This window comes from Henckelia pumila, chromosome 2 (assembly GCF_033568475.1).
Source record: "Henckelia pumila isolate YLH828 chromosome 2, ASM3356847v2, whole genome shotgun sequence".
Taxonomy (NCBI): Eukaryota; Viridiplantae; Streptophyta; class Magnoliopsida; order Lamiales; family Gesneriaceae; genus Henckelia; species Henckelia pumila.
Window position 1 is genome coordinate 125,552,994 of NC_133121.1, and position 144,179 is coordinate 125,697,172.

The following is a 144,179-nucleotide window of genomic DNA, read 5'->3' on the forward strand; positions in this document are numbered from 1 at the left end:
ATTAAGTGAACTAAACTTCACTTGATCATTTTGAAAAGAAAGAAAATAAGTTTCAGAGTGTATTCACCCCCCCTCTACCCTCTGAACCGATCCCAACAAGTGGTATCAGAGCGGGTTCCTTTCTCAACTGCTGATCTAAAGTTTTAAAATCATGACTTCTTTCAACAAAATTCCTATGTTTTCTAAAGAAGATTATGATGACTGGAAAATTCGCATGCAGGCACATCTTGCAGCACAGGACGATGACATGCTATATGTCATAACAGACGGTCCTATCAAAATCATGAAGGTCAACCCAGCTCTAACCGTTGGTGCAGGACAAATGATTGAGAAACCAAGAGCTGAGTGGACTACCGAGGACAAAAAGAAGGCCAATCTTGACAATGTGGCCCGGGACATCCTATACAAAACACTGGACAAGAACATGTTCAGCAAAATCAAGTCATGCTCCACAGCAAAGGAGATTTGGGAGAAGCTCACTCAGCTGTGTGAAGGAAATGACCAGACCAAGGAAAACAAGCTCACCATGGCCATTCAAAAATATGACAATGCCAAAATGAAGCCAGGGGAAACCATGGCTGAATTTGATGAACGGTTCAGTAGTATCATTTGTGATCTTATTGCTTTAGGAAAAACTTATACTAACCGTGAAATTGCTGTGAAGGTTATGAGAGCTTTGCCCAAAGAATGGGAGATCAAGACAGTGGCCATGAGGGAGTCAAAAGACTTAAGCAAGGTTGAACTGCATGATCTCTTTGCAGATCTCAAAGCCTACGAGTTCGAGCTCAACATGAGGACAGAAGATGAACCATCTACCTCTCAACCAACCAAGGCCTTAACCTCAACGGTGATGCATCCACCGGTCGAGGAAGCTCCAAAGAGATCAGCTGAGCAAATCAGCAACGAAGCCATGACACTCTTTGTCAAGAAATTTGGTAGATTTATGCGTAAAAACAATTCTAAATTTAAAAATTATCATAAATCGGACCATACAGACGATGGTCCTACTTGCTTTAACTGTGGCAAGCCAGGCCACTTCATTGCAGATTGCACCAAGCCTAAGAGCAATGATCAGAAGCAATTCTTCGAAAGAAGAAGGGGCAAGGAGGACAAGAGGACGTTTAGAAAAGGAAGAGACCAAAGGGTTCTAGTAGCAGACGAAAGCAAAAGCAAGTGGGCTGAGTCTGACTCTGACAACCCCAATACCGGAAGCTCTGCAGATGACATCGATGATGAAAAGGTGGAATGCCTTATGGCTGACATCGAAGAAGAAGTTGAGGAGGTATTTGACTTTGGTTCACCTGAATTTACTCACAGTGATCTAGTTACTGCTTTACACGAAATGGCTAATGAATACAAAGCATTATCCAAGGAATTCGAGGAGGTAAAGGCAGAAAGAGCTGACCTAAAAGATAAGTCAAGCGAATCAAGCTGCATGCAGCAAAAAGGGCTTGATGGTCTTAAGGTCAAGCTAAGTCTGCTGGCTACTGAGAATGACACCTTGAAAAGAGTGTTCTAAGCAACCTTGACTGAGAACAAAAAACTACTTGAAACAATTAAGGCTTGGAATAAATCTTCTGTAACCATTGACAAGATTCAAGAAATCCAAAGACCGGCACATGACAAAACCGGTCTAGGGTTTGGAACAAATGAACAGTCTATGAAATCTTGTATTCAGTCAAGCCTGGACAAAGGCAATCTTAACAAAATAAGATTTGTCAGGTCTAGCACGATATATGAACATGAAAAGTGTAGCTTTGACAAAAATCAGAAAGTATCTAATGAACGAAGCTCTAAGCATAGAGGGCTGGGAGATGTGGATCCCCAGATCTCTAATCAAAGAGGAACTTGGATTAAACCAAAACCTAATGAAAGAAGAAAGGGAAACCAATCTAATTTCAAAAGGCCATGGAATGAGTCTAACTACTCTAAGAGAAGATGGTCAAAGGAGAAGCCTTACCAGTACTTTAATTGCAGGCCAGTTCAAAAGAGGTACAGGCTAACTGATAAAGATCAAAAAGGCAAGCAGCACACAGCAACCTCACAAGCACACACATTTACTGCTTATCGACCGCACAGATTTCTGGACACACACACGGGCAAACCTGTAAGGGTGTTCCAGGTGTGGGTCCCGAAAGGGCTAATCCGACCTGGACCCTACTAGATATGGGTACCAAAAGTTCTTCACTTTTTGCAGGTACTAAAAGTCCAAACGAGCGAGAAGACCACTTCTATCAAGGACACTACCTGGTACTTAGATAGTGGTTGCTCACGGCACATGACAGGGAATCCAGAACTTCTAACAGAAGTTGTGCTGTGCAAAGGACCAAAGATCAGCTTTGGAGACAACTCCAAAGGTAAAACCGTGGATAAGGGTAAGATTATCCATGGTAACATCATTATTAAAGATGTGTTGCTTGTTGACAAACTGTGCTATAATTTGATAAGTATTAGTCAACTATGTAACAATGATCATTCGGTCGAGTTTCACAAACACACTTGCATCATCAAAAATGACAAAGGTGAGACTCTTATGACCGGTGTAAGAGACCTAAACACCTACAAGGTAAACTAGTCTTGCTCACATATTTCTTCACCTACTTGTCTTACTGCTCATCATGATAAACATTGGTTGTGGCATAAGCGGTTAAATCATCTAAATTTTAAGTCCATTTCTAACTTGAGGAAGCATGATTTGGTTTCTGGTCTGCCTGAAGGAGATTTTATGAAAGACAAAGTTTGTCCTGCTTGTCAACTAGGAAAGCAGGTGAGAGCAACCTTTAAAAATAAAGGGTGTATGTCTTCTTCCAAATGCTTAGATTTACTTCACATGGACCTATTTGGTCCTATACCAGTAAGAAGCATAGGGGGAATGGGATATGCTCTTGTTGTTATAGATGACTTTTCTCGATTTACTTGGGTCATCTTTCTCTCTTCAAAAGATCAAACTGCACCTCACCTGATTAAGCTTTTTAAACGCTTGCAAAATGAACAATCTACTGTGATAGATAGAATCAGGAGTGATAGAGGGACTGAATTTTTAAACACCACTCTTATGACTTATCTAGATGATCAGGGAATCAAGCATGAGTTGTCAGCTGCTAGATCCCCACAGCAAATGGGGTGGCTGAAAGAAGGAACCGTACTTTAAAAGAAGCAGCCAAAACTATGATTGCTGATTCAAATGTTTCTCAAAGGCTTTGGGCAGAAGCAGTTAACACAGCTTGCTATACTCAAAACAGATCTATGATTAATAAACGATTTAACAAAACTCCATATGAGATCTGGAATGGCACAAAACCTGATATTTCATACTTCAAAATTTTTGGGTGCAAATGCTTTATCCACAACAATGGCAAAAATCATTTGACAGCTTTCGATGCCAAAGCAGACGAAGGAACTTTTATTGGTTACTCAGCCGTTAGCAGAGCTTATCGAGTGTTCAATCAAAGATCACTAACGGTCGAGAAAACCATTCATGTTGTTTTTTATGAATCTACTCTTTGTACAGAACAAACTCAAGGGAGCATAAATGATCTGAGTCATAGACTGGAAAACACAAATCTACAGGAAGAGAGTGACAGTGATCCATATCCTCCAAAGAAGGATGATCCAGTTCCCTCTACCGTGTGTGATCAAACAAGGCCAGAAGAGGATCCACCGGTTGATAACGATCCTCCTGCCAATGATGATCCAGTAAACGAGGACGTTCGTCAACCAATTGATGACAACCCTTTAGGGAATTATTTTAGGTGGAACAAAGATCATCCACCTGGGTTGGTCATAGGTGACCCTTCTTGAAACGACCCTAACTCTCTAATAAATAAATATGCGGAAATTTTTTTTTTTTTTTTTATACTACTAAACAAATATATGTACATATATGCCCATACATATATGCACAGAATAAAATAATTAAAATAAATACACGACTAAATAAATAAATAATTAAATACTTAAGAAAAATGCATTCTTTTAAATAACCATCTGAGTCAAAACAATAATTAAAAATATATTGCATAAATAAAATAATTAAAATGTGTGCATGCACTAAAAATATTTAATAAAATATTCCAATAAACCTCAACCACTAAAAATATTAAAATGTATCATGACAACATGCACGGTGACTCAGAAGCTGTCACGGTCACGGGGCTACTGCAGCGCTGCTCATACGTCCTCACCACCGGTAGGAGTAACCTGCTCCTCTACGTACTCACCTGCACCATATCAGTGTAGTGAGCCTAGAGGCCCAACATGCATACTAACAAGGGTTTAAAATAATTTAAATCAATTTAATACTAATACATACATATACATGAACGAGCATGCTTAAAATTTCATAACATAACTTACTTAAATAAACATAAATAACATAATACATAACATACATAATATCATACATATTTGAGTTGTTGAGCACTTATTTTCTTAACATCGAATGGTCCTATCCGTAAGTGTGACCCATAGTGCGACTGATCAGTCTAAGAAACCATCGTACGAGGCTGGTGGCGAACCACCCATACATAAATGGCAGAAAACTGCTCATACATAAATGGCAGAAACTGCCCATACATAAATGGCCACACTACTTCAATTTCCACCTGAAATATTTTATTTTCTCAACCATAGAAATTCAATCATAGCATAAAAATTGATTTCATGAATGCATGTACTTAAATAAATTGTGTGTCCTTCATTTATATTTAATTTATTTTTTTTTAATATCATATAAATATTCAAATAACTTTTCATGCATAAAAATAATTAAATATAAACTCGGGACACACGCAAATTTCTCATGGTTTGATACAGCTGCTGGCCCTAGACATGCAAGCCCATTAACTTAAGACTTGGCCTGTAACACCCGGTATTTTTAATTACATAAATCCGCCTGCATAATTAGGATATTTAATTATTTAAATTTATGATTTATGGGTTAAATAATTATGTGAATTATTTATGCATGATTAAATTTATTTTTAAGCATTTAACCCATAATTAGTAATTTTTTTTATGATTTTTAGTATTTTTATTATTTGATCGCGTAGACGGACCGTGGACGGACGAGATGACGACTTTCCACCCAAATTATTTTATGAGCCTTTTTAGAGCCTTAAAATATTATTTTGAGTTTTATTATCTCAAAATTTTTAGTATTTAATTTTATATAATTTTAGGAGTCCTTTTTATCCAAAATTAGCCAAGATAATGACTTTTAATCACTTTTAAAAATCCCCTTAATTTTTAATTTCGGGATTTTTAATAATGTTTCAGATTTTTAAATATTTCTTTTAGAGTTTTGGTTAAGTTATATTTTATATATATATATCCTTAATTATATATTTATTTACCCTATTTTCTTATAAACCAAAACTCAAAACCTAATCTACCCCAAACCCCTTAGCCGATCACTCTTTTCCTCCCATCAGCCGTCACCCTCATTCCTCAACCTCTTCATCATCGGCCATCACCATCCAAGAAGATTTAGACGTGAGTTTTCTAGCTCGAAGGCATTCCGTCGTCGCCCCGTCGTCCCGAAGCCCGTCGTACACGTTTTTAGCTCTATCAATCGGTGTTAAGGCATGATTTTCTTCCCTTTTTAATCCTATATCAGTGTATGTATGTGTGTGGGTGTGTAGCACCGAGTCTCATTATCTTTTTGACAGCAAGTTTCGAATTCCTTCCCTTAAACTCTCGGTTTTGACTTCATGATGTTCATACTCACGTTTTTCATGTCCATGGCTAGGTGGGCTGCTGGTCCATGGTTAGAAGGGTTCCTTGGGGTCCCTAGGGTCGAGTGGTAGGGTCGGACAAGGGCTGGAATGGGCTAGGATCGGCCTGGTTCGAATTGAACCATGACTGCCGATTTTCTGCACAGATTAGGGTTTTGGGTTGCAGGGCTTCGGTTCAGTGGTTGGACGTGCATGGGGTCGGGGGCTTGGTGGAGTTCAAACCGGCAGGACCCTGGGGAGGTCCTGCCGGCGGAGCTCCGACCGGTCGTGGCCGGAGCAGGGCGGCAGCAGGCGTTGAAGGCCTGCTGCCCAAGCCTCGGCGGCCGAGAGGGATAGGTAGGCTAGGGTTTCGGATTTAGGGTTGCAAGGTGGTTCCGGGCCGGGTCTTGGGTCCGGGTCGGGTCTGGAAAGTCGTGGGTTAAGTTAGTTGGGTCCGGGTCCGGGTTATTTTAATTGGGCTCGGGTATTTTTTATTTTTAAGATTTTAAGTTAATTAGGAGTTAAATGGGCTAATTAAATTCCCAAAAATTTAATTAGTATCATTTAATTTATTTGGGCTCCATTAAATTATTTTGGGTTAATTTAATTATTTTTGGGCTTTTATTAATTTTTATTTAAATTTTTAAGTTGACCAGAAATTTTTATGGGCTTGGGAGCCCATGAAAGTTATTGGGCCTGTTATTGGGCTTTTGGGCCCATTGGGCCAGGGATAGTGTTATTGGGCCTAAGTTAGTCTTAATGGGCTTTGGTTGATTTATTGGGCCTAGAAAAGTAGTTCATGGGCTTGTATGTCTAGGGCCAGCAGTTGAATCAAACCATGAGAAATTGCATGTGTCCTGAGTTTATATTTAATTATTTTATGCATAAAAAGTTATTTGAATATTTATATGATATTAGGAAATAAATTAAATATAAATGAAGGACACACAATTTATTTAAAGTACATGCATTCATGAAATCAATTTTTATGCTATGATTTAATTTCTATGGTTGAGCAAATAAAATATTTTAGGTGGAAATTGAAGTAGTGTGACCATTTATGTATGGGCAGTTTCTGCCATTTATGTATGGGCAGTTTTCTGCCATTTATGTATGGGTGGTTCGCCACCAGCCTCGTACGATGGTTTCTTAGACTGATCAGTCGCACTATGGGTCACACTTACGGATAGGACCATTCGATGTTAAGAAAATAAATGCTCAACAACTCAAGTATGTATGTTATGTATTATGTTTTTATGTTTATTTAAGTAAGTTATGTTATGTAATTTTTAAGCATGCTCATTCATGTATATGTATGTATTAGTATTAAATTGTTTTAAATTATTTTGAACCCTTGTTAGTATGCATGTTGGGCCTCTAGGCTCACTACACTGATATGGTGCAGGTGAGTACGTAGAGGAGCAGGTTACTCCTACCGGTGGTGAGGACGTATGAGCAGCGCTGCAGTAGCCCCGTGACCGTGACAGCTTCTGAGTCACCATGCTTGAGTCTTATGATACATTTTTTTATTTTTATAAGGGTTGAGTTGTTTGGAATATTTTATTAAATATTTTAGTGCATGCACACTTTTTATTTATTTTAATTATGCAGTATATTTTTTAAATTGTAGGGTTGACTCAGATATTTATTTAATTCATAGAATGCATTTTATTTAAGTATTTAATTATTTATTTATTTAGTCGTGTATTTATTTTAATTATTTTATTCTGTGCATATATGTATGGGCATATATGTACATATTTTATTTAGTATTATAAAAAAATAAAAAATAAAAATTTCCGCATATTTATTTATTATAGAGTTAGGGTCGTTTCAGTTGGTATCAGAGCACGGTCCTTGGAGGGGTCACTACTGCTTTGCGAGCTCAGAAATCCACGCTACCGGTCTGTAAGTTTTAAATGTTTATAGTATGATTTAATTTCTATAATTTAAGTTAGCCTTAAATTTTAAACACTTAGTTATGCAAGGCGATTTACGTAAATAAATATGTGGTGGTGCAGAATGCCTCCCAGACAGGTGAATCGACGTGGGAGACCTCCACCTCCACCGCCACCTCAGCAGCACCCCATGACAGCACTGGAGCAGGCCAGTGCCACGATGATGGCGGGTATTACTGCCTTGCTGGAGCAGCAGGCTGCCCGTCCCAGACTGTCCCACGAGGAGGACGTCGCAGAGAGGTTTCAGAAGAAGGGGCCTAAGGAGTTTGTGGGGACCACCGATCCGTTGGTGGCTGAGGGATGGATTCGCTCTCTTGAGTCCATCTTCGACTATATGGGGATCACAGACGCCGACAGGGTGAGCTGTGCTACGTACATGATGCGAGGCGATGCAGCCCTTTGGTGGGAGGGTGCAGTTAGAGGGGTCCATCTACCTACACTGACGTGGGCCGAGTTCAGGCGTATCTTCTACGCCAAGTACTTCACTGAGGATGTGCGCAGTCGCATGATCCGGGAGTTCATGAGTCTCCGTCAGGGGGACAGGTCTGTTGTGGAGTACGTGAGCCAGTTTGAGAGGGGCTGTCACTTTGTGCCCATGATTGCTGATAGTCCGCAGGAGAAGCTGCGGCAGTTTGTGGAGGGCCTGAAGGCTGAGATCAGGCATGACGTGCGTATGGCAGACGTCTTTACATATGAGTCTGCAGTCAGTAGGGCCTTGCGTTCCGAGGAGGGACGGAGAGAGATACAGAGAGAGCAGCAGGGTAAGAGGCAGTTTGTGCAGACAGGGTATCAGCGACCATCTTCGCAGCCACCTGCGAAGAAACAGTCTACAGGGCCATCTAAGGGCCCGAATCAGCAGAGGCCTCAAGGGAAGCCACAGCAGCAGACTAGGGGCGGGGCCTCTACTCCAGGGAGATATCCGGTGTGTCCGAAGTGCCAGAAGATGCATTCCGGGCAGTGTCTATTGGGAGCAGGAGTCTGCTATCGTTGCAAGGAGCCAGGGCATCAGATTGCCAACTGCCCGAAGAGGCAGAATGTCAGTGGGCGAGTTTATGTGATGCAGGCTGAGGAGGCAGACCCAGATACCTCCTTGATCACCGGTATACCTAACCCCTAGAACTTTTTCAATTCTTTGCTTTTGTTTAATTGCGATTATAACTGAATGCCTGTTACATGAGTTTAATTATCAGCATGCTAGAATAAGAATTTTGTTTCTTTGTGATTAGAATTAAGGATTTTAGTGTTTTAACCTTGGGAGCATAGTGGTATGAATTGTTGGGAATCTTCTGCGTGCAGGGAGAATTCTAGTTGGAGGCAACTCCACGTTTGCGTTGCTAGATTCAGGAGCCACGCATTCGTTTATCTCCCGAGATTTTATCAGACGGATAGGCATTTCACGGAGGTTGTAGACAGTGGTTACGATGTTACCATGCCATCCGGACAGATTATCACTACCACTAGTGTCATCAGGGATCTGGCATTGGAGTTGCAGGGACACTCCATTCGAGCAGATCTAGTGGTTCTTCCATTGACTGGGTTTGACTTGATTTTGGGTATGGACTGGCTATCAGTTAATGGAGCTTCGATTGATTTCCGACGTAGGACAGTGTCAGTGAAGCCAGCAGGAGGTGAGATGTTTACTTTCTTTGCATCTCAGTCTAGCAGTATTCCTCAGATGATATCACTTGTTCGTGCAAGGAAACTGTTGCGCAATGGATGTCAGGGTTTTCTTGCTAGTGTGGTCACTACCTCAGACGTTTCTAGCAGATCTTTATCAGATATAGAGGTGGTACGTGACTATCCAGATGTTTTTCCTGACGATGTTGCAGGAGTTCCACCAGTGAGAGAGGTGGAGTTCAGTATTGAGTTGTTGCCGGATACTGTGCCTATCTCTAAGGCACCGTATCGACTTGCTCCTACAGAGATGAGAGAGTTGAAGGAGCAGATTCAGGAGCTGTTGGAGAAGGGCTTTGTTCGTCCTAGCTTTTCTCCATGGGGAGCTCCAGTGTTGTTTGTGAAGAAGAAGGACGGCAGCATGAGATTGTGCATTGACTACCGAGAGCTCAACAGAGTCACAGTGAAGAATAAGTATCCGCTACCGAGGATAGAGGATTTATTCGATCAGTTGCAGGGAGCTTCGGTATTCTCCAAGATCGATCTGCGATCTGGTTACCATCAGCTGAGAGTCAGAGATTCAGACGTGTCTAAGACTGCCTTTAGGACACGATATGGACACTATGAGTTCTTGGTGATGCCCTTTGGGTTGACCAATGCTCCAGCAGTTTTTATGGATCTCATGCATCGTGTCTTCCAGCCGTATCTAGATCAGTTTGTCATTGTATTCATTGATGACATATTGATCTACTCGAGGAGCATTGAGGAGCATACACAGCATTTGCATACAGCCTTGCAGACTTTGAGAGAGCATCGACTGTTTGCAAAGTTCAGTAAGTGTGAGTTTTGGTTGGAGCAGGTGGCGTTTCTAGGCCACATTATTGTAAGAGTGGGTGCCCAGTGAGCCAACTGTGTGGCTATGGGCTTTGTTGACTCTTTGTATAAACAATCTTTTGTTTAATATTATTTACACTTTTATGGCAATGACTTTATATTACTTCATATTGTTATATTGTGATATACTATTGTTGTTTTGATAAAGACCTTGAATATACTATAGTGTATGTAAGATGTGGTAGAACATGGAGATGTCTATCATGAAATACATCTTATAGTCACTGTATATTCTAAAACCGTTCCTAGTCGATTGAGCCGTCCGATAATAAGGATAAGGATCGCTCGAGTTTGAGACTAGCATTTGCGATGCGGAGTACCACGTTTCATTGGTAGGGAACATGGAGATGTTCGAAGCATGCAAATGGATATTCATAGGATGAATAGTCGAACTACCCTATCCGGACTTTCCAAGTGGTTATCACTTATCGAGTGGATAAAGTCCGCGGTTTTGGTTGTACACCATTAGTCCTTACGACTTGAAACATCATGGAGACTCTATATGCTAGTACTGTGCTTTGACTCGTTTACCGACTCTGAGGGGGTCATCAGGTGTCGAGATTGGGTACAGTTACGACACATATAGGAGTCAATGCATTGTTGTCAAGGATTCACCACATACTTGCGAGTGTGGATATCCTATGCGATCTGAGGAGATATTAGTGTGATAAATCTCTGGCCAGAGTAATTGATGTGATTTAAGAAATGGTTTCTTAGTAGCACATGCGATGTCACTAATTTGATCTTCAAGATGTATTGCATAGTTATCGAATCTTGAGCGACTCTCGATATACCAATGGTTGTTGATTCGATCGGGATATATGGATGAAGGGACCGTACTGTACGCTAACCAAAATCTACTGGTTCTTGTAGGCACTATCAGTGATACCTAGGGAATCATGGGGCGATGTTGCTAGGCGCTTTACCATGATTCGTTGGGCAAGTCGGAAAGTGTTGTTCCGAGTCACAAGGAGTTGTGAGCCCACGGCTAGCTGTATCCCTGAACCATTGAGGGTCACACAGTGTAATGGAGTTTTAATCCCCGTTGAGAAAGTTAAATTTAAAGAGTTAAATTTAATGAACTAAGGAGTTGGACTTCTTAAATAAGAGTAAGGGAGTAGGATTTCCTAAAATGACATAGGGATGGACATTTTTGGAAACCACTGAATTCGGATTCAGGAAAATTTATTTTGACTTTAAAACGTGCAGAAATGGTTTCTGTGCACATTGGTGAAATCGTTTCATCAATCGGAGTCACGATGAATTTTATATTAATTTCTGAACGAGCGGGCTTTGCTTGTCGGGCCCCAGCTTATGACTAATGGGCCCTAAGGTGTTAGTGGCCTGCATTATAAATAAGTTATTTCAGTACAGAAATTACACACAACAGGTCATAATTTTTGAGACAGGATTTTCGAAACCCTACCCCTCTCAAAACGTTTTCGGCCGACCCCTCCCCTCTGCCCGAGAAAATTCCGGTCTGTGATTTTGAATCGCAGTAAGGAATAACGAATCAAATTCGTGTATTCTCTTCGCAGAAAACTTCTGATAGATTTTCTAGTGCAATCTATCAGAGGGATTAAACCTCTGTTCGTGGACCTGATTGAAGGCGTTCATCGGTTCCAGGGAGAGACAACAAGAGCAGAATTGTTCTGTTGGTGTCCATTAATCTCGTTGCGAGATTTGAGGTAAAATTTATTTAATTGTTATTTAAATTTTACACACACGTAATTCAATCGATGAACGGTTGATACCCATACCATGGAAACGTTCCATGAAAAATTTTTAAACTTCCGCTGCACCGGGTATCAATCGTAATTGGTCTGGGAACTCGCCAGTTATCCAACAGTGGTATCAGAGCCAGGTTGCTCAGATCAATCGATTGAATTAATCAATTGTACAAAATTTTTGAGTCTCGGTTTTTGAAACAAAATAAATATTTTTAATAAAAAAAAAAATTTTTTTTTCGGGGGCGAAACCCGGGCAGCGATTGGATCGCTGCCCGGAGGGGGCAGCGATGGTCGCTGCCCCCAGGGGCGGCGCGGGGCGCACGGCGCCGCCCAGGGCGGCGACCGTCGCCGCCCAGGGCGGCGCACGGCGCTGCCCAGGGCAGCGCTGTGCGCTGCCCAGCGCAGCGCTGGGCGCTGCGCAGGGCAGCGCTCGGCGCTGCCCAGGGCGGCGCACAGCGCCGCCCAGGGGCGGCGCCAGGGCGACGCACGGCGCCGCCCAGCGGCGGCGCCAGGCGCCGCCAGGGCAGCAAACGTTGCTGCCCTAAGGGGGCAGCCGGGCTGCCCCGGCCCGCGCCCCGGGTGCGGGCCGGCCCGGGAGTGTCCCGGGCGGCCCGCGGGAAAAATTATATTTTTATTAATTTTAATATTTAAAATTTTATTTTTGGTCCGGTCAAAAATTGTTTTTGATTGGTTCACGAGATTTCGGATCGAATTGTTCGAGTCCGTAAATTTTAAAATTGATTTTGGATAAATTTGAATTTTTGGAAAATTTTAATATTTTATCCGTAAATTGAATTTTGAAATCAATTATTTTGGTACAATTGATGATAAGATATGATCTTATGATATATTAGATAAAATATGATTTTATTTGTAAAATTGGATTTTATAGATAAAATATGATTTTATTTGATATGGAGATAAAATATGATTTTATATGTAAAATGTGATTTTATATATAAAATATGATTTTATCTTGTTTAAATTTGAATTGCCACAGCATGTTATCCAATAAATTAATTTTGAATTAAATGTTATTGGATAAGGATGATCGATTGCCATGACCAATTTTGTAGGTGTATGTTAGGAATTTACATTTTGTCTTTATTGTTGTTGGTTTTATTAATGGGCCTGGTTTATGGCCCGATATGAATGTCATATGTAATAAAAGTGGGCTTGGTTTATAGCCCGTTCCCACCCCCTAAAAATGTATCCCCTACTTGTCATTGTTATTTAATTGTAAATACATTAGATTTAGTGGGAGATCAAGATTTGAAGATGGTGGGCCCAGCAGACAATGAAGACTGAAGAAATGTAAATTGGAAGCATATGTAATAGGATTGCATTTGCATACTGCATATTACCTAGGATTGGACTAAGACCCGTGATTGGCAACCACGGGTCAATTAGAAATGGAATCGATCATCCTATATAATATGTGATATTATGATTGTATGCATGTTTAGACATAAATTGCGTGAATCCGGCAATGCATGCAATAAATTAAATATGATGAGACAAATATTTTTATAAATAAAATCCCTCATTTTAAATATGATTTAAAATTAATATCAAGATAAATAAAGGAAATTTAAATATTGTTTAAATGTTCCTACCTTCCATCAACGGTCAATGTATGTGATGCTACCCGCGGATACGGTCCGGCTCATATTATTGGGGGGGCCCGTCCGTCGGAAAGCTGTACATTGGATCGACAAATGTTGTAAGTTGGGTGGAACTCCCATGGGATCGGCTCATATTATTGGGGGATCCACATGGCGACCGTCCATCACAACTTAATATTGATGGGTCATCTTGACATGTCACTTTAAACGGCGTCATATTATTGGGCCCTTATTGGACATGAGGTAAATACATGGGGGTTGCTTTGGAAGCAATTGGGCTCTACCTTTTGAGAATTATGGTTGGCTGATATTATTCGGGACCATAAGTTTGTCAATTGGACTCCATGTTCTCACTAAGGAAAAAGTTTCCCGTTTTCACTAGAGGGTGGTGAAATCGTTAAAATAGTGGGAGTGAGATTCATAAAATTAAATTCGCCTATTTTATGTCTTAGTAAATTGTTAAACAATCATTGATATATGTCTGTTTTTCCTTTTCAGTATTTCATACAATGAATTCGCGAAATCCTTTATTCTCGATCCTCGAACAAAACAAGCTGACTGGCGCCAACTATACGGAATGGTTCCGGAAGTTGAAGATTGTCTTAACTTCGGAGAAAATGCTCTACGTGTTAGAGAAAGCACCTCCGAAGGAAGCACCAGCTGACATAAGTCCGGAGGAATTGGCCAAACTTGATGCATGGTGTGACCATGACATCAAGACCAAATGCTATATGCAAGCCTCGATGTCTGATGAACTCCAGAGGCGATTTGAGGACACGGTGAATGCTGCTGACATTCACGCGCAACTCAAGGAACTTTTTGGGGCTCAGTCGAGGGCTGAAAGGTTCTCTACTGTTAAGGAGTTGATGACGTGCCGCATGCGTGAAGGGACTTCGGTCCGTGATCATGGGGTACGAGTGATTTGGCTCATACAGAAGTTAGCGACCCTTGATTTGGTGTTGGAGCATGAACTCAATGTGGACTTGCTGCTTCTATCTCTTCCTTCTTCATTTGATGGATTCGTGATAAATTTTAATATGAACAAGATAGAGGCCACCCTTGAAGAGATGGTCAATATGCTCGTTACATATGAATCCACACTTAAGAAGGATAAGCCAGCTTTCTTGGTGGGCTCCTCATCTTCTGCTAAGAAGGGGCCAAGTATGAAGGGCAAGAAACGTTCTGCCCCACCCAAGAAAGTGGAACCCGAGAAGAAGCAAAAGACAAAGGCTTCAAACAATGGAAAATCCAAGGATGTTTGCCATTACTGCAAGAAGCCGGGTCATTGGAAGCGCAACTGCAAGGAGTATCTTGAGCAGTTAGGAACTGCAAAGGGTATGTTCTATATCGAAATAAACATGTCACTTAATACAACTTCTTGGGTATTGGATACCGGATGTGGATCTCACATTTGCAATGATTTGCAGGTGATGACAAGAAGTCGCAGGCTTAGAATGGGTGAGACCCAGCTGAGGCTCGGGAATGGTTCCAGAGTTGAAGCTACGGCCATTGGAGATGTTTGTTTGATTTTGCAGAATGGTTTTAAATTATTGTTGAGAGATGTTTTATTTGTGCCAGATTTAATTAAAAACATTATTTCTATTTCTATGCTTGATAGAGATGGTTATTCTTGTAATTTTGTGAATGGGATTTGCAGTATTTACAAGAATGAATGTTTAATTGGAAATGGACAACTTGAAAACGATCTATATAATTTAAAACTAAAAGACGTTCCAGTGAATTGTATTGACAAACCGGCAACAACAAACAAAAGGAAAATCGATAGTCAAAACCCGGCAAACCTATGGCACGCTAGACTAGGTCATATTTCCTCAAGGAGGATGAACAAGCTAGTGGGAGAGGGCATGTTTGATATGTCTGATATTAACTCTCTACCTACTTGTGAATCCTGCCTAAAAGGGAAAATGACTAAATCTCCTTTTAAGGGGAAGCCTGAGCGTAGTCAAAATCTGTTGGATTTGATCCATACAGATGTTTGTGGTCCATTTAGAGTAGGGACTCAACATGGCCACACCTACTTCATTACCTTTACTGATGATTATTCTAGGTATGGGTATTTATATTTAATGAAATATAAGTCTGAAGCATTTGAAAAGTTCAAAGAATTCAAGGCTGAAGTAGAAAACAAGCTAGGTAAAAGTATTAAAGCACTTCGATCGGATCGAGGTGGAGAATACTTGAGTACCGAGTTTTTGGACTATCTAAAAGAGAATGGGATTCTCTCTCAGTGGACTCCTCCTATGACACCACAGCTTAATGGTGTATCGGAGCGTCGTAATCGAACTTTGTTGGACATGGTTCGATCCATGATGAGCTTCACTGAGCTTCCACCTTCGTTTTGGGGCTATGCGCTTGAAACGGCGGTATTGTTGTTAAATAACGTCCACACTAAAGCAGTGGACAAAACACCATACGAGTTATGGAATGGCAAAGCTCCTAAGTATTCATACTTGAGGATTTGGGGATGTCCTGCTTACGTGAAGCGGACAGTGGGAGATAAGTTGGATAGTCGATCCAGCTTGTGTTATTTTGTGGGTATCCGAAGAATTCAATCGGATATTATTTCTATTATCCTGCTGAAACAAAGGTGTTTGTTTCACGGAATGCCACCTTCTTGGAGAAGGAGTTCTTATTGGATAAGAAAGGCGAGATGATGGAACTCGAAGAAGTTCGAGAAGAACCCGAAATACAAAATAACGATCCCACACCTCAGGAACCATTGCTGGACACGCCTGCACCTAGAAGATCCGAGAGGACTTCTAGACCTCCAGTTCGATATGGTCTTCTTCTTGAAGAGGGTCAAGATGAACCCGACATTGGATGTGATCCAAGAAGCTTCAAGGAAGCAATTTCTGATGCGGATTCGAATTTATGGCTTGAAGCTATGCAATCAGAATTGGATTCGATGCATACTAACCAAGTCTGGACTTTAGTGGATCCTCCCGATGGAATTGTTCCAATAGGGTGTAAATGGATCTACAAAAGAAAGCTTGGGCCTGATGGTAAGGTATTGACCTACAAGGCGCGATTGGTGGCGAAAGGTTACACTCAAAGGCAAGGAGTTGACTATGATGAAACCTTTTCACCAGTCGCAATGTTCAAGTCCATAAGAATCCTTATTGCCATAGCTGCATGGTATGACTATGAGATATGGCAGATGGATGTGAAGACTGCTTTTCTTAATGGAGACATTAAGGAAGAAATCTATATGAAGCAGCCTGAGGGGTACACATCCATGGGAAGCGAGCATAAGGTATGCAAGCTTCAGAGATCAATTTATGGTCTAAAACAAGCATCAAGAAGTTGGAACCAGAAATTTGATGAAACAATTAAAGACTTTGGTTTCATCAAGAACCCGGAGGAACCTTGCGTGTACAAGAAAGTAGTTAAGGATGCGGTGACATTCTTAGTACTTTATGTTGATGACATCCTACTCATTGGGAATGATGTAGGGATGTTGCAGTCAACAAAGATATGGTTATCAGGTAGATTTTCGATGAAGGATTTGGGTGAGGCATCCTACATTCTTGGGATACAGATCTATAGGGATAGATCTAAGAGAATGATAGGACTCACTCAAGCAACCTACATCGATACCATATTGAAACGGTTTTCAATGGATGGGTCCAAGAGAGGACATCTACCCATGTGTCATGGAGTTTCTCTATCCAAGTCTATGTGTCCCAAGACTGATGCAGAGATAGAGAATATGACACATGTACCATATGCGTCAGCTATAGGTAGTATCATGTATGGGATGATATCTACCAGACCGGATGTAGCATTTGCTCTGAGTGTCACGAGCAGATATCAGTCTAATCCTGGTCAGATGCATTGGAAAGCCGTGAAGGACATTCTTAAGTACTTGCGAAGGACTAAGAATATGTTCATGGTTTATGGAGGACGAGAACTCAAACTGGAAGGCTATACCGACTCTAGCTTCCAAAGTGATGTGGATGACTCGAAGTCAACCTCTGGATTTGTGTTCATGCTCAATGGCGGTGCTGTCTCTTGGAAGAGTTCCAAGCAGGACACCACAGCGGATTCCACCACTGAGGCTGAATACATTGCAGCATCAGCTGCTGCTAAAGAGGCCGTTTGGATGAGGAATTTCGTCCAAGAGTTGGGCGTCATTCCTGAATTTGTTGGTCCAGTCCCGGTGTACTGCGACAACACGGGTGCCGTTGCTCAAGCAAAGGAACCAAGGTCTCATCAAAGATCCAAACACGTACTGAGGAAATACCACATAATCCGGGAGATTGTGGAAAGAGGAGACATCAGTGTCGAACGAGTGGCCTCTGCAGACAATATCGCTGATCCACTTACTAAGCCTTTGCCAGGACCATTGTTTGACAAACATCGCGAAGCAATGGGTCTACGTAGTATGACTTGTTGGCTATAGGGCAAGTGGGAGATTGTAAGAGTGGGTGCCCAGTGAGCCAACTGTGTGGCTATGGGCTTTGTTGACTCTTTGTATAAACAATCTTTTGTTTAATATTATTTACACTTTTATGGCAATGACTTTATATTACTTCATATTGTTATATTGTGATATACTATTGTTGTTTTGATAAAGACCTTGAATATACTATAGTGTATGTAAGATGTGGTAGAACATGGAGATGTCTATCATGAAATACATCTTATAGTCACTGTATATTCTAAAACCGTTCCTAGTCGATTGAGCCGTCCGATAATAAGGATAAGGATCGCTCGAGTTTGAGACTAGCATTTGCGATGCGGAGTACCACGTTTCATTGGTAGGGAACATGGAGATGTTCGAAGCATGCAAATGGATATTCATAGGATGAATAGTCGAACTACCCTATCCGGACTTTCCAAGTGGTTATCACTTATCGAGTGGATAAAGTCCGCGGTTTTGGTTGTACACCATTAGTCCTTACGACTTGAAACATCATGGAGACTCTATATGCTAGTACTGTGCTTTGACTCGTTTACCGACTCTGAGGGGGTCATCAGGTGTCGAGATTGGGTACAGTTACGACACATATAGGAGTCAATGCATTGTTGTCAAGGATTCACCACATACTTGCGAGTGTGGATATCCTATGCGATCTGAGGAGATATTAGTGTGATAAATCTCTGGCCAGAGTAATTGATGTGATTTAAGAAATGGTTTCTTAGTAGCACATGCGATGTCACTAATTTGATCTTCAAGATGTATTGCATAGTTATCGAATCTTGAGCGACTCTCGATATACCAATGGTTGTTGATTCGATCGGGATATATGGATGAAGGGACCGTACTGTACGCTAACCAAAATCTACTGGTTCTTGTAGGCACTATCAGTGATACCTAGGGAATCATGGGGCGATGTTGCTAGGCGCTTTACCATGATTCGTTGGGCAAGTCGGAAAGTGTTGTTCCGAGTCACAAGGAGTTGTGAGCCCACGGCTAGCTGTATCCCTGAACCATTGAGGGTCACACAGTGTAATGGAGTTTTAATCCCCGTTGAGAAAGTTAAATTTAAAGAGTTAAATTTAATGAACTAAGGAGTTGGACTTCTTAAATAAGAGTAAGGGAGTAGGATTTCCTAAAATGACATAGGGATGGACATTTTTGGAAACCACTGAATTCGGATTCAGGAAAATTTATTTTGACTTTAAAACGTGCAGAAATGGTTTCTGTGCACATTGGTGAAATCGTTTCATCAATCGGAGTCACGATGAATTTTATATTAATTTCTGAACGAGCGGGCTTTGCTTGTCGGGCCCCAGCTTATGACTAATGGGCCCTAAGGTGTTAGTGGCCTGCATTATAAATAAGTTATTTCAGTACAGAAATTACACACAACAGGTCATAATTTTTGAGACAGGATTTTCGAAACCCTACCCCTCTCAAAACGTTTTCGGCCGACCCCTCCCCTCTGCCCGAGAAAATTCCGGTCTGTGATTTTGAATCGCAGTAAGGAATAACGAATCAAATTCGTGTATTCTCTTCGCAGAAAACTTCTGATAGATTTTCTAGTGCAATCTATCAGAGGGATTAAACCTCTGTTCGTGGACCTGATTGAAGGCGTTCATCGGTTCCAGGGAGAGACAACAAGAGCAGAATTGTTCTGTTGGTGTCCATTAATCTCGTTGCGAGATTTGAGGTAAAATTTATTTAATTGTTATTTAAATTTTACACACACGTAATTCAATCGATGAACGGTTGATACCCATACCATGGAAACGTTCCATGAAAAATTTTTAAACTTCCGCTGCACCGGGTATCAATCGTAATTGGTCTGGGAACTCGCCAGTTATCCAACAATTATTTCTAGGGATGGGATTGCAGTGGATCAGTCCAAGGTGCATGCAGTGAGGGATTGGGGGATTCCAAAGAATGCTTCGGAGATTCGTAGCTTCTTGGGTTTAGCAGGATACTATAGGAAGTTCATCAAGGGTTTTTCCTCTATTGCAGTACCCTTGACTTCCTTGACCAAGAAGAACGCGAAGTATAGTTGGAGTCCAGATTGTCAGAGGAGCTTTGATCAGCTGAAGGATGCACTTACTTCAGCACCGGTGTTAGCTATGACAGTGCCACATGAGGAGTTAGTGGTGTACACCGACGCGTCCAAGCTTGGTTTGGGCGCAGTACTTATGCAGAGTGGCAGAGTTATCGCATATGCGTCGCGACAGTTGAAGATTCATGAGCAGAACTATCCGACACATGATTTGGAGCTTGCAGCAGTGGTATTTGCGTTAAAAATCTGGAGGCACTATCTTTACGGCGAGAAGTGCAAGATTTTCACCGACCACAAGAGCCTCAAGTACTTCTTCACCCAGAAGGAGTTGAACATGAGGCAGCGCAGATGGCTTGAGCTTGTTAAGGACTATGACTGTGACATTAGCTACCATCCGGGTAAGGCTAATGTAGTGGCAGATGCTTTGGGTCGGAAGTCGTCAGTGGTATCATGTTTGACTGTACAGTTACCACTACAGACCGAGATTCAGAGATTTGGTTTGGAGTGCTATCCGAGTGGCCATGCACCGAGCTTGTCAGTGTTGACGGTGCAGCCAGTTCTGCGAGATCGGATTAGAGAGGAACAGTCCACTGATGAGGAGCTACAGCGATTTGGGTGATTGTGGATAGACTCACCAAGTCAGCTCATTTCTTGCCGGTGAGGACTAACTATACTTTGACACAGTATGCAGAGCTTTACATTAGAGAGATTGTTAGACTGCATGGCATACCAGTGTCTATTGTGTCAGACAGAGATCCGAGATTCACATCTGCGTTTTGGAAGAGTCTGCACACGGCTATGGGGACTAGGCTTCTGTTCAGTACAGCATTTCATCCCCAGACAGATGGTCAGTCTGAGAGAGTGATCCAGGTTCTCGAGGATCTTCTGAGAGCTTGTGTCATTGATTTTCGGGGCTCTTGGGAGACTAGACTGCCATTAGTGGAGTTTACCTATAACAACAGTTTTCAGTCTTCTATAGGTATGGCTCCTTATGCAGCACTTTATGGGAGGAGATGCAGATCTCCAGTGCATTGGGATGAGGTTGGTGAGAGGATTTTGTTGGGTCCGGAGATTGTGCAGCAGACAGCTGACATTGTGACGCAGATTCGAGATAGGATGAGGACTGCGCAGAGTCGGCAGAAGAGTTATGCAGATGCCAGACGACGCGATTTGGAGTTCGCAGTCGGTGATCACGTATTTCTGAAGGTGTCACCTATGAAGGGAGTAGCGCGTTTTGGACGGAGAGGCAAGCTTAATCCGAGATATATAGGGCCATTCGAGATCTTGGAGAGAGTTGGCACGTTGGCCTATCGTTTAGCTCTACCTCCAGGGCTAGCGGCAGTGCACAACGTTTTCCATGTATCCATGCTTCGGAGATATGTCTCCAACCCGTCGCATGTGTTGGATTTCGAGCCCTTACAGTTGCCACCAGATCTTGTGTACGAGGAGAGACCAGCGCGGATCTTGGCTAGGGAGGAGCGGAGGCTTAGGACGCGGGTCATACCGATGGTCAGAGTCCAGTGGCTGAATCACTCGGAGGAGGAAGCTACTTGGGAGACCGAGGAGGATATGAGGACTCGCTACCCGGAGTTGTTCGGGTAAGTACTTTAATTTCGAGGACGAAATTCAATTTAAGGGGGGAGAATTGTAACACCCGGTATTTTTAATTACATAAATCCGCCTGCATAATTAGGATATTTAATTATTTAAATTTATGATTTATGGGTTAAATAATTATGTGAATTATTTATGCATGATTAAATTTATTTTTAAGCATTTAACCCATAATTAGTAATTTTTTTTATGATTTTTAGTATTTTTATTATTTGATCGCGTAGACGGACCGTGGACGGACGAGATGACGACTTTCCACCCAAATTATTTTATGAGCCTTTTTAGAGCCTTAAAATATTATTTTGAGTTTTATTATCTCAAAATTTTTAGTATTTAATTTTATATAATTTTAGGAGTCCTTTTTATCCAAAATTAGCCAAGATAATGACTTTTAATCACTTTTAAAAATCCCCTTAATTTTTAATTTCGGGATTTTTAATAATGTTTCAGATTTTTAAATATTTCTTTTAGAGTTTTGGTTAAGTTATATTTTATATATATATATCCTTAATTATTCATTTATTTACCCTATTTTCTTATAAACCAAAACTCAAAACCTAATCTACCCCAAACCCCTTAGCCGATCACTCTTTTCCTCCCATCAGCCGTCACCCTCATTCCTCAACCTCTTCATCATCGGCCATCACCATCCAAGAAGATTTAGACGTGAGTTTTCTAGCTCGAAGGCATTCCGTCGTCGCCTCGTCGTCCCGAAGCCCGTCGTACACGTTTTTAGCTCTATCAATCGGTGTTAAGGCATGATTTTCTTCCCTTTTTAATCCTATATCAGTGTATGTATGTGTGTGGGTGTGTAGCACCGAGTCTCATTATCTTTTTGACAGCAAGTTTCGAATTCCTTCCCTTAAACTCTCGGTTTTGACTTCATGATGTTCATACTCACGTTTTTCATGTCCATGGCTAGGTGGGCTGCTGGTCCATGGTTAGAAGGGTTCCTTGGGGTCCCTAGGGTCGAGTGGTAGGGTCGGACAAGGGCTGGAATGGGCTAGGATCGGCCTGGTTCGAATTGAACCATGACTGCCGATTTTCTGCACAGATTAGGGTTTTGGGTTGCAGGGCTTCGGTTCAGTGGTTGGACGTGCATGGGGTCGGGGGCTTGGTGGAGTTCGAACCGGCAGGACCCTGGGGAGGTCCTGCCGGCGGAGCTCCGGCCGGTCGTGGCCGGAGCAGGGCGGCAGCAGGCGTTGAAGGCCTGCTGCCCAAGCCTCGGCGGCCGAGAGGGATAGGTAGGCTAGGGTTTCGGATTTAGGGTTGCAAGGTGGTTCCGGGCCGGGTCTTGGGTCCGGGTCGGGTCTGGAAAGTCGTGGGTTAAGTTAGTTGGGTCCGGGTCCGGGTTATTTTAATTGGGCTCGGGTATTTTTTATTTTTAAGATTTTAAGTTAATTAGGAGTTAAATGGGCTAATTAAATTCCCAAAAATTTAATTAATATCATTTAATTTATTTGGGCTCCATTAAATTATTTTGGGTTAATTTAATTATTTTTGGGCTTTTATTAATTTTTATTTAAATTTTTAAGTTGACCAGAAATTTTTATGGGCTTGGGAGCCCATGAAAGTTATTGGGCCTGTTATTGGGCTTTTGGGCCCATTGGGCCAGGGATAGTGTTATTGGTCCTAAGTTAGTCTTAATGGGCTTTGGTTGATTTATTGGGCCTAGAAAAGTAGTTCATGGGCTTGTATGTCTAGGGCCAGCAGTTGAATCAAACCATGAGAAATTGCATGTGTCCTGAGTTTATATTTAATTATTTTATGCATGAAAAGTTATTTGAATATTTATATGATATTAGGAAATAAATTAAATATAAATGAAGGACACACAATTTATTTAAAATACATGCATTCATGAAATCAATTTTTATGCTATGATTTAATTTCTATGGTTGAGCAAATAAAATATTTTAGGTGGAAATTGAAGTAGTGTGACCATTTATGTATGGGCAGTTTCTGCCATTTATGTATGGGCAGTTTTCTGCCATTTATGTATGGGTGGTTCGCCACCAGCCTCGTACGATGGTTTCTTAGACTGATCAGTCGCACTATGGGTCACACTTACGGATAGGACCATTCGATGTTAAGAAAATAAATGCTCAACAACTCAAGTATGTATGTTATGTATTATGTTTTTATGTTTATTTAAGTAAGTTATGTTATGTAATTTTTAAGCATGCTCATTCATGTATATGTATGTATTAGTATTAAATTGTTTTAAATTATTTTGAACCCTTGTTAGTATGCATGTTGGGCCTCTAGGCTCACTACACTGATATGGTGCAGGTGAGTACGTAGAGGAGCAGGTTACTCCTACCGGTGGTGAGGACGTATGAGCAGCGCTGCAGTAGCCCCGTGACCGTGACAGCTTCTGAGTCACCATGCTTGAGTCTTATGATACATTTTATTATTTTTATAAGGGTTGAGTTGTTTGGAATATTTTATTAAATATTTTAGTGCATGCACACTTTTTATTTATTTTAATTATGCAGTATATTTTTTAAATTGTAGGGTTGACTCAGATATTTATTTAATTCATAGAATGCATTTTATTTAAGTATTTAATTATTTATTTATTTATTCGTGTATTTATTTTAATTATTTTATTCTGTGCATATATGTATGGGCATATATGTACATATTTTATTTAGTATTATAAAAAAATAAAAAATAAAAATTTCCGCATATTTATTTATTATAGAGTTAGGGTCGTTTCATGGCCCATAAATCAACCAAAGCCCATTAAGACTAAATTAGGCCCAATAACACTGTCCCTGGCCCAATGGGCCCAAAAGCCCAATAATAGGCCCAATAACTTTCATGGGCTCCCAAGCCCATAAAAATTTCTGGCCAACTTAAAAACTTAAATAAAAATTATTAAAAGCCCAAAAAAATAACTAAAATAACCCAAAAAAATTTAATGGAACCCAAATAAATTAAATGGTACTAATTAAATTTTTTGGGAATTTAATCAGTCCATTTAATTCCTAATTAACTTAAAGACTTAAAAATAAAAATACCCGAGCCCAATTAAAATAACCCGAACCCGGACCCACTTAACTTAACCCATCTTATTTTAGACCCGACCCGGACCACCTGACCCGACCCGGATCCAAGTCAAACCCTAGAACCCGAAACCCTACCTTACCTTTCCCTCCTTGTCTCGGCCGCACGAGCAGCAGGCCTTCACGGCCTGCTGCAGCCCAGCTCCGGCCACCGTGGCCGGAGCCCCGCCGGCAGGACCTCCCCAGGGTCCTTCCGGTTCGAACCATACCCTGGCCCGAACCCCATGCTGTCCCCTTAGCCTACACCGAAACCTCTTCCACGAACCCTAGCCTGCGCAGCAGAAAACGGGCAGTCATGGTTCATCTCGAACCAGACCGGTCCTAGCCCATTCCAACCCGTGTCTGACCCTGCCACTCGACCCTAGGGACCCCAAAGAACCTTTCTAACCATGGACTAGCAGCCCACCTAGCCATGGACATGAAAAACGTGAGCATGCAATCACAAACCAAAACCGAGTGCTTGAGAGAACAAATTTTGAAAGAAACATGCTGTCAAAAAGATGAGTCTCGGTACTACACACCCACACACATACATACACTGATATAGGATTAAAAAGTGAATAGAAACATGCCTTAATACCGATTTATAGAGCTAAAAGCGTGTACGACGGGCTTCGGGACGACGGGACGACGACGGGATGCCTTGGCTTGCTTGGAACCTTCGAAAACCGACCTCCTATGGAGTTTTAGGGCTGAAGACCGATTGGAGAAGATGATGAACAGTGGGGTGACGGCTGGGAGCTTGGAGTGATCGGCTAGAATAGGGTTTTAGGTAGAATAGGTTTTATTTTTGGTGTTAATTAAAATATAGGTTAAATAATTAAATATAAAAAGGTTTTAAATAATTAATATACAACTTAAACCCCTAATTAAACTAAAAAAAATAAGATAACATAAAATAAATCTCGAAATATTAATTTAGGGGAATTTTAAAAATACTAAAAAGTCAATATTTTGACTAAATTTTGGATAAAAATGACCCCTAAAATTAAATAAAATTAAATACTTAAAATTTTGAGATAATAAAACTCAAAATAATATTTTAAGGCTTTAAAAAGGCTCATAAAATAATTTGGGTGGAAAGTCGTCATCTCGTCCGTCCACGGTCCCGTCTACGCGATCAAATAATAAAAATACTAAAAATCATAAAAATTACTAATTATGGGTTAAATGCTTAAAAATGAATTAAATCATGCATAAATAATTCACATAATTATTTAACCCATAAATCATAAAATTTAAATAATTAATTATCCTAATTATGCAGGCGGATTTATGTAATTAAAAATACCGGGTGTTACAATTCTCCCCCTCTTAAATTGAATTTCGTCCTCGAAATTAAAGTACTTACCCGAACAACTCCGGGTAGCGAGTCCTCATATCCTCCTCGGTCTCCCAAGTAGCTTCCTCCTCCGAGTGATTCAGCCACTGGACTCTGACCATCGGTATGACCCGCGCCCTAAGCCTCCGCTCCTCTCTAGCCAAAATCCGCACTGGTCTCTCCTCGTAAACAAGATCTGGTGGCAACTGTAAGGGCTCGAAATCCAACACATGCGACGGGTTGGAGACATATCTCCGAAGCATGGATACATGGAAAACGTCGTGCACTGCCGCTAGCCCTGGAGGTAGAGCTAAACGATAGGCCAACGTGCCAACTCGCTCCAAGATCTCGAATGGCCCTATATACCTCGGATTAAGCTTGCCTCTCCGCCCAAAACGCGCTACTCCCTTCATAGGTGACACCTTCAGAAATACGTGATCACCTACTGCGAACTCCAAATCGCGTCGTCTGACATCTGCATAACTCTTCTGCCGACTCTGCGCAGTCCTCATCCTATCTCGAATCTGCGTCACGATGTCAGCTGTCTGCTGCACAATCTCCGGACCCAACAAAATCCTCTCACCAACCTCATCCCAATGCACCGGAGATCTGCATCTCCTCCCATAAAGTGCTGCATAAGGAGCCATACCTATAGACGACTGAAAGCTGTTGTTATAGGTAAACTCCACTAATGGCAGTCTAGTCTCCCAAGATCCTCGAAAATCGATGACACAAGCTCTCAGAAGATCCTCGAGAACCTGGATCACTCTCTCAGACTGACCATCTGTCTGGGGATGAAATGCTGTACTGAACAAAAGCCTCGTCCCCAAAGCTGTGTGCAGACTCTTCCAAAACGCAGATGTGAATCTCGGATCTCTGTCTGACACAATAGACACTGGTATGCCATGCAGTCTAACAATCTCTCTGATGTAAAGCTCTGCATACTGTGTCAAAGTATAAGTAGTCTTCACCGGCAAGAAATGAGCTGACTTGGTGAGTCTATCTACAATCACCCAAATCGCTGTGCAACCTCTGGCACTCCTCGGTAAGCCAACCACAAAGTCCATCGTAATATTCTCCCATTTCCATTCCGGAATAGGAAGAGGTCTAAGAAGTCCTGCTGGACGCTGATGCTCTGCCTTGACTTGCTGACAATTCAAGCACTCTGACACCACTCTCCCGATGTCACTCTTCATCCCGGGCCACCAATACAATAGCTGCAAGTCTTTGTACATCTTCGTACTTCCGGGGTGAATGGAGTACGGAGATATGTGAGCCTCTGCCAAAATCTCAGCTCTCAACTGATCGACGTTCGGTACCCACATCCTACCACGGTACTGAACAATACCATCCTCCACTGTATACAAGAGATTACCTCTAGCCTCATCTCTCTGTCTCCATCGCTGTAACTCCTCATCAGTAGACTGTCCCTCTCTAATCCGATCTCGCAGAACTGGCTGCACCGTCAACACTGACAAGCTCGGTGCACAACCACTCGGATAACACTCCAAGCCAAATCTCTGAATCTCGCTCTGTAGTTGTAACTGTACGGTCAAACATGATACCACTGACGACTTCCGACTCAAAGCATCAGCCACTACATTAGCTTTACCCGGATGGTAGCTAATGTCACAGTCATAGTCCTTCACCAACTCCAACCATCTGCGCTGTCTCATGTTCAACTCCTTCTGTGTGAAGAAGTACTTGAGACTCTTGTGGTCTGTGAAAATCTTGCACTTCTCGCCATACAGATAGTGCCTCCAGATTTTTAACGCAAATACCACTGCTGCAAGCTCCAAATCATGCGTCGGATAGTTCTGCTCATGAATCTTCAACTGTCGCGACGCATATGCGATAACTCTGCCACTCTGCATAAGTACCGCGCCCAAACCAAGCTTGGACGCGTCGGTGTACACCACTAACTCCTCATGTGGCACTGTCATAGCTAACACAGGTGCTGAAGTAAGTGCATCCTTCAGTTGATCAAAGCTCCTCTGACAATCTGGACTCCAAATATACTTCGCGTTCTTCTTGGTTAAGGAAGTCAAGGGTACTGCAATAGAGGAAAAACCCTTGATGAACTTCCTATAGTATCCTGCTAAACCCAAGAAGCTGCGAATCTCCGAAGCATTCTTTGGAATCCCCCAATCCCTCACTGCCTGCACCTTGGACTGATCCACTGCAATCCCATCCCTAGAAATAATGTGGCCTAGAAACGCCACCTGCTCCAACCAAAACTCACACTTACTGAACTTTGCAAACAGTCGATGCTCCCTCAAAGTCTGCAAGGCTGTATGCAAATGTTGTATATGCTCCTCAATGTTCCTCGAGTAGATCAATATGTCATCAATGAATACAATGACAAACTGATCTAGATATGGCTGGAAGACACGATGCATGAGATCCATAAAAACTGCTGGAGCATTGGTCAACCCAAAGGGCATCACCAAGAACTCATAGTGCCCATATCGTGTCCTAAAGGCAGTCTTAGACACGTCTGAATCTCTGACTCTCAGCTGATGGTAACCAGATCGCAAATCGATCTTGGAGAATACCGAAGCTCCCTGCAACTGATCGAATAAATCCTCTATCCTCGGTAGTGGATACTTATTCTTCACTGTGACTCTGTTGAGCTCTCGGTAGTCGATGCACAATCTCATGCTGCCGTCCTTCTTCTTCACAAACAACACTGGAGCTCCCCATGGAGAAAAGCTAGGACGAACAAAGCCCTTCTCCAACAGCTCCTGAATCTGCTCCTTCAACTCTCTCATCTCTGTAGGAGCAAGTCGATACGGTGCCTTAGAGATAGGCACAGTATCCGGCAACAACTCAATACTGAACTCCACCTCTCTCACTGGTGGAACTCCTGCAACATCGTCAGGAAAAACATCTGGATAATCACGTACCACCTCTATATCTGATAAAGATCTGCTAGAAATGTCTGAGGTAGTGGCCACACTAGCAAGAAAGCCCTGACATCCATGGCGCAATAATTTCCTCGCACGAACAAGTGATATCATCTGAGGAATACTGCTAGACTGAGATGCAAAGAAAGTAAACATCTCACCTCCCGCTGGCTTTACTGACACTGTCCTACGTCGGAAATCAATCGAAGCGCCATTAACTGATAGCCAGTCCATACCCAAAATCAAGTCAAACCCGGTCAATGGAAGAACCACTAGATCTGCTCGAATGGAGTGTCCCTGCAACTCCAATTCCAGATCCCTGATGACACTAGTGGTAGTGATAGTCTGTCCGGATGGCATGGTAACATCGTAACCACAGTCGACAACCTCCGGTGTAATGCCTATCCGTCTGATAAAATCTCGGGAGATAAACGAATGCGTGGCTCCTGAATCTAGCAACGCAAACGTGGAGTTGCCTCCAACTAGAATTCTCCCTGCATGCAGAAGATTCCCAACAATTCATACCACTACGCTCCCAAGGTTAAAACACTACAACCCTTAATTCTAATCACAAAGAAACAAAATTCTTATTTTAGCATGCTGATAGTTAAACTCAAGTAACAGGCATTCAAATATAATCGCAATAAACAAAAGAAAAGAATTGAAAAAGGTCTAGGGGTTAGGTATACCGGTGATCAAGGAGGTATCTGGGTCAGCCTCCTCTGCCTGCATCACATATACTCGCCCACTGACGTTCTGCCTCTGCGGGCAGTTGGCAATCTGATGCCCCGGCTCTTTGCAACGATAGCAGACTCCTGCTCCCATAAGACACTGCCCGGAATGCATCTTCTGACACTTCGGACATACTGGATATCTCCCTGGAGTAGGGGCCCCGCCCCTAGTCTGCTGCTGTGGCTTCCCCTGAGGCCTCTGCTGATTCGGGCCCTTAGATGGCCCTGTAGACTGCTTCTTCGCAGGTGGCTGCGAAGATGGTCGCTGATACCCTGTCTGCAGAAACTGCCTCTTACCCTGCTGCTCTCTCTGTATCTCTCTCCGTCCCTCCTCGTAACGCAAGGCCCTGCTGACTGCAGACTCATATGTAAAGACGTCTGCCATACGCACGTCATGCCTGATCTCAGCCTTCAGGCCCTCCACAAACTGCCGCAGCTTCTCCTGCGGACTATCAGCAATCATGGGCACAAAGTGACAGCCCCTCTCAAACTGGCTCACGTACTCCACAACAGACCTATCCCCCTGACGGAGACTCATGAACTCCCGGATCATGCGACTGCGCACATCCTCAGTGAAGTACTTGGCGTAGAAGATACGCCTGAACTCAGCCCACGTCAGTGTAGGTAAATGGACCCCTCTAACTGCACCCTCCCACCAAAGGGCTGCATCGCCTCGCATCATGTACGTCGCACATCTCACCCTGTCGGCGTCTGTGATCCCCATATAATCAAAGATGGACTCAAGAGAGCGAATTCATCCCTCAGCCACCAAAGGATCGGTGGTACCAACAAACTCCTTGGGCCCCTTCTTCTGGAACCTCTCAGCAACGTCCTCCTCATGGGACAGTCTGGGACGTGCAGCCTGCTGCTCCAACAGAGCAGTAATACCCGCCATCATATTAGCATTGGCCTGCTCCAATGCTGATAAAGGATTCGGCGGAGGTGGCGGTGGAGGCGGAGGTGGAGGTGGAGGTCCCCCACGTCGGTTCACTGGTCTGGGAGGCATTCTGCACCACCACATATTACTTTACGTAAATCGCCATGCATAACTAAGTGGTTTAAAAGTAATGCTAACTTAAATTCAAAGAATTAAATCATGCTATAAACACTTAAAACTTACAGACCGGTAGCGTGGATTTCTGAGCTAGCATAGCAGTAATGACCCCTCCAAGGACCGTGCTCTGATACCAACTGAAACGACCCTAACTCTCTAATAAATAAATATGCGGAAAATTTTTTTTTTTTTTATACTACTAAACAAATATATGTACATATATGCTCATACATATATGCATAGAATAAAATAATTAAAATAAATACACGACTAAATAAATAAATAATTAAATACTTAAGAAAAATGCATTCTTTTAAATAACCATCTGAGTCAAAACAATAATTAAAAATATACTGCATAAATAAAATAATTAAAATGTGTGCATGCACTAAAAATATTTAATAAAATATTCCAATAAACCTCAACCACTAAAAATATTAAAATGTATCATGACAACATGCACGGTGACTCAGAAGCTGTCACGGTCACGGGGCTACTGCAGCGCTGCTCATACGTCCTCACCACCGGTAGGAGTAACCTGCTCCTCTACGTACTCACCTGCACCATATCAGTGTAGTGAGCCTAGAGGCCCAACATGCATACTAACAAGGGTTTAAAATAATTTAAATCAATTTAATACTAATACATACATATACATGAACGAGCATGCTTAAAATTTCATAACATAACTTACTTAAATAAACATAAATAACATAATACATAACATACATAATATCATACATATTTGAGTTGTTGAGCACTTATTTTCTTAACATCGAATGGTCCTATCCGTAAGTGTGACCCATAGTGCGACTGATCAGTCTAAGAAACCATCGTACGAGGCTGGTGGCGAACCACCCATACATAAATGGAAGAAAACTGCTCATACATAAATGGCAGAAACTGCCCATACATAAATGGCCACACTACTTCAATTTCCACCTGAAATATTTTATTTTCTCAACCATAGAAATTCAATCATAGCATAAAAATTGATTTCATGAATGCATGTACTTAAATAAATTGTGTGTCCTTCATTTATATTTAATTTATTTTTTTTTAATATCATATAAATATTCAAATAACTTTTCATGCATAAAAATAATTAAATATAAACTCGGGACACACGCAAATTTCTCATGGTTTGATACAGCTGCTGGCCCTAGACATGCAAGCCCATTAACTTAAGACTTGGCCCATAAATCAACCAAAGCCCATTAAGACTAAATTAGGCCCAATAACACTGTCCCTGGCCCAATGGGCCCAAAAGCCCAATAATAGGCCCAATAACTTTCATGGGCTCCCAAGCCCATAAAAATTTCTGGCCAACTTAAAAACTTAAATAAAAATTATTAAAAGCCCAAAAAAATAACTAAAATAACCCAAAAAAATTTAATGAAACCCAAATAAATTAAATGGTACTAATTAAATTTTTTGGGAATTTAATCAGTCCATTTAATTCCTAATTAACTTAAAGACTTAAAAATAAAAATACCCGAGCCCAATTAAAATAACCCGAACCCGGACCCACTTAACTTAACCCATCTTATTTTAGACCCGACCCGGACCACCTGACCCGACCCGGATCCAAGTCAAACCCTAGAACCCGAAACCCTACCTTACCTTTCCCTCCTTGTCTCGGCCGCACGAGCAGCAGGCCTTCACGGCCTGCTGCAGCCCAGCTCCGGCCACCGTGGCCGGAGCCCCGCCGGCAGGACCTCCCCAGGGTCCTGCCGGTTCGAACCATACCCTGGCCCGAACCCCATGCTGTCCCCTTAGCCTACACCGAAACCTCTTCCACGAACCCTAGCCTGCACAGCAGAAAACGGGCAGTCATGGTTCATCTCGAACCAGACCGGTCCTAGCCCATTCCAACTCGTGTCTGACCCTGCCACTCGACCCTAGGGACCCCAAAGAACCTTTCTAACCATGGACTAGCAGCCCACCTAGCCATGGACATGAAAAACGTGAGCATGCAATCACAAACCAAAACCGAGTGCTTGAGAGAACAAATTTTGAAAGAAACATGCTGTCAAAAAGATGAGTCTCGGTACTACACACCCACACACATACATACACTGATATAGGATTAAAAAGTGAATAGAAACATGCCTTAATACCGATTTATAGAGCTAAAAGCGTGTACGACGGGCTTCGGGACGACGGGACGACGACGGGATGCCTTGGCTTGCTTGGAACCTTCGAAAACCGACCTCCTATGGAGTTTTAGGGCTGAAGACCGATTGGAGAAGATGATGAACAGTGGGGTGACGGCTGGGAGCTTGGAGTGATCGGCTAGAATAGGGTTTTAGGTAGAATAGGTTTTATTTTTGGTGTTAATTAAAATATAGGTTAAATAATTAAATATAAAAAGGTTTTAAATAATTAATATACAACTTAAACCCCTAATTAAACTAAAAAAAATAAGATAACATAAAATAAATCTCGAAATATTAATTTAGGGGAATTTTAAAAATACTAAAAAGTCAATATTTTGACTAAATTTTGGATAAAAATGACCCCTAAAATTAAATAAAATTAAATACTTAAAATTTTGAGATAATAAAACTCAAAATAATATTTTAAGGCTCTAAAAAGGCTCATAAAATAATTTGGGTGGAAAGTCGTCATCTCGTCCGTCCACGGTCCCGTCTACGCGATCAAATAATAAAAATACTAAAAATCATAAAAATTACTAATTATGGGTTAAATGCTTAAAAATGAATTAAATCATGCATAAATAATTCACATAATTATTTAACCCATAAATCATAAAATTTAAATAATTAATTATCCTAATTATGCAGGCGGATTTATGTAATTAAAAATACCGGGTGTTACACTTCTGCTCCTCGAAAAACACGTGGTCAAATGATTAATGAATTCTTGCATGCAGCTTTCATATCTCAGATAGAGCCCAAGAAGATAGATGAAGCTCTATCAGATGCCAGCTGGATTGAAGCTATGCAAGAAGAGTTGAATCAATTCACCCACAACAATGTTTGGCATCTAGTTCCTCGACCGGAAAATCAAAATGTGATTGGAACTAGATGGGTGTTTCGTAACAAGCTCGATGAACATGACACTGTTGTGCGTAACAAAGCTCGGCTTGTTGCACAAGGATTCAGACAAGAAGAAGGCATAGACTTTGAGGAATCCTTCGCGCCAGTTGCAAGACTAGAAGCAATCCGCATCTTTCTTGCCTATGCAGCTTTCAAGGACTTTAAAGTTTATCAAATGGATGTCAAGTCTGCATTCCTCAATGGTCTACTTCAAGAAGAGGTGTACGTTGAACAACCACCAGGTTTTGTCAATCCTACTCATCCTCAATATATCTATAAACTTGACAAAGCCCTCTATGGATTAAAACAAGCACCGCGTGCATGGTATGATACATTACTAAAATTTTTACTGGAACATGATTTCCAAATTGGAACGGTCGATAAGACCTTGTTTAAATTTGTAAAAGGTGATCATGTGTTACTAGTACAAATTTATGTTGATGACATTATATTTGGGTCAACTAACCCCAAGTTGTGCTCAAAGTTCTCTAAGATGATGCAGGAGAAATTTGAAATGAGCATGATGGGCGAGCTAAATTTCTTTCTTGGATTGCAAGTGAAGCAACTTGAAACTGGAATATTTATCAATCAATCCAAGTATGCCAAGGAATTGGTAAAGAAGTTTAGAATGGAACAGTGCTCAACTGTATCTACCCCCATGAGTGCATCAATCAAGCTTGATAAATATGAAGGGGGAATCCCGGTCGAGGTAACAATGTATCGAGGCCTTATTGGTTCCTTGCTTTATTTGACTTCCAGTCGACCGGATATCATGTATTCAATTTGTTTATGTGCTAGATTTCAAGCAGCACCTAAGCAATCTCATTTCATTGCCGCCAAACGAATAATTAAATATATTAAAGGAACTACTAATGTGGGTCTTTGGTATCCCAAAGATTCAAATCTTAATCTTATTGGCTATTCAGATGCAGATTATGCAGGTTGTAGAATTGATCGCAAAAGTACAAGTGGCACATGTCAATTCCTTGGAGATAGACTAATTTCGTAGTCAAGTAAGAAGCAGACATCAATTGCTACCTCGACCGCCGAAGCAGAATACCTTGCTGCTGACAGCTGTTGTGCTCAAATACTCTGGATTCAACAGCAGCTTAATGATTATGGAATCCGGTCGAGTGAAACTCCAATCTACTGTGATAATACAAGTGCCATAGCCATCACTCACAATCCAGTGATGCACTCTAGGACAAAGCACATTGATGTCAGACATCACTTTATCCGAGATCATGTCTTAAAGAAGGAAATCAGGCTGGAATACATCTCTACCGATCAGCAAGCAGCAGACATATTCACCAAGCCTTTACCGGACGCTAAGTTTTCATATTTTCGAAATATTCTTGGCTTAGTAGATCTCATGCTTTTAGGGGGAATGATTGCTAGTGTGACTTTAATAGCTTAGCTGTTACATTGCCATAAATATTGGCATATCATCCGCCTTTAGCTAGTCTCTGACAGGCTCCGTACTAACAGCTTTGTGCTTTGAACCAAATGACATTGATTGGGCGCGGTGATTATACTCTTCAAAACTTTTTGAATTTCAAAAATACTTTTCATGACATCACCATATGGCCCATAGGTTCCTACATATACTTCTTTACACTCGTATATCAACCTTTCACCGTTGCTAAAGCTTTCATATTGCATTAAAAGTTCTATCGTATTACTATCAAGCTTTTGCTTACTCTCTGCTCGAGTTCTTATCTACAGCTATCATGTCGATCCAGAAGACTTGCCTTGCAATCAACTTTGATTCCGTTATTGAGGCAAACAATGCAGGAATCACTGAGGTCTTCACCATGCTTGAAGCCTCTGGACTGAAGAAGTTTTTGGGAAGCAGCGCCATCTGCGATCTGCCTGTCTTGAAGGAGTTCTTTGCAACCGCTCAAATCGAGCATGGGACTGTCAAATGCTTGATCCGAACAGAGTCCTACTCCTTCAATCAAAAGTTCTTCGCCAGCACATTTGATCTGCCCTCCAGGGGTTTGACAAAATGCGCGGATCTTCCTGATGGTAACTGCTCATACTGGTTGAAGGAATTCTCAACCACTGATGCTCCGATCAAACTGCCGGCTCAGAAGACATCTCTTAAAGCTCCATTCAGGCTATTGACCAACATCGTGGCCAAGAATCTTCTTGCCAAGGCTGGATCGTACGATAAGGTGACGATGGAGAAATTCCAATACATGGCTTGTATCGCCTCCAAAATCAACATCAACTGGTCAGACATATTGTTCACTACTTTATGTGAAATGATCAGGGAAAAAGGGCAATCCGAGGGATTTGCTCTGCAAATTTGCCACACCTTGAGCGTCCTTGGAGTAGACTTCTCCAAGACTGAGCCTCTGCATCCCACCAAATGGCTCAACAAGTCTACAATCTTCAAGTTTTTGAACAAGAAAGAGGTTGCGGTCGACACTCTGCCTTCAACCACAAGTGTTGTTGCTGTCACTCAACCGCTTTCAACAGTCCCGGTAGCGGCCAAACCAGCCCATACCAAGAAATCTGCCAAGCGTCAACTTATCATAGAGTCTGACTCTGAAGAAGAATCATGTGAGAACGTTCCACTGATTCAAGCCTTCAGCAAGTCATCTCCTTCTGTCTCCAAAGCAGCTGTGCCATCCACGCCTGCAGGCGAGAAGAAGAGGCAGCACAAGAAGTTAAAGTCCCTTTCTGGACTTGCTCCTACCGTTCCAACACCAATTCTGCCAACGGTCGAGACTACTACCACTACTGCTACTACTGCTCCACGTCCTACCAAGGGTGTGATAATCATGGAAGGTGCCTCATCAACTCCAAAGGTCACTCTCGCTGATCCCAAGGACAAAGGGAAAGGTGTGATGATCTACTCACCTAAGGCTCAACCAGCAGCTACTGTAGAGCTCAACTTGATCATCTCTCACGTTCTCCGCACTGTCAAACGTCACCTACAGCGCTTTGACAGATGGCATCATTCCCGTACTCACCTGACGCTTGCTCAAATATTTCCTAAGTGGAAAGATCTGAACGTTATTGAGCAGAAGATGCTTCTTTTTGCTGACACTGAAGACATCGTGGAGGCTCTGGGAAGAAGACAGCTCATCGACTTGAAGCTTCGAGGAAGCCTGATATCTCTGTTGATTACTGAGCGTGTCAAGAACTTCAAATCCAAGGGTCCTACCGCCACCGATGACTTTGTGATTTTGACTGGACTACAGAATAGTCTACGTCAAATCACTCAACTACTTCAGCACTTCCAAGCTCTTAACAACGTAAAGACGACAGCTTCAGCAGCTTGTATACAGGCTTATGGACTGGAAGCACAGGTGATGATGAAGACTTTTCTTACCCAAGATCAGGGTGAAGAAGACATCTCTGCTATTACTCTTTCAGATGGAATTCTGACCGGTCTCATCACTGCTGACCTGTTTTAGTCATCCGCTCTAGGATCGATTGTGGCAGCATCTTCATCGGTCGACCCCGCCTTAACCGTAGTCCCAGCAGTAATTCAACCGGAAGCAGCTGTGACTGCTCACTCATCTCCAGCGGCGACCGCTCACACCTCTCCCAGTCGTCTACAAGATTTTTTAGAAGTGATTGAACAAGAAATTCCTGTCACCTCTGTGACAGAGGCTCCTTGCAGCAGTGAAGCAGTAGTGCCCCCAACAGAGATACCAAGCACTATTGTATCACTTGCACCTCCAGAACAGCCAGTGACTGATGCTGACCCAGCACTTCAACCGTCTCCATCTACTGAAAAGTTTGTGGAAGATCTCCTAATGGATGAACCGAGTGCTGATCCTGCTACTCCACCAACCATCTTGGCTGCAGTCGAGACCCCTACATCTCCAACTGTACCACTATTGGAAGGTACATCAGCTAGCTCACCAGCCAGATCACCAGCATCACATCATCTTGAGTCTGGCCCGGCTTCACCAAGGAATGACACACAGAGTCAAATGCTTCAGACTGATGACTCATATATTGAAGCCATGGCAGCAGCTCTGGATCACACATTGATGAATAGGCTTCATGAGCTCCTGCAAACAGTTCGATCCTTTTCACAAGACATCACAAACACATCCTCATGGGTTGACAATTCACGCAAGACGATGATTCGGCATTTTGAGACCGTGTCTAGAGACCTTGCTCATCTGTCCAAAGAGATCACTGCCCATCATCGCACTCAAATCAAAACGCTCTCTACCATCTCCGAACAAGTTGTCAAATCCAAAAACCGCCTTCATAGGCAGTTGAATGATCGGATGGACACTATGCAAGCTACTCTAATTGCTCAACTAGATGCAAAAATTGATACTATGCAAGCCTGCCTTGGCACTCAACTCACTGAGATCGTCCTTCGAATCAACCAAGGTGATGCCAAAAAGGGGGAAAAAGAGCAACGAAGAGCAGCAGAGGCAAGAAGACGTGAAGAAGAATCCAGAAGAAAGGAAGAAGCCGACAGAAGAAGAAGAGAAGACGATAGGTCAGGAGGAGCCAGTTGGTTCAAAAGATGAACAACTTGTCTCTTCTTTACTTATCGCGGATGTATCTCATTTTGTTTTTCTTCAGTAGGTGTAATAAGAATGCTTATTGTAAATTAATGAAATTCATTCTCTCAATGAAGTTCATTTTAATGCTTTCATATTGCTTTCGGAGCACTTAAGTTTTGTCATCACCAAAAAGGGGGAAATTGTTGAATCCGACATTTTGGTGATAACAAACAACAACTCATTGTATAGGAATGTGCTGCCAATCTTTTGTATTTCAGAAATCTACTACAACTCCTACCGCAACCGTCTAAACCCTTCAAGTTATCTACCGGAAGCTTGTCAACCGCCTTTGTCTCTCGACCGGTTGCAGTCACAAGCCTATCGACTGGTTATTCAAACCAGCAGAGGATAAATCTATCTACCGGTAGAATGCCAACTGCTTATCAAGATATCTCAAGACAAATACTTGAGACAAGACGTTCATTGCAAGATCTTTTATCAAAAGCAGAACCGACGTATCAGAAGATCTGTTGACTCTTGCATCGAGACAACAGGTTGCACTAAAATGGCAAAAACGCAGAATGGCTACAGATAAAGCATTCGACCGTTTATACCAGTTTTGGACCCTGGAAGTTGTCTGCATTTAAAGAAGTGTACGATCTTCATGCAGAATCATCAATGCATTTATGAAGCATTAAATGTGCATTCAATGCAGCATCAGAACGTTCAAAATAAAGACGTTGATGATTGACCTATATAAAGGGAAGATTGCTCAAGAAGTGACAAGAAGACAAGCAACACGAAAAATCTCAATCAACTCAATCACTTGAATACTATCAGAAGTCCTCATCTGATATACTGAAGCAATACTTGAGCACACTTACAAGATCATTCACTTGCTGCTCAAATAAACCCTTGCCTACAGTTTACATATATGATCTTCAAGGATCATCCTAGGGTTTCCAAGCCTCTCGACCGCTCTGCAGTTTGAGAAGCTCAACCGGACTGTATTCATTATTGAAGAGACTTGAAGCTACTCTGAAAGCTTCCACCAGTCTGATAAGACTGAGAATCTTATCTGTGTAAATCTAGGAGTTTCGGATTAGGCATTGGATAAGTCCTAAGTCTGAAGTGGGTGTATTGCAAGACGTTGTAATAACCAAAGTCTTCTAGTGAATTCCTTCCTAAGTGGAAGAAGGGGAGACGTAGAAGGATTAAGCCTTCGAACTTCCATAAATCGTGCCTTAGTTTTTACTGCATATTTATCTTATATATTGCTCATACATCGTGTTATAACTTGCTTTTGCATCACTAAAACCTCTGAACTATTTCCGCACTATTTAAGTTGTTCAAACCGTTTTAGAAGTTGAGAAAACAGATTAAGTGAACTAAACTTCACTTGATCATTTTGAAAAGAAAGAAAATAAGTTTCAGAGTGTATTCACCCCCCCTCTACCCTCTGAACCGATCCCAACAAAATGAATGTCCAAAACGAAACGAAAAGAAAAATAAAGTTAAACTTCTTGAAGAAATATATACTATTGGATTCTATCAAGTAGAAACAATTGAATTTTCATCCGACGATGAAAATATTTATTATCTTGATGAATCAAGTGAATCAGATTTTGAATCCGATTCCACATTTGATAATTCAAGAAATAATAATGATTAAAATAAAGACAAGGACATTTTCGGAAAGACAAATATAGGGAGTAAATTGAAACTTATATTTGATTTAGGGAATTATCTACAAGTTGCCCTTTTTTAAAACTTTTTATCCAAATTGACCTTAAATTCCTCAATTATATGTTGCGTTTATCTGTTAAGTTTTTTTTTTTAAACATATTTAGGAACTATATTTTTAAAATTTTTATAATATAATGCTAAAATATAACTTTTATATAATTTTTGGATAATAAATTTCGCAACATAATATAACCTATGGCCTATGGGTAGCTTTCGTTTTTTTTTGTAATTCGTGATTTTCTATTTATATTCTAACAATTTTATAACAGTTATAAAAAATGTAAATTTATAATACGAAGTCAAAAGATATATTCAATTATCTTATTTTCTTAAACTTTTATTTTTGAAGTGTAATATATTTAATTTTCAATGATGGTATAAAATCATAATTTTCTCAATCACATTAATTTCAGTTTTAACTTTAGAAGCACAATTCACCAATTTATTTTTTTTATTTTTTTTTAAATATTAGTCTTTTTATTTTATTTTATTTTTTAAAAAAAAAGAAGAAAGTTTTAAATCTGCAATATCTATATCATGTTGTAAAATAATAATTTTTATTAATTAATCATTTTTAAAATCTAAATTTCTCTTTTGTTTGACTTTTAATTTTGGCTGAAAATTTATTACTGTATCTTTTTAGTTGTTTCTTTTCCAAATAAACTTTCAGATAGTAATTATGAAATTGTACTTTTGTAATAAATATGTTTTTTTGTGTTTATGTAGAAAGAGTTGAAAAAGGCTAATAAAAAATATTTTAAAAGCCGATTATGAAACTAAAAGTTATTTTTTTAAAAAAAATTTAACTTACTTACTTAGAAGACCAAAATTGATTATAGCAATTTAAGGAATACCATTTTGGAAAATCCCCCTTCAATTTATTATTTTATTATACCTTTCACATGAAAATCATTTGGAGATGAATAAATTATAAAGTGTCGGGAATAGAATTCCAATTTCATCGATACAATATTAACGATCTATACTTTTATACTATCTATACTATTTCTTATCTATACTATTCTATATTTTCTATACTATCTTATAAAATTTGCGCACATTTTAAATTTATTAATTACTTTCGGTGTGTCTCGTTGAGAGTTCTATGCACATGGTATGTCTTCTTTCCTTTTTTTTTTAAAGACAAATGACAAAATAACATTTTGATAACTTCCAAAATTATAATTTCATCTCATGTCTTTCTGTCTCTCTCACACGTCTCCCAAATGAACGATTTTTTCTCCCAAACCATAAATTTAGATTGTCCAATTTTGAAATCAAAATACTAAACTAAAATTGCAAGTTTCTTCTTAATTGAGCACAAAGAAAAACTACATGCTTGCTAATTTTTTGGTGTTTTTTCTTCCATCCTTATAATAAATGTTTTTGTATGCTTGATTATAGCAAATTTATGTGATTTCGTATGCATTTTTTACCTGTATTTATTTAGTATCACATTTGTTGTGGATTGAGCGATGTCCAGAGACTTGAATGTTCTTTTAATTTGCTTGACATTTTCTGGGGATTGTATTTGTGTGATAATGAAATTTTTTTGTCTAAGTCACCGTGTTTACATAAAATACTCCATATGGATAGCAGCATATCCATACATGGTATGTATTTATAATGATTGTCGGTTGTATTCGTTCTTTCTTGGGGATTGAAGTATTTGGTAACATTAAATAGGGTCTGACCGACAGACGAGCGGATTACTATATACTCTTATGTAGATAATTAGGAGTATTTAACATACACACACATCCAGAGACGGACTCAAAGAAGGGGCTGGACTTTAGCCCCTCCATTTATAGCCTATAGGATTAGTATATTTTTTATTTTATATTAATTTAGCCCACTCCTCAGCCAAGCCCAATTTCACTATATATGAAACCCTTTTAAGTTTTAAATTATTTCTATCAGTGATCGAATGCTCAAACATCGAAGAAAACACCCTTTCACTTTTTAGTAATGATTTTTAGAAAAATTTATGATTAGCCCTCCCTAACATAAAATCCTAGTTACGTTCCAGCACACATCTATATTCACATTACATTTGTGACATGCGACCATCACTGTATTTAACGGATATTTCTTTCATCTCATCCAAAAATAAGTAATCTTATATATCCACAACTTAAACAACAACATCAAATGGTGGTCAATATATGACTCTGCTTACCTAGATTTTTTTTTTGTCTCTCTATTCATAGGAAAAATCAAACCAATCTATTCTAATTTCCATCACCAGTAGGTATCCTTTTTTAGAGTTATTTATTTTGTCGAATATCATCAATGTTGATTATTTAAGAAGAAACTAAGACTTAAATATAACAAAGTTTGAAAAAATTGGTTTTCACTTTGGTAGGTATGTAAGGATATTGGTAGCTGCATTAAAATTATTTTTTATGATGTATTTATTCTCAAGTTTCTATTGTTTTTAACGTGTTTAATTGTTATTAGTGGGTCAAATTTTCTTTCGAAAATAAATAGCTCGGAGTAAGATTTAAAGTTTTTGGCTTCGTGAATGACAACCAAAAGGCTTTATAATATCAAGCCTCGATCCCACCATTGCTTTTGCTACTAGGATTCAACTCAATGTGGACGAGACTAATTATCTAAATTGGGTTGTGAGTTATTTAACATTTGTGTATCATTCATTGTACGGTGACTTTATTGAATCCTAAATTGTCATTTGCTGAAAATTTTGTAACTTACCATTGAAACAAAAAAATATAAGCATTTGGTTAGGTGCATACACTATTGGTAGTGTGAATAATTGTTTTAAATTTTATCTTTAGATTATATATATTCATATTGTTGCACAACTTTTATTATTTGGAAATTGTTCATTTAAATGTTGTACACAAATTTGGTTTTTATTTTCTATTTTTTCCCTAATATTGATCATATAGATCACATAATGGACAAATGACCATTTTCCTTTTTTATTTTTATTATTCATCACTTTTTAGTTTGTTTTTCCATGAGTCTCAACAATTAGCTAGGATGATCATTGTTGCATTCAATTGTAAATTTTAGTTTCGTTCTCTCTCTCCATATGAGCGTGCTGAGATTTTTGATTTTTTGTTATAACGAATGTTAGCGTATATCCCAATACAAATAATTGATTTCTATTCAAGTTTGATTATTATAATTATATCGTTAAATTTTAAAAAAAACATAGCACAAATAAGATAGATAGAAAAAACAACATTGTACAAGTACATATGCGATTAAATTTGAAAGTATAATAATAATAATATTTATTATCGTACGAAGATCTTACATTTTTACTCTTATTTATTTTGTATATTGATCGAAAAAAATCAAAAGCCAATAATATTGATATAAAAACGGTATTACATAGATAACATATTATCCTTTACTTTAATGTAATAGAATAAATTCTCAGTTTATAACTGTTATTTTTGCAGATCTACGAGCGTCACATTTAAGAAGAAAGTTCTGACCAGTTGATATCAATAATTATATCTCATGTTTATGATGAGATACATTTAAAAGTTTTATATTTAATTTTTATAAATAAGTAAAAAATAGGAGATGAAAACATTCTCATGTAAAGGTGAATATTTTATTCTTTCGATTTTGTTTTTAAAAATAACGTTAGCTATTCAATTTAAAACATTTATCGGTTTTTTAAATTTTCATATTGATGGTGATATTGATATCAATACAATTATTATACTAAAAAAAATTGTATATTAAGCCGATGAATATATTTAATATGAATAAATATCACACACAATAATTTTACTTATAATTAATATCATTTCACTATCATTTTGTTCCTAATCTTCCAATTATTATTACTTATTTTTATTTTTCGAGCTAATCCAATTATTAATTAATATATGTATATATAGCGATAGTGATGAATCCTATGCAAACCAAAGACTGGCACGATGATGATGATGATGATGATGACTTCTTCTTCTCGTGGGAGGATCTGCTCCCGCTCCCTTTTCTCAGTGTGTTGGATCCAGTTGATAGTGTTATTTTCATTATCGCTATCAATTTATTCGTGCAATTGTGCATCGGAGAATCAGTTCAAGGTAGATGGCAAAGTATTGGAACTGGATGACTCCAATTTTGACGCCGCGATCTCATCTTTCGATTATATTTTCGTCGATTTCTACGCCCCTTGGTGTGGTCACTGCAAGCGCCTCGCGCCCGAGGTTTGATTCTTTTTTTTTTTGGGTTGCTTTTCCTGCTTTTGAATCCACGAACGAGTTGGTTGTTGTTCTGACTTTGATTATCGATACGAAAGTGGAGTGTTGATCGTGATACAATGTCATTTATTGGTTTTTTGTATGTCGCTCTGTTACTTTTTTTTTGGTTGTTTTTCATGGGAATAATTCGAACTCGGTCCCCTTTCCTGGCGCCGTGAAATAGAGAATCTTGCCATGATGAATCTGGGATGTGTAAAGCTATTGGATGTTTAAGTTCTTCTTCTCTTTATAGCGCCCTTGTTATCAGTCGATTGTTTACCCCTTCTTGCTTAGGTTGCTATTATCCTCGGTTCTTGGGCTTATAAATGTGAATGTTACATTGCAGTTGGATAAAGCAGCCCCTATTCTAGCTAGTTTGAAGAAACCCATAGTTGTGGCAAAAGTTGATGCTGACAAATACAGAAAGCTTGCTTCAAAGCATGAAGTTGAGTAGGTTTCCATGGCCTTCTGGATCATTAATGTTGTTAACTGCTGGATTCTGGTATTTATTGTTTTGTTTTACGGCTTATGATATATGCATTGGATGGTTGCTCTATGGCCAAATCTTTTACTTGGAACAAGGATGGAAAATTAACTGACAATAATTGTTCTTTTTTAATACAGCGGATATCCAACTCTAAAGATATACATGCATGGAGTTCCTACTGAATATTATGGACCAAGGAAAGCTGATTTGCTTGTTCGTCAACTGTCGAAATTTGTCACCCCAGATGTAGCTGTTCTCACTTCAGACTCTGCCATTAAAGAATTTGTTGTAGAAGCTGGGCCTGATTTTCCTATATTCTTAGGATTTGGCTTAGATGAGTCCCAGATATTGAATTTGGCTGTTAAGTATAAGAAGCAAGCCTGGTTTTCAGTCGCCAAAGATTTCTCAGAGGATATCATGACCAACTATGATTTTGATAAGGTGCCCGCTTTGGTCGCAATCCATCCGGCATACAATGAACAAAGCATTTTTTATGGGCCATTTGAAGGTTATTTTTCCTGATTCTAAATTGTATTAACTGAAACTAGATATTTAACTTATTCATATGTTGAAGTATGTGGCTTGGCCCATGTTAGCTTACAAGATGTAGGGCGAATAATAGCATGTTTTGATGTTTTCAAAGACTTGATAGGTAGGTGCTGTGCTTGACTTCTGTAATTGAACTCTATTTGGCCATAGAATAAGGTAATGGTGAAAAGTGGAAGGAAAATGTGTGTCTAATATCATATGGAGAAGCACTGCATCAACTTGGGAGTTGGTAAACTCTTTCCAGTGCGTATAAACGTGTCATATATTAAGACTTATGTCCAACAGTGCCTGGATTCTGAACTCCTTTTGATCTTGAGGATATCCTGACCATCTATGATTTTGATAAGGTGGGAAGCCGCTAGGATCTAAGATAGACCTGGGGAAGTAGCATTACTTTTAAACATATAGCAAACTCGTGAAAAGCTCAGGTATTTGTTCGAAAATACCGTTTTGTCTAAGCATATTGATCAAGGATGTTTTCCTATTTTGCACATCATTTGACTTTTTCTTCTGAATCACTCTGGGTAACAGCCTTTACATATCTAAGTTGGATCTTAGTGTGGTTACACTCTCTTAAGCTTACTTTTCTAGCAGTTTTAATAAATTTTGCATTTCTTCAATATACTGAAAATGTCAACTTAATCCAACAACTATAAACTTGATATTATATACTAACAGAAAGTAATATTTTATGCTGAATTACAGAGAAATTCCTTGAAGATTTCATAAAACAAAGTTTGCTTCCTCTAGTTCTGCCCCTGAATCAAGATACATTAAAGTCACTAAAAGATGATAAAAGGAAAATTGTTCTGACAATCTTGGAGGATGAAGGAGATGAAAAATCCAAGGAATTAATAAAAATGCTAAAGGCTGCTGCCTCTGCAAATCGTGACTTAATATTTGGTTATGTTGGTGTCAAGCAGTGGGAAGATTTTGTTGAATCATTCGAGATCTATAAGAAAACTCAGCTGCCAAAGATGATAGTTTGGGATGGCAATGAGGACTATTCTTCGGTAAGTGACCCTTTCCCTTTTTGCGGCAATTGGCACTATCTCCTCTAAATCTTGAAAATTTATGGTTAGGGTGCTTAAGATTGTCCAAATGAGGTCTTTGACCTACAGTTGATTTGAGCTGGATAAAGTGATAATTGTTTATTTTTCAACTATCATGTTAAGCGGAATTCTGTTTCTTTTGATGTTGATTACTGCCTTTAAACCAAATTTGCCTGTTGGGGTTGGATACATCAAGATATTTAGTAACTTTTAAAGAATGAGAAGAATCATGCTATTTTCAGAACCTTAGACTTTTTATATTGTTTCATGCATTCTCGTGATGTCGCACCTTTTGTTTGAGAAACAGGTAATCGGTTCTGAAAGCATACACGAAACGGATATGGGCACCCAGATTTCAAGATTTCTCGAGGGATACCGAGAAGGAAGTGTAATACAAAAGCAGATTTCTGGTCCAACATTAATGGGTTTCTTAAAGTCACAGCTCGGAATCACTGTTGTTCTCATCCTGATTTGTTTTGTGCTGATGGTAGTGGTGATCCTGTCAATGGCTAAAGAGGAGCCTCTTACCGTCGGTACTCGAGACCAGGTTAATGATTCAACAAGAAGTGTTGCCATGCAGCCAGAGTCGCGGGAACTGCTTAGACCTACCGACAAGGAGGACTGAATTCATGATGAAACGTGAACAATGACGGGATGTTTTCTTGGATCGAACTGTCCTTAATGAATCGGAAATATTGGACTAGCTTTGTGAGGAATCATACTGCATCTGCATTTGCATTTCGGAAGACTGTGATATTGTTTATGTGTAGTTTCGGTATAAAGTTTCTCTCGTATTCATTTCTCTTTTTTGGTCATTTGGAGGACTTAGAACGCCGCACAATCTTCCGTTCATTTTTTTTTTCTTTTTTTTAAAAAAAACAATTTCTATTCCCTTTATGTATACATTTTTCCTTCCGGAAAATTGTATACTCAATGCCCAAGGGCTGACTTAGTGTTTTTGTTTAGGCAGTGTTTGAGATTATTTTAGATTAAATTTTTTTTGAATCCAATCGCTTATCTTAATTCTTAGTTTCCTTACAAAAAATTTGAGTGCTTTTGTCAATTTAACGTGCGTCGTCCTTTTGTGTGCATTTTCTCATCCTACTTGACCTGATGCCACTCCTTGTTACAATCTTGTCGTGAGAAAACAACCTATGACTTGGAGTTAGAAAGTTGATCCCATGATGTGTTGAATTAACCTTTTTCACTTCTTTCTGTTCAAATTGTTTTGAAAGAAAATAATTGTATCACTTGGTTTATTTACAAATTGGGATAGTCTACATGCACACGACCCGTACAAGACGGGTTTAGGTAAATTAAATGGACATGAATCTTAAACATATCTAAATTTCCCCAACGAAAACAATCGATAGCGGCTAAGGCTTTATTAACCTACTCAAGGCATAAGCTGGAGTTAAAGACCTAAAATCTACTACCGAATATGAAAAAAAACAAAACAAAACAAAAATGCTACAGCATCTTGCAGGATAAATCGAAGACACTTCTGGCCAAACCCATCCTACAAGAATCGATGGAATAATTTACAGATTACATAACATTATATAAGCCAACGATTTTCCGGATTTGGCACAAAATATTTGAAGCAAAAAGGAAAGAAGTAAATTTACGGAACCTGAAGTTAATAAAATCATTCTACTTAACATCAACACAGCATATAATAATACACATTTTTTCCCAAATTAATTAACGTTTATTTTCTTCAACAATTCAGTCACAGAACCATGAATGAATTCCTGCGTCTATTGCACCTTTTTTTAATAGATGGACACTGTTTTCTTTATCACACGCACACACATACGAAAAGTGTGACATCTAGCGATTTTTATTGGATAGTCCTTTAATGCGATGGACTAGATACAGAGATAAAAGTGGAATCATAATCTCAAATGAGTCCAAAAAAATAAAATAAAATTGCAAGATAAAATCTGGACAGAATTCTATACCACCGACTTTCCTAATACTAGGGAAGGTGAAAAATGTTAAATCAAACCTCTATGTTTTACAACAATGTAGAAAAACTTATATGCGGAGACTAAACACATGGTAGTATGGCCGGAAGAAGATCCACCGGAGTACATTGTGTGATTAAAACAATTACTGCATTTCACAGCACCATCTTTATGAAATTTACCAATCACGAGAAAATCAGGTGCTCTGTCGATAGAAAATTGATGCATCGTGCTTTCAACCATTTGCAATACAAAAACCTGATCAACGAAGTTTTCAATAAATAGATGAACAAGCATGACAATCCTACTCCCTCAGATGGAAAAAAAACTTTTTAGTTCACATATATTTTAAGTTTAGCCACCTAAATACACTATGTAGCATATTTAACTAAAATTTTCGGTCTGGATCCACCACTGCCTTTAAATGGCAGAAACTGCACTTTTACAAATTAGTTTGTGACATTTGTGCAATTCCGTATACCGTTTGCAAATTCACGGTAGTACTAGTGGCAGATCAATTTAAAATGATTGTGTCTTACAGCTAGAGCAGATGAGATGGTGAATGTCTGCTCAAATTCACATTTTTTAGAGTCAAACAAGAAATGTATTCACGTGGTTACAAGCAAAAGTAATATGAACTAATTCAGAATATCTAGTTAAACATCAGTTTACCTTCAAGTTCGAACCCACAAAGTTTCGAAGGAAAATGGCCTTTGGTTCCTAGTTTGAGCCGCTGCAGCCCCTAAGGGAGGTGCATGTACCGTAATAGGAAGAGTCCACTCACACTTGTCCCTTCCCTCAATCAGAAGAGGATGCTCATATCTGACATCAAAGAACACACTAAGCAGTCAGAAATTGTTGATCAAGTAGAAGTATCATGCAACAGGGATAAAATGTTGAGTCTTAATGTCTTTATGTGGTTTCATTTACAAACTTGCAACACTACATCGCACAAGATTTTTTAAAAATGGAAGTGGATACATGCAAATATGCAATCACTCCTGAAGCATAAAAACTACATCTGGATTCTGGACAGATAACCATCACATGTGGAGGTAGAACATTAAGTTAGAAGTAATTACTCCAGAACTCGAGAAACCACCGTCAGTTTTCCTTGTTTTTTGGAAAAAAAAATATCTACATATTAGAAAACCTATATTCACAATGGAGGTGGGGGATCGAAAGATAGGCACGTATATGAAACTCATATTATGGGTCAAATCAGAGAGATGTCAACTTATCGATACACACATAGCATCCAACCACAGAAAATGTTTCTCTCCATCATTATGTCGATTAACTGTAGCAACTCTTTATCTTGATCACATATAATGCATCTCGATATTGGCATGTTTCATTTTCTTGATTTCGTCTCCACAAATCTCTATAACCATGTCCCAGGAACATAAACTCAATTTTTTCTTGGTGCTATATTGACAAGCTGGTGGTAAATAGCCATGATGCAACCTACAATTTTTATTACACAACGATAATTTCAATCCATCACATCACTCCACAAAACAATTATACCTTGCCCAGTCCACATTCTTTGGAGTTGTAAGGAATTCAAATCGAAGAGCCCATTGAACAGAGACATATCGAGTGGAAAATGTCATGACCCCATCCATAGGAATGGAAAATAGAAAGCTTGTTTGTATTAAATCTGCCACAACCTCGTGGTGATCACTATAAACCTGCAGAATCAAACACAAGTAAGAAATCTGTGACACGTTGGATACTGGTGCTCTTAAATAAACAATCATCAAACTCATTTTCACAACATAGTAGTTTTCGGCATTAAAAAAAAACTATTAAGCACCTTGGTAATAGTAGGAGAATGCCTTCGAGAAGGATGCACAAAGCGCCGACTCACAGTCTCTGACATCTCCAAAGTTATTGATAGCTAAAAAGCATCAGAAACCAAGAAAAACTTGGTAATTCTATAAATAGGAGACCAAATGTTAACACATAACAGGAACTCACAACTATAAAGTTTTGTGATGAACAGTACCTCGAGGCATCTCCTAGCCCCTTCTTCACGAAAGAAAGTAAGAGTTCCACCTATCTGAGAGCAGAAAGTAATTTAAAAGACAATGATATGGCATAAAAAAGAGAACCGGATTATCAAGCTACTACCATATCACTGAAGTAGTAAGTTGAATCAGAGTTTTTAGGAGAAAATCTCAGAAGAATTTGGTCATCCAGTCTGATATTATACGATTTCCCTCTAACAAACCCTTCTGCTGCAGAGAATGTTCACAAAAAATTAATATTGAAACAATTTAGGGCTAAAATATCATAATGCAAAGACAGTAATTACATGGTCCAGATTCAACAGATCCAGAGGCAGATGGTGCTCTTGCGTCATCAACTTCAGAAAATGCTCTAAGAGGTTTTAGAGGTTGACTTGGAGATTCAACAGCCGGAGACCTATCTGGGGACAGCGAACAAAAGTTAAGTTGAAAACATAATTATTAAAGTCTCCAGACATCTGAAGACACACATGTGCACCGTAGACCATGCACAAGGAATAAGATGAACTGTGATGTGATGCATGGAAGTACTTTACAAACAACTGAAAGATAATGAAACAAATATTTATTATCATACAACCGTGTATGAATAGCTAACTATGTATATAGCATTTGAGCTGGAATTTATAATCTCTTCATTCAAAGAGTGTAATCCCCCTCGAGCGTTTAATATATATATATATATATATATATCCAAAGGTTATTATGATAGAAAGTCACATCATGAACACGGGAACATAAGAATTCAAAATACACCATGCAACTACTGAACTTTCATGCGGCAGTCCATACACAACACACACATATCTGTTACATTACCGCCGATTGAATCATGCATAACCTCAGCCACTGATAAGCGAGGAAGGGCGGTGTTTGAAGATATGCTAGGGCGTCCTTCAATATAGAAAGAACCTCTATTTGACGACCTCACAGCAAATGATTGCAAGGATAATGAACTTCCAAAGGTCTTGTTTACATCTTCCTTCATATGGTTAAAGGAAGAAACAGATGAAATATCATCCCGTGAGCTTTCATAGCCTTCCTCAACTTCATCAAAAACCTCATTCACTTTAGCCTACAAAGAAATTCCACTTCAAAATCTCAACCTTGTCTTTCTTGCACTTTTGACAAACTCACTACTCCCATAAAGGAACTATGTTAAAGAATTAATCTAAAGGTACTGAATCAGCTGCAGATGACAAAACTTTACCCAGTCAGTATCGGAATCCATTTCTTTCCAGTATACATCCAAGAGGATAGTAGACACAGGAACAATTCCTAAAAGACCATTTCAGAAGACAAATTAAAATCACAGATCTAAAAAATTGTAATTTCCCTTTTTAATTAACAGGAAAAGGAAATTCACCCAAAAAAAAAAAAGGAAAGTCACCTAAAAAAAAAAGGAAAGTCACCCAAAAAAAAATAGATGGGCAGACCCCCACATGAAGATGAGCAACTAATTACGATTTACATGGAAATACAGGAACTAACACATTCGGTGTAGCTAGATAGGGGAAAAAAAAAACAAACCAAGGCAAGATTTTGTGGCATGAGACAATGGTGTCATTCTGTCTAGCTTAGCACTCTCCAGTTTATCTGTTAAGATCTTTATAGTTTCTAATCCTGATGTAAAATGCCTTAAAAGCTGAACCAGTAGATTGCTTGGAAGAAAATGTGCGTGATGCAACAAACGTTGACCAATGTTAGACAGATAAGGTAGGTGAGTTTGCCTTAATTGACTCACCAGAATCTGGCATTCCCACCTTTACCCATATACAAAGAGTTAACTGAAAAAATGATTTGACAGCTTAAGGACAACGTCAAGTTTTCAATTACCCAACATAATTGACTGTCTAGTTAAATAAACGCTACATTTTCTTGAGTAAACAAACACCATATTTGCTTTGGGAATACGACATAAATGGGTCCTAAACAAAACTCAATAGGTGATATACTGATATCTGACTCATCATGCATGTAAAGTAAGAAAAAGAAATATAGGGTGCCAAAGAAAATAATAACCGGTAGTTTCACAAACAAAATAAAGAGACAGAGTTGGAGCAAATTTACCATCACTGAGACCTTCATCACAATGCAAGCCATTGTTTTTCTGAGTGACCCATATCTGTAATGGTATTCTAGTTTCCTGTAAAGTTTTTGAGCCGCAAGAATTATTGTTAATAGATGAACCTTGGTCAAAAGAAATGAAACAACCTTTAACAATCAGAAAGAAACAATACTTATTCAATTACTACACACTTGTATAAAACAGCATTTACAAAAATTACATGTTCATCTTTGCCAAGGAAAATCAAAGTGAAAATTAATGAAAAACAAGCTGAATCAAAAAACATAGTGGCAATTGGAAAAAAAATTTAAAACTTTAAATGAGTTACAAAATACAATAATTCGTTTTTCCTACATTTGTACAATTTGACGAAAAGTAGAAGGATATGTTGAAAGAAATTATTGCGTCTGTAAATGAAGCAAAAGGGTTACTGCATCCAAGTAATAGTGGGCAGAATTTTCAGTTAGAAAACGGTGCAGAGGAAACTTAACAGTGAAGCCACATGCCCAATATCATGCAAGAATTTTACTGGAAACAAAAGCGTGGAACTATTCTAGAAAGTGCAAATAATAAACTAAGCCCTTTATTTACAAACACAGAATAAAGCACACCATTTCAGAAAAGTCTTGTATTGACTCTCCATGAGAGGGTCCATTATCCAAAATTATATACTGTCCAGATAATGAACTCCTAACATAGTACAGATAACGGATAGTTGCTCCTCTATAGGATGGAGGTGTAATGCTCGGTAAAAGGGTGCGCACCATATCTGCAACCACGAAACAATTTAATTTCAACAAAAGCTAGAACCACATGAGAAACGAAAACCCTGGGAATGTAGATGAACAAGAAAAAAGCAACATTCAACAAAGTTCACTCGTGCTTACAAGTTTTAGTGGCCCCACCGGAAAGGATTTGATTTGAAACTAAAGTGGAAGTGGAGCAATCCATGAATACATACTCACCTGAGAAGGATATGACACATTGTTACTGTCTAGCTCATCATGCAGAAAGTCTTAGCATTTCTTTATCGTGTTTTTTACACAATTAGTTTCCTACAGATATCCCACTCGCTTTATTTTTCCTTTGGAAATGGAAAATGGAAAATGGAAAATGGAATATTATATTGCAGTAGGGGGAAGGAACCTCAGCCAGTGATTGTTAGCATACAACCTGCAGGTGTATGATTCAGATATGTCCAATATAAATATGGAGGGTACTTGCAACCATGTCACCCACAAGTCAGTAAATCTGGACGTCGCATGTAATTGTAAGAAGCCTACTGAAACTACTTATAGGAGCAGCGATGTGTTCTTAATCCTAATCACATAACTCGTAGAAAGATTTAAAAATGCCAATAGAAGATGAACATACCATTCGAGTAAGTATTTCTTGATCAGAAAAATAATGTGGGAAGGGAACCTCTATCCTTTCATCACTCTGGTTTAAGAACAAAAGACCTAGCAATTTTGTTGGCCCATCTCTATTAGACAGGGCCTTCACAACAAGGGAGTGGTTGTAAGAGCTGCTTTTTTTTTTAATACTTCCTGTAAGATTTAATAATTTAATATCACCATTTTTTAAGTGTGGAAAGAAGAGATACCATACTAACTTAATGAAACTCAAGAACATCATTAATAACAATCAACTTGGAATAAAATTATATCTCCATGGATTGAAATCTTGCATGAATCACAATTGATCGAGATCATTACACCTTTAGCTTTAAGGATTCAGATAGACAGCACCAGAGTCACCTAATTTTATTTTAGGATAAAAATATCCTGCTCTCAATCATACTACGAATATCACTTTTCCCAGTATTCTCGTTGATGGAAACTTTATTTATCACCACTCAACCATTCAAAATTGGCAATGCCCAGGCCAACAAGAAACGACATTGCGAAAATTTCAACGAAAATGAGGCTACGTGAGACGATAAAAAAAAATCTAATCTAAAAAATTCAGAAGTACCACGGCGCTGCTTAGAGTCATGAGACGGCTTGGGAGTGCTGAACCACTGAGTATCCAATTTCTCGATCCCTTTAATCTCAAAGCTGAGCTTTTCGATCAAAAGAGACAATAAATTAGCTTGGTTTTTGATCTCAATAGTGATGGTGACCAGATCACCGGGTGTGTAAACTTGTCTATCGGCCTCCAATTTCAGCAGCGGCAGCGGCAGATCAGATCTATTGGAAGCCTCTCCGGCGGAATAGGAGTCTGCCGCAAATCCGAAGAATGAGAATCTCCGGGATGGCTTGTTCGTTGGCATTTTTGGAGGAAAAATTCAGAAAATCTGACAGTGGAAGATCTTGTTCTGTCGTGCATCAAAGAGAGCTGGTGAGTGGTGAGTCAGCGTTGCGGGCTCACTCTTGGATCAATAATCAATATCAGCCCAATTATCTCCGTTTTGATCCAAAAACAGATGTGGCCCAATTCACTCTCTGGCCCAGTCACTGCTGAATTAAGTATTTAATTAATTAATTAATTAATTAAACGATCCAAATTGACCGCAAATCCCCGGAAAGAGTGTGGACCCAAAAAAAACACCAAAAGTTAGTTAATTCCGACCATAAAAAACAAGGAAATTCAACAGAAACTGAGAAATTTTCTTGGAGGAAACAAAAAAAAAAAAGACACGAAAATTATGAAGAATGAATCTTCATCATCTTCCAAGCCCTCAGCATCGGTTCTTCCCTACCAGACCCCGAGACTTCGAGACCATTACAATCTGGGCAAGAAACTGGGGCAGGGCCAGTTCGGCACCACCTACCATTGCACGGAAAAGGCCACCGGCATCGAGTACGCATGCAAATCCATCCCCAAACGCAAGCTTCTATGCCAGGACGATTACGACGACGTTTGGCGGGAGATTCAGATCATGCACCATCTCTCGGAGCAGGGGAATGTGGTGAGGATAAAAGGGACGTATGAGGACAATGTGTTCGTGCATTTGGTGATGGAGCTGTGCGGCGGCGGCGAGCTCTTCGATCGGATTGTGCACAAGGGGCATTACAGCGAGAAGAAGGCGGCGCAGCTGATGAAGACTATTGTCGGGGTGGTGGAGGCTTGCCATTCGCTTGGGGTGATGCATAGAGATCTCAAACCCGAGAATTTTCTCTTCGATTCCCCCGATGAGGATGCTAAGCTTAAGGCCACGGATTTCGGCTTGTCTGTTTTTTACAAGCCTGGTACGTACGATGATTATTTTCAGTTTGTTTTATATTAAATCAACAACATGTGTGGTTTGGATTTCGTTTGTTTGTATGCTTTTCAGGGCAATATCTATCTGATGTCGTTGGAAGTCCTTACTACGTTGCTCCTGAAGTATTGCATAAACATTATGGACCCGAAATCGACGTCTGGAGCGCTGGCGTTATCCTATATATAATGTTATGCGGAGCTCCACCTTTCTGGGGAGGTACTATTCAGTCATTTAAAACTTTTTAACATATCATAATATTTTTTCTAAATTTTGATATATATTACATTTGCTAATATTTTTTAACTGTGCAGAAACGGATAACAGAATATTCAAGCAGATATTGAAAGGTAAATTAGACTTTGAATCGGAGCCATGGCCTCAGATTTCAGACAGTGCAAAGGATCTGATAAAAAGGATGCTTCAAAGAGATCCTAAAAATCGAATTACTGCTCATGAAGTCCGATGTGAGTCATTCATTGTATAGTTTTGTTGTCAACGGCTGCAAATGAAATCGAGTCCAGCAAGATCAATTCTTTTGGCATTAATTGAGCTCAAGTTTGGATAAGAGCTAGTGTGGCTAAAATGACTGAATTCTTTCTTGAAAAATTGATGTCAAGATATGAACTTTATGCAATAAGCAAATGAATAGCAAAATAACATTTCAATCATGCATTTTAAAGTATTCAAAAAGTCATATCTTAGCGAAACTTAATATGTCACTCAAGTAACAATTGAGCCTATGCCGCTGACATATCCACAGATCGAATGGTAACAAAAGCATTTCGGGTTTTTAACAGGCCATCCTTGGATTGTGGATGACAAAGTTGCACCAGACAAACCTCTGGGATCAGCTGTTCTGTCGAGGCTAAAGCAATTCTCCGCTATGAACAAACTTAAGAAGATGGCTTTACGCGTAATGTTCCCATTTCATTCACAAATAGATGAGTAAACAGCAATAAATGGTGTGTGTGCACATGTATAACTAGTTTATATTATTGGTTCAGGTTATAGCAGAAAGGCTATCAGAAGAAGAAATTGGTGGCCTAAGACAGTTGTTCAAAATGATCGATACAGACAACAGCGGTTCAATAACGTTCGAGGAATTGAAGCAAGGGTTGAAAAGAGTAGGCTCCGAACTCATGGAATCTGAGATCAAAGCACTCATGAATGCGGTAGGTTGAGCTTACCCAGAATTCAAGCACACATATTTAAATGTTGATATCAGATGATTAAACAAGTATATATCCAATTGTATTGGCACTCAGTACTCAGTTTAACATGAAAAATGATGGGGACTTTAATCTGGTCCAGGCTGATATTGACAACAGTGGAACAATAGACTATGGCGAGTTCCTTGCGGCGACTTTGCATTTGAACAAGATGGAAAGGGAAGAGAATCTGCTTGCTGCATTCTCTTTCTTTGACAAAGATGGGAGTGGCTACATCACCATCGATGAGCTTCAACAGGCTTGCAAAGATTTCGGTCTAGGGGATGTTCACCTAGGCGACATGATTCAAGAAATTGACATAGACAATGTAAGTAGCTATACAAGCATGCATGTTTTTTTCTCCAGCTTGTTTGATTTAACTGGCATCAGTTTCTTTACAAAAAAAATTGTGATATGGATCGGGACTGAACAGGATGGACGGATCGACTACGGAGAATTCGCGACGATGATGAGGAAGGGTGATGCAGGTAAAGGGGGGAGAACAATGAGAGGCAATTTGAACTTCAATTTGGCGGAAGCCTTAGAAGGTAAAGCCAAGGTGGAAGATTAAATACAGAAGAAGATAGTTTGTAATTTTTTTTTTATTGTTTTTTTTATATATAAAGAGAGACAAACGAGAGATTAGAGAATTAATGTATTAGATTTTATGTATTATAATCTTGATTGTGTATATAATTAATTTTTGTAATTTTTCAAATATTTTTTGTCCCAAAATTTCCAGATGGCCAAACACCAATTTTCATGGTAAGTGGCAGCTAATATATGTACTCGCTCTATACAAAAATCGGATTGCAATTTATTTATATATATATTTTTAAGATTATAAGCATTCATAGAAATTAATTTTTCTAGTTTTGAGAAACGGGTAGATACTATTACTAATATGTTGTTACATATATTTTAAATTAAATTTATTACATTTTTTGCTTATATGACCTAATATTTCAGATTTATTATTTTGTAATAATTTAATTGAAATTCACATTAATGTAAAGTCCATTTCACATCTTCTCCTATCAAATTTATATGTTTAGGAGGTATATGAATTTTAATAATTGGAAAAAAGTTTAATCTTCATAGTTCATATGTATGATACCAATTTTAAGACCGTATAGAGTATAGACACTACGAGAAGATGTATAAATGAAGAAATCAATATATATGTATATATAAGTATATAACATTGTAATTTATTGTAAAAACTTGAATCATGGCTACTAAAATTCAGGCAGTGACGTAGTGTCAATGTGTCATCTTCACAGATCTAATAGTTATTATTGGTTCAATTATGTAGGGTCCATGTTTGATCTAATATTAAAAAAAAATTATGGTAAAAACTTGAGTTGTGTTTACCCGGACATTATTTTGTTTGGTGTATTATTAATTTATGTATAACTTATTTTATTTAATTTCGCATTTTTTTTTCATATTATTTATACATCTATTAATTATTAATTTTACATCAATCAAAGCATTAATAATTTATCCTATATCAATCAAATCATTTAATATAAATTACTATATTACCTCTTATAAATAATATTATTAATATTTTATTTATTATTAAAAAGATATTTATCATTTTTATATAAAATTTAATCAATCAAATCAAATAAACAATAATATAGCAATCAAATCAAATAATATATTAAGTATCATTTTTATTTATTTTTTTATTACATTATATTACTTATCTACGTATTATATATCTCATCACTCAAACAAAATGATGTCTAAAAGTACGTGTAGTGTCTTGCGGTTATTATTGGTCCAAATATGTGAGTCCATGTTTGATATCACATTAAAAAAATATAATTAAGCAGTAATGAGGATAATGTTCTTAAGATAGGTTGAACTATATCGACAAATACAAAAATTTTTATAATATTGTCTCACAAATCAATTTTATGAGATGTATTTTATATTCGACAACTGAATTTATATATCAATATTTACGTCAAAAATATTATTTTTCAATTTAAAAATAATCTGAGTTGAACTATTTTACGGGATAATACATGGTTTTGCAAGAGAATCGTACAAACTCTCGTTAGCCACGCGCATTAAAGCCAAATAATATGTAAAATTTACGTCCAAGGGCAAAAGTGCAAATTTTGATGGGACAACGGATAGGATAACGAACCCCAGAGAGCAATTAATCAGGCTACAGGGGAAACCATCCCAGCTTCCATAGCTCAATCCCTCACTCAACAATGGCGGCCCTCTCGTTCTGTTCCTCTCTCGCACCGAATCTCTCTCTTAATCAAAACCCACCAACCCTTTATCTTTCTAGAACCAGCATTTCCTTCCTTTCTCATTCCCTCTCGTCTCTGAAGCTCAACCCTAAACAGGCCGCGTTGTCTTTCATACCCAAATCATCTGAAACAGAGGCCGCGCCTTCTTTGACTGAGCCGGAGACCGATAAGCCCGATCCGGAAGAAGAGCCTGTTGTCGAGACTGCGGAGCCCAAGCGCGAGGAAGTGTTTGCGGTTGTTATGGTAATTCGGTCTGTTTTCATTTGTATTGTGCGAGTATGTGCATATATTTTGGCAATAATTGTAGACCCATGTTTGCTTTTTTGGGTTTGCGTGACTGTAATATAGCTATTGATGTGTGTAACTGACCGGACGCCAACAAAGTTCGGATTTTTATCATAAAGGCAAACCATTCCAGCCCTCCCGAATCCATCGTCTGTTTGTGCTCATTTTCATGCTCCATGTCTGTTGTGGGTTTTCGCCATTTTAATTTGGCTAAATGTGTGTGGTTTCGATTCTGCTTCTTTCATTTGTTTTCACTTGTTTTTTGGGTTTCTTTAGTCACGGACATCAGGATTCTATGGTTAGTTAACATTCTTACAGTGACCAACTACCATTTGCATATCTCAGATTTAACTTCTATTTTCTGATCAATTCTTTTTCTATTATATGTTTCAAACAAGGTTATTAATGTGTGTTTGAGGTCGTAGATCCCAAATTTTGAGATGTTTTAATTTTCTTTTGTCGAAAGCATCCATTTGTCCATCATGCAATTGCTGAGCCGTAAGGTTTCTGTCTGTTAATGTTCTGTGTAATTTTGAACTTTAATGGTCATGTTTAAAAGTTGATTTCTGATGCATTTCTTTGGTATGCATATTTGTTTAGGTTGGATCAAGACAATACATCGTGCATCCTGGACGGTACATTTATACGCAGAGGCTTAAAGGTGCCAGTGTGAATGACAAAGTATGTATTGCAAACCCCTCTTTACTGATGTATATCTGATAAATGTGATCAAGTTGTTTTCCCTTTTCTCTTCTGCATGGCTGTGATTGTATTTCCTTTTGCATTCTGTCCTATTGGCATGTCAATGAACTGCTAGAATGCCAGAGTACATGCACCTGTGTATTTGTTTCATGATGTTGCTTAAGATGAACTCCGAAGCACCTCAACTGTCTAATTAGATATTAGGGTATTGGGAAAGGTCCACGTCACTTAAACTTGGGATTGTGGGAACTTTGATGATCCTCTATGCAGTAAGGAGAGCAGGGGGGAGTAGCCCCAATTCAAATTCAAGGCATGAGTTTCAGATCTTGGTCCACCCTTGACCCTTCCAATGGAACTGCAGCAAGAATTTTTTGTTGGCATTGGTAAATCTTGAAACAGTATTTTGTTGAACAGGTTACCCAAATTTGTCGTGAGCTCCAATGTTTTTTTATATGTTTTATGAGTATAGAAATCTCGACTTACGACCACTTGTACCCTTTTTTTTTTCTCCGTGGTGATTTCATGCTAGATCTAAGTATGAAATGTCTAATTTCCCCATTCTTTTTGGTATTGGCAACTTCAACACATTATATTCAGCTTGGGACAATCATGTTGTAAATCCTCTGTCCAGATCACTCTAAATAAAGTATTGCTTGTGGGAACAAAGACGAGCGCCTACATTGGAAAGCCAATCGTGTCCAATGCTGTAGTTCACGCCATTGTGGAAGAACAAGTATGATCAGTTCCAAAAGTGTTTTCAAATTTCCCTATATCCTCATTCGGCACTTACTCATCATTACCATTTCTTGTAGACATTGGACAAGAAGGTCATCGTGTTCAAGTACAAGAAAAAGAAAAACTACCGAAGAAACATTGGGCACAGACAGGTACCAAAATCTTGTATATATTTTACACTATATTTATTTGATTTTTACTTATTATTTTCTTACCAAACATTTTCATGAATGGATTTATCCAGCCCATTACCAGGATTAGAATCACAAGCATAACGGGTTATGAAAGCTCACCTGCTGCTACTCTTCCATCATAACTTAACAATACCTGTAGATTTTAATGGTTCTGTTTTTCACATTGCCCGGGTTTCCAGGAGATTATGTTTATATTCTATGGAGCACAGCCGTTTTACCAATTGTTTTGCTAGCACTTTGAATGTCTAACGAAATATGGCATTTGCATTTTTTTGTCCAATTCATCTTCAATTCTGTATTTGCTGTTGTGCTTGGAAGACCTCACCTTCTTCCATGGTCTATGTTGTTTGTTTCTCACCATCACACGGTAGAAAAGTATAACAACTAACCTTTTATGCATTTGGTAACCTGCTGCACGATATGACCCAGGTGGTTATTGATTTTTCAAGAAGGAAGTTGGAAATTCGAATCACAGCTACAACAAGCATGCATTTGAAAAGAAAATAATCGGCTGTCTTTTCTACACTTTCTCCTCGATAAAAATTAATTGTTGACTTAGGTTTCGTTTATACTTATAAAATGTTTTTTAAAATCTTTTTATAAAATGTTTTAAAAGTTCTTTTAAGATATGTGCTTGGACAATTACAACTATTCTATAAAAAATATTTTAAAATCACAAAAATAATGTTGATAATCTTGCCATCCATAGTTCTATCCTATGAACATTTAAAAATATTTTATAACTCTCAAGTGTTCTTAAAAAATTATACTTACAGAACATTTTTTAAAAAATATTTTATAAAATTTTTGTTCAAACACGTACTTTAAGTTTTTTTATTTATAAAATACTAAAAACGTTTTTAAAATTTATGTCCAAACAGAACTTTAGTAATTTGGAGGATTTGGAGGACTTGGGATGAGGTTGGAGCTGTCGTTGGCGTTGTATCATGCTCTGTGTTACGAGACGGTTATGTGGTAGTTGTCTATCCAGTCTTTTATACTCAAGTGTGCGAAGAACTATTTGAGTTGGTCAACAAACTTGGGGTTTAGTTTATGCTACTTCATTGTCCGAATGGGGATCCAACGGCCACATTTTTTTGCATTTGACATGAACAACTCGATCCGAATGACTAACCAATCCGAGTGGACGACTGATCTGAGTGGACGACTAATCCAGGTGCACAATCATTAATTCGAGTGGTCAGCTGCCACTTCAACAATTCTCAAAAAACAAGTTTTGTGGATCGTTCGATGTTAGAGGTATCAAGGTTATCGATAACCTTCTGATGCCCAATGAAGTTATCTCGATAAAACAAGAGTGCTAGAACTGTTAAATGAGAACTATTTCCTCAAATGTGAGCAATTTGACATGCGGGCTCATGCCCTATATGGACACCTAGCTCAAATTTGATCAATTCCAACTTAATTTTTCGAGCTATAATAATTAAAATCGGACTACTAGTTGGGATAAATAAATAGAATTGCGCTATTAGCCATCAAATATAAATACTATAAAATCTTGATCATAATAAAGTGACTGTCACTTCTTCCGGCTGATGAGTGAACAACCAACGTCAAGACGTCTTCTATTTTCTCTTTATTTGTCCTTGATTCTCATCTCTACATACTTGTGAATGATCATGCAGTATCATGTGTTTGGAAAATTTTTACATTGTCTAGCTTGTCTCTTGCACAATTTGCAAGTCTTTTTAAAAACATAATCTTTTACCCCTTGAATCCATCTGAATGGCCTAATTTTAGTAGCTGTTCGTTTTGAGGATCAGTTGAGTGATCAATGAATGCAATAAAACCGTACGTGCTGCTTTGTTTTAAGACAGAGAGTACGTGGACGGAAGTAAAGTCAAAAGACTTTTAAATGATAGCAAATAAAGACAAGTGTCGCATGGAATCAGTCCATGAAATAAACAATTCAACTAACCTGTGCAGAATATTCAATAATGTCAATCTCAGGAGCCAATAGAATTGCATATCTTGTATCCCTCACTAATATCAGGGCCCTACTCTTCTCAATCAATCGTTTTTCGATCAAGATTAAAAAGATTCTTGAATAAAAGAAAATCAAGAATGGAAAGTAACATGTGAACATCAACCAATCCACCTCATTCTTGGCATTGAAATGTATAAATCTGGGGAAAAGATCATTACTCTCATGTATATGAATCTGATCGATGGAATGAATGGAGATCATGCATGATAACTAAACACTGTGCGGTTTCTTCACGGAATTGAGAATCTTCTTGAAGAATTTGAACAACGTTAGAATGCCGAGCCTTCTCTCGGACAACATGTCCTGTCTTGTTTCTGATCCCTGGACGCAGATCATTCTCACTTCCCTTCCAGACGACGAAGCAACCGAATTTTGCGCTGCGATCAACTCTTCGTTCAAATCCTCCCAAAGCAAGTCCATTTTCTCGCCTTCATCGACATGATCATAAGGAGAGCTCAGCTGTTTCTGTTTGGCTTCGAAATCTTGGAACGAGTATTTGTTGGGACAATTCTGTTCATTTGCTGCTTTTTTACCTTTGGAATTTTCTGGGTTTTCGTGGGGAAAGGTGGGAGAAATAGGGTGCCACCAGAGGGCCGGCGAGTCCATGAAATGTGGTGGTGTGTTTTTTGTGGTGGCTACGGGGAAGCTGAAGTGGTCTTCTTCTTCTTCTTCTTCTTCTATTTGTGCAAAATCCATGACAAAAAAAAAAGGCCCAACTTTTGGTAACTCGAGAAACTTTTAGTTCCACCTGTACAGCTAATTCTCCCATCATTATATGGACATTTTAGAGAATGAAAAGTGGAAACTCATGAGAAACTGATTTGAGGAGACAACTTTCTTTTCTCCCCAAAAATGCAAGAAATAAAAAACATACGATAATTTAAATTATTAATTTTATTTTCTAAATAATTGAATTAGGAATATTTTCCTTCTACGTGTGAGACGCGAAAAATGGACTTCAGATCAAATATCATTTATTTTAATAATGGAATTAGGAATATTGAACTTTGGCATTTCAAAATAACCATCTGTCAATATAACACGATAGACTCTTTCTTCTTCACGTTGCGCTAGATTTGATTTTAAACTAGATTGCAATTACTTGAGCTTGAGAAACTGGTAGGCCACTGAAATAATTCTACAAGATTTAGCAAAAAGTAATAATAACAAATTTAAAAGATTTTAATACACAAATATTAATTTAAAACCAATAAAAATAAAAATGTAATTCACAATTTGGACATGAGAAAATGATACCTTCTAGTGATTATAATCAATTTGGTCACGACACATTTGATAACGACTTTGCCTGCCAGCCTCATCCTAATGTAAAAATCTAAAAGGAAAAAAAGGGGAGAGAGTCCTATAAACCAAACTTTTTTGCATTACGTTATAGTTGCTAATCATTTCAACAGAAAAACTAGGGAACTTGCAATCGATTATGATTCGCTGCTATATTGTCGCGCCATTTGAATTCTCCCGTGACTCAAAGAAGAGTCGTATAGTTGAGTAAATGAGAGAAGGCTCGGCCATTGCACCGTTTCCATAATCTCCACAGGCTAGCCGCTTTGACACGGGTGGGATGAGGGAAATTCCAAGATCATCAATAACCATTAGATGACGTTCTGTGAAAGGGTTATTCCACATGAAGGTATTCATGGCTGGGGCTACGAACATTGGTTTACTGAAGTCCCATGCCCGAATGATGCAGGTCAGCAAATTGTCGCACAATCCCCCAGCAATCTAAATTATGACCGTCAGAAACAGAAATCCACTATTGATGCCTAGTGCCAACCATATTGAAATAATGGATTTTTAAAAAGAAATCTTGTTACCGATTTTCTATATCGTTGAGACGTAATACTTCAAAATTCTACACATGGATCTGTAAGAAATCAAAGAATATATTTTGGACAGGTTTATTTAGTTATGAAAGAATTTTCTACCACATTAGGATGATGTAATTTCATAGGAGGCGATGATGACTCCACTCTTATCAAGTTGAGATTAGGGATTGTTTATCTATTTCGTAGAGAAGCTAGCTTGCCCTTGTTAGGTTAAGATGGTAGGTTACTACAGACTCTGCAAAATTAAACATGACAATATTTCTCCAAAAAATAAAAATAGACGGTAATACATTTACCTTGCCAAGTGTGTTTGCTGACAAAGGAGCTATGACCATAATGTCAGCCCATCTTCGTAGCTCAATATGTAAGACACTGTCACCCAATTTGTTCCAAGTGGACCATTCATCCTCATCAGTATAAAGTGTCACATCCTTAGGAAGGGATGCTGTGTCTATAAAATGCTTTGAGGCCTTGGTAGCGACCGCTTTTACTTCTGCCCATTCGGAAAAGCAATGGCAAATATTAGCAAATTTTATAGCAGCCACACTTCCACTTGCAGCAAGTAAAATACGAGGCTTTCGAGAAGCATTGTTCATTTGGTGCACCTCCATGCCAGAGCTGTTGTGAAGGCCCGTGATCCTGATTAACATTTAATGACCAAATAACCAAGATTAATTAACATAAACAACATAAGTGAGTTAAAATTTTCCTTTTGGCATACAGTTTCGGCATGACCTCCTAGCATGTAGAAGGTCCCAAAACAAAAATCTGAACACAAACATACATTATATACTCGAAAATAGTCATATTACCAATTCACAAACCTAAAGCCGCACTGGCCAGGACTAAACACATGCAGAGCCGGCAAAGCTCGATCACATAAACATCAATCCAAAACTAGCAGATACACGGGACATCTCCCGAAAATATATATAACTCGCTAGTATAATACATACATATGAAAACAGTTCATACGTACCTCGTCTGACACTTAATTAACCACAAAAAATATCTCGAAGAATCCAATCCTATTGCAAAATCGTTTATTTCAAATCAATTTCTATTTCATTTAAACAATCCAAGAATTTATCAACTACGGAACTAGTATAAAAAATCAAAGTATCGAGGTTTCTAAAATTTATATTTCACCTCACAACATCCTAGCTATGTACAACAGCAAACACAGGACTCTAAAAATCGAAAAATACCCAAACTTGAACGAATCTGATTTTCACGAAAATTGCCAATAAATTCTGAAATTAATATATAATCATTCTAACACATTAAAATATCCAAATAAAGATTTAAACAACTCTAACATTCGAAAATTCCAACTAATTAAATCTGAATATTCGAAATGAATTCTAAATATATTCTGAAAAATTATCAATACCCCCAATCGGTTGAAATATGACACCTACAACCAATAATACAACTGGTATCAATTATTGGAACTCAAGTGAATCAAAATTCCAAAAAATCGAAACCCTAGTTTTCGAATTTACCTTCAAAAGTGAGAATTTTAGTTCCTAAGTTCTGAAATCGAGCTCCAAGCGTCCTAAAATGATGGTTCTAGGTTGTAAGGCGGTCGACGGAGACGCGAGTTTTGAGAGCGAGATTCTTTATAGTAAACAAAGCATATGACCTGGGGAACAAAACCCCTCAAACAATTTCGGGTTTCCGGAAGCGTACGGCGGCGGATTTCCGACGGGGTTTCTGCGAGCTGCGATAAAAGTATGAAAAATAGGTAATGGAGGATAGCTCTCGTCGAGAGCTTTCCGACGGTGACCGGAGGAGAAGATACGATGGCAACAAGAGGTGGCGATGGTGAAGGGTTGAGGAAAGAAAACGATCGGGGAGAGAGCAAGAGAGAGAGAAACGGTGATGGTGACAGTGATAGATGGTAAAAGAAAAAAATATACAATTATACATAATTAAAACATTAATGGATGTATTGGTTGTATATTTTTAATGATTTTTATGGAGTTTAAAAGTCTATATTAAATATATCTAGAATTTTATATATTTCATAAAAGTTTAGTGGTATTCAAGATGAACATTTGTAGAATTTTAAAAAGTTATGTGGTATTCAAACCTAACTTTTAAAAACTCTGCAAAAGTCTAGAGGTATTCAAAATGTCAATGAACTTTTAAAAACTCAATGAAATTCTATTAAGTACAATAATTAAAGCCAAAGGTACAACAATAAAAAGTTCATAATTGTTTTGGTTGAACCTAAAGATTTGGATGGACATTTTTACACTTTTTTTCATTTCTATTAAAATAGTCTATACAATAGCCACATAAATATTAACATATTTTTTCTATTTCTAAGAACCAAACAACCCCTTTAAAATAAAATAAAATAAAAATTTTGTCATTCATAATTTTTTGAATTTTAATTACAAAATCTCACGAAAATTAAAATCATATTGATTAAATTTTGAAATAAAAACTTATTATACTACACGACAAAAAAACTTATAATATTTTATTAATCATAAATTGAATATAACAATAATTGTTTTTTATAATTAATTCATTATTAATTATATAAAATTTGATATTTTAATTATTTTTTATATTTTTTTAATTTGTAGCTTAATTTTTATTATAACTCAAAATTTACATTTTATTCACTTTAATATACATATATATATACATATATAATAATAATAAAAATAATAATAATAATAATAATATGTATATGTATATGATTTATATATATTGACTTGATATATTGACGTAGTTTTAAAAATTTATTAAACTGAATATATATATATATATATATATATATATATATATATATATATATATTATATTATATATATATAAAAGAATACTATAAAACTAAATATTTTCAAATTTTAAAGATTCATATTAATTTCTTAATTGCAATAAGTTTAATATAACTTATTGATTTTTGTAAATCAAATTGATAAGTAAAAATTATTTATATGATAGATAAAAATATTTTAAAGAAATATAATCATTTTAAAGAGAGATAAATATATGTTATTGATACTCGATTAATAATTCCAATAAATAAATCAAAATTATGAATTACAAAACACATATGCTTCTACAAAAAAAATTTACAAATGTTAATAAAAGTCATGAAAAAAGTTTACAAATGTCAATAAAAGTCATGAAAAACAAATCTGCAAGATTCTGTGAAAGTCATTAAAAGTCTGTGAGATTCTATAAAAGTCAGCAGAAATCTATCAATTCCACAAAAGTATGTCATTTCAAAAAAGTCATTAAATCTCTGCAACGAATACACCTCCCTAAGGCACCGTTTGGTTTGAGCTATGGTATAAATAATATATAGATAAGTAGTATAATGTAATAAAAAATAAATAAGAAATGATAGTTAAAATTGTATTGGATTTGATTGATAGATTATGGTTTATTTGATTTGATTGATTAAATTTTATATAAAAATATTAAATGACTATTTTGTCCTTTTAATAATAAATAAAATAAAAATTATATTATTTATAAGGGGTAATATAGTCATTTGAATTCAATGATTTGATTGATGTGAGATAAATAATTAATGATTTGATTGATGTAAAATAAATAGTTAATATATATATAAATAATATGATGAGAAGAACGTGGGATGAGATGTGATGAGTTATACATATATTAATAATATCGTGAACAGAACGGTGCCTAAGAGGATGTTATTAAAAAGAGCTTATGAGTTTTTAGAGGTTAAAAGTTGATTGATATTATAAGATTTTATTAATTTTTATTCTCAAAATTATCAAAAAGAATATAATGTTATGAAGATAATGTTTCGAGTTATATATATACGAAAATAGTTTTAGAATAAATCTATATTTAAAAAATTAAAATATTTTAATATTCTAATAGAAAAAATTATGTGATTTGGAAAAAAAATTAAAATAATATTTAATAGGTGGAAGATATGATAGGAATTTGTGACAATATTCAAGGATATTTTGGAGAGATAGAATGTTAAAATAAGATCATTTTCAAAAAATTAAAGTCACCCTGACTTTTTTAAAAACAACTTATAATTTTAACAGTTTATAAGATGTTTGAAATTTTTTTACCAAACAAAATTTTAGAGCTTATAAGTTCTACAAAACAACTTATAAACATAATTTTTAGAAACATAACATATTTGAATTAAAAAAACACAAATATGTAAAAAAAAAAAATAGACATAATTAAAAATGAGACATGATTAAAAAATAATAATTAAAAGTGACATGTTGGTAATTTTTTGATATATTTTTTTAAAAAATTCGACATTTGTAGTTTTTTCGAAAAATTAAATTATTTCATTTTAAATAATATTTATAACGATCAAATCAATTCGTACGTGAGTTGATCTTGATAGTCAAACATAATTTTTTTTTTTTTAAATTAAGAAATAGTGATCTTCACCCGCATAGACCCTCCATGCGAAGTCCACCAACTTGACCGCACGCAGAAGTTTCCTCGCCCCTTGGAGGGGTGAGGATGGACCGATGAAGTTGGGTTTTCTCGCTCGATTTCATTGACCTTGGACATGCTCTTGATTTAATTAATATAAATTTGTGTAATATTTACTGCATGAGAGAAATTGACAGTCGGATCTGAATTCTGCTTGGCCACAATGGAAACTATGCATAATTTTTTATGATCCAACGGTACTAAGCTATAAAGAACGATGAAATGGAGAGAGACGGGAGAAGATTGTTTAATTGCAACCTTAATGAAAGGACAGAAGGCAGATAAGGAAATAAACTAAATTGAGTAAATTCTATGTAAATAAATTGGATCAATTCATATAGCTTTCCTGTCACTCTTTAAATGATGTCAATAATTTAACTCAAATAATTTATTGCATTTAAGAGTTAGGAAAAAAATTATTCATAAAATTAATTATTAGCTTTGGCTAAATTTATCCTATTCCTTAATTTTTTTTTAAAAAAAATATTTTAGCAACCGAATACTTCTTACATTGAATGGCAACGAGACGGTTTGACACAGTTTTGGCCAAACCCAACATCTACACAGCCCCACATCATGATTGGGCAGTGTCCACTGTTATTCAACTTTGATTCAGTATGCACACGGCAACAGAAATGTAGCGAGCCGAGAATTTGACTCTTTATCTTTAAAATAAATTTGTCCGTCGAGGTGTTTACGGGATTGATCAAATTGTCTCCCAAGATAGAACGCTAATCACCAACTTCGATTAGTAACACTACAAAATCGAAGGAACTTTTGAACATTCAAAGTGTTTAAAAAACTCAGGCTCAAAACTCAGAAGTACGAGTATGCAAGAAGAAGAAAAGGGAAGAGAGAAATGAACAAGTTGGAATGAATGGCGAGTGGTCTATTTATAGACGTTGTAAGGCTGCATCGGACAGTCGCACAACTTCGCTGCACATATGGCCGAGGAGATGCAATGGTTCGGACCAAAAAGTCGCATCCTAACACAAGAAAAGTTGCACTGATTCAGGCTGAAATGATTGCACTGACTCGGAAGCAAAATAATTAAATTATTTTTGTCCAATAAATTAATATAAAAAAAAAGAATAATCAAACATGTGAAAAATGAGTAAAAAAAAATAATCAAACATGTGAAAAATAAGTAAAAATGAAACAAAAATTGTGTCTTCCTCCCAAACGAAAGAGAGAAATAAAATGTCAAAATAAGAAAAAAAAACTCCAAAAAATGAAATAAAAAATAGGCTAAATTTTTTTTAGCACTACTACACAATTTTTTTATTTAAGTTATATATTTCTTTTATTCCCTCTCAAAATTTTCGTTTTTAAAAATTTATGTTTTCATATTGACATATTTAATCGGTTGGTGTATTATTATATTATATATTGTAAAGGATAAATTATAACAAAAAAAATTGATACAAGAAAAATTGACAATATAAAAAAAAAATTAGATTGTATTAAAAAAGATAAAAAAAGAAAAGAAAACAAAAGACAAATAAAGTAAAATAAAATAAATATATATAAAAATTCTAAAAAAAGGGAAAATAATGTGACACCACAACATCCCCTACTGTGGCAGATCCATAACCGTAAAAAAATACGCCAAAATATTTTTCCGCAATTACCTTTTATGATTTACATTGATTTCTTTTTTTAGGTCTAAATATTTAAAAGTTTCATATATTACCATTTTCATCTCCAACTACTAACCGCGAAGACATACAACTCACACTGATCTAACCTCTCCATTACTTCACGTCTTAGTTTGATAAATTAGTTTTTTAAATTTATGGGTTAATGTTGCTTCTTGATTCTGTTTTTTCACCAAAATTTATATTCATTGGATCATCTTAGAGATTTATATAGTTCAGTTTAATACCTAAATTTTTATGTTTTAGTCACATATTTTATCGTCTCATCATTGCTCAAAAAATCTCTTGATGAAATGTGCAAACTAAGAATTTTTAGTAAATGCAATCAATTTTTTTATTCACAACTTTTATCTCCTATTTAATTGCTGATTTTTTTTTAAAAAAAATAAAATTGTGACATTTCTTAATTTATTTCAACATTTCCATGTCTAATACATTCTTTATCATCTCCAAAGATTCAAAATTTACTTATTCATTACACATATCAAATATTACTCCACGTTTATTTTTAAAAAAATATTATGCATATAAAAACATGATAATCAATTTTTTAATACACACGAAATGTGTGTGCTCCAGATACTAGTATTTATAAAGCGTGTGACCTCTATACTAACCTATTTGATCCATTATATGACACCAATGTCAAATTATATATCTAGCCTAAAAAATAGTCATTTACTCTTTTTTTTAACTTAAATTTACTCTTATTGATAAAGAACAAAATTGTTTATATCAAAATTACACGTCCTCTATTACCTAATAGAATCTATTTTCTTCTCCAATTTAAATTTTAAATAGATCACTTCCGCTTGATATATTTCTTTATATTTAACCTTAAATTTTATTTACGTATCTTTTTATTATATTGTACATGCATCGCGTGTCCATCGATAGCTTGAATATATGTTGGGAAAAAATAGGGGTGTCAATTCTGATAGGTTGACTCGGCGCATTATAACACTGAAAAATTTCTCAGCTGATCTGAACCCGAATCCGACCAAGCCAAACCAACCGATTTTTATTTTTTTAAACATAATATTAAATAAAAATTCAAAATACACAATAATAATAGTAATATTTAACCGTAAAAAAATAATAGTAATATTTAATTTAAATACATAATAACAAAATTTTAACCTTATATATAGTTTAAACGTGAAAGTCTAGTTGTAAAAAATTTAAAATATATTTACCACAAAAAATAAAATTATTTTAAAAAATCAAAATTTTACAAAATAAAAATTAAATGATGGAAATCTATTATATCAACATACAATAAGTTTTTTTCTTCAAACATGCAATATATAAAAATGTATCAAATCTTTAATTTATATAAAAATAATAACAAAAAAATGTTTCGGATCAACCCGAGTTGACCCAAAACAATCCGAACCAATTAAGTTTTTTGGGTTAGTTTTTGAGTCCGACTAGATTCGACCCGTTCCCAAAAACTCTCAACCCTAACATGATATTTTTCGGGACACACGATTCGTGTCAGACGCATTTGATTCGTTTTTGAGACCCTAAAAAAACATATCAAATATTAAAACACACCGCGCAAAACTTGTGAGATAATATAAATCTAAAAATATTTAGGGATACAAGAAAAAAAAATTGAGATTATCTTGAACAAAATATTGTGATCTTAAAAAAGAAGATGGATTAATCGTTAACGGGTTCTAATTTGTAAAATAAAAAAAACCCATAAAAACTAAAATATGAGAGCAATATATCAATGTCAATTTGAATATTACAATTTAGTTAGCAAATATGTGAATTCATTAACGAAATAAAACTAATAACGAACAAAGAAAAATCACCCCAATGAATGCATGAACGGAATGAAACTAATAATGAACAAAGAAATCAATGAATTTACATTTAAAAAAATAATATTTTTGACATAAAAAATAATATTTATCTTAAAAATCCAAAAACACATGGGTAAAATATCAAACATTTCCAACTTTGTGCACGCAGTTGATCCGCCATGCTCCGTCGCTCGGGTGCGGATCCTCTGCTGTGCAGAGGAAACCGCACCCCATGCTGTCGCACAACCTCTTCCTTTTTTTAATTTTTTTTTTCCTTTTTGTATTTTTAAAAAAAATTCTTTTATTTTAATTTGGTTTTTTGTTTAAAAAATATGTTTTTTTTAGTACAAACATAGGCTCTAAATTTTAGTTTGTTGAATTCATTAATTAAAATAAAATCAATAAAAATAATAATTAGTTTCGATATATCAAAATATTTTGTATATATAATTAATATCGATTATTGTAATGAAATTCAGATAATAGCTATTGGTATATCAAAATTTTTAATACGTATAACTTGCATACTTATGTTATTGAAATTTTGGAAAGTATAATCGATATATACAGTTTTGTATTGAAAAAAAACTTATATATTTTTTAAATTATAAATATATTGTTTAAAAATATTTTATATTTTTTATTTACATATTTTTTGGTATGTTATATGTATCAAATTTTTTAAATTTGATACATTATTTATATAAAAATTGTTAACTGATAAAAATAGTATTATTAATATAATAATATTAATTGATTTTAAAAATATTAATTTAACATTATAACAGTATATATGATTCATATAAAATAAAGTTAACAATAAATTAATATAAAAAAGGGGGGTTGCTGTGCCATCAAACGCTGTCGTTTGATGACACAGCATGGGGTGCGGTTTCCTCTCCACAACAGAGTATTTGCACCCGGTCGCTCGAGTCAAGATACAATGAGCAATTTCACAAACTCATTTCGGAAATGAAGCATTTTGTAGCGAACAAAAATCAAGCAAGGAAATTTTATTGTTATTATTATTATTAATGTTATTATGCAAATATATATACATATTCATTTAGACAATCCTCGCAACAACGATTATTAGTTATCAGCTCTCCCAGTTAGAGAGTGCATGCATCGTGGCAAAGTTCACCAGATCAAGAATTCAGATGAATTGCATCAACAAGCAAGATATCGTTAAGATATTCGGGTTCTTCTATAAGCCAGACGGCTTCGTCCTCGACGTTTATCGCGTATTGGGCAACCATATGGGCAGCAATGTTGCCCGATCTTTCTACGTGCGAGAAGGAACAGAGGTCTAATTGTTTGGCATAGCTCTTAGCCTCCTGCAAGGTACAGCTACTATCTGGAGGATTATTTTCGTCCGAGCTCTCGAGTATATTGATTGTATCGTGCAAATCGCCTTCCAATATGATGCTCGTGAAAGAGTACTCGACAGCAAATTCAACTGCAGATTTCGCAGCCATCGAAGATACAGAGTTTTCATCCGTTTGTTCTGGTAAGAACCTGGCTTGAGCGGCCATAAACTCACCCCTCCAGTTTCGGACCACGACCCCGGTTCCAGAAGCATTCATTTCTTGGAAATTGGCTCTGGCGAAATTGGCTTTGTAGACATCTGTGGGTGGTGGAATCCATTTTTTGGGATAATTTTTAACTCCAGATTGAGAATATGGGAAACAGGCTCCTTCAAGGTTCATCAGATTAGATACAGGACCTGAAATTTCTTCATCACGATGCCTGAATTGTGATGATTGAGTTATAGTGTTCACTTTTTCAAATTCCTGAAAACAGATCAAAACCGAACCAAATTATTACAGCCAAGAAGGCAAGAACTAAGAAGCAATCAAGAAAGATACAACAATACTCCAAGTTAAGGGAGTAAAATCAAGTGCAACTAATTAATTACCCTTGTTTGAAGACAAGCAGGCAATTCTTTGAACAGAATTTCTTTCTGAAAACGAACACAAATCAGGATCAAATCAGTATGAGTTAATACCGGAGAGTTTCAGAAGTGAGAATGGAACATAAAAAATAAAAAAAAAAAGAACCTTCCTAGCTGTGACGCGTTTAAGTATTGGTTCAAGCATCATTTCCAGCTGCTGCAATTCTTCTATTCCCCATTGATTAAGATACATGCTCATTGTGAGCCTGTATATTATGAGAAGAAAAGGATTTCAGGATTTATATAGATGTTATATAGATGTGTTAAAATGGGTTAGTGGGTGGGCCGACCCACCTTTTAGTAGGGTTGGGAAAACATCAACTCAATCCACCTATTTTAAGTGGCGGACCAACCCACTAGCCTACGTGTGGTTTGGCGGGCAAACCCGCAACCCACCATTAGGCGGGACGGCCCACTATTAGGCGGGACGGCCCACCTTTTAGGCGGGTTGGAAAATTGCCAACCAAGCCCGCCTATTTTGTATGACGGGACAAACCAACCTTACGGACCTAACCCATTTTGACATTTGTAGATTTACTAATACATGAAAAAATGTATTGTGCCATATATTCTAGCTAGCTATTATCAGATCGATCTACCTGAGTCGCTTCATCTTTTCGTCGATCCCAGTGTTTAAATTTTCAGCACGATCATTCTTGTCCTGTCTCTGTAATATGAAATTTTGAAAAGAATATCTCATCCATCCTATTATATAATCAAATATTAAGTATGAAGTATCATCTTGCGCCTATAAAAATACTCAATCAAGATTATATATTTATGGATCCACACAAAGTTAAATTCAAGCAGCATCTCATGTAGGATATTTCATTCTGTGAAACAAAGCAAGTTTTCGAATGGTTGTCACGTTTCAAATGTTTTAAAACACTTCATGGATTATTTGACGACATTAGAAGGTGGTGATATTGTTTAAAACCATCTTTTTATGTGTTAAATCGGTTGAATATGCTTTGTATGATTTTAAATTACGTGTTTCGTAAATCCTTAGTTGATGTGATAAATTTGAGCACGAATAGATTGAAATCCAAATTGTAGAAATTCCGAATATTTGTTTCTGACGCTGACCTGGTGGAGTTAAAAACCAAAAAAATTATATTTCTTACGATATGTGTGTGAGTGTGTCATGCATGTGATTGCATGTAATTTATTAATGTTGTTGGCTTTCACTTTTGGCAAGTTATACACATGAGTATTATTTGATAAGTATGATGAGATAAATAATACATAAATAAGTAATATAATGTAATAAAAAAATAAATAAGAAATGATAATTAATATAATATTTGATTTGATTGATTAAATTTTATATAATTATGATAAATTATCATTTTGTTCTTTTAACAATAAATTAAATATGAATAATATTATTCATAAGAGGTAATATAATAATTTAAATTCAATGATTTGATTGATGTAAGATAAATAATTAATGATTTGACTGATGTAAAATAAATAATTAATGGATGGATAAATAATATGACGAAAAGAACGTAAAATTAGATAAGATAAGCTATATATAGATTAATAATATAGGCTGCTACCAAACGGTATCATGGTGTATTGTTAATTTATATTGAAGATGTGATTGGGTGGTTGTCTCCTTTTCGCAAATACATGTTTTTTATGATTCTTAATTAATTGTTTTTGTGTTCAAGCAAAATCGTAAGTACTTCGGCAATTGGATAAGATAAAATATACATAAATTAATGATATAGGCTTACTATAGATATAATCTTAATAATTACAACAAATTATGGTGATAATAGCCGCGATTTTTCCTAAATTATCCTGGACAAGCTATAAATTAAAAATCTTAGATTTTTCACAAGATGTAAAAATATTTAATTTTATCAAAGCCTAAACGTCCATAACATTTTATTATAAAAAAAGATAAATAAATTGGTGTTATTATTTAATATATATCTCAAGAAAATGTACCTGTGAATCAGCGCCTGAAGGCTGCTCTTCACCAAATTGCATAGAAAACTTGCTGAGTATGTCCTCGATCCTTGAGAGAATGAGAGAGCAATGTTTAGTGCCGACTCAACATTTCATTGAAGACAACCGAAAACAAGATGCTGAATGACCCTACAACTCTAACATAGAGATCACTCATAAACAAGTCGTAAACTATTTTATCTGTATATCTTTTTTTAGAGTACAAGTACAAAATTATAATTACAACACTTTAATAAAAGTGCTCGCACAACCGACGAAACTTGAGCATTGATCCGATACTTGCTTATTTCGGACAAAAAAACTACTTAAATCTACCTAAATAAATTAAGAAAATCAACCGCAATCTATGAAAATCGAACCTACCAATTGGTCTCAAGGCCTCATCCTTAGCCAATAGGCTTAGGACTCGTTGGCTTTTATCCATATATCATATCTCTTTGCATCAACATATTTTATATAACTGTTTGGTACGCAGCATAACATATTCAAAGTATATGGATATGTACAATGAGTGATGGAAAAATACATTAAGCGCATATGATAATTTATGGGGGAAATATTTTTTTTTTGGTTTTTTAACTTGTCCATATTTTGATTTTGGTTCATTAACTTTTTCAAATTTTGTTTTGGTACATTAACTTTTAATTTTCAGTGATTTTGGTCCAACTGCATACGTGTAAGCTAGACATTATCACCCGGAAAATGCTAACGTGTGACACTGTCTAGCTGACACGTTTGCAGTTTGACCAAAATCATTGAAAATTAAAAGTTAGTGTACCAAAACCAAATTTTAAAAAATTAATGGACCAAAACCAAAACATGGACAAGTTAATGAACCAACAAAATATTTTCTCCTAATTTTTATGTAGTGTAATTAATTATATGAAGTTTGGTAGCTAGATAGCTTAAAGTGGGAGCTATACAATGTATATTTTCTAGTTCACACACAGTGATTTATGTAGGTCCAAAGTGATTTGACCTGACCCCAACCAACACAACATTTAATTCTTGTACCTAAACTTGGTGATCAACTCCAAGTTATTATTAATTAAACTAATATATTAATATTATGTATGAAGCTAGCTAGCATACTTGGAGCTTGCATAATTGTGGAGCTTTCCAGCCGGTGAAACAACAAGGGCGGCAACTTGGGCATCACAAAGAGTTGAGAGCTCACGGGCTTTTTTAAAGAGCCCTTGGCGTCTCTTGGAAAAGGTCACTTGTCTAGCGGAAACATCCTCGATTTTCTTCATCTTCATCTTCATCTTCTCTCTTCCCATATCTAAACACACTCAACAAAACGAATCGGACATGATATATAAATTAATATTATATGTATCAAGTTGCAATTATAATATAATATCATATATAGAGTCCCCACACTCCCCCCCAAAAAGGACACGGCATGTGGTTTAATTTCAATATTTTATTATTTATTGAATAGACAACAGAGCCAATATAAATCCAAGAAATCTATGAATATATACATCGCAAACCCTGTGTAAAAAAAAACTCCATCTCATGCAAATTAAAATCCGTTCTTTTTAACTAGTCATGCAAACAAGACCTAGATCTCATTTTCTTGAAAACCCTAAATAAATTGAACCCCAAAATTTATGAATCCAAAAGGGCTCCATATATATACTTGCTCGTTTCCATCAAGCTTGAACCAAGAAATTATAAAATAAAAAAATAAAAAAAAAAGTAAGCAAAAATCAAAGTGAAAAGCAAGAAAAAACATCAAGAATCCCGCAACGGCCGATCGATCTGTAAAGCCTTTACCTTTGGACGTTTCTGGCCACCTGAGGTTGATTGGTCTAGACTTGAGAAAACAACAGACAGCAGTAGCACTAGCTTTGCGTTGAACAGAAGAGCCTTGGGAGAAAGCTAGCTGTATGGGTAGAAAAACAGAGGCCACAACATTCTGCCACTTGTCGCATGCGCAGTCTTCCAAGTAAGAAAGACAAATGGTGTTGATCCATTCTAGCCAAGTAAATTTTCGGAATTTTTTTAATATATAAACCAACTTTTTTTTAATTACTCTTTTATATAAAATATATATTGAGTTGGTAAGACATTAGGTGATATGAGAAGAAATTTTGCAGCGTTGCAAGTTCGATTCTCGTATGAAGCAATCTTTTTGGAATCGGACCGGACCGGCCGATTCAACCGATTCGATCGGAAATCGGTCGGTTCTTCGGTCCGAAACAAATACAATAACCGAAAAATCGGTCAAACCGGTTCAACCGTTTGAACCGATTTTTCAAATTTTTTTTATTTTTTTTAAAATTTTTAATTTTTAAAACTTTAAATTTAATATTTTTTTATATATATATACATAATTATTTAAAATTTTACTTCATTTAAAAAAATATTTTAATAATTATTGTATTTTTAAATAAAATAATTTATAAGTATAATTGTTATTTTGAATATATTTACGTATTTATTTAGCTTTCAAAATATGTTAAATATATATATTTTTGTATATTTATATAATTTTGGAGTTTTAAAATTCAAAATATATTATATTAAATTATATAAACGGATTTTCGGTTCGATCGGTTGGACAGTTTTTTTTAAGTAAATCGATTCGATCACCGGTGGTCCGGTTATGAAAACACTGGTATGAAGCATATTCTCTGCTGAAATATTGTTGAGATATATTCTGGGGGTTAGCCATATTGCTCACTCTCTCAGGTCCCTGACGCTCGTGGACATCTCTCGATTTAACACCGCATGAGTCAATGGACCTTTGATAAGATGGGTTTCCTTCAGGGTCAACCTTTAAAATTAATTAATATTATAATATTTCATTACCCTTTCTATGTATGTCTAGGGCTGACATACCGTACCAAAATACCAAATTTTCGGTATATCGTATCGAAAATTTTTCGACATAAAGACATTTTTTCGATATATTGAATTTTTTCGGTATCTATACGGTATCAATATGGATTTTTCTGTACCAAAATTTCAGAATTTCGATATCGGTATCGGTAAGAATTTTTAATTCATACCAATATTTTTGGTACGGTATACCAAAAAATCACCTCTATGTACGTCTTCGTAAAATCGCTTCTTCTTGTTATTTCAGTTTTTTGTATTACTAGCTTAATTTAACTATTTTCCTCGGATATAAATTGTTTTCTATTATATTTTACTTTTAATTATAGTATTGATTTGGTTGATTTGAGAAATATGTAATTTCATATTAATTAACATAAAGTTCTAATTGTTTTTTGTTTTATAAAATATTCATAATTTTTTAATTTGAAAATATAAAATATTTTTAATATAACTTAATTCGACTCCTGTGAAAATGAATAGGCCAACCATTATTGATTAATTAACATTAAATATCGCTCATTGAAAAGAAAGACATTACTATATATCAGTGATCATATCATATACAAGTAAATATATACATGTGATATTTGCATATAAATTAAATTTTTGTCGTGTATAACAAACTTTTATATGAAATATAATATAATAAAAATGAGTAATTTTATATTTAATGTTATGTTTTTTTGTTATTAAATTTTAATTAATTATTCATTTAAAAATATTTATGATAGTTATGAATAAAGATATTTTGAAAACAAAAAATGATATGACATAAATTACCACAAATATTTATTATCTAGGCCAGTATTTATTATTTAGGCCCTAAAATTAATAATATAGAAGAGACGTAGAAGATCAACAACACAAGATTTTAATTAATTTACATGACCAACTTGCCGTCGAATCCCCTCAATATGGATCTATAGTACATCAAAATATTCGCTCAAATACTTTAGGTTGCTAGAAAAACGAAGCGTTTTCTACCATGTATGTCAACCCACCGCATCTCTGACTTTACATCCTGGATGGGAAAAAAATAAAATAAAAAGACTTGAAATTTTACGTCCAAATATATCCATGTATTAAGCAAAGTATAATACGCTTCCGTTCCCCTTACCAATTATAACCTTAGCATATCGCACATGATTTGTACAATGCGGTTTATCTGACTAACATATATTTGGAGCTTGCATAATGATGAATCCTTCCAGCAGGTGAGAAGACGAGGGATGCAACTTTAATTTGGGCTTCACACAGAATCGAGAGCTCACGAGCTTTCTTGAACAGTCCTTGCCGGCCGTCTCTTTGAAAAGGTCACTTGCATAGCTGAGACATCTTCGATTTTGTAATCTTCTTTTTACCCATTTTCAAACCACTTTTAAACACACACAAAAAAAAAATCATGAAGAATATTAGATTTTTCTGGATGGTGTTTTCAAGAGCAGAATCAACTGCGATTTTTCAAATTTATTATTATTATTATTATTATTATTATTCATCCCGGCCAGATAGTCCTGACTCATGTACACATGGCAAGGTTTTGTTTATTTTCTTATATTTACTCGACAATTTGCATTCGACTTTATGGATCAACTTGCAATAATTATTCAAATATAACATGGCTTGCCACTGTCCCCACAAAACAGGTCGAACTGAGCGGCGCATTAAATATATACAAGCGAGCATGCTATGCGTGTATGTAAATATATAATTTGATAAAAACTTTAATTTGATAATAAAAATGTCGGTAAAGAAAATTAAAGTTTGACAAAGAAAAAAAAAAAAAGTGGAGGAAAAAGGTTAATTAGAGGAAAAACCAATAAAAAAGTAGTAGAAAATGAGACATGACGATAGTTTTTAGTCACTTGGCATTGGGTCATGTGGGGTATAATGAAAAAATTACCATGATACCAAAAACATTTTTGATATATTGTTAACTCTTAATAATATAGTAAGATAATAAGATTTATTGACAATTTATTATTATTATTATTATTATGATTTTGCTTTTTCTTTTTCTTTTTGCAGTCTTGGCTAGACAACAGGTTAGGGACAGTAGAAATCTCAGCGATGCATACACGTGTGTCATCCCAAAACTTCCACACAGTACTCATGCAAAAATCCCATCTTCATGATCTCATGCAAAAGAAAACCTAGCTAGATCACTGAAAATACACAAACATACGTACGTACCCTAAAGAAATCTAGCTAACACAAGAACACCATGATCAAAAGAAAATCTTTTATGGAGACTAATTAATTACTAGTAAAACCAAAAAATGTCAACAGTAAATTAACTTGCTGGTTTTCCATCAAATTAACACAAGACCATCCGAGTCGAAATCAAGATTATAAACTGCAAAACATACGACTCAGCTCTTGCGATGGTGGATCTGTAAATATTTACCTTTTCTGGAGCCGGGCTCTTGCTAGCTAGATAGCTCCCGTAGCTCAGTTACCGAAAGTATGTACAAGGAATTAGAGCTCGGATCGGAGTTTTTCTAAAAAACTTGAGAATAGTATCAGCTTAATTTGCAGCTTTGAAGGAGAGTGGGAGATGATCAAACACACACACACACACAAAGTTTAAAGAAAAGGAAGAGAGTCCCACATGATGGAGCCATATGGCGGAAGCGTGGCGATTCCAAGTAAGACACCAAGTGGTGGAATAATCATAGCCAAGTATTTTGGAATATCTACAAGTTTTTGTTCAAAAGTTCCCACTCATCATTTTTGACAAAAAATAGTTTAATTTCATCCACTAATTTTCACTTTTTTTTTTTTTTCCCTTTTTTTTCCTTTTGGTGTCTCACCTTTTATATACCGTCATTTTTCGCGCTTTCGACTTTATATTTTATGTGCTTAAATTGTATATTAACATTACCTTGTTGTGAAACAATTTGAATTAATTTCTCAAAGATTTTGAGATAATAAGATTCTGAATTCACATTTTCATTAATTCCAGTTAGGAGTGTTCATTCGGATCGAATTGAACCGAATTTTATCGAAAATTCGAATCGAAAACGAATCAAATTTTACGGTTCAGTTTGGATAAAAATCAAAATATTTTTGTTTTTTTTGGTTCGATTTTCGGTTTAACTGAATTTCTATTTATTTTATTTATTTAATTACTTTATATTTATTTATTAATAAAAACAAATTAAAATATTAAAAAATTTTAAAATCAATCAAACCGGTTTTCGGTTCGGTTAGGTTTGATTTAGTGAACCGAGAAAAAAAACAAAACCGAAACAAAAACCGAAAAATTAAAAACCAAATTTTCGGTTTCGGCTGAATTCGGACGGTTAACCAAACCGTAACATTTCTATTCCACCGTGATCTATAATAATAGGTAAATTTGACATTCTAGGTCATCAAAAATCAATTCTACGTACATTAAGATTTTAAATTATTTGATTTATCATCAAATGTCAATATCTGTCAATTTGGTACGTTTACACTACCACCGCTATATATGGGTACGGCTGCGCAGTGAAGAACACCTTTATGGGCACTGGTTCAGCTAACCTGACGACACCTTTAATTTCTATATAATAATTCATCAATCTTAATTTGCATAAATATTAATAATGTGAAATTATTCATTGTAAAATTATTAGAGCATGATAATTGTTCACGATGTTGCAATAACGATGGAAACGTAACATTTGGGTTGTTATACAACTTAAAAGATATCGGAGATGTAATGTCTACAACCTTTGATAAGGGCAAATCAAATGATCGCGAGAGTAGATATTTAAGCGATATAATTTATTTATTAGTTGACACCTTTCTAATTATAAATTAATAGAACCTAGATGATCATAATCTTGACTTTATAGATATTGTAATGCATGCTAGAATTTTTTACTCGAGATATAGTTTAAAATATTTTAAATAAATTGGCATCTTAGTGTAATAGTTTTTAATCTTCTTACCAATTCCTAATTCTAGTCCTAACTTCAACCACTAGAAATTGAAACGTATATAATTTAGCATGCATGAATCCTGCGGGACTGAATCTTCCCCCCAAAAAAGCCTAAATCATGCCTTCCATTGTCAAGAATATTTTTGGCAGAAAAGGTATAGATTTGAGATGTCTAAAGTCTACTCATCCCCAAATTTGCGTAAAAACTAATGAGATAATTATAATTTTTAAATATCTCAATAATTGATTATATAGGATATTTATATACAACAATAAAGACTAAATAAATACAAATAATAAAATATTAAAAGATAAAAGGAAACATAATATACAATATATTTGGATAGACCTCCTCAAAATGGTGGACTCATAGAGACACTAATCTTAGAACATAGTAGACGTAGACGAGAACCAGAGAGCGGCTTTGTTAAGGCATCAGCAAGCTGGTCAGAGAACGAGACATGCATGAGAGACACGAACTTTGTGGCTCTGAACCAGCTCACGTATAAAATGATAATCCAAAGCAATGTGCTTCATGCGAGAATGAAACACTTGATTTGCACATAAATAGGTAGCACCGATGTTGTCACAATAGATAGGAACCTGAGAGGACGCACGAACAACACCAAGTTCAGTAAGAAGAGATCCGACCCATTGCACCTCCGCAGCAGCAGAGGCGACAACATGATACTCAGCTTTCGTAGAGGATCGAGCAACATAGCCCTGCTTTTTAGAATTGAAATTATGTTTTAGTATATATATATATATATACAATTTTGCTACCCTTTCCACTCACCGTGCCCACCTAATGTGCCCATCATGAGGTGACATTCAACTATTGGATATGATGAATTGTGCGTCCAATAGTTGAGTGTCACCTCATGGTGGGCACATTATGTGGGCACGGTGAGTGGGCAGGATAGCAAAACTCTGTATATATATATATATATATATATATATATATATATATATATATATATATATATACATATTATTTTATTTTATTTATTTTAGTTCTTCATATTTATACATATGCTAATTAGTAATTATAATACTTCACCCCTTACCTAAAAATCTATGATAGAATTGTTGTCACAAACTGTAGTGACCCAACCCGTATCCACTACCTAATCAGAGTTACAGTAAAAGCTCATGCAATTAAACTTAAAGCGTAAAGAGCGGTTAATTAAAATACAACAAATCCAATCGATATAATACAATCGACGATAACAAAAGTGTATAAATACCATTATACAACCAAATCGAAGGTTCAGGGTAAACAAATCTCTACCCTCTACACCTCACACTCTCCCAAGCTCAATCCTGCTGAAAGCCGCCTGGACCGTCCAGCCTCAAACATGCCCCGCCACAAGGTACACCACAATACCAAACACAGGGGCGTGAGCGACTACGCTCAATACGGTAAGCAATGATATAAGTACAAATATGCACACGTAAGTGGATTTAAAACCCCAGGTAAAACACTTGCTCATGGCGCCAGGAATATACAGTACCGGCTAGAGAGCGACTCCGCGGGGTACTCGTATATTCCATATCAGGGCTGAGCCAACCCCATCCTGACCCGAATCCAAAACAGTATACAAGTCCCATATGGAAACTGTCATATCTGACTCGAGTCCAAAATGAGATCATCGTTCCCTATGGAGACTGTCAATAACTCACATCTTTCCGGATGCAGTCATACGTAAAATCATGCATGTGCTAAAGATGTAAAACATGGTAAAACAAGTAGCACATACTCATGCAACATACATGCAAATATATCATGCCGGCTATCTCGGTCAGTACTTACGTACCTCTAACACTGCTGGTCAAACCTAGCTCCACTGGCCTAGACTCCAAGCCTACAAGTCCAGTCTACTGCTACTACAATGCAAATATCCATGCATCAACAATTAGGCTCTAAAAGCCTTAACTAAGCTATTACATACTCTTAAATATTTTTAGGATGTCAAAGCTATACCTGCGTCTATCATTAGCCCTTTGGTTTTGATAGCCTCAAAACTATCTAGGCCACAGCTCCGCGACGACGCCTAGATCGCTAAGCCACTTTCGGATTTCCCATAGGACGCCTAGATCTCCATAGATCAAAGTTAGAAGGCTTAGAAATCGAGAGAGAAGAGAGGAAATGAGCGAGTTACAAATTACCCTTGGCTCCTCTATTTATAGACACGGAACGTTGCGAACGATTGGGATCGTTGCGTCCGTTCTGCACACCATCGTTGCGTCCGTTCCTCAACGTTGCTTCCGATGTCACATCAAGTGCGTAAACAATGAGGTAATATTGTTGACATCACGGATGACATCAGCCGACGAACGTTGCTTCCGTTCTGTGTCACCCTCCGGACCAATTCCGATCATTCTGAATATATTTCCGAAGTCCGTTAGTCCAACAGGAACTTTCTTAATCATGTATTAACAATCTAAATCACGATCAGGTGATTAATTACTCATTAATCACTAATTAAAAATGCGGGTCACTACACAAACAATATATAATAATATTGTCAGATAATTTCATTTGGGAGAATGAAGTTTTTACTTTATGGTTGATTAAACTTGTAATTAAGGATCTCGCTTGTTCTTAATAAATTACAAGTTTCCAGCTGTCAAAAAAATATATATATACACACACTGTATTATGAGTATATGATTAAATTTGGACATAGGACCCAAAAAATTGCAATTATACAATATACAATAGACACAAAAGCAGGGTTATCGCTTAATTAAAGTGAATGTTATCTATTACTATTGTTAAGTGGGAGGGGGTCGTTAAACCGAACAAGTCCTTTTTAAAAAAATTTATCATTTCATTTTCCTTTTTTTTAGGACAAATTTCAAAATTTTCCAAAAGACCCCAATCAATTTTTATATTTTTAATTATTAAAAATATAAATATTTAAAAATAATCCTTCCAAAAAACTATTATAAATAATAAAAAATATCAAATATACTATATAAATATTCAACTTGTGAACCGGACTCAAATGATTATTATATGGATAATACTATGTATACATAGAGTTTTATATAAATTGTTACAAACACTATTAAATAAAAAATTATTCCAATTTTTTTTTAAATTTTTTTATTTTCAATTTATAATTGTTTGTTTTGCTAAAAAAAACTTCTATTGGAATATATTATTTTTTATTTTATTATTTATTGTGTAATTTTATGAGTGTCAAAATTAAACTCAACCCTAGTCGGCCAGAAAAATATCGAATTATGGTTGAGATTTTTGGGTGCGGGTCAGATCGGATTGGACCTGACATTTGACCCGAAAAAGTTAATCCAGTTGGGTCAGATTTGGGTCAACCCGAAATGACCCAAATTTTTATTGTAACTTATTTATAAAATTAAAAAATATTGTCTATATTTTTATGTATTGTATATTTGATAGAAAATTATTGTATATTGTATCATAGATTTTCATTATGTAATAATTATTTGTAAAATTTTTATTTTTAAAAATAATTATTTATTTTGTGTAGTAAGTATATTTTAAATTTTGTACAATTAAACTTTCAAATAATTTAAATTATATATAAGCGAGATTTTGTTATTATGTATTTAAATCAAAACATATTGATTATTATTAAAATGTGTATTAAATTCATTTGTTCATAAAAAAAATCAAATCGAGTTGGAGTTTGGGTTGATCGATTTCGTCGAATTCGGGTTTGAGTTTGTAATTATTTTCGGAATTTTTTGGGTTCAGGTTGAGAACATTTTTGGCAATACCTTACCGTTAACCCAACTTGTACCCATCCTATCAACCCGAATTGATACCCCACACAATTTTTACGTTGACATTAATTTTTTAAAACTGTAAAATAAATAATAAAAAGATAAAAAAAAATTCATTTTTCGATTAAAGTATTTTTTTTAACAAGACAAACCATTGTAGTTTGAAAAAAAAAATCATTTTTGAAAAGTTTTAAGATAATTTACTAATTTAATAGCGTGTAACCCGAACCCAAAAAATTTAAACCTAATCCGATATTTTTATGATCGACTAGAGTCGGGTTCAATTTTGACACCCTTAAAATCACATAATTAATAATAAAATAGAAAATACTATATTTAATTAGAATTTTTTTTGAGCAAGGCAAACAATTGAAAATGATTTTTTAAAATATTTTTGAATATTTTCATGATTTAATAGAGCGTGTAACCCTATATAAAACTCTATGTACACATAACAATTCTATAACGTTCAAATACTGGGCCTTGAATTTATATTGAAACTTGTATTCAGTGGGATAGTGCCGCTGGTCCATTGGGCCTTAAATAGTATTCCACCGTACGCGTGTTTTTGTAAGACACTGATTTTCATTTATTTATTTTTTAAATAAACCATGAAACCAAATATTTTTTTGGAAACCATGAAACTATTATTACGCTAGATAAGTGATCATATATAACCCAAATGAATAGGGATGGCAATGGGGCGGGTTGGGGACAGGGATGCCTTCCCCATCTCTGTCTCCGAATTCAAATCCGATCCCCATACCCGCCCCGATCCCCATTAATTTTTATCGAGATTCCCCGTACACATCCCCGCGGGGACCGAATCCCCATACTCATACTCATACCCAAATATATATATATATATATATATATATATATATATGAATTGATAAATTTTATTATATAAGAATATAAAAATTATTATTCAATTTATAATAAAATATCTAAAATATTTTGGGTCAAATTTTTTTTTATAATATTAAATTTTAAAATTAATAAAAATATTTTAAATACAAAATATTTCTATAAATCAAAATTATTATTTAAAAAAAATACTATGTATCAAAAATTTATCATGATTATATATTGTTTCTAAATTTATCAAAATAAATAATATATATATATTTAGACTAATATAAATATTTTATATGTGTACGTAAATAATGTATTGTTTAGTGATTGATTTAGTACAAAAGTTTCATAAAAATGAATCTTTCTAAGATCAATAATGATACTGTTCAAAACAGTATTATTGAAGAATATGATATTCTTAATAATTTGGAATTATTGAACAAATGGACTATTCCTAAAGTAGAACCAAAATTGATTTATAAATTAGGAACTTTTGAACGATTAAGTTTAAAACAAGTAGTAAAAACTACTGAAGAATCTATTCCACTTCATAGAAATGAGATGGTAATTAGTTTATTAAACAAAAAGGATATTTTACCTTTTCAAAAAACTCATAAGTTTTTACATATAGGTTTAGTGCAAATTGCTGTTAAACCTCTTACTTTAGAAGGACTACCAGAAAGCATATAGCAGCTTTACGTGATGGTAGAAATTTGAATTGGAAACAATCCCTTATGGGAATAATTCAGTCTAGTTTGGCTCATGGACCAGTCTATTTTGATGCTTATCCAAATCTCTCTTTATCTTTATCTGATATAAATATTCTTGATGCTTTGACATTAAATGTTAAAACTCATGGTTATAATTATATTCCTGGAACAGAAGTTATATATATCTGTTATAGAATATATTTTAAACCTTTATTTACTTTAAATCCTATGTGTAAAAGAGTAGATAAAGATTTTGTTGAATCCGATATTTTGGTGATAACAAACAACAACTCATTGTATAGGAATGTGCTGCCAACCATTGTATTTCAGGAATCTACTACAACTTCTACCGGAAGCTTGTCAACCGCCTTTGCTCTCGACCGGCTGAAGTCACAAGCCTATCGACTGGCTATCAAAACCAGCAGAGGATAAATCTATCTACCGGAAGCTTGTCAACCGCCTTTATCTCTCGACCGGTTGAAGTCACAAGCTTATCGACTGGTTATTCAAACCAGCAGAGGACAAATATCTCTACCGGTAGAATGCCAACTGCCTATCTAGATATCTCGAGACAAGTACCTGTGACAAGATGTTCTTTGCAGGATCTTTTATTAAAAGCAGAACCGGCGTTTCAGAAGATTTGTTGACTCCTGCAAATCAAGACAACAGGTTGTACCAAAATGGCAAAAACACAGAATGACTGCAGATAAAGCATTCGACCGTTTATTCCAGTTTTGGACCCTGGAAGTTGTCTGCAGTGTACGATCCTCATGCAGAATCATCAATGCATTTATGAGCATTAAATGTGCATTCAATGCAGCATCAGAACGTTCAAAATAAAGACGTTGATGATTGACCTATATAAAGGGAAGATTGCTCAAAAAGAAAAGACATACAACGTGAACAACAACAAGTGATACGAGACAACGAAGAGAGACAAGCAACTCAGAAAAATTTCAATCACTTGACTAATATCAGAAGTCCTCATCTGATATACCTGAGCACACTTACAAGATCATTCATCTGCGGCTCAAATAAACCCTCGCCTACAGTTCACATATCTGATCGTCAAGGATCATCCTAGGGTTTTCAAGCCTCTCGACCGCTCTGCAGTCTGAGAAGCTCAACTCAACTATACTCAGTGTTGAAGAGACTTGAAGCTGCTCTGAAAGCTTCCACCAGTCTGATAAGAACTGAGAATCTTATCTGTGTAAATCTAGGAGTTTCGGATTAGGCATTGGATAAGTCCTAAGTCTGAAGTGGGTGTATTACAAGACGTTGTAATAACCAAAGTCTTCTAGTGAATTCCTTCCTAAGTGGAAGAAGGGGAGACGTAGAAGGATTAAGCCTTCGAACTTCCATAAAATCGTGCTTTAGCATTTACTGCCATTTATCTTACATCCTGCTCATACATTGCATTATAAACTTTGCATCACTAAAACCTCTGAACTATTTCCGCACTATTTAAGTTGTTCAAAACGTTTTAGAAGTTGAGAAAACTGATTAAGTGAACTAAACCTCACTTGATCATTTTAAAGAAGAAGAAGAAAAGTTTCAGAGTGTATTCACCCCCCCTCTACCCTTTGAACCGATCCCAACAAGTGGTATCAGAGCGGGTTCCTTTCTCAACTGCTGATCTGAAGTTTTCAAATCATGACTTCTTTCAACAGAATTCCTATGTTCTCTAAAGAAGAGTATGATGATTGGAAAATTCGCATGCAGGCACATCTTGCAGCACAGGATGATGACATGCTATATGTCATAACAGACGGTCCTATCAAAATTATGAAGGTCAACCCAGCTCTAGCCGATGGTGCAGGACAAATGATTGAGAAACCAAGAGCTGAGTGGACCACTGAGGACAAAAAGAAGGCCAATCTTGACAATGTGGCCCGGGACATCCTATACAAAACACTGGACAAGAATATGTTCAGCAAAATCAAGTCATGTTCCACAGCAAAGGAGATTTGGGAGAAGCTCACTCAGCTGTGTGAAGGGAATGACCAGACAAAGGAAAACAAGCTCACTCTGGCCATTCAAAAATATGACAACGCCAAAATGAAGCCAGGGGAAACCATGGCTGAATTTGATGAACGGTTCAGTAGTATCATCTGTGATCTTATTGCTTTAGGTAAAACTTATACTAATCGTGAAATTGCTGTGAAGGTTATGAGAGCTCTGCCCAAAGAATGGGAGATCAAGACAGTGACCATGAGAGAGTCAAAAGACTTGAGCAAGGTTGAACTGCATGATCTCTTTGCAGATCTCAAAGCCTATGAGTTCGAGCTCAACATGAGAACAGAAGATGAACCATCTACTTCTCAACCAACCAAGGCCTTAACCTCAACCGTGATATGTCCACCGGTCGAGGAAGCTCCAAAGAGATCAGCTGAGCAAATCAGCAATGAAGCCATGACACTCTTTGTCAAGAAATTTGGTAAATTTATGCGTAAAAACAATTCTAAATTTAAAAATTATCATAAATCGGACCATACAAAGGATGGTCCTACTTGTTTTAACTGTGGAAAGCCAGGCCACTTCATTGCAGACTGCACCAAGCCTAAGAACAATGATCAGAAGCAATTCTCCGAAAGAAGAAGGGGTAAGGAGAAAAAAAGGACGTTTAGAAAAAGAAGAGACCAAAGGGTTCTAGTAGCAGACGAAAGCAAAAACAAGTGGGCTGAGTCTGACTCTGACAACTCCAATACCGGAAGCTCTTCAGATGACAGCGATGATGAAAAAGTGGAATGCCTTATGGCCGACATCGAAGAAGAAGCTGAGGAGGTATTTGACTTTGGCTCACCTGAATTTACTCACAGTGATTTAGTTACTGCTTTACACGAAATGGCTAATGAATACAAAGCATTATCCAAGGAGTTCGAGGAAGTAAAGGCAGAAAGAGCTGACCTAAAAGATAAGTCAAGCAAATCAAGCTGCATGCAGCAAAAAGAGCTTGATGGTCTTAAGGTCAAGCTAAGTCTGCTGGCTACTGAGAATGACACCTTGAAAAGAGTATTTCAAGCTACCTTGATTGAGAATAAAAAACTACTTGAAACCATTAAGGCTTGGAATAAATCTTCGGTAACCATTGACAAGATTCAAGAAATCCAAAGACCGGTACATGATAAAACCGGTCTAGGGTTTGGAACAAATGAACAGTCTATGGAATTCTGTATTCAGTCAAGCCTGGACAAAGGCAATCTTAACAAAATAAGATTTGTCAGGTCCAGCACGATATATGAACACGATAAGTGCAGCTTTGACAAAAATCAGAAAGTATCGAACGAACGAAGCTCTAAGCATAGAGGGCTGGGATATGTGGATCCCCAGACCTCTAATCAAAGAGGAACTTGGATCAAACCAAAACCTAATGAAAGAAGAAAGGGAAACCAATCTAATTTCAAAAGGCCATGGAATGAGTCTAACTACTCTAAGAAAAGATGGTCAAAGGAGAAGCCTTACCAGTACTTTAATTGCAGGCCAGTTCAAAAGAGGTACAGGCTAACTGATGAAAATAAAAAAGGCAAGCAGCACACAGCAACCTCACAAGCACACACATTTACTGCCTATCGACCGCACAGATTTCTGGACACACACACGGGCAAACCTGTAAGGGTGTTCCAGGTGTGGGTCCCGAAAGGGCTAATCCGACCTGGACCCTACTAGATATGGGTACCAAAAGTTCTTCACTCTTTGCAGGTACTAAAAGTCCAAACGGGCGAGAAAACCACTTCTATCAAGGACACTACCTGGTATTTAGATAGCGGTTGCTCACGACACATGACAGGGAATCCAGAACTTCTAACAGAAGTGGTGTTGTGCAAAGGACCAAAGATCAGCTTTGGAGACAACTCCAAAGGTAAAACCGTGGGTAAGGGTAAGATCATCCATGGTAACATCATTATTAAAGATGTGTTACTTGTTGACAAACTATGCTATAATTTGATAAGTATTAGTCAACTATGTGACAATGATCATTCGGTCGAGTTTCACAAACACACTTGCCTCATAAAAAATGACAAAGGTGAGACTCTTATGACCGGTGTACGAGACCTAAACACCTACAAGGTAAACTGGTCTTGCTCACATATTTCTTCACCTACTTGTCTTACTGCTCATCATGATAAACATTGGTTGTGGCATAAGCGATTAAATCATCTAAATTTTAAGTCCATTTTTAACCTGAGGAAGCATGATTTGGTTTCTGGTCTGCCCGAAGGAGATTTTATAAAAGACAAAGTTTGTCCTGCTTGTCAACTAGGAAAGCAGGTGAGAGCAACTTTTAAAAATAAAGGGTGTATGTCTTCTTCCAAATGTTTAGACTTACTTCACATGGACCTATTTGGTCCTATACCAGTAAGAAGCATAGGGGAAATGAGATATGCTCTTGTTGTTATAGATGACTTTTCTCGATTTACTTGGGTCATCTTTCTCTCTTCAAAAGATCAAACTGCACCTCACCTGATTAAGCTTTTTAAACGCTTGCAAAATGAACAATCTACTGTGATAGATAGAATCAGGAGTGATAGAGGGACTGAATTTTTAAACACCACTCTTATGACTTATCTAGATGATCAGGGAATCAAGCATGAGTTGTCAGCTGCTAGATCCCCACAGCAAAATGGGGTGGCTGAAAGAAGGAACCGTACTTTAAAAGAAGCAGCCAGAACTATGATTGCTGATTCAAATGTTTCTCAAAGACTTTGGGTAGAAGCAGTTAACACAGCTTGCTATACTCAAAACAGATCTATGATTAATAAACGATTTAACAAAACTCCATATGAGATCTGGAATGGCACAAAACCTGATATTTCTTATTTCAAAATTTTTGGGTGCAAATGCTTTATCCACAACAATGGCAAAAACCATTTGACAGCCTTCGATGCCAAAGCAGACGAAGGAACTTTTATTGGTTACTCAGCCGTTAGCAGAGCTTATCGAGTGTTCAATCAAAGATCACTAACGGTCGAGGAAACCATTCATGTTGTTTTTGATGAATCTACTCTATGTACAGAACAAACTCAAGGGAGCATAAATGATCTGAGTCACAGACTGGAAAACACAAATCTACAGGAAGAGAGTGACAGTGATCTATATCCTCCAAAGAAGGATGATCCAGTTCCCTCTACCGGGTGTGATCAAACAAGGCCAGAAGTGGATCCACCGGTTGATAACAATCCTCCAGCCAATGATGATCCAGTAAACGAGGACGTTCATCAACCAATTGATGACAACCCTTTAGGGAATTATTTTAGGTGGAACAAAGATCATCCACCTGGGTTGGTCATAGGTGACCCTTCTGCTCCTCGAAAAACACGTGGTCAAATGATTAATGAATTCTTGCATGCCGCTTTCATATCTCAGGTAGAGCCCAAGAAAATAGATGAAGCTCTATCAGATGCCAGCTGGATTGAAGCTATGCAAGAAGAGTTGAATCAATTCACCCGCAACAATGTTTGGCATCTAGTTCCTCGACCGAAAAATCAAAATGTGATTGGAACTAGATGGGTGTTTCGTAACAAGCTCGATGAACATGGCACTGTTGTGGTAACAAAGCTCGACTTGTTGCTCAAGGATTCAGACAAGAAGAAGGCATAGACTTTGAGGAATCCTTCGCGCCAGTTGCAAGACTAGAAGCAATCCGCATCTTTCTTGCTTATGCAGCCTTCAAGAATTTTAAAGTTTATCAAATGGATGTGAAGTCTGCATTCCTCAATGGTCTACTTCAAGAAGAGGTGTACGTTGAACAACCACCAGGTTTTGTCAATCCTACTCATCCTCAATATATCTATAAACTTGACAAAGCTCTCTATGGATTAAAACAAGCACCGCGTGCTTGGTATGACACTTTGCTAAAATTTTTACTGGAACATGATTTCCAAATTGGAACGGTCGATAAGACCCTGTTTAAATTTGTAAAAGGTGATCATGTGTTACTAGTACAAATTTATGTTGATGACATTATATTTGGGTCAACTAACCCCAAGTTGTGCTCAAAGTTCTCTAAACTGATGAAGGAGAAGTTTGAAATGAGCATGATGGGCGAGCTAAACTTCTTTCTTGGACTTCAAGTAAAGCAACTTGAAACTGGAATATTCATCAATCAGTCCAAGTATGCCAAGGAATTGGTAAAGAAGTTTGGAATGGAACAATGCTCAACTGTATCTACCCCCATGAGTACATCAATTAAGCTTGATAAAGATGAAGGGGGAATTCCGGTCGAGGTAACCATGTATCGAGGCCTTATTGGTTCACTGCTCTATTTGACTGCCAGTCGACCGGATATCATGTATTCAGTTTGTTTATGTGCTAGATTTCAAGCCGCACCTAAGCAATCTCATTTCATTGCTACCAAACGAATACTTAAATATATTAAAGGAACTACTAATGTGGGTCTTTGGTATCCCAAAGATTCAAATCTTAATCTTATTGGCTATTCAGATGCAGATTATGCAGGTTGTAGAATTGATCGCAAAAGTACAAGTGGCACATGTCAATTCCTTGGAGATAGACTAATTTCGTGGTCAAGTAAGAAGCAGACATCAATTGCTACCTCGACCGCCGAAGCAGAATACCTTGCTGCTGGCAGCTGTTGTGCTCAAATACTCTGGATTCAACAGCAGCTTAATGATTATGGGATTCGGTCGAGTGAAGCTCCAATCTACTGTGACAATACAAGTGCCATAGCCATCACTCACAATCCAGTGATGCACTCTCGGACAAAGCACATTGATGTCAGGCATCACTTTATCCGAGATCATGTCTTAAAGAAGGAAATCAGGCTGGAATACATCTCTACCGATCAGCAAGCAGCAGACATATTCACCAAGCCTCTACCGGACGCTAAGTTTTCATATTTTCGAAATATTCTTGGCTTAGTAGATTTAAGTTAGTATGCATGTGTTTAGGGGGAATGATTGTCAATATGACATTAATAGATTAGCTGTTACGTTGCCATTAATATTGGCATATCATCCGCCTTTAACTAGTCTCTGACAGGCTTCGTACTAGCAGCTTGGTGCTTTGAACCAAATGACATTAATTGGGCGCCGTGATTATGCTCTTCAAAACTTTTTGAATTTCAAAAATACTTTTCATGACATCACCCTATGGCCCATAGGTTCCTATATATACTTCTTTACACTCGTATATCAATCTTTCACCTTTGCTAAAAACTTTCATATTGTATTAAACGCTCCATCAAATTACTCTCAAGCTTTTGCTTACTCTTTGCTCGAGTTCTTATCTACAGATATCATGTCGATCCAGAAGACTTGCCTCGCCATCAACTTTGATTCCGTTGTTAAGGCAAACAACGCAGGAATAACTGAGGTCTTCACCATGCTTGAAGCCTCTGGACTGAAGAAATTTCTGGAATGCAGCGCCATCTGCGATTTGCCTGTTTTGAAGGAGTTCTTCGCAACCGCTCAAATCGAGCATGGGACTATCAAATGCTTGATCAAGACAGAGGTCTACTCCTTCAATCAGAAGTTCTTCGCCAGCACATTTGATCTGCCCTCCAGGGGTTTGACAAAATGCACGGATCTTCCAGATGGTAACTGCTCTTATTGGTTGAAGGAGTTCTCAACTACTGATGCTCCGATCAAACTGCCGGCCCATAAGACATCTCTCAAAGCTCCATTCAGGCTACTGACTAATATCGTGGCCAAGAATCTTCTGGCCAAGGCTGGATCTTACGACAAGGTGACGCTGGAGAAATTTCAATACATGGCTTGTATTGCCTCCAAGATCAACATAAACTGGTCAGACATTCTGTTCAATATTCTATGTGAAATGATCAGGGGCAAAGGGCAATCCGAGGGATTTGCTTTGCAAATCTGCCACATCTTGGGCGTCCTTGGAGTGGACTTTTCCAAGACTGAGCCTCTGCATCCCACCAAATGGCTCAACAAGTCTACGATTCTCAAATTCCTGAACAAGAAAGAGACTGCGGTCGACACCTTGCCCTCAACCGCAAAGGTTATTGCTATCCCTCAACCGCTTTCAACGGTTCCGGTCGTGGCCAAACCAGTCCATACCAAAAAGTCTGCCAAGCGTCAACTGATCATCGAATCTGACTCTGAAGATGAATCACGTGAGAATGTTCCACTGATTCAAGCCTTCAGCAAGTCATCCCCTTCGGTCTCCAAAGCAGCTGTGTCATCCACGCCTGCAGGCGAGAAGAAGAGGCAGCACAAGAAGCTAAAGTCTCTTTCTGGACTTGCTCCTACCCTGCCAACGGTCGAGACTACTACCGTTGTTGCTTCTACTGCTCCTCGTCCTACAAAAGGTGTGATAATCCGGGAAGGTGCCTCATCAGCTCCTGAGGTCACTCTAGCTGATCCCAAAGACAAAGGGAAAGGTGTGATGATCTACACACCCAAGGCTCAACCAGCAGCTACGATAGAACTCAATATGATCATCTCTCACGTGCTCCGTACTGTCAAGCGTCATCTACAACGTTTTGACAGATGGCATCACTCCCGCACTCACTTGACACTCGCTCAAATATTTCCTAAATGGAAATCTCTAAACGTCATTGAGCAGAAGATGCTTCTATTTGCTGATACTGAAGACATCGTGGAGGCTCTGGGAAGAAGACATCTCATAGACTTGAAGCTTCGAGGAAGCCTGCTATCACTGCTAATTAATGAGCGTGTCAAGAATTTCAAATCCAAGAGTCCTACCGCTGCCGATGACTTTGTGATTTTGACTGGACTACAGGATAGTCTACGTCAAATCACTCAACTACTTCAGCACTTCCAAGCTCTCAACAATGTCAAAACACCAGCTTCAGCAGCCTGTTTACAAGCTTATGTGCTGGAAGCACAAGTGATGATGAAAACCTTTCTCACTCAAGATCAGGGTGAAGAAGACGTCTATGCTCTCCCTTCTTCAGATGGGATTCTGACCGATCTCATCACTGCTGACCTCTTTCAATCATATGCTCTAAGATCGAGTGTAGCAGCATCTTCATCGGTCGACCCCTCCTCAACCGCAGTCCAAGCAGTTACTCAACCGGAAGCAGTTGTGATTGCTCACTCCTCTCCCGTGACGACCGCTCACACTTCTCCCGGTCATTCACAAGATGTTTTAGAAGTGGTTGCACAAGAGATACCTGTCACCTCTGTGACAGAGGCTCCTTGCAGTAGTGAAGCAACAGTGCCCCCAACGGAGATATCAAGCACTATTGTATCACCTGCATCTCCAGAACAGCAAGTGACTGATGCTGATCCAGCACTTCAACCGTCTCCATCTACTGAAAAGTTTATGGAAGATCTCATTATGGATGAACCAAGTGCTGATCCTGGTACTCCACCAACCATATTGGCTGCAGTCGAAACTATTACATCTCCAACTGTACCATTATTGGAAGGTCCATCGGGTAGCTCTCCAGCAAATTCACCCGCACCACATCATCGTGAGTCTAGCCCGGTTTCACCAAGAAATGACCCAGAAGGGCAAATGCTTCAGACTGATGATTCTTTAATTGAAGCCATGGCCGCAGCTCTAGATCATACCTTGATAAATCGGCTTCATGAGCTCATGCAAACGGTTAGGTCCTTCTCTCAAGACATAACAAACTCATCCTTATCGGTCGATAATTCACGCCAGACGATGATTCGGCATTTCGAGACCGTGTCTCGAGACCTTGCTCGTCTGTCCACAGAGATCACTAATCATCATCGCACTCAAATCAACACGCTCTCTACCGTCTCCGAACAAGTTATCCGATCCAAAAATCGCCTTCATAAGCAGTTGAATGATCGGATGGACACTATGCAAGCCACTCTACTTGCTCAAATCGATGCAAAAATAGACACTATGCAAGCCTGCCTTGGCACTCAACTCACTGAGGTCATCCTTCGGCTCAACCAAGGTGATGCCAAAAAGGGGGAAGAAGAGCAACGTAGAGCAGCAGAGGCAAGAAGACGTGAAGAAGAGTCTAGAAGAAAAGAAGAAGCCGACAGAAGAAGAAGAGAAGGCGATAGGTCAGGAGGAGCCAGTTGGTTCAAAAGATGAACAACTTATCTCTTCTTTACTTATCGCAGCCGCATCTTATTTTTTTTCTGTAGGTGTAATAAAAATGCTTATTGTACTTAATGAAATTCATTCTCTCAATGAAGTTCATTTTAATGCTTTCATATTGTTCTTGGAGCACTTAAGTTTTGTCATCACCAAAAAGGGGGAAATTGTTGAATCCGATATTTTGGTGATAACAAACAACAACTCATTGTATAGGAATGTGCTGCCAACCATTGTATTTCAGGAATCTACTACAACTTCTACCGGAAGCTTGTCAACCGCCTTTGCTCTCGACCGGCTGAAGTCACAAGCCTATCGACTGGCTATCAAAACCAGCAGAGGATAAATCTATCTACCGGAAGCTTGTCAACCGCCTTTATCTCTCGACCGGTTGAAGTCACAAGCTTATCGACTGGTTATTCAAACCAGCAGAGGACAAATATCTCTACCGGTAGAATGCCAACTGCCTATCTAGATATCTCGAGACAAGTACCTGTGACAAGATGTTCTTTGCAGGATCTTTTATTAAAAGCAGAACCGGCGTTTCAGAAGATTTGTTGACTCCTGCAAATCAAGACAACAGGTTGTACCAAAATGGCAAAAACACAGAATGACTGCAGATAAAGCATTCGACCGTTTATTCCAGTTTTGGACCCTGGAAGTTGTCTGCAGTGTACGATCCTCATGCAGAATCATCAATGCATTTATGAGCATTAAATGTGCATTCAATGCAGCATCAGAACGTTCAAAATAAAGACGTTGATGATTGACCTATATAAAGGGAAGATTGCTCAAAAAGAAAAGACATACAACGTGAACAACAACAAGTGATACGAGACAACGAAGAGAGACAAGCAACTCAGAAAAATTTCAATCACTTGACTAATATCAGAAGTCCTCATCTGATATACCTGAGCACACTTACAAGATCATTCATCTGCTGCTCAAATAAACCCTCGCCTACAGTTCACATATCTGATCGTCAAGGATCATCCTAGGGTTTTCAAGCCTCTCGACCGCTCTGCAGTCTGAGAAGCTCAACTCAACTATACTCAGTGTTGAAGAGACTTGAAGCTGCTCTGAAAGCTTCCACCAGTCTGATAAGAACTGAGAATCTTATCTGTGTAAATCTAGGAGTTTCGGATTAGGCATTGGATAAGTCCTAAGTCTGAAGTGGGTGTATTACAAGACGTTGTAATAACCAAAGTCTTCTAGTGAATTCCTTCCTAAGTGGAAGAAGGGGAGACGTAGAAGGATTAAGCCTTCGAACTTCCATAAAATCGTGCTTTAGCATTTACTGCCATTTATCTTACATCCTGCTCATACATTGCATTATAAACTTTGCATCACTAAAACCTCTGAACTATTTCCGCACTATTTAAGTTGTTCAAAACGTTTTAGAAGTTGAGAAAACTGATTAAGTGAACTAAACCTCACTTGATCATTTTAAAGAAGAAGAAGAAAAGTTTCAGAGTGTATTCACCCCCCCTCTACCCTCTGAACCGATCCCAACAGATTTGAATGAAACAATTCTTATAGAGACAAATTTTAGTAGATCTAAGATCACTACTCGTAGATCTATCAAATGAGAAGAAATTATATTTCCTGAAAATTGGAAAATTGAACAAGCTGTTCCTAGAAATCCTATTATAAATAGTGATTTACAAAATATTGTTCAAAATAATGAAGGATCTGTAGAAATAAAGTTTCATAATGAACAAAGAAGATTATTGCCTTCCTCTGCTAGATCACTTTCCAGAACGAGATCTATGTATTCTCATATTTCTCCTGTAGACTATATGATTGATATACCTCAATCATCCAGAGCATCCACTTCTCAAATAAGAGAAGACTATGGATCTCAATCCTCTAAAGAGGATGTAATTGATGAATTAATTATCAACAAGAATAATATTGTTCATGGTATTCATAATGTTCAAAACATTAGAGACACTGATACAATATCAGAAATGAATTTTATATAGTTGTTTTTATGGATAGTACGCCCAAACTTGATTTTTCTAAAGGATCTTTTGCTAGGCAAAAGATTAATTCTGAATTTTATCTTCCAAAATGGAATCTTTTCAGAAATTGGTATTTTCAAAGTTTTTCTGAAAAAGAATATGATATCATAAGATATGAATTCTATTCTTTCTGCGAAAAGCATAATAAATTAATTCCTTTTGTTCCTTGGTTTATTAGAACTTATGTGATTGATTATATCAATGTTATTGAAAGAACTTATAAACTTTCTTCTGGTTCTATACAGAAATCTTTGTATCCTCCTCAGCAATCTTTTCAAATTGAAAAGAATAATAAAATTTTAAGTTTTGCTTCTTTCTCTAAATTGTTTGAGAATGATGCTTTGCAGGTTACTGTTAAACATATTAACCAAATTTTGGAAAAACAAAATTACACTAATCTTTATTGACTATTTTAGGAGAAGAAATTACTTCTTTACATGATAGAATTGAAATGATTATTTCTGCTATAAATCAGATTAAACCAAATGTTCATATACAACAGAAAGAAGAGACCAACATTGTCTCCATAGCTTCTTCTTCTATTCAGCCTCCTCCTGATATCAAAGATTTTAAAATAAAATCTTCCATGTCAGAATTAGAAAAATTCATAGAAGAAAAATTTAAAAATTTTAATGTTTCCACTTTAGTTGGCAAAATGGATGATAATTCTTCTATCTCAGATAATGAAATAAATAAATTAAAATGGGCTGATAGACCTACTCATAATAAATATTATTATAATAGACCTACTCCTATGGATGTTCTTAATGAAGAACAAGAATATATTATTTCTAATAATTATAATGTAAAAAGCATTTATGAATGGAATATTGATGGTTTTGCAGATAAGCATATTTATAATATTGCTCACCGTATGCTTATGTATAGCATTGCTTGTAAGAATAATGGTAATACTGATAAAAATATTGCTAAAATGCTTACAGCAGGCTTTACTGGCCAACTTAAAGGTTGGTGAGATAATTATTTATCTCAAACTCATAGAGATGAAATTTTAGAAACTATAAAAATTGAGAATGATATTCCCACTGAGAATGCAGTATATATTTTAATCATGACTATGATTGATTATTTTACAGGTCGATTTACTGATAATAGTGAGAATATTCGTATTTTGCTTAGTAATTTACGATGCAAAACTCTTACTGATTTTAGATGGTATACAGATACTTTTCTATCTAGAATTTATGAATTACATGACTGTAATACTAGTCAATGGAAAGCCAAATTTATTGATGGTCTTCCAGGTTTATTTGCTGAAAGAGTTAGAAAAATTCTAAGAAAAGATAATTTGGCTATTCCTTATGATAGTTATACTTATGGAAAACTTATTAGCACTTGTATCCAAGAAGGTCTAGCTCTTTGTAATGAATTAAAGCTAGATAAACAAATAAAAAGATAAAATTTATTAGAAAAAAGACAACTTGGTAAATTTTGTGACCAATTTGGTATTGATATGCCTAAAGATAAGAATAATTTACCTGAGACTAGTAGATCTAATAGATCTCACAGATTTTATAAAAAACGTCGTCACTTATCTGAAAAACAAAAAGATAAGAAAGAAAAACGTAAAGAGTTACGTATACAGAAAAGGTCATATCCCAATAAAAAATATAAAGTTATTTGTCATAAATGTGGTAAAGAAGGTCATTATGCTAATAAGTGTTGGACAAAAGAAAAGATTAAAAATCTTGATATAGATAATAGTATTAAAGAAAAATTATTTAATATCTTTCTAACTTCTGATTCTGAAAATAGTTCAGAAAAAGAATCTTATAGTTCTGAGGATATTAATGCCTTAGAAAATGATTCGATTATCTCAAATTCCGATACTGAGGATTGTAATGCTTGTATTCAAGGACAAGTATGCACTAGAAAAGATGATAATGATGAGTTTTATAAACTTATGTCTCAATTTGAGGATATTAATATTAATGTTCTCGATAATAATAATATTTTAGAATTTCTTTAGAGGATTAAGGATCCTAGTTTAATTTCTAGTATCATTGATAAAATGGATAGTAATCCATATGATAATAATAAGACAGAAAGTCTTATTAATCCTACTTATTCTATGACAGAAGTCAAAAAACTTCTTAAACAGAAGTATGAGAACCAAAATCCGGTGACTATTCAGGATTTAGTTCATGAGATTAATAATCTCAAGAAAGAAGTAAAAATTTTACAAAATGATAATTAAGTTCTTCATAAAAGAATTAATCAAATTGAGAAAGGAAAAGAAAAAGTTTATGATCAAAGAAATTTTCAGAATACTGAAAATTATTATGATCAGGAGAATTATTTTCAAAAATTATCTTTATTTGATGACAATCATCTTTCTGTTTTGAGCATGATTATATCTCAAAAGTGGTATACTAATATTACCCTTTTAATTGATAACTCTTATAAGAAAAATTTTGTTGCTATGATTGATAGTGGTGCTGACTTAAATGTTATACAAAAAGGTCTTATACCTACAAAATATTTTCATAAGACTACTCATTCTTTATCTCATGCAGGTGGAGAACCCCTTGATATAAATTATAAATTACCTAAAGCTTATATTTGCAAGGATAAGAATTGTATTGTTACTAGCTTCTTACTTGCTAAAAATATTTCTAGCCAACTTATACTTGGTCTTCCTTTTATTTATAAAATTTATCCTTTAACTCACATAGATGAAAAAGGTATCACAGGTACCTTTGAAGGAAAACCTATTTCTTTTCAGTTCATTACAAAATCTATTAATAGAGTTTTAAATGAGTTGCAGGATAAAATTGATAGAAAGATTTTTCATATAAATTCTTTAAAAGAGGAAGTCAGTTCCTTAACTATTGAAGAAAAATTGAAGAATCCTAAATTACAGGAAAAAATTCAATTTGTGCATAATAAATTTTTTTTAGAAATCTGTAATGATCATCCCAATGCTTTCTGGGATAGAAAAAAACATATTGTTTCTCTTCCTTATGAGGAAACTTTTGATGAAAAAAGCATTTCTACCAAGGCTCGTCCTTGTCAAATGAATTCTGAATATTTAGAATTATGTAAGAATGAAATAAAATCTTTATTAGATAAGAAGTTGATAACTTCTTCTCAGTCTCCTTGGTCTTATACTGCTTTTTATGTTAATAAACATTCAGAGAAGGAAAGAGGAGTTCCCAGGTTAGTAATAAATTACAAACCTCTTAATAAAGTTTTGAAATGGATTAGACATCCTATTCCTAACAAAAAAGATTTATTAGATAGACTTTTTAATGCTTTAATATTTTCAAAGTTTGATGACAGTTATGCCATTTGGACTGAAGAATGCCCCTTCAGAATTTCAACAAATTATGAATGATATATTTTATCCTTTTAGTAATTTTATCATTGTTTATATTGATGATATTCTAGTCTTTTCTAAAGACATTGAATCTCATTTTAAACACTTAGAAATATTTAAAAAAGTAGTTATTCAAAACGGTCTTGTTATATCAAAACAAAAAATGTCTTTATTTCAGACCAATATTAGATTCTTTGGTCATATGATAGAAAAAGGAAAAATTATTCCTATACAAAGAAGTATAGAATTTGGTTCTAAATTTCCTGATGAAATAACTGATAAAACTCAGTTACAAAGATTTTTAGGAAGTCTTAATTATATATCTTCCTATATTAAAAATTTTACTAATGATTCTGCTATTTTATATGATAGACTCAAGAGGAATCCCCCTCCTTGGACTATAGAACATACTGAGGCTGTTAGAAAAATAAAGGAAAAGGTTAAAAATATTCCTTGTCTTATGTTGGCTAATCCCCAATGGGAAAAAATTATTGAAACAGATGCTTCTGATATAGGTTTTGGAGGAATTCTTAAACAGGTTAATCCTGATACCAAACAAGAATATCTTATTAGATTTTATTCTGGTAAATGGAATGTTGCTCAGAAAAATTATGCTACCATAGCTAAAGAAATTCTTGCTATAGTTAGATGTGTTTTAAAATTTCAAGATGATTTATATAATCAAAAATTTATAATTAAAACAGATTGTAGATCTGCTAAATTTATGTTTCAAAAAGATTTTAAACATGATGTTTCTAAGCAAATGTTTGCTAGATGGCAAGCTTATTTAGCGCTTTTTGATTTTGAAATTATTTATAAAAAAAGTGAAGATAATAATCTGCCTGATTTCTTAACTCGAGAATACTTGTCATATTTACAGGTATGAGTAATCCTGGTAGGGGAAATCATTCCTCTTATAGAGGAAGAGGTGGAAGAGGAGCATCTCCTCATATAATTACTCAACATGGCAATAAAAAGCTTATAGCTTAGAATATTGCTAGTTCATCGGGGAGTAATACTCCAGACAAAAATAATCCATTATATGATGAGTTTCAAGAATTCTTGAAACAGAAAAAAGAAAAAGAAGGTAATATTCCAGATTCATCGGCATCATATGCTAATATTATAAAAGAAAATGATAATGATTCTCAATATATTGAGAGTGAATATCAAGACTTGATTCTTCTTATAGAAGAAAAAGACATCTAATGGATGGAAACTCCGTGGACTATAATGGAAAGATATTTATCCAACACATCATATGTGAATGAATCTCATAAACAAAGAAGATTTTATGAAAATCTTCTTTTGTCCACTAATACCGTGGAAATTACTCATTTTTCTGGTAATACTCAACAGCAAGGAGTTTATAACTTCTCAAAATTCATTGTCAAAAAGATTATATCTATTGAAGAATGGGAAATATCTCCACTAGTTGAAAAAGAATTTTCATACAATAAAATGAATTTTAAATTTAATTATTGGGATTATGTAGAAGGTTTTAATAAAACCTTATTTTATGAAAATCAAAAAAGAAAACATTCGTGGTTTTTAAAAGTCTGCGAAAATGTTTTTCATCACCCAGTTCCTAACTGGTTTTTAGACTGGTGGAAGATATTTGGTCCCTCGGCAAAAATTTTGCCTGAAATCCTTAAAGGATTAATGGAAGAATGGATTGGCTGTTCTCCAAAAATTCAAGAATTATCTTCTAATACTATTGAAGGCAAGACATCTTGCATGTTCTTTATTGAATTCGGTATTCCATGGATTTGGAAATGGAAACCCCAAGCTGGTTATACAGACAGAGGAATCCCTTGTTTATGGAGAAAAAGTTTAACAAAATTCTGGGAAAAACTGATGAGAGAAGACCCAGAGACAAGAAAAGTGTATGGTGATGAAACCATTCAAAGTATTAATGAGAAAATCAAAGTTTATAAGCATGATTTGGAAAATAAAAAAGAGAAAGAGACTCCTAGTCCTTTCAAAATTATTACCCAAAAATATTCAGAGATTTATTCCAAAGAAAAAATGGTTGAGTTATATCTTGAAGAAATGAAGAAAGATCTTTGCAGAAATCTTTCATACCCAGATTCAAAATCAGACACTTCTATGACATCGGAATCAAGTGATACAAAATTCCATCGACAAATGTTATAGGATGCACAAGATCCTGAGGAATAAATTATAGACTTTTCCATTGATAAAGTCTTTGATTCTTTAAAAGAGTCATTAAAAAAGAATATTAAAAAAAGTGGATTATAATGGATGAACACAAAGATATCTGTCCCAGATGTTTCATCTACATACAGTTGAAAAAGAATTTTGATCAAATCATTATTAAAGACCATAATAAGAGGCAGAAGAGTATTGAAGAAAACTATTCTTATCTACAAAGGAAGAGGATTCTCAAAGACACTAAGAAATCAATAAAATATCATAATGCTAAATTTCAGCATTGTATGAAAAAATATCCGAAAACTCCTGAATGCATTTATCAACAACTACCAAGAGACATGATGTGATGGCATGATGTGATTGCCATAATAATGGCTTGCGTAACATATTAGCATGGTTATGATGGCCATCAAGGACCACTCAAAGTGGTGAGGACCACAAAGAAATTGGTGCACTACTTTAATAAAGTAGTTTGGAATTATTTACTTTTATAAAGTAAAGTTGTATTATTTTTAATACTGTTTTTATTTTAAATTGGAATCCGGGGTTTCATGTCCGGCTATTCCCTCTATTTATAGGATAGTTTTCAGTTTTGTAAACACACTGCAATTCAGAATACTACTCTCTCTTTTAATCTCTCTTGTAATTACACTCTTGAAGCTTTCAGAAATAAAACTTCTTCTGGTTTTATTGTAAGTTTCCTTGTTCTCTTTAAATTTTATTTTGTTATTTAAATTTTTTTATTTTTGTGTATTTGGCCTAAATGGCAGGCTAATCTACTTTGTACTAAATCATGATCTGACAATATAATTATTTATAACTTGGTTCTTATGTTGTTTATGGATTCATAAAAACATAAATCAAGTTATTATAGGTTAAATCACAGGTTCAAATATTTGATTAAAAAGTTCTCTTTTAGCTCTTTAGCCGTGTGAAGGCGTTTAGGCGTTTTCGAGCGATTTTTTTTGAGAATTGATAATCAAATTATTTGGTAATATCCTATGTATGATTTGTAATATCCTATAATAATGCTTTTTCTATGTTTTCCTGGTTTCAAAATTATTATTATTATTATCGGAACGGGTTCGGGGACCCGCCCCAATATGTTTATGAGATTTTTAAAAATCCTCGAACCCGAACTCATACCCAAAAGTTCTCCACCAAACCCACCCATTTCGGATTTTTCCCGCGGATACCCAAATCCGTGGGAAAAATTGCCATCCCTACAAATGAATCAAATTGATTAGTGCTTGGAATATTCAATTCATTCTAAATTTAAGAACCGTACAATATTGACTCAAGTTGTGCATTAATATAATATTCGAGCTTGATTCATTAGTATAATTTTTTGTTTCTTTTATATATATATATATATATAATGGGCGGAGGTTAGAGGATTTTTCTTTCAATCTAAACATAAACTATCTAATTACTCACACTATAACTCAAAACTTGGTGTTTTTTTTAAACAACTTGGACTTGTAATCTTTTGGTGTGTATTGGATAACCTTGACTAACGCAAACACAAACCATGCTACTCTTCCAAATTGGACACTACTTTTGTGGGCCAAGACTTCGTGCTTTTGGATCATGAATGTGTGGATCAAAGGTTGCAATACAGGAAAGAACAGCAAATAAATTATGTAAACTTAAGAGATAAAACTCAGCTTGAAATGCACTCAAATTGCATAATCTCACACAATATGAACCAAATAATACCAAACCGCAAGCAAGCAAGTCGAACCATTACCATCTCCTCAACGCCCAAGATCGTACCCCGATGAACATCACAGTTTATTGCCTATGAATGATTCTTTTTATCCGCAAATTCATCATCGGATTACTAGTTATTTCACATGGCTAAACCTCAACATACACATGCAATTTAGTAGAATCAAAATTTGCCTACTTTCTCCGCACAAAAACTCTGAAGAGAAACAAAAGTTGGTGTATGAAGCATCGCCTCTGTCCAACCAGAGTAATGAACCATTTCAAAGGCATCAACTTTTCGAGTGGATTTAGACTTGTTGCAGTAAAAGAACAGCTCCAAATCTTCCCACAAAATCAATATGTCACCATCTTCAAATACTTTAATGGGATACATGGTTTCACAAGTTGTCCGAAACATTATAGGGATCACATACCGCTGCGACCAAGAATCCTTAACCTGGTATTCCTTCATCATCCATACAACTATAGTATCCCAGTTACTGTACTCACATACACACAAGCACTCCTGTAGAACGACCAGGCTTCTCGAATCCGGGAAAATTCTTGGATACGGAGGAAGTGGTGAAAAGGGGTGGTGGAAAATCTCGGTTTCGAGATCGAAACAAGAAATCAAATGGTAGCCTTTGGAATCTTGAACCAGCCAATGAAGATTCCCGTTCAGGAAAACGCCGGTGGAACCGCGGAGACTTCGAATTGGGGCCCCCGGCACAAGGCTTCTCCAGGAGCCTGTTCCTAGAGTGTAAACAAGACATTCGTCGGAATTCCTCTGAAAATTAATGGAACAGGACCTTGTTTCTTGGTAGTTATTCCAGACAACCTTGTACTGCCCACTCGTGGAGCTTAACCCGAACCCGTAATGCGAATTGTAAGCATTCGGAGCGATCATGAATTCAGGGTGGGGAAGAGCGATATACTCACGCGTGATTGGATTGCATATGTACAGAGAGTGGAGGCGCGTGCTGAAGTCGCGCAAGAAAAGGAAACCATCTACGGAACCTTCCATCACTATTCTTGAATTAGGTGAGGTGATGAAAGATCTGGGATCGAATTTCTTGACCAGATTGTAGTGAAGATCGTGGTTTCGAAGCTCCAGACCGTCATCGAATTCGAATATACTGCATGAATCTTCCTCTTCGAATTGATGGATTACTAGGCCGGGATTGGATGAAGAAAGATGGCATTTTGCAAACTCGGGAACCGAGAGGATTTGAAGCCATCGCTTGCAGACGTGTTTGCAGATCACGATGGTTCGAATGGGAAGTATTGAAAGAATACAGGCGATGATTTCTGATGGAAGATTATTCATCCAGGAATAATTGGTGACTTCTGCATCAACCAAGGATTTTGAAGAGAATGATTCAATTTGTTTGCAGCTGAATTTTGTTTCTTGCTAAATAAAATGCAAAATTTCCCAAATTCATTTATTATAAGCATTAATTAATCGGGTTGAATGTTGAGGAGACTTTTCTGTGCCTTGACTCGAAATAATCAACCCAGCGTTTGATTTTTGGACATATCTCTCTAACGATTTATTATTAAAACTCATATTGTTTTTTTTTTTGAAGGTATTAAAACTCATATTGTTTGTTTATATAAAAAATATAATTTTTAATGGTCAATTTATGTGAAATCCAATTTGTCTCAAGTTATGTGATTTAAATAATCTCAAAACAAAAGGATTGTTATTGTTTTTACGTATTTAATACAAATTAATTAATTAAACATTCAAAAGAATTGAGATTAACTGAACCGATGTTTTAACGATGTCTTGTGTGTGGTCACATCTTTTTGCTAGAGTAAATTATATAAAACTAATTTAGAAACATATGATAATTCCAAATATAAAATACGGAATTATATATTTTACATAGATTAATAGATTATCAAATCATATCATATATTATCATATCAAGAAAGTCTTATTTCAACCTTTTCATAGATAATGACACTATAATCATATTAATTTATTCCTACAAATTTCATAAATTACAACTCAAATAATTTATTCGAGTTTATATTAGAGTTATCAAAGAGACCAGACCTGATTGGACTCAATTAAATTAAACTTTGATTTTATCAACTAATGATTAATCATAATAATTTATTAATCTTATTCTACTAAGAACAAGATTGCATTCGCATTTTAATTGAAATTACTGAAACATAAAATCAATAATTATATTATCTGATTGATCCACCCAACCGTTGAATAAGCATAATTTACAGAAAAAAGTTATACATAGGTCCTGGATGGGTGCCAGGCTAAAAAAAAAATACAAATCTTAAATGTACTGCACAGACACAGATTGAGATGTGACGATGGGTTGAGTAGATGCTACCCGCAGGATAGTGCCCTGCGGGTGACGTGACGGTTCATGATTGATTAAAATTAATGGACCTCATGTGGGATTCACTAATTTTGACCAATCATGGGATTACACGTCACCCGCAGGGTAGTGCCCTGCGGACGGCATGTACTAAACGGTGGCGATGATCATAGCAAGGAGAATTTCCAATAATTATTTGCTATTTAACTAACAAATATCATTTAATTATAATAAAAGTCGGAAACATAAATGATTTATCAATTAATGTATACAACGTCAAAGAAATTATAATGAATTTTATATGCAAAATGTATATGTGGAATTCGGATATTATCCGTAAGACGAGTACATTCAATCCATATATACAATTAAAAAAAATAATATTTTAAAATAAAATATAATACACTTTATAGGTGGGATCAGAGAATCGTATCACAAAATTGATTCATGAGACAGTCTCTTATGAATTTTTGTTTACAAGATTTAATCCTGAGATTTTAATTATGTGAAATTTTAAGATGATGTAGAAAAAATTGCAAATTTAGTCATATATATTTGTCAATTTGCGATTTTGGTCCTCTATGTTTTCACATTTCAGTTTTAGTCCTGCATGTTCTGTTTTTTGGCAATTTTGGTCCTTTTTATTCAAAAATGTTACGTGGCACTGTACACATCAGCTTCACATCAGCACTGAATTGGTGCCACATCAGCGCCACGTCGGAAAAAGGACTAAAATTGCCAAAAAAATAAAGATAGCAGACTAAAACTGAAATCTAAAAATAGAAGAACTGAAATCGCAAAGTGACAAACATACAAGACCAAAAAAGCAATTTTCTCAGCCGATGTATTATCTTATATATTAAGATCTTAAGCGTCTTGTTATTTTATTTACCCAAAAATATTCAATAATTTAATTTCCTTGTTTTTATCTATCTTCTCATTAATTTGGTAAGTTCATAATTATTATTTTTTATATTTTGTGACATTCTTTAAATTGATCAGACTATTTTTAAATTTAATCCAACCATTCGAGGTTTTTTGGTTTAGATAAGTTGTTTTAGAGCTTGTAAGATCTTCCAATTTGTTTGACAAAAATTTTGTCAAACAACTTATAAACGCTCAAAATAAATTGTTTGACAGCTTATAAGCTGCTTTAAAAAGCTGGGGTGACTCTAATTTTTTAAAAAGATCTAATTTTAAAATTTTACTTCTCCAAAATAGTCTTTTATATTTTCATAAATCACCGCCATGTCATCAACTTATAAAATATTAAATATTTTTAAAACGAAAATTTCAAAGAATATAAATTTTTCTAAATTAAAATAAGAAATATATATATATTTTTTGTAATATAGGTTTAATACTTATGATAAAATTTTAAAACTATTTTAAATAAAATTCATAGTATTATCCATTTTTATAATTTTGATAATAAAAAAATTTTATAATGCCAAATACATCAACATTTTTAATTCGTTTAAAATAAGTTCATCCAAACACTTTAACATCTTATTTTTAAAATAAGTCGTGATAACTTATAAACTCCTAAATCAACTCTATTTTTAATAAGATGATATCAAAAGCTCCCTACTTTCTCCGCACAAAAACTCTTTAGTGAAACAAAACTCGAGGTACGAAGCATCGCCTCTGTCCAACCATATCATATCGTATATTAACTGCGTAATATTATTGGGGTGCAATAATCTCATAATTTAAAAAAGATGTGTTTAAGCAATTACACGGTTTAAAATATCATAGTTATATCATTACTTCTAGTCATAATTTTTGTTAAAACGGAAAATGTTTGATATTACAATTAGTATCGGAAATAAAGAATGTAATTATTGAGAGAAACATGGTTTAAATGCAATAATCATTCATGCTTAAACGAACAATCGAGGCATCTGCTTAAAATTTGCACAATTTAAAATCAAAAGGTGCCTACATTCTCCCCACAAATACTCTTGAGAGAAACAAAACTGGAGGTATGAAGCATCGCCTCTGTCCAGCCAGAGTAATGATGCATTTCAAAGGCATCAACTTTTCGAGTGGATTTAGACTTGTTGCAGTAAAAGAACAGCTTGAAATTCTCCCACAATATCAATATGTCACCGTCTTTAAAAACTTTGATCGGATACATGATTTCAGACGTTGTCTGAAACATTATAGGGATCACATATTGCTGCGACCAAGATTCCTCAACCTGGTATTCCTTCATCATCCATATAACTATCGTATCCCACGAAACATTCTGACATATACACAAACAGTCGTGTAGAACGGACAGGCTTCTCGAATCTGGGAAATGACTTGGATATGGAGGAAGTGCTGAAAAGGGTTGGAAGATTTCGGTTTCGAGATCGAAGCAAGAAATAAAATGGTAGCAATTGGAATCTTGCACCAGCCAATGAAGATTTCCATTCAAGAAAACTCCCATGGAACAGTAAAGACTTTGAAATGGACCATCCACCGGCGCAACGCTTCTCCACGACCCTGTTCCTATGGTGTAAACAAAACACTCTCCAGATTTCGTCGAAATATCGGAACAGGGACACATCACATCTTGGTAATTATTGCAGACAACCTTGTACTGCCCACTTGTGGAGCTTAACCCGAATCCGTAATCCCGATTGTAAGCATCTTGAACGATGAAATTAGGCTGGGAAAGAGTGATATACTCGCGTGTGATTGGGTTACATATGTAAAGAGAGTCGAACTCTGTACTAATTTCACGCAAGAAAAGAAAACCATTGACAGAGCCTTGAATTACTATGCTTGCATCAGGTGAGGTAACGAAGGATCTGGGATCGAACTTCTGGACCAGATTATAGTGAAGATCGTGTTTTTGAAGCTCCGAAACGTCATCGAATTCGAATATTTTGCATGAATATTCATCATCTTCAAATTGATAGACTACCAGGCCGGGATTGGATAAAGAAAGATGGCATTTGGCGAAGTCGGGAGCAGAGAGGATTTGAAACCATCGCTTGCAGACGCTTTTGCAGCCTACGAGGGCTCGAATCGGAAGTCTTGAAAGAATGCATGAGATGATTTCAGATGGAAGACTATTCATCAAGAACTGATTAATTTCTGGCTTCTGTATTTGCTATCTATGTTCAATATATTTATGGTTGCAATCATATTAATTTTTGAGGAAATAAATAAAAAAGGGAAAATACGAAAACCCTCGATTTCATTTAAGACGTGAGACTCACGAATTAACAGGGTTGAATCTTGAGTAGACTTTTCTGTGTTTTGGCTTTGAAATAATCAACAAATCTTGAGTGCAGTTTGGGGGAAGATGAAATGAAAAGAAACAAACAAGTTTGGGGAAAGTCACCCTCCACGCCGACACCGGACTAGTTCAACCCAAATAATGATAAAATAAAAAAAATTGAAATTGAAAATCACATTTCTCACTGCTATATTTGGTAAACACGAAATAAATAATACTCCCTCTGTACCAATTATATTATCTATATTTTCTTTTTTGTTTGTCCCAAATATATAGTCATACATCATATTTATTAATATTTTTTTACACTTCTGATGATGTCGATTTTTTACCTCGGGTTCGGTCTGGTAGAGCGGATTTCCAAATCTTCAATAAACTGGGTCGGGTCGGGTAGCACGTGCTCTGCACAGACAAAAGCTAAGTTAGGGGGCGCCGAAGGTGTTTTCGGCGTGACCCCTCCGATGCCTAAGTCAGTGCTCGAAAGTGAAAGAGCTTTGACAAAAAGTAAGAACAAGAGAATATGCGTGCGTGAATATGTGAGCAAAAAGTGAATAGAGGAGATGAATGAATAAACCATGAATCATACCTGTATTTATAGGAGCTTGGAGGGGTAAGTTACCTTGCAGAGGTAGAACATATATGTAGTAACCCAGAAACCATTTTAAGATAATAATATGTTAAACATGATTAAGGGTTGGTATTTAACCAATTTCGGAGTGTTATTGGACTTCAGAAGTAAAATTTGGGCTTTTTACTTTTGGACCGGATAGTAAGCTCCGATCCTGGATAGTAAGCTCCGATCGGAACGGAAGCTCCGATCCTGGAACGAAAGTTCCGATCCCCAGCTACCAGAAATGATCGATGACTCAGTCGCGAGTTTTGACAAGTGTCGATCATAGAGCAGATCGGAAGCTCCGATCGTAGATCGGAAGTTCCGATCCTGGCGTGGCAGACATGCACGTAATGAGCTGGATCGGAAGCTCCGATTCCGAAATCGGAAGTTCCGATCCTGGCCGAGAAATTTGGCTATAAATAGGGCCGTTCAGAGTTCATTTTCAATTACGAATTCCCGAGTTTCCTTCTTCAGTTATATAGTGTGAGATATACACTTGAGGGCCCTATCGGTTATAATAAAGGTTCTGGAATAACCAAGGTGTGGTTATAGTCATCCGGGACTAGCGACTTCAAAGGGCTAACTACGGATGAAGGTATGGTTCGGGAATCGATTTAAGTTTTGGGAGTACTTATTAGCTTAGTTAAGGCTTATAGAACTTGTGTAGTGATACGGTGAACTTTTGAATATAGGCTTGGAACCTAGGATCTACTTTACTTGAACTAGCCTAGAGGTACGTACACATTGACTGAGATTGCCAGCGAGTATACATGTTTATATGTTGCATTTATTTGGCATTATTATATGGCATGATGTATGATTTACCGTTTTCTATACTCATATATCATGTGCATATACACGTTGAGCCTATTCCTTGTTGTACCTGATTATAGAGCCGCTCAACTCTATACTCGATAGTCTGTCACTGAGGGTACCGCGACGGCGGGGGCATTTATGTCTGTCTACTCTGGTGTACTAGACGAGTGTGGTTGCACCCAGAGGTTGATCCGTGCGGTGGCAGCACTCATATGGCGCCGGTTCTGAGCATGACTTTTCAGATGATCTTTTACCAGTCATCATGTTGCATGCATTATATACATATGTTTACTCATGTCTATGTACTGGGCGTAGCGCTCACGTCCTAGTTGTTATCTTGGACACCCTATTCCATGGGGCAGGTCGCAGGATGGACGGAGCTGGTAGTTCAAGGCAGGACTAGGGAGCAGGAGCTTTGAAAGTTTTTATACAGCACGATTTATTAGCTGTATAATGTTTACTTTTAAGAATTTCGATATAGTTGTATCATTACAGATTTAAGCCTGGATTATATTACTAAGCTGATATGTAAATTATGGATTATGTTTCCGCACGTTTTTACTCTGTTAAGTATTTTGCTGTATTAAGTTTAATGCATGCTACTAGTTGCCAGTTAGTAGGTGATTCCATGCAGGATCACTACATTTTTGGTATCAGAGCATGCTTAGATTTTGGGATTGGTACTTGGGATTTAGTTTAGTCTTGAGTAATTCTTGCGCATTTGGGATTTTAATGTGCAATTCTTTTCATAATATGGCTGACGAGAGTCACGGTAGTGTTGGCCAGGGAGGTGGTCATCATCATCGTCGCCATCATCATCAGGATGATCAACATCGTCCTCATGAGGGTCGACGTCGCTATACTATTAATAAGTTCATGCAGGTAGGACCGAAACCCTTAGTGGGAGGCGAGAATCCTGAACAAGCTAGAAGCTGGATGTCTAAACTTGAGAGCACGTTCCGAGCTTTCGAGTGTACTGAGGAGTAGAAACTGGAAGTTTTAGAATTCGTTCTAGAGGATAGAGCACGTTTTTGGTGGGATGCCAAGGTTGCTCAGGCACGTACTGAGAGAGGACAGGTGACTTGGGGGGATTTCTGTCGGGAGTTTCAGAAATTGTATTTTCCTCCGGCTGTTCGCCAAGCACGATCTATGGAGTTGCTTACTTTGAGGCAAGGATCAATGACTATTGATCAGTATCAACAGCGATTTCTTGATCTGCTACCTTTTAGTCCTCATATCAATGCGAGTGATGCGTCGAAGTATGATATCTTTCTGCAAGGCCTGAACCAAGATATCTACACACAGGTTGTCGTCTGTGATGACCCGGTGTCTTATGAGACTTTGGTGAACCGTTGCCGTCTTGTGGAGACCAGCAACAGGCGTGGACAGTTGATGATGCCAGCACAGCCTAGTGGATTTGTTGAGCCTCGAGCTCAATCTGTTGTGCCATCTGTACCTACGTCTTCTTCTACTCCTACTACTTCGTCTGGTTCTCGTGGTTCACGAGGTACTTTCCGCTTTGGGAAGAAGAAGAAGAAGGAGGAGTTTTGTAGCCACTGTGGTGGGAAGCATCCTGCAGCTTCATGTCGGAAAGCTACTGGAGCTTGTTATATTTGTGGTCAGCAGGGACATCTGCGGAGAGATTGTCCTCAGCGTATGGGTTCTGCTAGTGGATCGGGATCCCAGGTTGGATCTCAGGCTTCTACTTTTCCACGTCAGCAGCCAGCACCACAGAGTTCTTCTGGTTTTCGTCCCCAGACTCAAGGGCAGGTGTTTGCTCTGTCTCAGGAGCAGGCTACTGAGGGAAGCGATCGCATGTTGGCAGGTAACTTCTTGTTATGTGGTATTCCTGCACTTGTATTAATTGATACTGGAGCATCGCATTCCTTTATTTCTAGTCGCTTCGTTAAGAGACATAGATTACCTTATGTATCATTAGATATGGATTTAGTTGTATCTACTCCGTTGGAGCAAGAGATAGTAACTAAGCGTCTAGTGATGGGTTGTCTTCTGGAGTTTGAGGGTAATGTGTTAATAGCTAATTTGATGATATTAGCGATGGCAGATTTTGACTGTATCTTGGGAATAGATATGCTGACTTTGTATCACGCTACTGTGGATTGTTATCAGCGTCTGGTACAGTTTCATCCTGTTGAGGGTGATAGTTGGTACTTTTATGGTGAGGGTGCGCGACCTCCGATGCCACTTGTTTCGGCTCTAAAGGCATGTCATGTCTTGGAGTCAGGTGGGGAGGGCTACCTCATCTATGCAGTTGATATGTCCATGAGTAGTACGGGTATTGATCAACTACCGGTTGTCAGCGAGTTTCCTGACGTATTCCCTGATGAGATTCCTGGTTTTCCTCCGGTTCGAGAGGTTGAATTTGGTATTGATTACAGGCAGTTGAATCGTGTCACCATCAAGAATAAGTATCCTTTGCCGCGGATTGATGATCTGTTCGATCAACTACAGGGTACTTCTGTTTATTCGAAGATAGATATGAGATCTGGATACCATCAGATGCGGGTACGAGACTCAGATATATCTACGACTGCTTTCAAGACCAGATACGTGCATTATGAGTTTCTGGTGATGCCATTCGGTTTGACGAATGCACCGGCAGTCTTTATGAATCTGATGAATCAAGTATTTCGAGATTATCTGGATAGATTTGTCATTGTCTTCATAGATGATATTCTTGTCTATTCTCATGACAAGGATGAGCATGCACAACATTTGAGAATTGTTCTACAGACGTTACGAGATAAGCAGCTATATGCGAAATTGAGCAAGTGTGAATTCTGGCTTGATCGGGTAGTATTTCTCGGTCATGTGATTTCTAATGAAGGGATATCTGTTGATCCTAGAAAGATAGAGGCAGTGCTGAACTGGTCTCGACCGACGACGGTTTCTGAGATTCGTAGTTTCTTGGGTCTAGCTGGATATTACCGTCGGTTCATCGAAAATTTTGCACAGTTGGCAAGGCCTTTGACTCAGCTTACACGGAAAGATGTTGCCTTCATTTGGTCCTCGGATTGTGAGGATTCATTTCACGAGCTGCGTAGACGTCTTACTACTGCACCTGTGCTAGCTCTACCTTCTGGATCAGGAGGTTATGTTGTTTATACTGATGCCTCTGGTCAGGGATTGGGATGTGTGTTGACACAGCATGGACATGTTATTGCCTATGCTTCTCGACAGTTGAAGACGCATGAGAATAACTATCCAGTGCATGATCTCGAGTTAGCCGCCATTGTATTTGCGCTCAAGATTTGGAGACATTATCTTTATGGCGAGAAATTTGAGATATTTACGGATCCAAGAGTTTGAAGTATTTATTCACTCAGGCAGAGTTGAATATGCGACAGAGATGCTGGATGGATCTCCTGAAGGATTATGATTGTGAAATCAAATATCATCCAGGTTCTGCTAATCTTACTGCTGATGCCTTGAGTCGGCAGGTGAGACTGTCTGCACTTCAGACTAATGAAATATCTCATATGATTCAAGAGTGCTGTTCATTGAGTTTTACGCTCAAGTACAAAAAAAGGAGGAATGAGATTCGTTTGTATACTATTCTATCTGAGCCAGCATTGTATTCTCGGATCAGAGATGCTCAGATATCTGATGTTAAGACTCAGAGATTGGCACGTCTAGCCAATGGAGTTAATACATCTGGATTCCATTTTCAGGCAGATGGTTTATTGTGCCTATCCAATAGAGTGGTTGTACCTAATGTTGCGGAGCTCAGGAATGATATTCTATCTCAAGCACACAGGAGTCGATTATCAGTTCATCCTGGAAGTATGAAAATGTATAAGGACTTGCGAACTAGATTCTGGTGGAAGGGGATGAAGCGAAGTGTGTATCAATTTGTTTCAAGATGTTTGGTTTGTCAACAGGTCAAGGCTGAACATCGACGACCAGGTGGATTACTGCAGAATCTTGAGATTCCCGAATGGAAGTGGGAGCACGTAACTATGGATTTTGTCACCCACTTACCTATGAAGTCACGTCAGTGTGATGCTATCTGGGTCGTTGTTGACCGTTTGACGAAATCAGCACACTTTATTCCTTATAACCGAGAGTATTCTTATGATCGTATGGCACGCTTATATATCCAGGAGATTGTGAGATTACATGGGATTCCAGTGAGTATTGTCAGTGATAGAGATCCGCGATTTACTTCACGTTTTTGGGGTAGTTTTCAACAAGCGTTGGGTACCACTCTGAGTTTGAGCACGGCGTATCATCCGGAGACTGATGGGCAGTCAGAGCGCACTATTCGTACGCTGGAGGATATGCTACGTTCTTCTGTCATGGACTTTGGTTTATCTTGGCAGGATCAGTTACCTTTGATTGAATTTGCCTACAATAACAGTTATCATCGTAGTATTGATATGACACCTTTCGAGGCATTGTATGGTCGACGGTGTCGTACTCCGTTATTCTGGGATGAAGTCGGGGAACGGCAAGTCGAGGGTCCTGAATTGGTGCAGCAGATTGTAGACAAGGTAGATTTGATCAAGCATAGGATCAAAGTTGCTCAAGATAGACAAGCCAGTTATGCGAATATTCGCCGCAGGCCACTTCAGTTTGAGCCTGGTGAATATGTTTTTCTGCGAGTATCACCTTTCAGGAAGGTGATGAGATTCGGTGTGAAAGGCAAGTTGTCTCCTCGTTACATTGGGTCTTTTCAGATACTGGAGAAGATCGGAGATGTTGCTTATCGTTTGGCTTTACCGCCATCTCTTTCCAGTATACACAATGTTTTTCATGTGTCGTTGCTTTGACAGTACATAGCTGATGAATCTCATGTGATTCAGTCTACTGATATTCAGCTAGAGCCAGATCTGTCTTTTGTTGAACGACCAATCTGTATCCTAGACAGGAAGGAGAAAGTTCTTCGGAACAAGACTATACCACTTCTGATGGTACAGTGGCAGCGCCGAGGCGTTGAAGAAGCAACTTGGGAAACTGAGAGTCGTATGCAAGCAGAATATCCTGAGTTGTTTGCTTTGTATTTTGATTACCATGTAAGATATAATTACCGTTGTTGTAATAAGACATGGTTTGATGTTTCATATTGTTATCTTGATTTGTCTTTAGATGTTATTTCGCGGACGAAATATCTAAAGGTGGGGAGAATGTAGTAATCCAGAAACCATTTTAAGATAATAATATGTTAAACATGATTAAGGGTTGGTATTTAACCAATTTCGGAGTGTTATTGGACTTCAGAAGTAAAATTTGGGCTTTTTAATTTTGGACCGGATAGTAAGCTCCGATCGGAACGAAAGCTCCGATTCTGGAACGGAAGTTCCGATCCCCAGCTGCCAGAAATGATCGATGACTCAGTCGCGAGTTTTGACAAGTGTCGATCATAGAGCAGATCGGAAGCTCCGATCATAGATCGGAAGTTCCGATCCTGGCGTGGCAGACATGCACGTAATGAGCTGGATCGGAAGCTCCGATTCCGAAATCGGAAGTTCCGATCCTGGCCGAGAAATTTGGCTATAAATAGGGCCGTTCAGAGTTCATTTTCAATTACGAATTCCCGAGTTTCCTTCTTCAGTTATATAGTGTGAGATATACACTTGAGGGCCCTATCGGTTATAATAAAGGTTCTGGAATAACCAAGGTGTGGTTATAGTCATCCGGGACTAGCGACTTCAAAGGGCTAACTACGGACGAAGGTATGGTTCGGGAATCGATTTAAGTTTTGGGAGTACTTATTAGCTTAGTTAAGGCTTATAGAACTTGTATAGTGATACGGTGAACTTTTGAATATAGGCTTGGAACCTAGGATCTACTTTACTTAAACTAGCCTAGAGGTACGTACACATTGACTGAGATTTCCAGCGAGTATACATGTTTATATGTTGCATTTATTTGGCATTATTATATGGCATGATGTACGATTTACAGTTTTCTATACTCATATATCATGTGCATATACACGTTGAGCCTATTCCTTGTTGTACCTGATTATAGAGCCGCTCAACTCTATACTCGATAGTCTGTCACTAAGGGTACCACGACGGCGGAGGCATTTATGTCTGTCTACTCTGGTGCACTAGACGAGTGTGGTTGCACCCAGAGGTTGATCCGTGCGGTGGCAGCACTCATATGGCGCCGGTTCTGAGCATGACTTTTCAGATGATCTTTTACCAGTCATCATGTTGCATGCATTATATACATATGTTTACTCATGTCTATGTACTGGGCGTAGCGCTCACATCCTAGTTGTTATCTTGGACACCCTATTCCATGGGGCAGGTCGCAGGATGGACGGAGCTGGTAGTTCAAGGCAGGACTAGGGAGCAGGAGCTTTGAAAGTTTTTATACAGCACGATTTATTAGCTGTATAATGTTTACTTTTAAGAATTTCGATATAGTTGTATCATTACAGATTTAAGCCTGGATTATATTACTAAGCTGATATGTAAATTATGGATTATGTTTCCGCACGTTTTTACTCTGTTAAGTATTTTGCTGTATTAAGTTTAATGCATGCTACTAGTTGCCAGTTAGTAGGTGATTCCATGCAGGGTCACTACAATATATCAGAGTAGGACTCTACTCGGGTAGGAGTCCTGACCAAGCAGAACTCTAATATCAATTTTAAAGATAACATCAAATCTTGGATAAGATATTGTCCTTATCTGTTAAGGATCTTCATGTGCCTAATAGTAATGGAAGGTTCTAGATATTGGACCCTTCATGGGCTCAGGTCGGGCCCCAAATGTACCAATTAGGGCTCAAGCCCATGAATCTCTGATTATGCTCTCATTCCCTAACAAGGCCATCTCAGACTGGGCTTTTCGCAAAATAAACTAGATGGACCTCAAAGTATACTCCCAAAAATATGGATCACTTGGCTCGAGTCGGGTAAACCCGTATATTTTTTAGGGGCATCAATAGTACCTCCCCCTACTGGTCTAAAGAAGTATGAAATTTAGACCATATAGTCCTTTGACCGGACCCCGAGCTCCATATACTATGCTTGTAATGTAACATACCACAAAGTGTTTTCTCTGGACGGTTCGGATCTTGATCCCTGTCATATGCTTTCTCTGAACGGTGAGGATCTCACGACTGTACGATTCCCGAGAGATTCCTTAGGTGACGTGGACCGCCCGGCATCACTTGATCAAGATTATCATCGGACGGTCAAGATCAATTCAATCCTCCTATAAATAGGGCGGTAAAAAAAACTTCATTTTTTCACTTTTACAGCGTGGGCGTTACTCTGTCAAAATTCCGTGAGCTACCCCGACCCGAGCCACTATTCCCGTTTCATTTTTGATCGGTCAATTATCGAGCTCCTCTTTTATACTTTCCGATCAACCAACTTCTTCTGTAAGTTTCTTTGTTTTAAATATTAAATTAATATGTCTTCCCCGGACGAAAATACTTTCCGAGAAATAGTTGCTTTTATCGAATCTCCTCTCCCTCACGAGGCATCCGAGCATTCTGCCTCTTCGGGGTCAGATGCCGACCCGAGTCCCGCCGAGACTCGGGATGCCAAGATGCGAAGGCTTCACACCCTTAGGACTGATGAGGCCCGACTAAGATCGGAAGGCAAACATTGGTTCCAAATCCTAGCCTCCCACCTTAGTCCAGACATAGGCCCAACTATTAGGGACAGGTCAGGCCTGATACTTATGACTTATTGCTCCCGCGTCGTAGGGACCGGGCTCATAAGCCTCCTGAAGGATACTTAAGCTTTAGCCTAGATCAAGTGAAAATGGGCCTGAGGTTCCCCATCCCGAACATCATTTTGGCCCTGTGTCAATATTTTTGTATATGTCCGAGCCAGCTTACTCCTAACTCTTTTAGCTCGATATTATCTTTAGGAGTTTTATTCTGTTTTTTCTGAGTCCCCTTAGACATAGGAAACTTCACCAAATTTCTTCAAATTAAGAAAACCGCCCCGGGCAGGTTTTATATTTCCCTCCGATCTGAATACCAATTTCTAAAAGGGAAATCAAGCTCCCACAAAGGTTGGAATAATAGATATTTCTTTGTCCGACCCGAGCCCGAGCAGCCCTGGCTATGCCGTTCAAACTGAGCTATGAATTTTATTTCTCCTGATCTTCCTGCTCAGCCCAGCCACAATTTCACCAACTTCTTGGCCACCCTTTCTGTTAAAATCTTCAATATTGAGAGTTTGATCAAGGATGATCTCTTATGCACATATGGCTTCTGTAGAAAAGGAATAGAAGTCCAGGGTGATTTAGGTAGGAATACTTAACCATTTAATCATTCGTTATTTTACTCTCCCATGCACCCATTATTTATTTATTCTCCTCCCTTTTTTTTTTTATCATTGTTATATATATATATGTATATATATATATTTTTTTCAGACGACCGGATAGCTCAAGCAGAGATGCCAGCCGATTTTCGAGCCGCGGCCAAGAGGTTGAAAAGAAAGAAACCTGAGGCCTCTGCGAAATCTGCCATTGAATCCGACCCTCGTATTCCCGAGCCGGAATCCAAGAAGACTTCTAAAAAAGTCCGAGGAAATGAAACCCTGAGCAAGACTGAGCCCCTTTCTCGGGCTAACATCGCTGCCTCCGGGAAGGGAAAAGAGAAAGATTATATTGATCTTGGGTCCTTTCCCGAGCATATGGAACGAGGTGATCCCGACCACCCCTACAACCCGGGAGTCTTCTTCTTTGCCCGACCAGACCAGTCCGGGAGCTTGAATATTATGCAGCACATGGTCTCTACAGAGGACCTAGAGATAGTTCGGGCGGTACCAGATAAAGAGGCTGAGGAGTCTCTGGCCTTGGCCCTCATGCAGGCAATTTTTGGGTTAATTATAAACTTGAAAAATTACTTTTATCATTTTTCCTATAAATGATACATTATATTTCTCTTTCTAGGTTGTGGTCTGGTCGGGGGAGATTACTGCCCGCTCCTATAAGGCCCGTGCTGACCATTATTTGAACCAAGATGCCTTGGTAAAGCGGATAGCTGCATTGACCGGACAGATTCGTGATATCAAAGCGGCTCATGACCAGGAGGTGTATGATATGAGGTCGGACATTGAGACAGCTCAAGACGGGTGGGATGAGGCCAAGAAGCGTATTATCGAGCTCGAGGCTGTTCTGGCTACCAAGGATAAAGAGTTCGAGGTCGGATGGTCAAAAAAGGAGGATTTTATCAATTCCTCTGATTTTGCCGACCTTTGTGCTGAGAAGAATGTGGCATTCTTTGAAGATGGCTTCAAGGGATGTTTGGCCCAGATCAGGGCTGAAGGATATTCTGAGGCTGAACATCCTTTTTCCTCCCTTGACTCAGCCAAAGCCTTAGATGACTTGCCTGACGAGGAGGAGAAATCCGAACGGGAGGAGGCTGACCAGGAGGAAAAAGAGCCCGAGCAAAAGGAGGATGCTGCTCCTTAGTTTTTTTTTTTCTCTTTTAATGTTGAAAATAATGTTCCGAACAAGTTCCATTTCTAGACCCTGCGCGGTCTTCTTTTTGATTTTTAATTTATTCCGTATTATGAATGGATGACCCGTGTTGGATGCATAAATTGTTCAGAATTTTGCCGAATATAATTTTAATTCCCGAGCTAGAATTCTAACAAATTTTTGCTAAATATTGAATAAATTCCCGAGCTGGAATGATAACAAAATTTTGCTAAGTATTGAATAAATTCCCGAGCTGGAATTTTAACAAAATTTTGCCAAGTATTGAATAAATTTCCGATCTGGAATGTTAACAAAATTTTGCCAAGTATTGAATAAATTCCCGAGCTGGAGTGTTAACAAAATTTTGCCAAGTATTGAATAAAGTTTCGAGCTGGAATGATAACAAAATTTTGCCAAGTATTGAATAAAGTCCCGAGCTGGGATTATGACAAACTTTTGTAAAGTATAAAAGTAATGCCCGAGCTGGTAATTCTTTATGATACCCTATTTAATGTAAATTTTAATCGGATCCCAAAGTACGTGGTGATTGCCCAACTGATCGGGCTATATTTTTTTATTTTGACCTCGAATGGGGTGGTGTGTGCCGAGCTAGTCGGGCTTTAATCTTGACCACGAATGGCGTGGTGAGTGCCGAGCTGGTCGGGCTTGGATTTTGACCATGAATGACGTGGTAAATGCCGAACTGATCGGGCTTTAATTTTGACCACGAATGGCGTGGTGAGTGCCGAGCTGGTCGGACTTGGATTTTGACCACGAATGGCGTGGTAAATGCCGAACTGATCGGGCTTTAATTTTGACAACGAATGGCGTGGTGAGTGCCAAGCTGGTCGGGCTTGGATTTTGACCACGAATGGCGTGGTAAGTACCGAACTGATCGGGCTTTAATTTTGACCACGAATGGCGTGGTGAGTGCCGAGCTGGTCGGGCTTGGATTCTGACCAAGAATGGCGTGGTAAATGCCGAACTGATCGGACTTTAATTTTGACCACGAATGGTGTGGTGAGTGCCGAGCTGGTCGGGCTTGGATTCTGACCACGAATGGCATGGTAAATACCGAACTGATCGGGCTTTAATTTTGACCACGAATGGCGTGGTGAGTGCCGAGCTGGTCAGGCTTGGATTCTGACCATGAATGGCGTGGTAAGTGCCGAACTGATCGGGCTTTAATTTTGACCACGAATGGCGTGGTGAGTGCCGAGCTGGTCGGGCTTGGATTCTGACCACGAATGGCGTGGTAAGTGCCGAACTGATCGGGCTTTAATTTTGACCACGAATGGCATGGTGAGTGCCGAGCTGGTCGGGCTTGGATTTCGACCACGAATGGCGTGGTAAGTGCCGAACTGATCGAGCTTTAATTTTGACCACGAATGGCGTGATGAGTGTCGAGCTGGTCGGGCTTGGATTCTGACCACGAATGGCGTGGTAAATGCCGAACTGATCGGGCTTTAATTTTGACCACGAATGGCGTGGTGAGTGCCGAGCTGGTCGGGCTTGGATTCTGACCACGAATGGCGTGGTAAATGCCGAACTGATCGGGCTTTAATTTTGACCACGAATGACGTGGTGAGTGCCGAGCTGGTCGGGCTTGGATTCTCGTGATGTTTGACAAAAATATGTCATTTTTTCATTAATAATCTCAAAAAACATGTAAAGGAAATAACAACAGAAATGAACTACTACTACTAACAAACTGAAAAAAAAAACAAAAATAATGACAAATCACAACCCTTTACTTCCACTAGGCTGGGTGAAGCAGCAGGTCTGACCGGGCCTCTAAGAATAATATTTCTTCAAGTTTTTAGCTTTCCAAGGTCGTTTTCCTTGTTTTCCTTGTGCATCTTCCAGATAATAGGCAGCTACTCCTGCTTTTCCCACCACCTTGAAAGGTCCTTCATATTTTGCATCCAGTTTTCCTCTCTCCCCATGGTGTTTAATTTTTCTCATAACCAAGTCCCCCTCTTGAAAAGCTCGAGGGTAGACCCGTTTATTATAGGCTCGGGTCATTCTTTTGCGATAAGCTGCTAGCCGCACTGCTGCCCTAGCTCGATTTTCTTCCACCAAATCTAAATCCATGGCCCTCAATCTATCGTTATCAGGGCCGTAGGCTATGATCCGAGCACTTTCTTCTCCAATCTCAGCAGGTAGGACTGCTTCAGTCCCGTACACCATATTGTACGGTGTTTCATCTGTCTCGGACCTTGTTGTAGTCCGGTAAGACCATAACACAGATGGAAGTTCATCCACCCATTTTTCCTTAGCTGAATCTAACCTGGTCTTGAGTGTTTGCACGATAGTTCTATTAGTAACCTCCACTTGCCCATTCCCTTGGGGATAGGCAACAGATGTGAAAATTTGTTCAATGTTCATCTGTTTGCACCAAGCCTGGACCTTGGAGCCGCAAAACTGTCTTCCATTGTCCGATATGAGTCTGCGCGGAATCCCGAACCGGCAAACAATATTCTTCCATAAGAAATTCAAGACTTCTTTCTCCGTGATTTTGGCCAGGGGCTTTTTTTGACCCACTTTGAGAAATAATCCACTGCCACCAACAAAAATTTTCGCTGACCCGTACTGACTGGGAATGACCCAACAATATCCATTCTCCATTGATCGAAAGGACAGGCGGCTACCACCGCCTTCATAAATTCCGCAGGTCTCCACTGTAAATTAGCATGCCTTTGGCAGTTGTAGCATGAGTTGACCAGAGCGGACACATCTTTATTCATGGTGGGCCAGAAAAACCCGGCCAGTAGAGCCTTCCGAGCTAAGGCTATACTACCTAGGTGATTTCCACAACCACCTTCATGTATTTCTCGTAGGACATAATTAGCCTCGTCCGAGCCAAGACACTTGAGAAGAGGTTGGGAGAATGATCTCTTGAAAAGTATTTTATCAACCATCACAAAACGTAAGACTCTTATCTTAATTTCCCGAGCCTTCTTGTTATCCTTCGGGAGCTCATTCTTGGTTAGGTATTTGTGCATGTCATACCTCCAATCTCCTTCCAATACATCCGCTATTATGTCATCTAGACTTTCAAGTTGAGATATCATTTCTTTTCCATTCAGTCCGGGGTCCGATGGTTCCCTTACAGAACTGGCAAGACGGGCCAAATGATCGGCCTTCGTGTTTTCAGTCCTCGGGATCAACTCCATAGTGAGCTCGGTAAAATCTTCCTTAGCTTTATCTAATGCTTGAGCATATTTTATCATCTTTTCATTCTTGGTTTCAAACTTCCCCTTGCTCTGTTGTATGGCCAATTGTGAATCTGAATAAAGGGTAGCTCGGGATATACCAAGATTTCGAGCAACCTTTAGTCCGAGCAAGAGGGATTCATATTCTGCTTCATTATTGGATGCTCGGAAATCCAACCTTATTGAGATGTTGGTTTCCTCGCCCCAAGGTGATATTATCACAATCCCAACCCCGCTTCTTGTTTGACAAGATGATCCATCTACAAATATCTTCCATGGTCTTCTTGCTCTAATTGAATAGTCTCTGCCAAGAAATCAGCTAGGTCTTGAGCTTTGATGGCAGTACGGGGCTCAAACTTTATGTCATACTCACTTAACTCTGTAATCCACTTGATCAATATTCCTGATGAGTCCGGGTTGGCCGCGATCTTACCCAATGCGCTGTTAGTAGAACAGTGATCGGATGTGACAAGAAATATGGCCTTAACTTTCTGGCTATAATGACTAGGGCCAGGGCTAACTTTTCCTGTGTCATGTAGTTAAGCTCTGCTCCTTTCAAGGCATGACTGACAAAGTAGACGGGTAGATGAGCCATCCTTTCCTTTCGGACCAGGACCGAGCTAACAGCACGGGGTGTGACAGCTAGATACACAAAGAGTTCTTCCCCCTGTACTGGTTTGTTCAATACCGGTAGTTCTTTTAGATATGCTTTTAACTCTTGAAAAGACTTCTCACTCTGTTCATCCCACTCAAAGTTTTTAGTTTTTCTGAGTGCTTTGAAGAACGGGAAACTCTTATCTGCTGATCTTGATATGAAACGAGCCAATGCGGCAATCCTTCTAGACAACCTTTGCACCTCCTGAATGTTCTTGGGTGATTCCATAGAGATAATGGCTTGAATTTTTTTCGGGTTAGCTTCAATTCCTCTTCTGGTGACCATGTACCCAAGAAATTTCCCGGTCTGAACTCCAAATGTACATTTGCTCGGATTTAACTTTAGTTGATAATCACGCAATGTCTGGAATGTTTGAGTCAGGTCGGCAATGAATTGTTTTGCTGTTCGGGTCTTGACCAGAATGTCATCCACGTACACTTCAATATTTTTGCCTATCTGTTGTTGAACAATTTGTCCATTAATCTTTGATAAGTGGCCCCAGCATTCTTGAGCCCGAAGGGCATAACTACATAGCAATAAGTCCCCGTTGAAGTGACAAAACTCACTTTATTTTGATCTTCCTTGGCCAAGGGGATTTGATGATACCCCTGATAGGCGTCCAGGAAGCATAACAACTCATGCCCGGATGTAGAATCCACCAGCTGATCTATTCAGGGTAAGGGATAACAATCCTTTGGGCAAGCCTTGTTTAGATCACGAAAGTCTACGCACATGCGCCACTTACCTGAAGACTTGGGTACCAGGACCACATTTGATAACCAGGTCGGGAAATACACTTCTTGAATGTGTCCGGCTTTCAAAAGTTCCTCAACTTGTTCTTGAATCACTGCATCTTTTTCAGGCCCGAAGTGTCTTTTCTTTTGAATAATGGGATGATAGTCCCGTATAACATTCAGCTTATGCTCCATTACTTCTCTCCGTACTCCCAATAGATCAGATACGGACCATGCGAAGGCGTCTTTGTTCTCCATCAGACATTGTATTAATTGCTCTTTAAGAGAGGCTTCTAGAGTTCGAGCCACCTTGACCGACCCGGTCGGAGGGCAAATTAGAAATTCTTCGCACTCTTCTTCGGCAGCAAGAGGGGTATCTTCTTTCAACAGATTTACTTGTTCCTGACCTACAGGCCCGGGTCGGTCATCATGATTAACTTTGACTGCTTTTTGTTCTATCCGTACCTCTTCTACATAGCACTATCGAGAAATCTTCTGATCTCCTTGAACCTCGCCAACTTCATTACCCACAGGGAATTTGATCTTTTGATATAGTGCTGAAGCCACGGCCATGAATGTAGTCATGGCTAGTCTTCCCAAGATAACATTATATGCGGATGGTGCATCCACGATAATAAAACTGACAATCCGTGTCTTACTCGTACGGTCCTTGCCCAAAGTGAGCGGCAAATTGATCAATCCAGTAGGTCAGATGACATGACCCGTGAATCCGAACAAAGACGTCACCACTGGTTCCATTTTATATTCTCCCAAGTCCATTTGATTTATTGTCTCTTGGAATAGGACATTGACCGAACTCCCGGAGTCCACAAAAATCCGGGCCACATCGTAGTTGGCGACCAGAGCTCTAATAACCAGTGCGTCATTATGAGTAATGTCTGACAAGCCTTTAAGATCATCCGGGCCAAAGGAAAGGGATGGGCCTGTCCTAACTACCTGGTCGGCTATCTCCATGTTGCTCAATTTTCGACTGCTTGTCTTCCTTGCCCTATTGGAATCCCCATCAGTTGGTCCCCCAAATATCATGTTGATGACACCTTTCGTGGGAGGGGGTGGTCCTTGGTTATTCCCTAGTTGATTTTGATTCGGGCGCTGGAAATTCCCTTGTGGCGGCCCAGGTCAGGGTCTTGGTGCATAATGATCGGGACCTTCGTGACTCCTCTTATTCGAGGGATTACCTCCTTTTTGTCGTGCCAACCTATCCTTCATCCCTAACTCCTGTTGTATTATTCTTTAAATTTCTTGCTCCAGTTGATGACAATCATTAGTATTGTGCCCGTACTCATTGTGAAAGTCACAATACTTATCAGATTTTGGCCTATGGGGCCCCTGCTCACTCCATGGAGGTCTCTGTAGAAGTCTCTTTTCTTCGGATATTCACATGACCTGAGTTTTACCCATCCTTAGAGGGGTGAAAGAGGTGAATTGCCCAAGCAGCTCGGGTCGGGGAGATGGCCCCATCCTCCGAGGTGTGTTAGGGATCCGATTGTTCTTCGGACTTGGTGGCCTGTCCATCCCACTATTCAAACGGGAAACTTGTACTTCCTTGAACTCCTTGATATCCCCTGGGCGTAATAGGTTGAACCATTGTTGAGCCGGTCCGATCAAAGTATTAAGAAAAACCCGACACTTGATAGGGTCGGAATATTTGTGCAACAATGCCGCATTCTCGAAATGAGATAGGTGCTCTTCCGGATCCCCTTTTCCATCATATTCCCCAACGTGCGGGAACTTAAAATTTTTAGGGAGTTCGGACTCCAGTATTTCATCAGAAAAAGGAATATTCCGGATTGGCGTGGCTAGATATCCGGACTATTTCTTCTTCAAGAGCTCCATCTCTTATTTCAGTTTCTTGATCTCCTCTAACTACGCGGTCTGATCTGGTGGTGGGGGAGGGAGATTGGCCGCCCTTGCAGCCATAGCCTTTTCTACAGCGACCGCAATTAGTTGCTCCATCTGTGAATCTACTCCATTCGTGCCAACCATCTTAACTCTGTTTCTTCAATTTCCCACAGACGGCGCCAATTGATGATGTCGATTTTTTACCTCGGGTTCGGTCTGGTAGAGCGGATATCCAAATCTTCAATAAACTGGGTCGGGTCGGGTAGCACGTGCTCTGCACAGACAAAAGCTAAGTTAGGGGGCGTCGAAGGTGTTTTCGGCGTGACCTCTCCGATGCCTAAGTCAGTGCTCGAAAGTGAAAGAGCTTTGACAAAAAGTAAGAACAAGAGAATATGCATGTGTGAATATGTGAGCAAAAAGTGAATAGAGGAGATGAATGAATAAACCATGAATCATACCTGTATTTATAAGAGCTTGGAGGGGTAAGTTACCTTGCAGAGGTAGAACATATATCAGAGTAGGACTCTACTCGGGTAGGAGTCCTGACCAAGCAGAACTCTAATATCAATTTTAAAGATAACATCAAATCTTGGATAAGGTATTGTTCTTATCTGTTAAGGATCTTCATGTGCCTAATAGTAATGGAAGGTTCTAGATATTGGACCCTTCATGGGCTCAGGTCGGGCCCCAAATGTACCAGTTAGGGCTCAAGCCCATGAATCTCTGATTATGCTCTCATTTCCTAACAAGGCCATCTCAGACTGGGCTTTTCGCAAAATAAACTAGATGGGCCTCAAAGTATACTCCCAAAAATATGGATCACTAGGCTCGAGTTGGGTAGACCCGTATATTTTTTAGGGGCATCAACTTCTTTACTAATATACTCCTATTAACTAGAGCTGTCAAACGGCAAACCCATGGCGGAATGGGCCGGCCCACCAAAAACCCACCTTTTGGCGGGTCAATGGCGGGCCGACCCACCATCCTGGCAGGCTGGAAATTCTCAACCCAACCCAATCTAAGGTGGGTTGCGGGTTAGGCGGGCCGGCCCGCGGGTTGGATCACGAAAAATAAAAATAAATAAAAAATATTATAATTAATTATAAATATAAGTTCATAAATAAATATTAATAGAAAAATATTAATAAAAATTTTAATTATTTATTTCATGTGTGTAAATTTTATATAAATTAATTAATACAAAAAAAATCACAACTTTATTAAAAAATACATATATAACAATAAAAATAAAAATAAATTATTAGTTTTCTAGGCCCGCAGGCCAACCCGCGCGGGTCGCGGGCCTAGGCGGGTTGGCCCATCTAGGCCAACTTTTTTTTTGGGCAATCCACTTAAATTGTGTGGTGGGCCGGGTTAATTCGATGGGCCTAACTCAAATTGACGGTTCTACTATTAACTACGCCTTGAAAATTATGCAATCATTTTTTAATACATTAAATAGGGATAAAATAGGAAGTTTATATCAAATTTACTTTGCCAATAATTTTTTTTGATTCGTGTGAAAACTAAAACAAGACAACATATATGAGACGGTGGGAGTATTTAAATAAATAATATATTGTAATAAAAAAAATAATAAATGATAGTAAATATAATATTTTGATATGATTAATAAATTATAGTTGATTTGATTTGATTGAATAAATTTTATATAAAAATAATAAATTATTATTTTATTTTTTAACAATAAATAAAATATAAATAATATTATTTATAAGAATTATATAATAATTTAAATTCAATGATTTGATTGATGTAAATTATACGATAAATTTTTCAACCATTCCAAATACTACCTAAATCGCACATACATTTTATAGTCAAGATCGTAGTTACGAAGCTCCGAACCGTCATCGAAATCGAATATATACTGCATAAATTGTCGCTTCTGCTGCATCAACCAAGGATTTTGGGGAGAATGATTCAATTTATTTGTAGCTGAAAATTTTGTTTCTTGGAAAAAATATTACTAAATAAAATGCAAAAGTTCCCAAATTCATTTATTATAAGCATTAATTAATAGGATTGAATGTTGAGGAGACTTTTCTGTGCTTTGACTTGGAATAATCAACCCAGCGTTCGATTTTTGGAAGTATCATGACGATTTATTATAACTTATACTATTCTTTTATATCAAGAATATTATTTTTAATAATCCATTTATGTAAAATACAATAGTCTCCCTGTCTCAATTTACGTGATTTCAATAATATCAAAACAATTGAATAAATAAATTAATTAAACACTCTTGCAATTGGGACGTGTTTAAAACCGTCGTAATTAATAATTTGTAACGGGAAATTGCAATGGTTTTACAAAACCGTTATCATATACTTATTTGAGTTTATATTATTAATTTATTCATACAAATTGTATAAATTATCATATAATTATTTGAGTTTATATTAAAGAGATCTGAACCTCCATTAAATTAATTTGATTGATTAATCAAAAAGATAATTTTATTAATCTTATTCTAATAAAAGGAAAAAAAATTGCACTCGCAACGTAATTGAAATTTTTTTTGAGAAAAATCTCGTAATCTTATTACTGCAAATTAGTAAAATCAATAATTATATGCTCTTGATTGATTGGCCCAACAATTTTATTGGCAGAATTTACAGAAAAAAAATAAAATCTTAAATGCACAATTTATAATAGAATTAAGCTTAATTTGTTTTTGATCTGCTGCATTGAATCCCCTCCCTCTGTTGTTCCCTTTTTACAGCCATGAAATTTGCGTGTTGTTGTCGGGACTATAGTAGTAATCGTCCGTTTTTCCTTGATGGATTTTTTGAAGAATCGTCCATGCTTCTTTAGCTGTTTGACAAGTATAGATTAATTTGAAGTCGTTCGCATCTACGGCAGAAAAGATGGCATTTAAGTTCATCTTCAGGAGACCAAAATTGTTCATCTGCCAAGAATACGTTTCCGTACCTATCTCTTACAGTAGGATGTTCCCATCCAGTCACATCCACACCTTGTGGTCTATTGCTTTCATGAATACCTTCATTTTAATCTATACTTCATTTTAAACTACACAAAAGACATTAAAAGTTTAAAATCAATACATAGAATCAAAAGCTCCCTACTTTCTCCGAACAAAAACTCTGGAGAGAAACAAAAGTTGGTGTATGAAGCATCGCCTCTGTCCAACCAGAGTAATGAACCATTTCAAAGGCATCAACTTTTCGAGTGGATTTAGATTTGTAGCAGTAAAAGAAGAGCTCGAAATCTTGCCACAATATCAGTATGTCACCGTCTTTAAAAACTTTAATCGGATACATGATTTCAGATGTTGTCTGAAACATTATAGGGATCACATATCGCTGCGACCAAGAATCCTTAACCTGGTATTCCTTCATCATCCATATAACAATCGTATCCCACGAAATATTCTGACATATACACAAACAGTCGTGTAGAACGGACAGGCTTCTCGAATCTGGGAAATGGTTTGCATATGGAGGCAGTGATGAGAAGGGTTGGAAGATTTCGGTTTCGAGATCGAAACAAGAAATAAAATGGCGGCCATGGGAATCTTGCACCAGCCAATGAAGATTTCCATTCAGGAAAACTCCCATGGAACTGTAAAGACTTTGAGATGCACCATCCACTGGCGCAACGCTTCTCCACGACCCTGTTCCTATGGTGTAAACCAGACACTCTCCAGATTTCGTCGCATTATCTTGGTAATTATTACAGACAACCTTGTACTGCTCACTTGTGGAGCTTAACCCGAATCCGTAATCTCGATCGTAAGCATCTTGAGCGATGAATTTAGGGTGGGGAAGAGTGATATACTCACGTGTGATTGGGTTACATATGTAAAGAGAGTCGAGCTGGGTACTAAGGTCGCGCAAGAAAAGAAAACCATTGACTGAACCTTGAATTACTATTCTTGCATCAGGTGAGGTGACGAAGGATCTGGGATCGAACTTCTGGACCAGATTATAGTGAAGATCGTGGTTTTGAAGCTCCAAAACGTCATCGAATTCGAATATTTTGCATGAATATTCGTCATCTTCAAATTGATAGACTACCAGGCCGGGATTGGATAAAGAAAGATGGCATTTGGCGAACTCGGGAGCAGAGAGGATTCCAAGCCATCGCTTGCAGACGCTTTTGCAGCTCACGAGGGTTCGAATTTGAAGTCTTGAAAGAATGCATGAGATGATTTCTGATGGAAGACTATTCATCAAGAAACTCATCAATTGTCTTCTTTTGATATGTATCTTGTTTATGCTCTGTATCCAGATGAGATGGATTTGAAAAGATGATATATTCAATATATTTATAGTTGCAATTTTTGAGGGAAAAGATATAAAAGAAAATACAAAAACTGATCTCAATTTCATTAGTATTCTTAAGAATTAACCGTGTTGAATCTTGACTAGATTTTTTCTGTGCTTTGACTTTGAAATAATCAACAATTTTTTGATTTTTGGAAGTTGCATTCCATTATGTGAACTTGCTGGGACTGCTAATCGATTTGTTATACCTGATTCACACTCGATCTAATATCAATCTACACAATCGATCTCAAGAAAGTTTCGAGCGTCTCCAAGAACACAATCTCAGAAACCAAATAGTTCAAGAAAGCCCCAATCAGTCTCGACACAAATCATTCATACAAAACAGTAAAGACATTCAACCAAAATGACTATTGAATTACGTGGTTCGGTCGGTGTACCCAGCGAGCCTACTCCACGGGAGAACAACAGCAAGCACTCTTTATATATATTCACAAGAATTGAGACACAGCTCAATTCAAATACAATACAGATTTTCAATCAAGACTGTCATTCTTTCATCGGTTGATCCAATACTCACTCTTGTGGCCCATTTGTTGATCAGCTTACTTCCGACCAATCCCCACTTTGTTGGCCCAAAACTTGTTTGGTCCAGCTCTAGTGTGGTTTATGGACCTTGGGCGCTTGAGAGGCCAAACTGGTAGTTTCGCTGGAGAGAAGAGCAAAACGTTTTCACCAGCGAAACTCTTGAGCGAGAGGAAGCTGGAGCAGTGAGGTATAGCATCGATGGATCCAAGGTAGTCCTGAATAAGCAAATCAAGTTTTTGACAAGTTTTGGTCTTGTTCCTGAAATAGAACAGATTGTAATTCATCCAACTTAGCAAGATGTCACCATCTTTAAAAGCTTTGATAGGGTAAACTTTATCATAATATGAACCAACCAACCCCTCTGAGTTAGAAATAACAAATTGCTTAGTCCAAGATTCCTCCACCCCATATTCCTTCATCACCCATATAACAATAATACCGTCAAATTCCGAGCTATTATCGAGAAAACACAAGCACTCCTCCAAAATTCCCAAGGTTCCAAGAGCTCTTAACTCTCGTGACGGTGGTGGTGGAGGAAAGGGCCTAAACGACTCAGCTTCAAGATCAAAACAAGAAATCAACATGTCGGTGTTCCCGCAATAATCTTGTGAAAAACCGTGAAGATTTCCATTCAGGAACAAACTGTAGGAAAGGTGATAATGCCCAAATGGCGGGCCTGTTTCAACGCTTCTCCATGATCTTGTTCCAATTGTGTACACCAAACACTCATAGTTCTGAATATCCGAACACCGCTCCTCCGGGAGATCGTTATGCCTGTGGACATTCCTAACCACCTTGTACTGCCCACTAATCTTACTTTGTCCAAATCCATACTCGTAGAAGACAGGAGATTCAACAAAGTCGTTTTCAATCCCGGGAAGAGCAATATACTGACGTGTGATGGGATTGCATATGTATATAGCATCATATGGTTCTGTTCCATAACTCTTGAGGCAAACCAAACCATTAACCGAACCCACACTCCATAAACTGTAATCAGAGAGGCCCAAAGACTTTCTGAGGTCAAATTCCATCACTAGATTGTAATGAAGATTGTGGTGTTGAAGTTCATTAGATTCATCTTCAAGTTGGAATATTTTGCATGATTCTGTGTCGTATTCGAATTGACGGATTAGTAGGCCAGGGGTCGATAAAGGAAGATGTGATGCGGCGAACTCGGGAGTTGAGAGTAGGTTGAGTAATGGCTTGCAAACGCATTTGCAGCTTAGGATGGTTGGGATGGGAAGTCTTGAGAGAATGTTGATCAAGATTTTTGATGGTAGTTTAAACAACAATGAACTAATTGTACACATCTTTTGCTTATTTCTATTATGTAGAATATATTATATATCCTTTGCTGATGGATGGATTTATATACAAGCTGTTTAATTGTCTAGTGAGGCTTTTCCCGTGCTGTGACTGTCGTACCTTGTACTCCTCAACTCACCCTTTCTAATTTGAAATTTCAAATGGTCTACTTTGTGGTTATTAAACAAGGGGGGCCACCTTTTGTTTCGATGTTTGGGTTTTTGTGGGGTTGAGGGGAATAGAGTTTCGAATACACAATTGAAGAAATTGGGGAAGCATAAAATCACACCGATCGATGATATTAGAAATCGTACACTCCAATTCTTCAAAAAAAAAAAAAAAAAAAAGATAAATAAAAAATTAATTAATTAAATTGAACAAAAAAGTCGTCTTCTCCCATGTGCTGAGGGTCCCTTCCTGGTATGGTCCTTCCCAGTTCCCCGACCCTACACCCGACACTAAAAAAAATTCAATGTTCAGCGACTAACTTTAGGGTATTAAATTGTCGTTAAATTCAAAATAGTGACAATTTAACGATGAATATGTAAGTCGTTATTATTTTCATCGTCGTTAGTTTTAATGACGAATTAAAAACCAAACGTAGGTATTAACCACGAATGAATTTAATTTTGTCTCTATTTGCGATTAAATTAAATTTGTCTCTAATTACTACATATATTTATTTTTCGTAGCTAGTAGCGACGATCTTCATAAACAAATTCGTTGATAATAACGACGATCTTCATGTATAATTTCGTCGTTATTGGCGACGTTTATTAAGTCAAGTTGTCGCTAATAGTGACGTGTACGATTTTAATTTCGTCGATATTTGCGATTAAATTAAAATTGTCTCTAATTACGACATATATTTATTTTTCGTAGCTAAGAGTGACGATCTTCATAAACAAATTCGTCGCTAATAACGATGATCTTCATGTATAATTTCGTCGCTATTCACGACGTTTATTAAAGCAAGTTTATTTTATTTTCTTCGCGATTAGAGACGTTTATTAAAGCAAGTTGTTGCTATTAACATCGTTAATTGCAACAAGATGTATTGCTTGTCCTCGCTAAATAGCGACGTCTATAATTTTTATTTCGTCGCTATTAAAGACGAACGTGTTTATAAGACTGACGTCGCAACTAGTGATAAATATTTTCTTTTCACCGTCGTTAATTGCGACGACATTTATTGGATTTCGTCGCTAACACATAGACGAAATTTTAGTAATTCATCGCTAAATATTGTAAAAATATATTTTCAAAATGGCCCCGGTTTTTCTATGACATTATTTTGTATTTATATTATTGTTGCAATTAGTTAAATATATAAAATGTTCGTTCACACATTAAAATAACAAAAAAAAAAATTAGTTAGATACTATGGCTCCGTTTGGACATATACTTAAAAATATTTTTAGTGTTTTATAAGTATAAAAAACTTAAAGTATGTGTTTGGATAAAAAAATTTTAAAAATATTTTTGTAAAAGTGTTTTCCAAGTATAGTTTTTAAAGAATACTTGAGATGTGTTTTTAGATGTTTTTTAGAATGAAACTATAAAATGCAAAGATGAACAACGTTAGTTTGAAATGTTAAAATATTTTTATAGAATAATTGTCCAAACACATATTTATTTTTAAAACAACTTTTGAAACATTTTATAAAAAGTTTTTTAAAAAACATTTATAAAAATCTTTTATAAGTACATGTCCAAACAGAAACTATAAGTTTCAATGTTTTTCACGTAAGTTACTACAAATTAACAGACAACAATTTTTTTCATACAAGTTGTAAGGGAATGAGAGTTGCACATAAACAGTTTGAGGTGTTGTTACAAGGTGCTGACAACACATTCTGTAGTGACCCTTACCTGGATCACCTACTAAACAGAACTTAGACATGCAATTAACTTAATTAAACGGATATCAGAATAAAAGTGCGGAAACTATAGATAATATACAATCCCAAGTAAAGGAATCTGTAAATACCCAAATATTATACAACCAGATCGAACAGCTGTATCAATCCAAATAACAACAGAATAAAACCTAGGCGAAGCTCCAACTGGTCAACCACTGCCTAGCCCCTCTTGGATCCACCCGCCTCGTCCAATCGCAAACCTGTCCCATGGAATAGGGTGTCCAGAAACACAGAGTACGAGACGTGGGCATAAAACACTCAGCACGAGAGTATGAGTATACATGCATGCAAAGTGAACTCCCTATAAACTCGAGGTTAAGGATCAGATAACAGAGACAGACCGGACCCTGGTATGTAGCATGTTGTGTCGTTGCTTCAGGAGGTGGCTCCCATACCATAATACCAGTGGATTTACCGGACCCAAAGCCATGGAAGTCCATCTTGTAGTAGCCCATACCCTAATTGAGTAATTAAAGAATTAATGCTAATTAAATAAATTGGGTATCGGACGGATCGGAAGCTCCGAAGGCACGATCGGAAGCTCCGATGAGCGATCGGAGGCACCGATCGATATTACGTCAGGCATGACGTGTGGCAAGATCGGAAGCTCCGATCACCCCTATCCGGAGTCAACAAGTGATATTTTGACATGTGGCAGATCAGGATCTTCGAAAGCTCCGATGGCAGGATTGGACGTTCCGATCGAGGTTCGGACGTTCCGATCAAGGATCGGAAGTTTCGATCGTTGTCTATAAATAGAGGGCCGAGGCTTCATTTTCAATTGCCAATTCCGAGTATTTCCCTCTCCTTTCTAGTCTATTCGAGTTGTTCTAGCCTTCCTAGGCTTGACCCGACGGTCGGTGAGGCGTTCGGTAGTCGTAGCGGAGTTGTGCCCAAGTTCTGGAGGCATCGACATCAAAGGGCTAACGACGGACGAAAGTATAGCTTTTGCTTCCTATAAATATTTAGGAGTATGCAATAGCTTAGTTAAGACTTTTAGAGCGCTTTAATGATAGTAGTATCATTTGGCAGTGTAGAGCAGACTATAGGCGTGGACCTAGAGTTGGTAGAGCTTGCACTGATTTGAGGTACGAAAGTACTGTTCGAGATATCCTGACTGAGTATGCATGTATTATGTGTTTGCATGGTTTATATGTCATTGATTTATGCTGCATTCATTTGCATACTGAGCTATCTCCTTCGAGATGTCTGTTAGTAGGGTTTTTTCCTATCCTGTTAGTGGTTGGACTTTCATCGATTTGGGTCCGGCATATCCACTGGTATTATGGTATGGGAGCCACCTCCTGAAGCGACGGCACAGCATGCTACATACCAGGGCCCGGTCTGTCTCTGTTATCTGATCCTTGACCTCGAGTTTATAGGGAGTTCACTTTGCATGCATGTATACTCATACTCTCGTACTGAGCGTTTTATGCTCACGTCTCGTACTCTGTGTTTCTGGACACCCTATTCCATGGGACAGGTTTGCGATTGGACGAGGAGGGTGGATCCAGGAGGGGCTAGTCAGTGGTTGAACAGCTGGAGCTTCGTCTAGGTTTTATTACTGTTGTTTGGGTTGATACAACTATTCGATTTGGTTGTATATTATTTGGATAAATTACAGATTCCTTTACTTGGTATTGTATAATGTTTATGGTTTCCGCAGTTTTATTCTGATATCTGTTTAATTAAGTTAATTGCATGCCTAAGTTTTGTTTAGTAGGTGATCCGGGTAAGGGTCACTATATTTATGGTATCAGAGCATGCATAGTATTCTTGGGATTTAGACTCTGCATAAGGTAACCGTGAGGTATTTTTGTAGATGGCAAATCGTGATGACCAGAGTTCTCATGGCAGTATTGGTGGGCGTTGGGGTGATGCCGACCGAGAGCATCGTCGAGAACGGCGTCATCATCATCATGACGACGAGCGTTTCACTGTGCGTCGATTCTTAGCTATGAGTACTAAGCCCTTAGTTGGAGGTGAGTCTTCGGAGGATGCGGAAAATTGGTTAGACCGCATGGAGACGACTTTTCAGACTTTCCACTGCACCGAGTAGCAGAAGATGGAGACCCATTGCTATCTTCTGGATGGGCAAGCCCGTAGGTGGTGGAGGTTTACTTCTGCACCCTTTATTGCGGCGAGAGGAGTGGCCACCTGGGCCGAGTTCCGCACATCTTTCCAAAAGCGGTATTTTCCTCCTGCACTCCGTCAGTCGAAGGCAGGCGAGCTACTGAGTCTGCGATAGGGAGCCATGTCTATTGATGAGTATCAGCAGAGGTTCTTTGATCTGCTATCCTATTGCCCCGAGATTGCTGATAGCTCAGAGATGAAGTATAATCTGTTCCTTCAGGGCCTTAACGTTAACGCCCAGAAATTCGTCACGTAAATCCGCATGCATAACTAGGGGATTTTATAATTTTATAATAATGTGAAAATGTGTTAAATTATTTTTATGAGTGATTATTTAAATTAAATGATTTATTTGCATGTTTTAAATATTATTTCGGCATTTAAATCTGTATGATGTGATTTATGAATTTATTTGAGAAAGTTTATTTTATGATCGCGTAGGCGGGACCGTGGACGGACGAGATGTTAGTTTTCACCCAAAATATTTTATGAGATTTTTAGGAGCCTTAAAATATTATTTTAAGGTAAGATTTTAAGAAAATTATGGTATTTATATATATGTATATTTATATGTCCGTTTTTACCCAAAATAAGTCATTTTAATGACTTTTATTAAGCTTTAAAAATCCAATTATTTATAATTTCGGGATTTACTTAGTTTTAGCAAATTAGAATGTATTTTTTTAAAAGTTTAAAATTTGAGTATTTAATTATCCTAATTATCTATTTATTTATTAAACCTAGATTATCTTAAAAATATACCCTAATCCTCCTACCTCCATTCACGTTTTCTTGCTAGCCGCCTCCTCAATCTTCTCCCACTCCCTTCATTGTTCCTTCAACAGAAAACCCACCCCATAGCCGATCGTTAAAAGTTTTTGGAGTTTTTGGAAGATCCGTTCGTCCCGGCGAGCCCGATACGTGTCGTTTACGTCGTTTCGTCCAAATAATTCTCAAGGCACGTTTGATTCCATTATTGAACACCATTTAGATCACATTACAATGTTTTTAAGTATGAATGATCTGGGTTTAGCATGTGTTTTCGGTTTTGTTTGTTATTCATCATGATTCTCATGTTTTCATTCACATTTCATGGTTGATGATGAGTTTCTGGTCTAGGCTAGGTTCGAGCTTGCTACCCACTGGTTTGGGGTCCTAACTAGGGTCCATAGGGTCGGTTTTGGCTCGGTGGTTCAGGGCAGGAACCATGCGGGAATGAGCCATGACAGCAGCTAGGCGTGCAGAATTTTCTGTCGGGTTTGGGGCCTTTGGCCGAGCCATGCAGGGCTTGGCTCGGGCCAGGCCTGTGTCGAGGGATGCATCTGGACCTTGGGGTGGTCCAGGTGTCGGAGCTCCGGCCGGTAGTGGCCGGAGCTGGTCAGAAAGTCCATGGCTTGGGGACTACGCAGACTGCGCAGCAAGGGAGAAAGGAGAGGGGGTCGGCTGCACCATGCAAGGCATGGGGCTGGGCCAGGGCTGGTCTGTTGGAACCGGCAGGACCCTGGGGTGTTCCTGCCGGCGGAGCTCCGGCCAGGGTGGCCGGAGCTGGGCTGTAGCAAGGGGAAAAAGGGGTGCTGCCGTGAGGGTTAAGAAAGGAGGGGCTAGAAGCTTGTCTTGAGTTTAAGCGGGCCGGGCTCGGTTTTTTTTTGGTCCGGGTCGGGTCTAAAATTTAATGAGTCAAATTATTTTAGTCCGGGTCTAGATAATATTAATTGGACTCGGATTTATTTTTATTGTTAATTAACTAAGAGTTTAAGTTATTAATTATTGGGTTTGGGCTTGATTAATTAATTTAATTGGACTAGTTTAATGGGCTTAAATAATTAATGAAGTGAGCCCACTAATTTGTCATGGTCCGTGTGATCCATGAGAATTATTGGGCCAAGTTGTGTCGGGTTAGTAATTTAACGGGAAAATTTTTAGGTTAATGGACTAGTTAATAATTTATTTAATTAATTTTGAGTTAATTAATTTAAATGGAATTAATTAATGTTTTAGTGAGCCCATTAGTTTTCCATGGGCCTGGGGGCCCATGAAACTCAATGGTCCAGGTCAGGTTGGGTTTTTGGGTTTTTGAGCCAGTCTAGGAATTTTTGAGTTTAAGTCTAGTGGTCAGCAGCTCGAACAAGTCCTTGGAAAAATAAATGTTCGTAAATATATATTTAATTCATGCATGCATTTTTATTAGATATATAAGTATTATTTTTAAGAAAATAAATTAAATATATATTTACGGACAAATTTTCATGAAAATAAAGAATAATGAGAATTTTTATGTTCATGCATCATGTAACAATTTTTATGATAATTTTAAATGCATGATAAGAAAAATATATTTTTATGGAAGTTGAAGTGAAGGTGGAAAGTGATGTGGTTGGAGGCCGGGATACCTGGGCCCGGTGACCTTCCTAATAATGTTTATGTTATGATGAGCTTATGGATCCGGCTGAGAGGGCTGGTGAAGTGGCATAAGAGGTGGAGATTCCACCGCCACGTACGTTGGTTTATAGATTGATCAATCGCTCAGTATGATGCCACCGACATGGATACGACCTGTTGAGAACTAAGAGATTATGATAAGACATTTTATGAGATTTATTAAATGTGATGTTTATGTTTAGCATGATGATGAAGCATTATAATTATTTATTCATGTCTATATGCATATATTTTTAAGATCATGCACGTATATTTATATTCACGTATTTTATATGATGTGTGCTTGTGTGTGGTTTCATTTTGTTATATAAGGATAGAACGTGCTGAGCCTCTAGGCTCACTAGATTTAAATGGTGCAGGTGAGCAGAATATTAATGAAGTTAATGTGTTTCCGACTGGCGGCGAGGGCGTATGAGTATCCAGCGGCTAGAACCCGTGACCATTGCTCTAAGATGAATTTTATGTTGAGACTAGAAC

The 144,179-nt window shown here is 37.4% G+C and overlaps 10 protein-coding genes and 1 long non-coding RNA gene across 14 annotated transcripts; 3 read left to right on the forward strand and 8 right to left on the reverse strand.

The window, feature by feature from the left end:
• The first annotated feature begins 43,916 nt into the window (after window positions 1-43,916).
• LOC140882915 (protein disulfide isomerase-like 5-2) lies at window positions 43,917-47,129 on the forward strand. Its single transcript, XM_073289177.1, has 5 exons — window positions 43,917-44,214; window positions 44,594-44,697; window positions 44,872-45,242; window positions 45,989-46,296; window positions 46,643-47,129. Exons 1-5 carry the CDS (start codon window positions 43,942-43,944, stop codon window positions 46,958-46,960), a joined length of 1,374 nt encoding a protein of 457 aa, XP_073145278.1. The 5' UTR covers window positions 43,917-43,941; the 3' UTR covers window positions 46,961-47,129.
• A 609-nt stretch (window positions 47,130-47,738) lies between these two features.
• Window positions 47,739-54,735, reverse strand: LOC140882866 (uncharacterized). Of its 3 annotated transcripts, none has more exons than XM_073289095.1 (13): window positions 54,381-54,735; window positions 53,294-53,371; window positions 53,018-53,175; window positions 52,409-52,484; window positions 51,549-51,616; window positions 51,158-51,413; window positions 50,626-50,739; window positions 50,442-50,548; window positions 50,317-50,370; window positions 50,125-50,208; window positions 49,836-49,999; window positions 48,978-49,127; window positions 47,739-47,854 (listed from the first exon to the last, which is right to left on the reverse strand). In XM_073289095.1, the coding sequence occupies exons 1-12, from the start codon at window positions 54,676-54,678 to the stop codon at window positions 48,980-48,982; spliced, it is 1,605 nt and encodes a 534-aa protein (XP_073145196.1). In that variant the 5' UTR covers window positions 54,679-54,735; the 3' UTR covers window positions 47,739-47,854; window positions 48,978-48,979. The 3 variants fall into 3 exon arrangements, with proteins under 3 accessions (XP_073145196.1, XP_073145195.1, XP_073145194.1); XM_073289094.1 differs by lacking the exon at window positions 47,739-47,854 and adding an exon at window positions 48,156-48,609; XM_073289093.1 differs by lacking the exon at window positions 47,739-47,854 and adding an exon at window positions 48,157-48,563.
• A 300-nt stretch (window positions 54,736-55,035) lies between these two features.
• LOC140881552 (calcium-dependent protein kinase 11-like) lies at window positions 55,036-57,439 on the forward strand. Its single transcript, XM_073286954.1, has 7 exons — window positions 55,036-55,597; window positions 55,684-55,827; window positions 55,923-56,075; window positions 56,409-56,524; window positions 56,616-56,783; window positions 56,923-57,147; window positions 57,253-57,439. The coding sequence occupies exons 1-7, from the start codon at window positions 55,054-55,056 to the stop codon at window positions 57,388-57,390; spliced, it is 1,488 nt and encodes a 495-aa protein (XP_073143055.1). The 5' UTR covers window positions 55,036-55,053; the 3' UTR covers window positions 57,391-57,439.
• Window positions 57,440-58,945: 1,506 nt separating this feature from the next.
• Window positions 58,946-61,303, forward strand: LOC140884028 (large ribosomal subunit protein bL21c). The gene is made up of 5 exons (XM_073290692.1): window positions 58,946-59,338; window positions 59,981-60,061; window positions 60,714-60,815; window positions 60,895-60,969; window positions 61,062-61,303. The coding sequence occupies exons 1-5, from the start codon at window positions 59,054-59,056 to the stop codon at window positions 61,131-61,133; spliced, it is 615 nt and encodes a 204-aa protein (XP_073146793.1). The 5' UTR covers window positions 58,946-59,053; the 3' UTR covers window positions 61,134-61,303.
• Window positions 61,304-64,190: 2,887 nt separating this feature from the next.
• LOC140881553 (phosphopantothenoylcysteine decarboxylase-like) lies at window positions 64,191-66,767 on the reverse strand. Of its 2 annotated transcripts, XM_073286956.1 has the most exons (4): window positions 66,372-66,767; window positions 66,260-66,283; window positions 65,163-65,505; window positions 64,191-64,762 (listed from the first exon to the last, which is right to left on the reverse strand). In XM_073286956.1, the coding sequence occupies exons 3-4, from the start codon at window positions 65,475-65,477 to the stop codon at window positions 64,472-64,474; spliced, it is 606 nt and encodes a 201-aa protein (XP_073143057.1). In that variant the 5' UTR covers window positions 65,478-65,505; window positions 66,260-66,283; window positions 66,372-66,767; the 3' UTR covers window positions 64,191-64,471. The 2 variants fall into 2 exon arrangements, with proteins under 2 accessions (XP_073143057.1, XP_073143056.1); XM_073286955.1 differs by lacking the exon at window positions 66,260-66,283.
• A 7,076-nt stretch (window positions 66,768-73,843) lies between these two features.
• Window positions 73,844-78,634, reverse strand: LOC140885230 (MADS-box transcription factor 47-like). Its single transcript, XM_073292176.1, has 7 exons — window positions 78,525-78,634; window positions 77,835-78,024; window positions 76,722-76,791; window positions 75,362-75,429; window positions 74,869-74,968; window positions 74,727-74,771; window positions 73,844-74,601 (listed from the first exon to the last, which is right to left on the reverse strand). Exons 2-7 carry the CDS (start codon window positions 78,020-78,022, stop codon window positions 73,957-73,959), a joined length of 1,116 nt encoding a protein of 371 aa, XP_073148277.1. The 5' UTR covers window positions 78,023-78,024; window positions 78,525-78,634; the 3' UTR covers window positions 73,844-73,956.
• Window positions 78,635-80,434: 1,800 nt separating this feature from the next.
• Window positions 80,435-82,137, reverse strand: LOC140884941 (uncharacterized). Its single transcript, XR_012150765.1, has 3 exons — window positions 82,000-82,137; window positions 80,710-80,967; window positions 80,435-80,613 (listed from the first exon to the last, which is right to left on the reverse strand). It is a non-coding gene; the product is annotated as an uncharacterized lncRNA (long non-coding RNA).
• A 25,860-nt stretch (window positions 82,138-107,997) lies between these two features.
• LOC140882069 (F-box protein At3g07870-like) lies at window positions 107,998-109,570 on the reverse strand. The gene has a single exon (XM_073287817.1). It carries the CDS (start codon window positions 109,459-109,461, stop codon window positions 108,319-108,321), a length of 1,143 nt encoding a protein of 380 aa, XP_073143918.1. The 5' UTR covers window positions 109,462-109,570; the 3' UTR covers window positions 107,998-108,318.
• A 2,723-nt stretch (window positions 109,571-112,293) lies between these two features.
• Window positions 112,294-113,741, reverse strand: LOC140882070 (F-box protein At3g07870-like). Its single transcript, XM_073287818.1, has one exon. The coding sequence runs from the start codon at window positions 113,553-113,555 to the stop codon at window positions 112,413-112,415; it is 1,143 nt and encodes a 380-aa protein (XP_073143919.1). The 5' UTR covers window positions 113,556-113,741; the 3' UTR covers window positions 112,294-112,412.
• Window positions 113,742-134,048: 20,307 nt separating this feature from the next.
• Window positions 134,049-135,356, reverse strand: LOC140884082 (F-box protein CPR1-like). The gene has a single exon (XM_073290750.1). It carries the CDS (start codon window positions 135,268-135,270, stop codon window positions 134,137-134,139), a length of 1,134 nt encoding a protein of 377 aa, XP_073146851.1. The 5' UTR covers window positions 135,271-135,356; the 3' UTR covers window positions 134,049-134,136.
• A 311-nt stretch (window positions 135,357-135,667) lies between these two features.
• On the reverse strand, window positions 135,668-137,223 carry LOC140884536 (F-box protein CPR1-like). Its single transcript, XM_073291316.1, has one exon. It carries the CDS (start codon window positions 137,211-137,213, stop codon window positions 135,918-135,920), a length of 1,296 nt encoding a protein of 431 aa, XP_073147417.1. The 5' UTR covers window positions 137,214-137,223; the 3' UTR covers window positions 135,668-135,917.
• Between the last annotated feature and the right edge of the window lie 6,956 nt (window positions 137,224-144,179).

What these genes read in the sequence shown, in the direction of transcription:
- LOC140882069 (XM_073287817.1), bottom strand. Translation starts at nt 109,461, where the DNA reads ATGAATAATCTTCCATCAGAAATCATCGCCTGTATTCTTTCAATACTT.
- LOC140881553 (XM_073286955.1), bottom strand. Translation starts at nt 65,477, where the DNA reads ATGGAGGTGCACCAAATGAACAATGCTTCTCGAAAGCCTCGTATTTTA. An exon ending in CAGCAAACACACTTGGCAAG is followed by an intron (nt 64,763 to 65,162) that starts GTAAATGTATTA and finishes GTCATAATTTAG; the next exon opens with ATTGCTGGGGGATTGTGCGA.
- LOC140881552 (XM_073286954.1), top strand. Translation starts at nt 55,054, where the DNA reads ATGAAGAATGAATCTTCATCATCTTCCAAGCCCTCAGCATCGGTTCTT. An exon ending in TACTGCTCATGAAGTCCGAT is followed by an intron (nt 56,076 to 56,408) that starts GTGAGTCATTCA and finishes GGTTTTTAACAG; the next exon opens with GCCATCCTTGGATTGTGGAT. An exon ending in TTAAGAAGATGGCTTTACGC is followed by an intron (nt 56,525 to 56,615) that starts GTAATGTTCCCA and finishes TTATTGGTTCAG; the next exon opens with GTTATAGCAGAAAGGCTATC.
- LOC140884536 (XM_073291316.1), bottom strand. Translation starts at nt 137,213, where the DNA reads ATGTGTACAATTAGTTCATTGTTGTTTAAACTACCATCAAAAATCTTG.
- LOC140884082 (XM_073290750.1), bottom strand. Translation starts at nt 135,270, where the DNA reads ATGAGTTTCTTGATGAATAGTCTTCCATCAGAAATCATCTCATGCATT.
- LOC140885230 (XM_073292176.1), bottom strand. Translation starts at nt 78,022, where the DNA reads ATGGGAAGAGAGAAGATGAAGATGAAGATGAAGAAAATCGAGGATGTT. An exon ending in GAAAAGATGAAGCGACTCAG is followed by an intron (nt 74,969 to 75,361) that starts GTAGATCGATCT and finishes CATAATATACAG; the next exon opens with GCTCACAATGAGCATGTATC. An exon ending in AACGCGTCACAGCTAGGAAG is followed by an intron (nt 74,772 to 74,868) that starts GTTCTTTTTTTT and finishes GTTCGTTTTCAG; the next exon opens with AAAGAAATTCTGTTCAAAGA.
- LOC140882866 (XM_073289095.1), bottom strand. Translation starts at nt 54,678, where the DNA reads ATGCCAACGAACAAGCCATCCCGGAGATTCTCATTCTTCGGATTTGCG. An exon ending in TGATGAAGGTCTCAGTGATG is followed by an intron (nt 51,617 to 52,408) that starts GTAAATTTGCTC and finishes ATGGTCTTTTAG; the next exon opens with GAATTGTTCCTGTGTCTACT. An exon ending in GGGCTAGGAGATGCCTCGAG is followed by an intron (nt 50,209 to 50,316) that starts GTACTGTTCATC and finishes GATGCTTTTTAG; the next exon opens with CTATCAATAACTTTGGAGAT.
- LOC140884028 (XM_073290692.1), top strand. Translation starts at nt 59,054, where the DNA reads ATGGCGGCCCTCTCGTTCTGTTCCTCTCTCGCACCGAATCTCTCTCTT. An exon ending in AAGTGTTTGCGGTTGTTATG is followed by an intron (nt 59,339 to 59,980) that starts GTAATTCGGTCT and finishes ATATTTGTTTAG; the next exon opens with GTTGGATCAAGACAATACAT. An exon ending in GTGCCAGTGTGAATGACAAA is followed by an intron (nt 60,062 to 60,713) that starts GTATGTATTGCA and finishes TCCTCTGTCCAG; the next exon opens with ATCACTCTAAATAAAGTATT.
- LOC140882915 (XM_073289177.1), top strand. Translation starts at nt 43,942, where the DNA reads ATGATGATGATGATGATGATGACTTCTTCTTCTCGTGGGAGGATCTGC. An exon ending in GCAAGCGCCTCGCGCCCGAG is followed by an intron (nt 44,215 to 44,593) that starts GTTTGATTCTTT and finishes GTTACATTGCAG; the next exon opens with TTGGATAAAGCAGCCCCTAT. An exon ending in GCTTCAAAGCATGAAGTTGA is followed by an intron (nt 44,698 to 44,871) that starts GTAGGTTTCCAT and finishes TTTTTAATACAG; the next exon opens with CGGATATCCAACTCTAAAGA.
- LOC140882070 (XM_073287818.1), bottom strand. Translation starts at nt 113,555, where the DNA reads ATGAATAGTCTTCCATCTGAAATCATCTCATGCATTCTTTCAAGACTT.